The sequence below is a fragment of the Cygnus atratus genome, chromosome 4, assembly GCF_013377495.2.
Source record: "Cygnus atratus isolate AKBS03 ecotype Queensland, Australia chromosome 4, CAtr_DNAZoo_HiC_assembly, whole genome shotgun sequence".
NCBI lineage: Eukaryota > Metazoa > Chordata > Aves > Anseriformes > Anatidae > Cygnus > Cygnus atratus.
In genome coordinates, this window is record NC_066365.1 from 19,274,244 (window position 1) to 19,418,422 (window position 144,179).

Genomic DNA, 144,179 nt, shown 5'->3' on the forward strand with positions numbered 1-144,179 from the left:
CTGCTGAATTGCAAATCCTTTTCAAATTAAAGGGAATGGTCTACCATTTCAATTCGTTCTATAGTGATAATTTCATTGATTTGACTTAATGCACATGTAAGCCCAAACGTATTTGCATACAAAATGCCACAAGGCCTGGAGGCCTAATACAAACAATTAGTTCAGTGTTTTTATCTCCTGGTAGCACAGGGCTTCCACACAACAAGTTATTTTGGCAACCTTATAGTTCAATATGTGTCATGCAAGTGAGAAAACCCTATTTTCTCTGTGGTTTAAGTACTGAAAAAAAACATTTTTGGATTTTTGTCCATACACTCAGCACTGCCTGCCCAGTTGTTGATACTGCACATCTCGGGATAACCAACAACAGCATATCATTGACACTGTGGATGGCTTTCCATTTAAATCCCTTCATTTGGATTTTATTAGAACGGTACTGAGAACAGGAAAGTGGTTTAGCATAAGGAGCATTAGTGCCTGGATTTTTTTAGCCACAGAAGTGATATTAACTCTAATGGGAACTGCAAAATCCCTTGCATCTTGTTACAGTCTTCATTGATTTGCAGTGACTGCTACTCATATTCTTATATTTTTTCACTCTGTTTTATTTTCAGATTAGAGTGGTTTGGGTGTCTGATGGTGATATACAGTCAGGAACACACTCTGGCAAGTAGTCATCATGCTCAGCTTCATCAGAGCTTGCCAAGAACATAACCCTGCTCCTGGAGCATGCTCAGCTGGGTTAGATGCACAGGGCTATTCCGCACATCTGTTATCTGACGACACACAAGAGACTGACAGGTTTGGGGAACGTAGATCACTTGGCTAGTGCCATAAAGAAGTCTTGGGGTAACAATGGGGGAGGGAAGGTTTGAACTGAAAATGTGAGTGAGGAATACCAAACATTCACCCAGGGCTCTGATGGTAGAAGTGTCTACAGAAATATTTCTGCTGATTATATTCAGCTGACATCTGGATTCTGTTTTAGCACAAAGATGTATTTCTTGTGTGACCTTGGAAAAGACATCTCAGATAAAAATGCTGCCCCATTGAAGCTGACTGTAAAATATCCATTCATTTCAATGTATTATAGTGTGAATAGGGAGTGCTATAGACTGACTTGGTTAGTTCATGTGAAGTACAAATATAACTCCAGGGGGCAAAATAGTGCTAGTATGGCACTAATGTAGTATTATAAATGTTGACAAATAAAATAACTTTAGTTGGTGAGTAGAAGCTCTGAATGATTAATATTTTTGTTCATTTTATAACAGCTGGCATTTCTCCAATACTCCTTCCTCAATAGCCCTTGTATGAATCTATTGTCACTACATTAAAATAATTATCCATAACTGAGCTATTTTGGCATGCAGAATAATGCAATCTGCATTTAAAATGCAAGCTAATTAAAAAACATTTTGTACCTGTAAGGTTTGCTCAGTGACATTTCCATAGTGGAGATCTTCATGTTGTTTTAATCACAAATGATGATCACTACAACTCCAGAGAGAGAACCAGCTGGCTGGGAAAGCACATGGAGCTACATGGCAAAAGAAAGTACTTGCCAGACTGCACAAAATCCTTGGTAGGAAAGCAGAAAGGGGAAGAAGAGAAATACATAGAAGGTTAAAAGTGACAGATAGAATAAAAATAAATGGATAAGCTTGATGGTGGCAGTGAAAATACCAGCTATGGCTTTAACATGAAAATTATGAAACAATGAAAAATAAGGGCAGCTGCCTCATAACACAAGGTATGGTGGGCTTGGTGGTGGAGTCACATTTCTTGATTTCCTCGTATCTCGTTCTAGTTCAGGTAGTCCACAAAAATCTATGTATTTGTTAGATATAGATAAGGTGAAGTGTTGAACAGTGACTTTTACAACTACAAAAACAAACACAGTTTTTTTTTTTTTACATTTTTACCTACTTTTTTTTTTTTTTTTTTGGAAACAAGTCAAAGAGCAAATACAGTACTCTGTATCTGATTTCCCTACTGAAAACAGCCCTGTAGTCTGCTTGTCTGCTTTTCTGCATTAAGCTCATAAAATACTCTCTTTTCCTCTGTTTTGAAAAATTCATTTATTCTCTGAAAACCCACTGGAGAAAGCAGGCTTTCATACAAGAGCTGCTCAGACAGACTGTGATTTCCAGTAGATACAACAGTGTTAACCCAAGAAAAAAAGCACAATTTGGCATTTTGAACAACATTTTTCACAGAAATATATGCAGGCACAACCATCAAACAAAATTTTGAATTCCCCCAAATTAGAACATGAGATAATTTGTGTCTTGACCTTAATCCACCTGAGGGATTTTATTCCATTTCTGTTTCTGAAACATCATTTCTGACCCTTTTGACAATGGTGCTCTTTCTTTTCTGCCCCCCTTACACAGCGGCCCCAAGGGGAAAAAAAAAAAAGCAAACCAAGAAAACAAAACAAATAAATGAAAGAAAGAGAGAAAGAGAGAAAGAGAGAAAGAGAGAGACAGGAAAGAAGGAAAGAAGGAAAGAAAGAAAGAAAGAAAGAAAGAAAGAAAGAAGAAAGAAAGAAAAAAGAAAGAAAGAAAGAAAAGAAAGAAAGAAAGAAAAGAAAGAAAGAGAATAAACCCTAATCAAACAATTACTCTTTTTTTTTTCTTTACACATGAATCTTATGTTTTAGGATGATACATAGCAACAAATAATTGGACTTTTTCATTCTTCCCCCCCAAAATAAAACAAAACAAAACAAGACAAAACACACACACACACACACACACACACAAAGCTCTCAAAAAATAAAAATAAAATTAAATAGTAGTGTACTAGAATTAAGTGAGCAGTAAGTTAAAAAAAAAAAAAAAGGAAAAAAAAAAAAGAAAAAAGAATGGGAATATTACCTTACCCACTAGACAGAACATCTGCTCACAATTTCTTTGGAAGGTCAAATTCTGAGTTAAGTACTGTGAAAGACTGTTTATATCACGCTAGGTAGCCACATGTGCATCTAAACAAGTAAGCATAATCAAATCTCATGCCTTAACAAACAGATTGCATAAAAAGTTGGGATATAATTTTATAGGTGAAATATTTCAATCTGCTGTAGTAGGTATAAGCAAAACCAAAAGTATTAATGTACTGTTACAAGTTATGGATCCTCTGCTTGGCCTTCATGCATTGTTAATGCACTGTGTTTATTATATATCCCATTAAATTTTATAAACAAATCCTTTTGTTTCCCTTGTTAAAAGGAAGTAAGTCCATCATTAGCTTAATTAATATACGTTTATTGCTGTTTGTCTATAGCTAAGTTAATGAAACATTTGGCAATGGAAATTCTGTGATGACATTGAAATGATCACTCGCTACTGGGGAACTTTAAGACAGAAAAATAAAACAGAAAAATATCCATCTCAACAGTTCTGTTACACATACTCGCTGGTATCTTTCCACTTCTGAAACATTGCTGGCAATTTCCTTGCCAATCACTTAGCATTTTAGAGTTTCAAGTAAACTTTTCTGTATTTATCTTGGGATTCTTTATATATTGAAGCATAATAATGAAGATGAATCATTTAAAAATATTTATACTAACAGTCCTTGTCAGACATCATAAAATTTTGATTCTCTGATATATAAGTAATATCAGTCTTTGTCTTACACAACCATTTGTTCCAAAAAAAACCAAGAACATAATATCTGAAAACAGATAATATGAAGTTTTTTTTGTTGTTTTTGTTTGTTTGTTTGTTGTTTGTTCCCCCAAAGAATCATAGAATCATTGAATGGTATGGGTTGGAAGCAATTTTAAAGATCATCAAATTCCAACCCCCATACCACAGGCATGGACACCTCCCACTAAACAGGTAAATCAGGTTGCTCAAAGCCCATCCAACCTGGCCTTGAACACTTCCAGGGATGCGGCAACCACAGATTCTCTGGGCAAACTGTTCCTGTGCCTCACCACCCTCACAGTAAAGAATTTCTTCCTTATATCTAATCTAAATCTACCCCTGTCTAGTTTAAAGCTGTTACTCCTTGTGCTATCATTACATTCCCTGATGAAGAGTCTCTCCCTAGCTTTCCTGTAGGACCACTTTAGCTATTGGAAGTCTGCTATAAGGAGTCCATGGAGCCTTCTTTCCTCTTCTTAAAGAAAAAAAAATCAATAAACTCAATAAACATATTTTCAGTTTTATCAGTTTACAGCCAATAGCTCAGAGTTTCTTTTTTTTTTTTTTTAAACCACCAAAATTATCTGCTTTAATTTAAAGATTATATATTTCTTCTGGTCTCTCAGCCATCTTCTGCTTAGACATCAAACTGGAGAGTGCAAGGAGTATGTAGCAATGAGATCCAGGGCTGGTTTGGGAGATGATGCTCGCTGAATTTTACTGAAATGATGAATTATTGACATTAGAGAAAACACAAACACCCATTAACTAACAAATAATTTCATGAAATGATATCAAGCATGTGATGTGTTCAGAAGACAGAAACAGGCTAATGTGAAACTGGAGTTTTTGTAAAAATACATCTCCCAGGCATCTTTTTGCAGTTACTGCAGTAGAAAATCTACAAATGTCAATACCAGAAAACTGATCAGAACAAACCAGATGTTCTCCATTCATCTGGTTATTGGTTTTGCATTGTACTCTGTGAGATCTTTGGAAAAAAAAATGACATTATAAAATTTAAAAGTAATTGAGGACAAATATGCTAGGATTCAGGATTTTTGCTTCCCTGAGACCTGTGTGCAGTTTAATAAATGAAATACCACTCCTACATTATTATTAACATACAATATAACCACATTATTTATATTGGTTATTAATACATAATTTATGAAAATGTGTAACAAGTCATTATTAATGAGCCACGTATGTGTGTCTGTATTTATACTATATATCTTTTTGGAATTCTACTTCCAATAAATGCGGTATAACTAGTATTTGTTGCTGTTGCAGTTAAAGCCTGTTATTTATTTATTCATCTGCCTATCATGTCTCCATCTATTGTTCACCCCACAGCATATTTCAAGGCAGTTTGTATCCCTTGCTAATTTCAGTTTTATCTGCTTGTCTTTGGCTGTCTGATCTGAGCATTTTATTTTTAATTGCAGTTAAATGGCTCTTTTCTCAAATCCAGTATAATATGCAGTATGATGAATAAGTAGTAGTAGTAAAGTAGTACACTGATGGTAGTGGTCCTGCTGAAAGATTTTGTAGGATTTGTTTTATGGGGTAAAGACTTTTCTAATTATATTTCAAAAAAAAAAGGAAAATACAATATTAATATTTAGATGTGGTATTTAAATTATGTGAGTTTTCAACTTTATTTTTTTTCCTGCAAAGATTAAATGTCTATTTGAGATTTTCCACACATTTTTTTATTTTGCTCCTGTAAAATACAGTTGAACTTCTCTTCATGGAGAAGTCACTGTTTTTAAAATGTTATTAATTTCTATGATCATTAAAGCATAAAATTAAAGATTTAAGTATAGCTTATCAACAGCCACACTGCTCAGTTTAAGTAACGCACTCTTAAATCTTCCCCAAATTCTTCTTAAAGATTTTAATTTAATCTCAGCTTTTCCCAGACTGCTATTTGAATTGATTTTCTAAACAGATCAGCTTCTTCAAAATGTCTCCCCCTCCTAAACTAAGCACTATATACTTTGTATTGAGAGCTACAGTACGATAATATTTCTTAATTGGATCAGAATCTCTCTTAATCCACTAAATGGATTCTAAAGACAAAGAGGGATCCTGGGTCCCATTACAGCTGCTTAAAGACCAGTTCAAATGGAGGTGATCTCTACCAGTTTGATGTGTCATCAATAAAACATTCATTCTTATTTATAAACTAAGAATATTCAACTATTCATATTTCAAAAGAATAATTCATTGCTAAATCTATATCTGTATTATCTGGTTGTATTATTTTTTTTCCAAGACATTAAATAATCTTACTTTATCTTTTAACTGCCCCGTTGTTATGTTCATCTCATCACATATTGTGATTTCTGTCTGTAGTTCAAATATAGGTGTTAATTTTCTTAAACTAATAAACAAAGAAAAGCACTTTTGAAAATATGGTTCCATCTGGAGTAAATATAATAACAAAAAACACAACAAATCTAATTTTCAATATAGATATTCAGGATGTATAATTAGTATTAGTATAATTGCAAGGAATAGCAAGTATAAATTGAGAAGGATGTCCTGTTTGACGGTTACCTGAAAAGTTATTTTCTTTTTAAGGAGAACAGTAAAAAGTAATAGCTTTAATAACTGGGTAACTACTTTCAATTATTTGATAAATATCAATAATATGCTAATAATTTTCAAAATATATATCGGACAATACCGAATCATATCTCAAAACTTCTTTCTACCATCCTATGAAACAAAGCCAGTTTTGTAGTGTGCCATTTGCAATTTCTCTTTTTCAGTTTAAACGTGCGAGCTTTTCTGCCTACCAATGGACACTATCATACTTCTAAGACAAAAGGTAGTCTGGGAAATGCATTGCATAAACACAGCATTGCAGCTGTCAATTTTGTTTTATAAAATTTCAGGTTGCTTCTTATGGAGATTCATCATGGAGAGACAGGGAAAGCTGCAGTTAGTTTTGTGAAACATTATTGTAATAACAGCAATGCAGGATGCTATTAAGGCAATATGCTATTAATGTTAAAATGTTGTACGTCATTTACAAGTGGGAAGGTAAATAAGGAATAATTCTTGCTGAGGACTATCAATGAGTAGTAATAATACTGGCATTCTGAAGTGGTACAGTGATTGTAGTCAATTGTAGATACAACTTCATTCTCTATGATGTATAGAATATTGTTTGTTTTGTTTTGCTTTTGAATGCACAACACATGCTGCTAAGGAAGCTTGCATGGGTGTCCTACTCTTCATCTGTGTATTGAAAGAAATAGAATACCAAATATTTCTCTGCAGAAAACACTTGGTATGTGTTTTCAGACTGTAGAGATACAATCCCTCCAGCTATTTTGAAGAACAAGGCTTCAAGAAAGACCCTAAGCCCAATGAGAGTAGTTTACTCAGCAAGGAAGCATCTAGAAAATTTACTGAGATGAGTGTTTCATGTTTTCAGTACACTGTATGAAATGTTCAAAAGAGTCCTCTGAGAATGAGCATCTTGAACAAGCCAAAATTTTGAACTTCTTTGATGGTACACAATGAATGGAAATTACTCCAAAGAAAAAAATTGCCAAATGAAAATCAGCTTTGGCTTGTAGGTATAATTGCCTTTAAGGAAGACACCAGTGCCGATGTGGTAAGGCTTTCTACCTGGTCAGTGAGACCCCCTGCATCTCATAGAGTTATGAGAAAACTAGAGATGAGTCTTCAATTAAAAAAATCTAAACCATTAACAACAATGTAACATTGTTCAGTTCCTAACTTTTCTTAGGAAACTCCAACAAGCGTGCAAAAGCTTGATGAATGTTCCAGTGAGAAACACATTTATCTTCAACATTTTTTGTCATCCAATTAATGTATAAATTGTATATTCTTATACAATCCCAGAAAAAAATGAAGTAACCAGCAGAATTCCTTCACCTTTGTCATATTTGCTTGTCTGTCCTTGCTACCTGTCTGTTCAATAAATATCCAGTAATAAAGCTACTGGTACTGTCTCCCTTTTATATGGCCTATGCATAGAATTTGCTTTCCTGGCAACTTCAGATTTATTGCATTTAAGCTTAAAAAGTAACATATAATGTAGTTTGGAAAATACTTTACTTTCTTAGATAAGAATAGAAAATGAATAGTTAGACTTTCAGAACCTGATTTCTCTAAGGATGAGACAGATACCCATAAAAGACAGTCAGTGTCTAGTTTTAAGTTACATATATATTCATAAATATTCTGATAAAAGTAGTCCTCACCTAGTAGTCATCACTACACAAAGAATGTATCTTTTTTAAAAAAAAAACTATTCAAAGTGTATATATTTTAACTTTAAAATATGCACCCATGAGAAAATAAAAGCACATTCTTCTTACTGTGACAGGGATTTAAAAAGCATGCTATTCTTCTGTGATCATACTTTAAGTACTACACAATATTTGAAAACATCACATTCAAATTTATTTTAAAGGACTCAATCTTATAAGGAATTTATCTCATCTGGTTAAAAGTCTTTTTTTCTAGCAGATTTTCACTCAACCTCTTGAAGACTCCACTGCTATAATATATCTGTATTTCAGCTTTAAATATCCACAGAAGAATATTTGTATTTATTGTGACTTGTTTACAGTACAAATATTTTTACTTGAGCGAGACAATTCATGATGTTTAATACTAAATGAAAACAAATCTTAACAGAATTAAGGCCTTGGCTATCACATAGTGATCCCACAGGTATTGGAATAGCTCTCTGTTGTGCCATTTCAAATTTTGGTGTTAACATAGTGACTGGATTAAACATATATGAAATATAATAATAATAATAATAATAATAATAATAATATAATATAATAATAATAATAATAATATAATAATAAAAGTAATTAATATACTGGTGGATAAAGATCAGACTTTATCTGTAGGATAAATTGCACTGATATGCAGAGGTGGGTATTATGGGTATTAGCTATGATGATCAGTCAGATAAGGTTGACACCTTAATATATTTTCCCATTTAGATGCTGAGAAAACATTAGGTATAGATAAAGATAAGGATAGTAAAGGTAGTTCACTTTCAGATGTTTCTACTCAATGAATATGGTTCTAAGTATGTATTATGTACAGAACTTATACTGTTAAAAAACAGATTCCTTAGAAATGTTCACTTAGCGTTATATAAATATTCAAGGAAACACACAATTTATTTATATTTGCCATCTCAATCTCAGTTTTGGTACAGAGGATAAAATATACAAATATGTAGATAGCATCGGTGTGCTACCAGAAAGAACAGCCACTAGCTGTTTCCTAATATTTTTCACTTTGATGAATGCATTGAGGGAAGGATGCTTTATTGTTAGAAAACAAATTCTCCTAATGCTCTAACAGAGAATGAAAGGAGATTGCTGAGCTTTGTCTTTCCATTCAAATAGGAAACAAAAATTACCAAGAGTTTGCAAGCTAATAGTTACTGAACTGCAATCCGAACTTTAGCCATGTTTCTAGATAGTCCTCTGCAGCAAATCTCCAACATTACGTTTATGCCACAAAAAAGTTGACTTCCCCTCCACAAAGGATAAGGATAACATAATGGCTTGAGAAAGAGCGTGTTAAGGGAGAATGGGGGAGAACAGTTTTCATTCTTTTTATCAGTTTCTGAATCCTAGTTGTATTCAGATAAGTTCAGCAAGGAAATCCCTAGATTTTTATGTCGAGATCAGCAGGTAATTGTCTTTCTCTGACCAGTGTCTCAGAAAAACAACAACAACAACAACAAAAAACTTTAGAGCCATCATTCAGAGTTCAGACCACCTAGCAGTTACACTGGTGTGTTTTGTATCTGCCAGCACTAGCTGACATGAATGTGCTATGTGTATATACCCAAAAATAGCTGCTGGGGATTTATATTTACACTGAGTTTCCTTAACTCCCTGGCTGGAATTTTGAAAGCCAGCTTTATCCTGCAAGAGACTGATTGCTTTGCAAGGCAAAGCTGGTCTTTCATATGTATGTGTACATGTACTGTGTATGTCTTCAGACATTCTACAGTAACAGTGTTTTCCTCTACATTTCTCTGGAAAATGAAAAATGATGTAAGCCTAATCCAATGGTGTCACATATCTGGCTAGAAATTTGTATTCTTTCCTATTTTTGTATTAATTTCATTAATCTCTGCAGGTTTGTGCCAAATAATTGCTAAGATTACATTAACAATGGCCTTACTTCTTATTTATACTGCACCAGTGCAGAAAATATAAAAGCTGAGGGAGTTTTTAACCCACATCACTTTTTGATGATGTGGGTAAAGCTGTCAAGCAATGGCAAAGGGGGAGTTCAGAAATTGGATGCAGCCAGCAAGGAAGTAGCATTGTAACAGTTCTGTGGAGTTTTCAGTATAAGTTAAAAGACATGAGACCAACACTGTTTCCTTCAGACATAGTAGAATGAATTAATGACTGAGTTAACATGGGAACTGAATGTGAAATGGCCATGGCTTGGCAACCCATGCTCAATAAAACACCCAGGGAACTGTTCCAGCCTTGTTGATGTGGAAAATACATAGGAATATCTTTGAGGTGTTCTCCACCTTAGAAACAAGGGTAGATTTCATGACAAAAAGAGGAGTGTCCTTACATGGGGAAAAGTAGAATTATGCAGAATTTTTAGGATCAAAGCATCCCTTAAATTTGAACAAAGCAGCATTTACTAGAACTGAGAGATAAAGATGTTATAATGGGCGACATGAATGACTGAATTGGTCTGGACTAAAGAAATGAAACTATGCGTAATACAATTAGGGTAGATGTTGCAAGAACACCTGAGCACTGGATACCTCCAAAAGCGTAACAATTGTGAATGTGTAGAATTCTCTCTTCATGCTTACTTCCACAGCAAGAATTTTTCGTTTTCTGCGCCACTTGTTACTGCATCTGTAGGAGGACCAGTTTTACATTTTCTTTGTATTTCTCTGAAGTCTTTAAACAACACCTTTAAAATATCAACTCAGGTCCTGACATCAGCACAGAGCTTAAGAAGGACAAATTCTATCTAACAAAGGGTATGAGATTTCAGAAAGCCTCAGCAAATTTTGTGTAGCATGTAGTCAAATTGTTTTTGTTATGGCAGGCTTTTCTCTTTTCTTTAGGTGGTATTCATTTTAACATTTATTTTTGTTTTACAGTACTCTGTATTTTTAGCTGTTAAGTTCAGACATTAGTCTTTCACCAAGGTTTTTTGATGTGGCTATACTTAAGCACATCTGAGTGATTATTTACAGTTTTTAGTAAAGCCCAAACCTTTGGAGGCATGCTCTAAAATGGGAAAACAACTTTAATATGTCCCTTTTGACCAGAACTTTGGAAATAAAATTTGGGTTGTAAAAAATCATTCCAACCATTGCAATTTTGCAGTATTTTACCCAAAGTACTGTGCTCTTACTGGTACAAAACTGTAAAATTCTTGCATTGACTTTTGAGAATTTATATTGAGAGTGCAATCAAAACAGCTTTGAACAAACTATTTACAGCAATTCCAGTACATGTAAAGTTAACCATAGGTTATCTTTAAACCTTGTTTTTCTATCTTGCTTTTACTTTGTTGATAAATCCAGCCTCCAACAAGCAGCTGAAAAGAACTGGGAAAAGTATATTGAAATGATATCACTAGTACTTACTGGTGCATTTTTTTAAGAATCTCATTCGCACACATGCAACTTTTGTGGATCTGTTATCAGTAACTTTGCTACTAAATTGAAATTTACAAGAATAAATCTTTATTGTTTTGCTTCTTGACCCCTTCTGGCCTGTACAGCTTGTAAAGTGAAAGAAAGATTGCCCTGCTCTTATAAACAGTATTTATATTGAGTTTATTTTACATTTTTCTGCATCTTAGCAGAAAAGCTGGAGAGCTCTGTGATCCTCCCATTCAGCTGTCATTGTGCAAAGATGCAGAACTAGGGTACATTAAGCACTGACATGAGGAGACATTTTTAAAAAAGCACCAAATGAATAGCTAGATTTAACACTGGATCATGTCCAATTATTATCATGGTTCACTTATAGGCATGGTCTGGCTTGCCTCTTTTTCATCTCGCATCCCTGGCTGCCTTTCAATCTCTCTCAATGAAGATTCCCATGAAGTAAGTGTAGGGGTACATGAACATCCCAATCTGACATCAAAATAGGGAACCACAAAAAAGTCACACTGCAGAGAGAGAGCAAAAACCTGAAGGACAGATGTCACTAATGCCAGAGGCGAGACTTCTTCAGGCAAGTTAAATCCTTTTCATAGTGTCAGCTTGACTGTAAAACACGAAGACATTGAGTAGGGCAATCTGGGAAGAAAAAAAAAATCAGGAAAATAAATCACTTTTACATTATTTGGTTACTAGTTTGAAGATGCAGAAGTGAATGAATAAGTTGTATAATGCTGGCTAAAAATTGCTTTTATGTACATTTTTGTTTGAGTGAGAAGGTGTATTTCAGAAAAATTGTCATCTTAATTTTCAAGGTGCTTGTGATGGAAAACTATACCACATCTCAATAGTCTGCATTGGGATGTAATTTGAATCCTTTGAGTTTTTCTAAGAAAAACAAGAAATGATAGGCAGACACCCTCAAAATCAAGTAGTTTGGGCAGTCAGATCTCTTACCTGGACAGCTGAAATGATAGGTTCAAAATCACTCTGTAAGCTGGGAAGAAACATGCAAAGTCTTTCTGCTTGTGTTGTTTGTCAGAACTGTAAGGGATACAAAATCATAGAATATCTTGAGTTGGAAGGGTCCCACAAGGGTCAACAAGTTCAACTCCTGGCTCCACACAGGACCACACAAAAAATCAAACCGTATCTCTGAGAGCATTGTCCAAACACTTCTTGAACTCCCACAGGCCTGGTGTTGTGAGCACTTCGCAGGGAGCCTGTTCCAGTGCCCAAGGGCCCTCTTGGGATGCTAGGAACCTTTTCCTGACATCCAGTCTGAACCTTCACTGTTGCAGCTTCATTCCATTCCCTTGGGTCCTCTCTGTTACCGGAGAGCAGAGCTCAGCGCCTGTCCCTCCGCTCCCCTTGTGCAGAAGCTGCAGGCAGCCATGAGGCCTCCCCTCAGTCTCCTCTTCTCTAGGCTGAACAATCCAAGTGCTTTCAGCCACTCATCATATTTCTTGCCCTCTAGACCTTCACCATCTTTGTAGCCCTTCTTTGGACACTCTATTAGTTTTCTGTCCTTATACTGTGGTGCCCAAAACTGTACATAGTACTCACGGTGAGACTGCACCAGTGCAGAGTAGAGCTGGACAATCACTTCCCTCAAATGGCTGGCAGTGCTGTGCCTGATGCACTCTGGGATAGTGTTGGCCTTTTTGGCTGCCAGGGCTCGCTGCTGACTCATGCTCAACTTGCTGTCAACCAAAACCCCCAGATCCCTTTCCACAGGGCTGCTCTCCAGCCTCTCACTCATCAACCCCTCCAGGGTTTCCCCTTCCAGAACCTGATCTTTTTAAACTTCATATTGCTGGTGATTTCCCAGCTCTCTAATTTGTCAAGATTTCTCCACAGGGCCTCTCTACCCTAGATGGAACCAACAGCTTCTCCCAATTTAGCGTCATCCACAAACTTACTCAGTATACCTTCAAGTTCTATATCCAAGTCATTTATGAAAACATTGAAGAGAACTGGCCCTAAAATGGAGTCCTAGGGAACCCCACAAGTGAGTGGACACTAGCCTGATGTAACCCCATTTTCTATAATTCTTTGAGCCTGACTTGTCAGCCAATTATTCACCCATCATATTACGTTTTTATATAGCTTTATGCTGGACATTTTATCCAGAATGATATTTTGAGAAACAGTATAGAAAGCTTTACTGAAATCGAAAAAGATGATATCAAATGGCTTCCCTTGGTCAACTAGATGGGTGACCCTGTCATAAAAGAAGTTCGTTAAGCAGGACCTTCCCCTCTTGAACCCATGTTGTCTGTGACGAGTGACCGCATTGTCCTTCAGGGGTTTTTCAGTAACTCTCAGAATAATGTTAACCATAATTTTACTTGTAAATTACTTATTTGAAAATGAGTAATTGCCTTGATATATTCCCTTTCTAAGGACATCTGCACTAAGCAGGCATCCAGAACTTTCCCTGGATGCAAATACCAAATGTTAGACAAGACAAATACCAAATATTAGATATATATAGTAAGAAAAAATTAATCTCTTAAAAATTAATATGTTCTGGTAATTAGCCATTCAAAAATCTTTATTGCTGAAGGAGATATTTTTTCCTTTTCTGATTAATGGGTTACATAAATATTTAAATATATCTTTTATTTATTATTATTTTTTTTAGCAAGAATTTTACCTGATCTGCTAAGATAATGTCATTGTGTATGAATAAAATATGTAGTTCCTCTTCTTAAATATTTTATCACATCTCTAACTTGTGTGGTTATTCTGGATTTCACCACATGAAAATGTTCTATATTGCATTGCTGCAACATTTTGTACATCTTAACTTGTAAAAATACATCGTATTCTTTAAAAAGTCTAGTATTTAGTGATTGTTTTTTTGCTGCACCTCACCAGCACAACACAATTCAATCTCTCAGATGGCATGACTCTTCCAGTTTTTGAATGACATCTTTTTTTCCTGGAACATCAATCACCAGCATTTCAGAGAGTAAAACCTTCTGACCAAGCTGTCAGTCATATGTTTAACATTTCAGACCTGCGGCCTGAGAGGTACTGATCCCAGTGACAGAGGGTCACCCAGTACTTCGTATCTCACTTGGCAGATAGTTTTCAGAGCCTCATGGGGAAACCTGAAGAAGCCTATTTTACTAGGCTACTAAGAGATTATTTTACAAGAAATGTAATGCTCAGCAGATTCAGTAATACTAAGCCAATGATTTGTGACTCCACGTGCTGAACAGAGCCCATGGCACTAGTGGCAGGTGGAGAAGCTCAGCTGCAAATCTCACCATAAGAAGATTCTTTGCCTCAACTACCAACCAACTAGAGTATCTCCATTAAGGTTGTCTGATACCACAACTGTGTGGTGAGGCATGTCCTGAAAGAGGTGGACAGGAGCTTGGCACAGGTCTTTTCTCTCCTGATCAGGTTGGAAGGTAGAGAGTTGAGTAAAATCAGAAAAAACGTGGTCATTTTGTTGTGTACATAAGGGACTAAATTTCTTTCCACATCAGCTGAGCATCCTTTGCTTGAGTAACAAGTTTAAAAATATATCATGTTAAAAATGGACTGAAAACCATATGGAAATTTGAAAGGAACTATTTTTTTATGGTCAAATCAGGTCTTTGTGAAGTTATGGCTGAGTAAGTTAATTAGGTAACTGCAAATCATTTGTCTTTCACATAGTATGTGTTTTTATTTAAAGTAGGCAGAAGAGCTTATAGTTATTTCTACAAATAAAGCGAAAGGAAATATTTTGCAGAAGCAAAGACTGTTTTTGACATTTAGTGCAAGTGTTTCAGATTGTTTCTTTTAGCAATATATTGTTGCTGAAATGAGATAATTTGGCACTGACAAAGAGTGCTTTTGACTCAAGATGTAGGTTGAGGAATTTGAAAGTAAACTCTTCTGCCTCTAATATAAGTAGGAAAATTCAAACATGATTTGAACCTGAATTTGTAACAGCTAAAATGACCACTAATTCTTATAGAAATTAATTTAAAAAAAACTTTATTTGCTGGTAACAAACTGCATAATTTCATGTAGTGTATGAAGTACAAATGAAAAAAAATATCTGAATTTTATTGTTGGTACATATAGAAGATTTTGTGGTGTTGCTGTTTTTCTTTTTTTGATAATATTTTCATGTGATCCACATGAACCCATTAGACTCATGTTTTTTTTCACAACCTCTGCTAAAGTAACAAGTCCTGATACAGCTGTGCACATTCTAGCATCTGCTGCACATTCTAGCATCTGCATAAGGAAAGAGAGAAAAATAAATAGCCTTTGGTGAGTTAGAGGGTGCAGTCTCCTCTGCCAGAGGATACATGCAGAAGTGAAGTGATCCAGGTTTCTGTCTTCTCAATGAGATATACCATTTCCAGGATGATAAAGCAAGCAGCAGTCACAACAGCAACTTAAAATGGGTATACCCATTGGCTCTTTTTCAATTTCTGCTTAGCTAGGCCTTTCTACCAGACTGCTTAGGGAGATGTCTATTCAAGACCCATGCCAGTTTGCTACCACTCAAGGTAATGAAATTAAAATACAGTCCTTGGCAATAACATTGTCACAAAGCCAGGAATAAATAATGACATCTTTTAGGCACAAAAGGTGAAATAAATAAATAAATAAATAAATAAATAAAACCAGAGCAAATATTTTCTGCTTTGAATAAGAAAAAAATTTTGCAGGGAATGAACTATATTTTCTGAATCACTACCTCTCATAGCTCGGCTACCTTTAAGAAACAGAGCTCCATGCTTCAGTGAAACCAGGCACAACATTTCACAGTATGGTAAATTCTTAGGAATATTTTAACAGAAAATTCTGTTACTTTGCACACGTGAATTTGTTTAATCTCTGAGGACTGAAAATGATAACCTATTGATCGTTTCACATTGTTTCTCTTAAAAATGATGGATCTTGCCTGACTTGCCTCACCTGACTTGCCTGAGCTGGCTCACCAGGATTGTGAAGGGGAGACCCAGCCAGCTCCTCCACAGAGCTGTACACCCAGAAAAGTAGCATAGCTCTGAGCCTGCTTTATTTCTTTTCCTCAGAGAAGACTCTAGAAAGGAGTCAGTATGGTGCTTCAGCTAAAGGACACAAACATCTTTGCACCAGCAGACAGCCATATGTTTTTATCTAAGTTCTTGAAAGCACAATGGTAACATGAAGCTAAATTTGTTCACCTACATCACATAATCTTTACTTTCAGTATCATTCTCCCTTGAACAGACAGCTAAGTGAAAGAGCTCTATTCTGGTCTGCAAAACTATTTTATTGCTAAGTGCCAGATTTCTGGAGCAACAAGATGTCTGCAACAAACACTTAGCATAACAACACAAAAATAACTGATTTATTATTCACATGTAAATATTTGCACAACATTCAAATATACTACGCGTGTGTATATGTCCAAAAATCTAGTCCTGAAACCATTCATATTTTAAAAGGAAATTTCTCCCAGGTATTCTAATGTAATTTCCAGGCAATGGAAATGCTAACTGTATTGGGCAGCTTTCCCAGCCCTGGAGAAGAAAAATTGTATCTTAGTGAACCTTTTTAATTCCTTAACATTGATTCATTTATCTCTGGAAGTCCACTGTTCTCTGCTGGTCCAAGCTGCCAACCCTCTTGTTGTCCACCTCAAATGTGGAAGGTGAAAAGGTTCCAAGAGCAGATATGTATTTTATATAGCTGTCTTTCCCTGACCAGAGACTTCTGCATCCTTAAAGACATTAACATATGACCTGTACTGCTTTGTCTTTTCTTAAGACAGTTACATGAAGAAACCTCAAAAGAGAAGGGAGGGAGAATGGAAAGGTGCAAAGGAGTGAAGAATTTGGACTACATATACATCACTGAACACACATAGTTCAAATGTTCTTTTTAACTCTTATCCTCAAATAAAAGCTTTTCTAGAATCTTTGGTTTTACCAGAATAACGTCACATTATGGAATTAATGGACATCAGCATGACAACATGAGTATTTTTATTTATCTTATTTTTTCTCATGTCTTATTTGATGTTGAGTTCAACAAAAATATTTGAGGTAGCACAGTAAAGTCTGCTTTGCAGTAAAAACTGGAAAATATCAGAATAAACATGGTCTGCTGCTATAGGTATTGTTTGAACTCAAGTAATGCCTAATAGCTACTAACATTTCTAGCATCCTCCTTGTATTCTTTGCTGCACGAACATCCTGAAAGGATTTATATTCTATGTAAAGATCGCAGATGGCTGTATAGGAATAGAAGATAAAATCTGGAAGAAAAAAAGGAAGAAAAGCAAACACAAAGTCAAAGATGTTATTAAATATAGTTTCTGACAGTAACATAAGGTTGTCCTTTTTGTAACTGTTTCTTCCATTTTGATATATGTGCAACAAAAAGTTGTTCTGAATTGGTAATAGGATTTATTATTATTATTATTAATGCAGCATTCATGATCATACAGTGGTGGGGAGCATCTGGCAAGAGGAAGAACACTACAACCAACTGCAGAATCAAAAGAAATGAAGAAGGGAAGTACGGCTTAATGAAGAGTTTTGTTAGGGAAGGAAAGTTGTTATATTAGTAGTTTAATTAATGCAAGAATTCACAGAAACCTTATCTCATCAGAAAAGCAGAAATAAAAGCTTTAAGAGATGAAACTCTTCATCTATTTTATTTATCTTTAATTAGATTTTGTCACTGTTGTTTTCCTTCTTGTCCTAGCTGCATGGGAGATTTACCAATATGCTAGAAATCTTTAAGCAACAGATGTGTGTCTGAATTGATGCTTACTGTCCGAAATTCTGGGAATAACTCTGTCTTCTTCCATGTTCATGTCCTAGAATAATCTAAACAGAGATTTCCACTTCTACTCTGCCCTTGTGAGGCCCCACTTGGAGTACTGCATCCAGGTCTGGAGCCCCCAGCACAAAAAGTATGTTGATCTGTTAGAGTGGGTCAAGAGGAGGACCACAAAGATGATCAAGGGGCTGGAACACCTCTTCTACAAAGAAAGGCTTACAGAGCTGGGGCTGTTCAGCCTACAGAAAAGAAGGCTCTGGGGTGACCTCATTGCAACCTTTCAGTACTTGAAGGGGACTTAAAAAAAGATGGAGAGCAACTCTTTGCTCAACCAGATAATGACAGGATGAGGTGGAATGGTTTTAAACTAAAAGAGGGGAAATTTAGATTAGAGATTACAAGGAAATTCTTCTCTGTAAGAGTGGTGAGGCACAGGAACAGGTTGCCCAAAGAAGCTGTGGTTGTCCCTTTCTTGGAGGTGTTCAAAGCTGCATTGGATGGCACCCTGGGCAACTTGATCTAGTGGGTGGCATCCATGCCTATGGCAGGGAGGTTGGAACTGGATGGTTCCTTCCAAGCCAAGCTGTTCTATGATTCTATGGTTCTATAATAATATGTACCTAGCAATCCTAGCATATTTTTCTAGGTTTTGCGTTTAAGATTCAATCTTTTTTTTTTTTTTTCTTTTTCCCCTGGATCATTGTCTTGATGTGGGAAACCATCATTGTTCTTCTGCTATAAATTTACTAAGACTGAAGAGTGAGAAGTTTTTAAAATAGCTTCAAGTGACTATTTTTATTCATGCTTTAGGATGGTTTTCAAGATTACTTTGTTAAGATGACAGACTGAACTCTCCTTGAGTTGGCATAACTCAGTGCTTGGCTCTCTAAAGCCTTTTCCTAACTACAGAAATCTCATTCTCCATTAATGACATTGTGTTTCCACATCTGTGTTTAAAGCAACATTCTTGTTTTATAACCAAAAGGTAGTGTAATAGTCCTAACCAATTCATATGTAAAGCATTATGGTAGAGATAAGAGAAAGTCTATCGTCTGCCTTTACTCATCCTCAGTGTCACTCAGAATCATGTTTGCTTTCACGATGAGGTGTCCAGAAATAACAGACTGACCTAGACTCTATCCTGTGGTGTTTGGGGCTGGATTATTTTTCAGTGTGCTCTTTCTGCCCCACGTACCATGCAAACAGCTGTTCCACTGAAGTCTGAGTAATGGCCAGATAGCCATTCCACTAGGGAATAGAGGTGAAGGGACAAAATTCAGGAATATGGATAGAAGCAAACAGAACAGAAAGAAAAAGGCTACACTAAAATAGATATGGATGAAATAAGTAACACTTAGGAAGAGACAAGGTATAAAAAACAGCAAAGAAGATAAAGTCAGAGAAAATGGGAAAATCTAGCCAAAAATCTACCCAATAAATAAACTAAAATTAAAAAAAGAAAAAAAAAAAAAGGAAAGAAAAGGGCAGAAAAACAAAAGACTACACAAAAATAAGAATAAACCTCTTACCTTCATATAAAAGTAGCAAAAGTATAATTTAAATAGCTATTTATTATTTGACTTTATTGAGATTCTTTGGAGCTGATGTACCAGTTTTGTCAATATAGAATAGAACTAAATAGAATAGAACAGAACAGAACAGAATAGAATGTTTTATAACTGTAATTTTAATTATCTTAATCCATGTAATCCTAGTTTAATCCAATACAGGATTCAGATGTATAATTCACTTAACTAATTCAAGAGAAAATCACATCTTCTGTATAAAGTCTATTTATGTACTCAGGAATCAGATTGCACATTGAAATAACTAGAAAGATAGACTAAGTTATTGAGGGAACTGGAGCAAAAGACTGAACATGAATAAATTAGAATCATTAGTACGGTTGAAAAAGATCATCTGGTCCAACCATCGATAAATAATAACAAACACGAACAAGAACTGAATATTTTTATTTTTTTTTAAGTAAAACTATTCAAGAAGGTATCTCTCCCAGTAACTCAAGTCACTTGAGTCTAAATTGGCAGAATTGTTGTGAATTAAATGCAAACTCTATACATGTAAACTCAATAAACAGAAGGGAAGTAAATACAGTGCCTTTAAGTGCTTTGCAGGAAAATGTGCAGACTGAAGTTTTTAATCAAAATTCAACACTAGAGAAAGGACTAATTAACCTACTCAACATATTATAAGACATTAGGCTTTGTCTAAATTATACTTAGTTTCATATTAGTCTTGAAACATTTAGTTATAGTATGATAAAACACAGGGTATCTATAGGGCTAGATCTTAGGTTTCATAGAACAATAGAGTTCTGGTTGGAAAGAAATAAATTTCCTCTTCTAAAACTTAATCTTTTCTGGTCCAAAATATAAAATAATATTGAAATAGCTTCCACCAAATGAAGAGAACACAGGAAAGTATAGATCTCTGCCAGGAATTCACAGTGTCTGGATCTCACCTCTCATGTAACAAGAGAATACTTACCTTAGGGAAGCTAATTTTTCCTTATGAAATTGGGCTATAATTGTAAGAGCCAAAAATGTAAAATAAGTGTGACAGTTCCCAGTAACTGAAGAAATTATAGAAAATCACATGGCCAGGATCAGACAGACATGGAGGCTATCGTGTTTTTACTCTCTTTTTTTTTTTTTTCATAACTAGCAACCTCACTAAAATAGTACCATTATTCAGTGATCTTAAGTAACAATGTTTTCAAATGAATTTTGCTAATCTAAAATGAACTTGATAATGTGTGTTAAACTCGGTGATTTAGATACACAGGAAAGACACCAGGTGACTTTCCTTAAATACACTAGTGATAGAAAACTAGATGTCTCTTTTTCTCTTTTAGCAAAGGATTAATTCTGGTACTGTTAAACAGCCTTGTACAGATTTCAACATCTCACAGTATATTTTGAACAGTTTGTTGGGGTCTTCATTACAAGGCCATTAGAAAGACATATTAAACAGATAGGTTGGCAATATATGATATCCTTTAAGAAATAAAACAAAAAACAAAAACACACACATTAGGGTTAAATAGGTACGGTTTTATTGAAAGACTTCTGAATGACATTGAATATTACTTTCTTCTCATGTATAGAGATTTTAATATATTAATCAAAATCTTAATTACATGCTCTGTAATTAGGTTCACCTTAAAAAGAAAGCCCACTTGATCCTTTTTTTTTTTTTTTTTTTTATCTGACTTGTCCATTGCCCCAGAATATTTTAACCTTCATCACATATCTTATGAAGGGCACAGGTGTGTACAGTAATTAAAATGTGGTACTAAAAGATCTTCAGTGACTGAACCATGACAGAACACTACTGTATATATATTAACACCTAGTTCAAGGAGAGGTTTGTAAAACATCATTTCTTTAAAACAGCAACTGGAACATACAATCATGGTGATATTATCAGCTTGCTATTTGTCCCTGGAAAGCTATGATGATATGGTTCATCTCCCTACAAGTTAATTCTTTAAGATAGCCAGAGTCCTTAGGAGGACTTGAGTTTGGGGAAGGGAGGAATCCAACAGTAAATTCAGGTTTAAAGAAATCATATGACCTACAAATGATGTTACTACTAAATAAAAACTATGTCTGTTTTTCAAAACATGTAAAAGTCCAGGAGTCCTACCATACTTCCAAGCTGGTATTTAAGTCACATATGCTCCTTCTTTGGCAATACATGTTTAAAACAAATTACAGAAGTCTTCTGGTAAGAAATTACCTTATACCAATAAAACATAATTCTTATTAATTACATTTCAGTTTATGAGAAAATTTCTAAGACCTGTATAAATTCCATGACAGCTAAGCTTACACAAACCCCAGTAATAAAAAAAAAAAAATAGTTCCTTTTCAATGTAGATAGTTTAGTCATTACTTTTCTTGTCTTTCTGTGCTTTCCTAAAATTTCAGGATCACTGCTAGACAACACAGACACAGTTCATAAGCTGTGATTGTCAGATTTGTCAGTCAGTGCATCTATTCTAATTTCCTTTGTCGTTCAGCAAATCCTGATACCCTCTTGCAGAAATGCAGTAATTTTTATGCCACTTCAAACTAAATTCTATCTTATGGAATAGCATAAGTGACTTCTGTGAAAGCTTCTATTGACTTTTTATTGAATATGCATGGAAAGTGACCATAAGGGCAATTCATTTAGATTATTAAACAACAAAAAAAAAACATCTTTTTCTCACTTGTGCAATGTATTTCTGAAATAAAAATATATTTAATGATAAAAATGGAATGAAAAGATGAAATCAAAGCTTTATTCTTTTTTCTTTTGAAAAAATGTTAATTTAATAGGCGCATATTATTTAACTTCTGTTAGATCTTCTCCAAAATATACTTTTGATGTTTATTTTCTATTCATTTGAAAAAATATGAGTGGAATATTACAATAACATTTTTATGTTTTGTTTGAATCATAATTTATTAGCAATCAACAATTACAATTAAAAATATTCTTGAATTTCAAAACTTTGTGCAATTAAAAATGTTCTGGTAAAAATTTTCTTGTTAGTTTTTTGGCTATGTGTTGTGGCTCAGTTTAAAGAGGGGAAATACACAAATACAAGAGCTTAGGCGTTGTCTTCAATTTTTTTTTTTTTTAATTGTTAAATAATATCTTAAAATTATGTTTTGGTCACTAGTAAGGTTTTCTTTTTTTTCTTTTTTTCTTTTTTTTTTTCTTTTTTTTTCCAGAATTGCTTAAGATCAAACAATTGCGTACTACTAGGTTTCCCAGCAACAAAATCTACTCTGCTACGAACATGCCTTTTAGCAACAGAGTTCAAAATATCGAGTCAAATGCCACAAATTGGTGTCAAAACTTTACATCTTATCATCTGCTTGTTAATAAGTCCATCCAGACAGCAGATGATAGTCTAAACATTAATAATTCATTTTTTGTTCTGCTTCATAATTCAATTCATCTTCACAGTGGACATCACAGAGATCTTTTTTGTATTGTCTTGAAATGTGGAAAAGACGGAATAAATAAGGGATTTAAACTATCATGTCTAAGGAAAATACAGAGACTGAAATATTGTTCTAGAACATAAATTTAAACTCTCTGAAAGTTTCTGTAAACTCTCTTTCCAAACCTGATGTCAGGATAAGAGGAAGAGAAAAAAAAAGAATATTATTTGCAACCTTTTTAGTTTCCTTCTGGTGGGAGCTGAAAGTACAGAAGTAATTTACCTGTCTTACGTTTACATAATTAAATGATGATGAAGCAGCATTCCTGATCAGGTCTTGTCTTGAACAGCTTTTATGATTTCATGGCATTATGGGGAGTTTAGTAAAATATTCCTGCAAGTTGTGCTCTCAGAAGCTGGTGCTTAACTGGACTTTAGTTTTAAATTAGCTAGAGGCCTTTAGGCACAAAGCCTAACTATTTTAATGATTCTTTTTTTTCTTTTTGAAGATCAAGATCAAGTAAAACTTTTTGTTCAGACAAAATCCCACTAGTGACCAAAACTAATTTTATGACATTAAAAAGTGCATTCTAAATCCACTTATTACACTTACAGCTTCTCTTGTCAAGTGTCCTTAGCAAACAGTATCTCTAAGCAAAAAGCTCATACAAAATGAACTGATCCAAAGAAGGAGACATTTCTTCTACTAATGAGAACCCAAGGCACCATTTAAGTTTAGGAAACCATCACATGGTTTAAAACTATCATTTTAAGCATGAATAGAAAAGTGTTTTAAACCAATCTATTTCACTGTAATATCAACTTTTTTTCCTGTCCTCCTGCTAATATTTACATTAAAATTTAAGCTTTGTATTATCTTACTTTTGCACAGGGTAGAAGTCTTTAATGTTGATCTTGTCAGTTTTCTGGAATTTCACTGGATGGCTTTGCTAACCTTCCCTTCTGCCATCCTGTCAAACTTTTAAAAGGAATTAAATTGCTGGCATAGTAAAATACAGAATACCTGAAAGGTTAATGCAGTACAGCAAGTGCATAATATATTGTACTTGAAAAGTTTAATGTCCTATTCACAGAACAAGAATTGTAACAAGGACAAAGAATGACAAAAATTAATCAGTTCTCATGATGATGCTCATAATAAGAGCAGAAATGGTTGCTGAAAACATAATACTTTCAAAGGGCTCATTTAAAATTGCAATCCTAAGTTCCTCCTTGTATTGTGGAAGAGTAGATAATGGTCATTATCAAATGAAAACAGAAAAGAAAAAAAAAAAAAGGAAAAACTCAGTGCTTTGAAAAGTATTCATTATAAGTTACGAATCATTCTAAGAGCTTGGCTATTGTGGCAGAACTTTATTTTTATAAGAAACTTACCTTTTGGTAGGTTTTATTACAGCTTAGCATTGATGGATCCTATGCATCTTACTCTGAAAAAGAAAACAGACAATGTCCATTTTAAAACAGAAAAGTAAAATAGTTAGAATTTTCTGTCTTTGTTTCTAAATTTGAGTAGATGATGGTGTAAACCCTATATATGAAAACTGGTAAAAATGTGATGTTTTATGGGGTGCTTGCTTTTTCTCTCCAAAATGAGCAGAACCTGTTTGAAACTTTGGATGCATTTGAAACAACACCAGAGGTCCAAATGCAGGAGAAAAAAAAATGTTATCCCATTAATTGTAGAGGAATAACACCACTTTACACACAAAGCTGACTTCACAAATAAAAAATTTATATTAGAATCTTAGAATTACTTCCAAAAGATCTTTTATTCCTGGTCAAAGTGTTTAGTCCCTCTAAACAGTCCCTCAGTAGTAGTTGCTTTTTCTGAACCTGAAGGCACTACCAAATCTTAATGATACAATCCATTTTTCTTTAATCTTTGTTCCTAAATTGTCAAGTCTAAAACTGGGAACTAATATCAAAATTAAAAAAAAAAAAAAAAAAAAGGCTTTATCTTTTCCAACTCATTCACTGAATTGAACCTTCGTTGAAAGGCAGCAACTTATCTGTACCTATATTCAGTGGAAAACCACAGTGCATATGAAAAATCAGTCACTGGTTTGGTTCAGCCATGAAAAATATTCCATCACAACTGCTTATGGTACTCCACTCCCAGTGGAGAAATAAACAAAACTGATATAGTCTATTTAAGGATGTATATTCAGCATGCCGATGTAGCTTGTGGTTTCCTGAACATCCTTTTCATCAATAATGAAAAATGAAATAACAAGAATTTATCTAGCTTTTACAGTTTTTTTTTTTTTTTTTTAATCAATTTTGTCTACCTCTTGCCTACACTGAAGAAAGGACCAAAATAAATTTTGGGTTTCTAAACCTCTGACTTAGATTTCTAGCAACCTGCTACTCCGAAGGTTAAAGAATATACTTTAAGGAATGAAGAAGAATGATGGCTTTTTCACATCTCCGGCCTTGAGTGGGAAAAGGATATAATTATACAAGTGGAAATAAGAAATCAGAACAAATGTAATTTCCCTGTCTTGCCTCTCAATTTCTATTGCAAAACTGCTTTAGCTGCCTTGAGGCAAGTGAGAAGATCCAAGCAATTAACTGTCCCTGCAAGACAAGGGAAGGCAGAACATCTTGTTGATATACTTGCCTTTCGTTTACTTTTCCCAAACCACTTTGCCTGTTTAAACCCAATCTTGCCTGTGTCTATTGTTGCTGCTTTCATTTCCCACTTGCCTCTTTCTTTTCCTACTGCCTTCATCCTGCCCGTTGAAATGATCAGCATTTTAATAGTCTGTATTGATACTGCAATGTTATCATTGGGTTTCTAAGCTCTTATACCACAGAGATTAATGGGGTAAAGGTGAGCTTGTTGTTTAACTGTTAGACAATGTTTGTATTTGCAAGCACTGCATGAAAGATGTTAGAAATTAAGTTATTTGGGACAATACGAACAAATTCTTTTGTCAACATAAATATACTATTGGAATATATTTTTGACACTTGCCAATTCTGCCAGCTGATAGCTGACCGAATCATTAATAAACAACATCTGTAGAAATATGAAATTCTCAATAATTGACTAATTCTTTCTTAAAGACACTATTTTCTTTATTTGATGGAACCACCAAACAACATTGCAGCCTGAAAAACTAGTACAAATATTTTAGACTCCCTTTACACTCCCTTATTTTTCACTGTTTTTCTCCAGAAATCAATTTAAAACCAAAGTTTTCAGGTGAATAATCCATGTGACTAACTCTGAGAAGATTGTCTTCATTATTTTGCTGTGGAGCCAGATGATTTTCTATTCCCTTTTCCTAGGGTCTGCTTGAGTCCTTGCCCTAAAATTAAATGTTACTTCAACAATCTACTTTCTGAAATACTCTTTCTAATAATTCCATACACACACTCAGTTTATACTCATATCTAGAAGTACTGTGCATTTGTATTTAGTATGTACATAGGATTAAATGTAGTTTATTCCAAATTTTGCCAAACTATGTGCTGTGTTATTCATGACCATCAATGTTAAGTGCTGTTTTCTGGCAACATTGACCTTGGTGTGAAAAGCATCACATTTTCTCAAAGTAACAAGTAAACTTTCATCTAAATTCTAGGGCCAGTCTTGAGGGAAAATAACAGGTATGTTTTTCATTGAAATAAAACTTTTTGTTGTATATATGCTTCAGCTCATTTTCATTTAATGTTCTCAAAAAGAACTGACTCGTTTTTAGCCACATTTCTCCTATTGACACTAAAGGGAGTTGTGCAACTACTGAAGTTTACAACCCATTAAATACCCAAATGAAAATGTAAAACACTTTAGTTTCCTACTGCTGTACCTCAATTCAATAAAATTTGCTGAACTTTTGCTGCACTGATGACAGTGAGAGTTTTGCCACTGGTGTCAAAGAGGTCTAAATTTTACTCAGTATATCAATTACCTTTGCAGAAACAGTTACTCTGTTTTTGGCACGTTCTTTAGTTCTTTAGAAAGAAATGAACTGGATATGTAGACTTTTGAGCCAGGAAGACCATGCACTAACTCTGTTGCATGGTAGGCAAACTTAGCCTTACTTTGGTCAGAATGCTTTCAGCATCAGTTTGTGCTTACGTTACTGAAGATGTAGTGAGACGACTGGGCAAAACGGGTGAAAACAAAAGTGGCCATGCTGGACAGAAATACTCAGTGTTTCCATGGTGCCATGTTACTTACGATACTAAGATGGAGTTGCTATACATTCCCAATAGGAGGGGTATTCTTGCTTTAATTGTCCTTTCTCTGGTTGCACTCCACAAATTGATGAAAAGTATTGTTAAAGATGAGGTAAGATCTTGACATTGTCCTAAATGCTCACCAATGCTTGCTAATCAAAAGAAGATAGAATATTCTCATATATGTTTTTGAATTTATTTATTTATTTAATCTCTGCCTTACTCTTTTCTTTGTCCCATTTAAAGGTATTTGCATTCAGATAGGTAATAAGGACAATATGTTCTCACGCATACCTGTGATTTTCTCTGTTTATCTGTATCAGCAATAATATCCTACCAAGCTGAAAGAATGGAGTGATTATTTTTCCATTTTGACATTACATCCCGCCAAATAGAGAGAAGTTGAATAGAAGAGAGTTACTGTTATACTTTATTCACCAGAAGGGCATAAGTCATTTTTGTTGGTATAGCCATATTATAATTGAAGACTAGAAAAAAAAATCTTTTTAAATAGTTATGAACTCAGCTTAAATCATTTCAGGTTCAAGGGAAGATGCATTTTAGAACAATGAAGCATGCATTTGTTAAGTAGTAAAGATGACCGTCATATAAGATACATCTTAAAATGCACTTATTATCATAGTTTTCAACATAAAAATATGTCTTTTATCACCTTTTCTCCTTTTAAAAGACAGGACTTGCTTCATACATTGATATATAAAAAGGTACACCAACAGAGACAATTAATGTTTAAATTTCAGTAAATATTACGACAGATGTAATAAGTAAAAAAGACTTCTCTCTTTTCCTCAATAGTGATAACAATAGCTCCCAAACCATCCTCTCAGTTTGTCTATGTATACACATAACTAGTGAAATTCAAAGGTTAGAGATTAGATGAATCCCAAATGAAATCATAAAATCTAAATCTAAAAAAAAAAAAAAAAAAAGTAAGTTTTACACAGTGGCATCTTGATTATCCTAGAAGACATTAAATGTTGATTGATCTTACAGTGGGTGGAAGTAGAAAGGAAAAGCTGCAAGTGACATAATAGCTAAGTAACTTTCCAAATTTATAAATCAGCTTTACAGATAGTTTACTCTCCTAGCCAATTTAAGCAGTGATTGTTTGATGACTTACTGGTATTTTTTGTCTCTTTCTCTCTAATACTTGAAAACATTTATCTTTAGATTGCATTAATTCATTTATTATTATTATTTTCTGTGCTTTTATTCTCCTGGAACAAAGATAAATTTTAGGTGAAACAAGGAGAAGAGAATCCTGGAAATGGTTAGAAATATAACCCAGAGGATTCATTTCACTCATGAACTAGAAATAAGTATTAAAATATTTTCTGCTGTGATACCCATGATACTGGGTGTTCACAGTGAGGAATCTTCTTTTTAATCTAAAGTAACATTTTGAAAGATCTTTTCCTAAAGGAAATCTGAGAATTCATTTTGTTGCGTGCTAGGTCACAGTACTGGGTGAACACTCAGCCTTTCATTGCAGTGCCAGAGGAATGCAAGAAAAAAATCTAACCCGAAACCTTTTCTATTGCAGGCAGGCTTATTGATTTTGCTTTTAAATAGGCCTGGTGATCCATGGAAAATACACATATTTTATCTTTCACATTCTCCATCTGTACTATGGTGAAATGTCAGCTGCAGAAAACTTCACAATACACCACATCTTCAAAATAAATAAATAAATAAAAAGACACTTTTTTTTTTTTTTTTTTTTTAATTTCTGAATTAGTGTTTGCTCAAAGGTAGAGAATTAAAGTACCTCTAAGCCACTGGCCACTGCAGAGTGTGGACAGATCAGAGATTAGCACTGAGCTGTGGCATCTCCATGATTTTTAATGCCTTCTGCCAGTCCAAGGCCATGACCAGATACAGGTCAGGTGCTCTGTCCCACACTAAAATGTGAGTAAAGAGTTAGGATGTCTAACATTATCACATTACTGAAACCAGACATGAGATTTGTAGAGAGCTAGATGAAAGAGGGCAATCGATTCTGATTTTGGTTAAGGACAGCCCTGGGACTGTCCCTGTGAGGAAACCAAACCAAACCAAACCAAACCAAACCAAACCAAACCAAACCAAACCAAACCAAACAAAAACTGAAGGTAAAGTTTATGTGCTCTTCAGAGTTGTGGACTCCCTGTGCCTCTATGTCTATACGTCTGTTCTCTGATGTAGAAATAAGACATGCTAGGTTGCTGTTACTGAGTGAAAAATTAAACCAAGACAGGTTTTAAAACATTATTCTCTTCTTTACAAAATATACACTACAAGATCCCACAGAGAAGTAACGAATAAATCTTCAATTGTATGCAAACTTTTGTACAAATGTAGATATTTTCTGTGTAGCACCTCTAATCATCATGCAGTCACCAGCCAAGGCAATCTCAGAAATTTTTCAGTGGAACTGAACTGAAGATAGTATTAATTGTTGCCTGTTGTTGGCTTCTTATTATTTAGGGCAGAAAGCAACTATGCATTGTAATATAATGAACATATTTCAAATCCATTGCTTTTCTATAACAGGCAGACAATAGATTTAATGTGGTTTCCATTCATCTTAAGTGAATTCTGTGTAGTTAGCTAAAATTAAGTATTTATATCACAATACCTGAATAGCTGTATTTTTAAAACCTACTCTGCATATATGGAGTATATTTGAACTATTTAGTAATATAAAGTTATCAATTTTCTATGTTCTTTCAGTCTTTTTAAAAGTTAAATATGCATACATATACCTATATACACCTTCCCATACTTACAAAAACTCATGATGTACAATCATATGGCATAGAACATATGCAATTGTGGGTACACAGGTAATATATACACACACAGAAATCCAATGCATACTAAGTAATTATTTATGTATTTCTATAATGCATATTTACTACTTTGTACAAGTATAAGCGTATATGATAACTGCACATCTATCTGTACATATTTAGAAAGATTTTATCAATCTGTAAATCCACAGCCACATAACAGTTGTCTAATATTAAAGAAACCTTTGTAAAAATAAGAAAACAGTCTAATTGCATTTCCTAAGCCCTTTGGACTATTTCACTTGGACTTTGCCACACACTAATTAAGTGGCAGTCTGGGATTACCATTTAGATTTTGGTGCTAAGAATGTGTAAGAATATGACTGAGCTTGTCACTTACTACACTATTCTGAATCTCTTAAAACAGACAAGTTATTCAGTAGTCTAGGCTTGTATCTTCTTATCACAATTTATGGGAGCACATACATACTGTTTTAAAAGATGAAATAAAAATAGTAACATTACTAACATTTTATATCCTTCTTGTCTCTTTTGCTCTTTTTATTTCCTTTTCTTTTCTTTTTTTCTCCTTCTGGAAAAATATCCTGACTCATTGCCAAACATCTTATGTTTGTTTATGCTTTTATTTATTTTTATTATCCTTCAATTTGCCTCTATGAGTGAGAGTTTGTATGGGTTCAGAAAAAGGATGAGAGAGCACAACTGAGGAAATAAGGCCCATTCTGCAAATAATGAAAGGTATAACCGCTCCTTCCCCACACAGGAGCAAATTCATCAGTTTTGACTAAAATACAGTGACAATTCTGTCCCTTCCATGGTGCCAAGGTCAGGCAGTGTTTCACAGAGGAATCATAGTTGTTGAAAAAACAGTTCCATTGTCACTAATTTGGTTTGGCTATCAGGAACAACATTAGAAACTGAGCTTTCCTGAAAGTGGCTGTGCTTAGCAACTAACTATTAAACTGTATGGCCTGCATTTTCTACATGCCTTTCATATTTTTCCTATTTAATATGTTCTACAGCTCGGAAAAATCTCATCTTCTCAGCTCACAGCTACAAGCTACTAGTCTGGAACCAAGATTAAATCTAAAAAATGTCAAATATAATGAAAAAGATCAGAGGAGGAGACTGGATGGCTTAGTGGGATGGAAATGTTTTATGAAGTCTTTCACCTTTAACTCACTGTTCTGAATCATCTGCAGTCAGTAGTCACTGAGACTTTTGAGCATTTGTTAGTTGTTAAGTGACCTATGCTAAATAAGTTGTTAGTCTCAGCTGAGTTCCTCAAGACTGGTGTCCATAACATAGAAAAACATAACATCTGACATTGATATAATTTTATATCATCATTAGTAAATTATATTAGTATCATATTAGTAAAGAATGTAAAGGTTGAAGAATGATGTATATTTCCCTAAAAGGAACTTATATTTCCATTTCACTAGGACATTATTAATGATTGCAAATTACTGATATTATTGTGCAGACATTTTCTGCCCTTAACAAATTAAGTTAAAAAGAGCTGGCAGCCATTTGCTGAATTCAAAAAAATTCAGGAACTATATCAGATGATGATGACTGTTTATTTGTTTTCCTCTGACTCCCTAAGCAGTTTTGAACAATACACAGAAATAGAGTTAGGCATTGTCCAGAATCTCTGGACAAGAGATTTAGTATAATTTACCAATGATTATAACGATTCACAGCATTTATTTCAGAAAAAGACTTGGTGATCTGAAATGTTTTCTGACTTAGCTATTCTAATTTCAAACTTTACAAGATAAGAAAGATTATTGTTTTAAATGGGAAAACAGATTCTTCAGTAGATATGAAATGTTTTCATCCTTTAACTAGGATGAAAAAAAATTTAACCAGAAAGTAGTAGAAATGTCTCTTGACTCTACAGAATCTTCCACTGCATTTAGTTAAGTTAAGGAACAGGAAAGAAGACTGATGCCTGCATGACAATTTTTTAGCACTTTCAGAAACTTACCAAATATCCAAGGCATGCAAAGATTACTCCTTCCTTCCCTCCTGCCTCCTTTACTCCCTTCATTCTTTCTCTCTATATATACTAATGCCAGGACTTCTGTCCCTGTTCTTCCTCACACTATCTTCCTTTCTCTTTTGGTAGTTCTCCAAAGATGTCAAAATGAATCAATTTCTAAACTTTACAAACAAATAAAAATTTACAAGGGAGTTAATACAATTCTCTGCTATATGCCCAGGTAAATCTCTTTATTTACTCTGCGATTTTAAGAGGAAGTCTTTAGCAAATCTGTAGCATAAAAACAGGAAACGTTTTATCAGGCAGATATTAGTGTAGTTTCATCAAAAGGATAATAGAGACAAATTTTTTTTCTTCTTATTTTAACAAAAAACAAATTTGCTGTGTGCATTCATCCACTTTAAAGTCTATTTGTTTCAGTAATTGAAACAGATCTCTGGATGTTATGATAAGCCCAGAGGCCCTCTTAAGGAAATTAACCTTTAAATTGCAGTTCTGTCATGTTTTGCTGTCGTATCTGGTGTGTCAAAACAAGTTAGAAAATATTGTTGTTGTTGTTGTTGTTGTTGTTATTATTATTAATAATAATAATTATTATTATTAATGGACAAGAAGAGCCTGAAGGTCAGGAAGCCAAAAGTACTGGAAGCAACTGCAAAAAGAATTTAATGCATGTATGAAGTTAAATTAAATACACCCCCTAAAATATGTATATTTATATACTTTTTTTTTTTTTTGGAACATATCATAATGTAAAAACTTATAATGTTGGTGAAAAAATGTAAAAGATAGTGTTTTACACATCAACATGTGCTGATGTCTCTAATATGTATCCAGAAGAAAGGGTTTCCCATTTTCCTGGGGAAAATGTCTTCGAGAAGTGGCTATCAATTATACCTATAGAGATCAGATTTAAAAAACAAAACAAAACAAAACAAAACAAAACCTTCATGTCTAAAATAAATACATAAAAAAATTATTCACAAACGTTAAGGAAATACTGCACATCTCTATCACACAACTATCATTCACAATTTGTTAAAGCAAGACTGATATCTGAGTTATGCAAAATCCTGATGTGGTCTGTAAAAACAGCACTGGGGGTAGCATCAGTTTTCGAAGGCAACATCACTTCAGAAGTTAAAATCCAATCTTTCTTTTCTCCTCTTTTCCCTTTCCCTTTTCCCCCTTCTATTTTCCTCCCTTTCCTGTTTCCTTCTGTCTCTGGTTTCCATTTTTCCCTTTTCTTCACACATTCAACTCATTAGTTGACAGGAGAATAGCTCCCTGTATTTTGCATCTCTTTCATAAGATTAGCACCCCTTTGTTGGCTTCTCCTGAACATTAAGTGTTTGTTCTGTGTGTTTGTTTGTTGTTGTTGTTTTGATTTTATCTTGTTTTGATTTTGTTTGTTTGTTGTAGGAGAATTGTAGTGTTTTATCTCCAGCACTACCAATTTTATTATTTCTCTCTTGTGTTTCAAGTTATTTTCTGGTCTATTGTTAAAAAGATAAAGGGGTTGACCTTAAGAAAAAGTAAGAAGTAGAAAAATAGAAAACACCCATTGAAGAATTAGTTCTGGTGGACCTTGCACAGTAGCAGTAGGAAATAAGTCGCATATAATGAAATATAAAAAGAAGGTCAGGATTTTTTCCTACCCCCAAAGATTAATATGTAGGAGAGCATTAAGACAGCCAGGACAGCTCCTTTTCTTGCTGAGTTGGTGTTATTGGTTGACTTCTTTTCTTGCTGGTCTTTAATCTTTTCTTTCTTGCAGATTGCATACTTTTTTCTACTACAGATAATAAATATAATTATGCAATATAGAATATACGTACTCTAACCAGGTCCTTGAAAAACTTCTGATCTAAGAGCTTCTGAAAAATCTGTAATTTACAAGAAACTCTTTTTACAAAGGAGAATAAACAGGATGACTCATCATAAATGCTAGAGTACAATTCATTCCCGTACTTCAACAAAGGCAGGGCAGTTTAGAGAATATATAAACTAAGTTAAAGGATCAGTTGTATCAGATTTTAATGCCAAGGCTGGTCTGGAACAGAGAGTGGAATATGGAATATTAAAGTTATTTGCATCTATATTAATCCTTGGTCTATGTGTTACTGTATATTCCCTGAAGAAATCAAGGGTAAATTAAATAATTTGCCCAGAAGTTTATACATTCACATTTGTGCATGTGATATTTTTCAGTCTATTAAATTCTCTTGCGTGTTTCTTTCTTCAAACGTATCATTTGTAGAAAATATTTAACTAAGCTTCATTAAGTAGAATATTCAAGAATCAATTAACATGACAGTTTTAGAAATAACTTGTGAAATGAAGCAGAAACATCCTTTTTGAATGAAAAAGATGATCAACACTAACAGTCAACTCACACTATTTCTTATTCCTCGTATTTTACATTGTCTCATCACTTCCCTTCCTCTTGTGCTATTGAAGGATTCAGAGATTATCTCAGTATTGTGATCTGGCATATTCAAAGAAAATGCATGATGCTTTGCACGCAGAAAACAGAATATTGCTGACAGGTTGTAGGTATTTATGTGTTGCTCTGCTAAGAACTAACATTGAGCATCTATCTATAAGTAAAATAAGCCATAAAAACTGATAATTTATATCACAATATTTTAACATTATAATATCATCTTGTGATGTAGAAATAGACTGTTACATATTTAGATTGTGTTATGTGCATTTAGCTTTTAATCTTCACATTACAGCTGACATATCAGAGCCATCCATACCCCTGTGCCAAAGAGAAAGAAAAAATTGAAATTCTAGTTAAGTGCTGGGTAAACACTTCCGTGTGGCCTGACTCCAATATCAACACTTCATTTTAATGATAACGGCAGCTCTGGTGTTCATTCTAAAATCCTTAAATGTACTTAACAACCTGTTTATGCTTGGAGTGTATTGAGTTTATGGGGACAGCCAAATGAAACAGATAAGTGTATTATGTAAAACCATATTCTGAACTGCTTATTCTAGTGGTTACTATGCATCTGGAGTAAATCCATAGACTGTTATTCTTGGGTTTCATGCATTTTAAATAAAGCAGATTTATTTTAATTTAGAAGCAGACAACTGTGGGAAATAGAAAGGTTTTGAAAGCACAGTTGTAGAATAAGCATTGTTTGAAAAGGTATAGTCATCTTAAAATCATCATTAATATTTAATGTGTCCAAATTTCTCTTGCATGCTGGTTGTCTGCTGTTTCAGCCATGGATCAGCAGCTGCAGTTATTAAGGCTCTCTACTCATTCATATATTAAAACTTGGTTTAACACAATGGCACTATTTCCCCTGTTATTCAACAAACCACTTTCTGGAATGAAATCAAAGAATCAAAGTCTGGCTTATTCTGAATATGTATGTGTGTAGCAATGCATCTATTTTATTTTTGTCACCTGTAGCACTTCAAAATAGTCTACCACTATTGCATTTGCAAATGCTATTTTAAAATGGCCAGTCCCTATTAAAGGCACTGTCAGTCTCATTTTTCTATATGTGAAATCATTTCTAGATGATTTATAATAATATTTGGAATCTCATAAAAGAAATTGTTTTTCTGTGTAAATGCTTTCTTTACACAAGACATTTACTACACCTGGATTTCTCTAGCAGATACATTCAGCTCTTCCGATAGCATTTTTTAACAGTAAAAAAATAGATATACTTTTACCAAAAGAATATTGTGAAGAGATGTAAGGAAAGGGACTGGTAATATCTGTAATACTATTTTCCTAGTTCAAGTGCCTTTAATTGTGGAAAAAAAATATAAATAAATTAGTTTTTAAGACATTTGGACTCAAGCAGGAGGTTTCAGACTACATTTTCTTATCAAGTCCAGAGTTGTACTTCTTGATGTGAGCAGCAGATTGATTAAAAACCAACAAGCAAGCAAACAAACAAACATACAAAAAAAATAAAAACTTGCATCGGTACAAAGAAACAAGTCTCCCATCTCTCGCTTTCATCACTCTGTCCAAATTTTACTACTTCTATCATTTATGTATGTGTCCCGATAAAATAAGTTTAAGTTACTAGTACTTTAAAGCTGGAATCAAATATTATGCTCGTTAAACTCTTGTTATAAAACAAAACCACTAATCTTTTGTCAATATATCCTGTCCTGAAGCAAGTAGAAGGAATTTTATTGACTAGATTTTTTTTTTTTTTTTAAGGAAGCAGATTTATGACCTTCAATAAGAGCACAGAGAAGTCTGAAGAAATTATAGATGCAGGCAGGTATGTTACCTGGGGCATATTTACATGGTAAATATCTGCAGGAAAACAATCATGTGAGCTAAACAAGCAGTAAGTAGAGAGAATCATGAGAACACAACTTTTGATTCACAACTTCTGCTTCCCTTTCACAAGAGAACTAACATGACAAAACTAAAACTCTCTTTCTCACTCTCTCTCTTTCTCTGTCTGTTTGATTTTATGGTACAGAAGCTGTGACTTTTACCCCTTAGGCACAAAACAGTTTTGATACACAAGGGAAAATACAAATACTGAAAGGGAAGAACATCAAGTTCCCTTTCATTAAGAAACTGGCATGCATACCATGCAAATCTCCTGCAGATTTGCACACATCTTGTTCTCAATGGGAAGAAAGTGTGCAAGCTCCTTTGAATGAAAAAAAACAAAAACGAAAAAAAAAAAAAAGAAAATCAGAAAGTCTGAGTGTAATGATGTAATGATGGGTAGCAGAGACAGCTCATCAGCAGCCATAAATTACAAGACAAATTCAAAAATTTAAATCAGCCTGACTACTTTCCCTTCTAACTAGGACTGGTGCTACTAACTACCCAACTCTACAATACCGGAAATAAAAAAGATAATAATAATAATAAAAATACTTTTACTCCCCTAGTTATGTATCCATAGCCTTTATTTGCAAATCATCCATGGATTTCAGTAAGGTTACTGTTATCAGGATTAAGAGAAGCACAACCTGTTCCAAAGCTAAAAGCAAAAAACAAGCCCTTTTAAAACAAAAATCCTTTATGCACTTGACTGAAGTAGATTCTGATTCCACTTTCAGGTTCATAAAATAATTCAGTGGACAAATTCTGGAATTCAGCTTCAAGTAAAATCATTGTGTGGAATCAACAAATTTTCACAGATTTTTGTAAAACCAGATATTGTTATTTTGATTATCAGATGTACTTAAATAATTTAAAATCCTGACGTCTTTTAAACAAACAAAAAAAATCAACACAACAACATCAACAAAACTCTCTTAATACCCTATGATTTGGGAGGGATCAGCTAAGGATAAAAGTTTCAAGAAGGTTTGGGACCAAAGCTCTTTAATGTTCAATGTTTTCCAAATGTCACAGATTTTAGGAAATGTTTTATGAACTCATAACATGAGTTTAAATTTTGTGAATCTTTTCCTACATTAATAATACCCTTGTTGTGTTCCAGGGATATTGAATTGAAAAACAAGCTGTATACCCAGGAAAATACATGTTATGCAAACAATGAAGAATACCAAGAAAGAAAACTTTGCATGCTGTTGTTCTTCCCTCCTGAAACATAAATAATCCCAGGCTATTCACCAGTTACCTTAGAGATGAACTAGCCACTAAACCAATGGGGAAATTAATTATCCTCTTGTAGGAAGAAAGCACTGGGGGGAAATGTACTACAGCATCTGGAGTGGTGAGACAAATTTCCTACCTGCTGCATTAAAAGAAAACAAAACTATTTTCTAGGTTTTACTATTCGAGTATGGGATGCCGTATTTTCTTCATACAGTAAGGCCAGGGAACAACAACTGGCTTCACACAGGAGACTTTCTGTGGCTGATTCAAGCCAAACACCTGTAGTAGGATAGCACCTACAACACTGTTCTGATGCAGTACGAAAATAGAGTCCAAAGAAGAAGAGAATATCTTGCTGGTCCAGAGTATATTTTCCTACCTTGACATTGAAAAAGCTAGCTTGAGTTTATGAATCACAGAAGGGAAGGAATGATTTCGCTCTTTACCAGTGACAAAGCAAACAAAACACTGACAAAAAGAATCTAAACCTGGTAGAAATTACTAACATGAATCAACTGCTGCTCAGCAGTTGATTAAAGTTACTTCTGTAACTTTAACCAAATGCTGAGAAATATAATATTGGACTTGTCCAAAGTTATTTCTCCGTCCTTAGTTTGCATGGAAGTAACCTTGCATTCTTGAAGGTAGGGCACACCATGGGCAAGCAGGCCTTGATTCAAAATTGCACATAAATATATTTGTACAGGAATACAACATCAAACAATCTATATCTATTAGTACCATTATAATGTTCTAGGTTAAATTAAATTATAATTTAGAAAATTATGTGTATCTTCTAGTTTTCTCTGATTTTTGATGTTGTTCCTACAGAATCCTGCAGTTCATGATAATTTTTCCTTCAATTCTTAACCTTTGTTGTGAACACTAAATTACTGTGTGGAAATCTAGTGATTTAAATCAAGAAAACAGGCAGAAGCCAGACTGACCTTTTCCCTCCAATGTAAAATGAATACATCCTTAAGAATCTCAAGTTGTTCACTGAGATAGGAGAAACACTGAAGGATGTAATTGCTTGAGCCCTTGACTGCATTTCTAATTTCTCGCACAAGCTCTTCAACTTTCCTAAATAGTCAAGAACCAAGCTGCAACTTGAGCACCCAGCAATTGTTCTGCCTTAAAACCTAGAAAAAATAGGTGTTTGCTTAGCACAATATACCACTGAGAAGGCATCATACACACATATAACACTGTGCCACCACCACCCCTTCCTTATTTTTGTGATTCAGGAAGATATGGAGAGTGGGTAATTTGAAGACAGCCAAACAGTAGTAGTGTTGAGCTAGAAGAGATGTGTGGCCAAAGGTTATTTTTAGGGATCATCTTTTCCTTAGCATCATCAGTCACTGCCATTCCCCTTATCTTCTCCAACCACAGCAGGAGTGATGGGTCTGATTCCCAACCTGATAGTGCAGCTTGGCAATGGCCCAGATTGTTTTGTCTGTAAGACAGAAATTTGTGGTTCAGGAATAAAAGAAAGAAGGGTAGCTTTCTGCATATTGTTGGAAAAGCATGTGGATTCGGAAAAAAAGGACCTTACACCTGGAGATCAGACAGGTGTAGCAGGGGAACATAAGAAGGTTACTGGGGAGAGGATAGAAAAAGGTCTCCAGTTACTCTGTGCATTCCAAATTTCAAACATCTTTTCTTTTCTTTTCTTTTCTTTTCTTTTCTTTTCTTTTCTTTTCTTTTCTTTTCTTTTCTTTTCTTTTCCTTTCCTTTCCTTTCCTTTCCTTTCCTTTCCTTTCCTTTCCTTTCCTTTCCTTTCCTTTCCTCTTTCCTTTCCTTTCCTTTCTTTCTTCTTTTCTTTTTTCTTTTCTTTTCCTTTCCTTTCTTTTCTTTTCTTTTCTTTTCTTTTCTTTTCTTTTCTTTTCTTTTCTTTTCTTTTCTTTTCTTTTCTTTTCTTTTCTTTTCTTTTCTTTTCTTTTTTCTTCCTTTATTCTCTCAAAATACTGATTTCTCCCAGCCCCGTTTCAGTCTTCAAAAACCCAGCACTTTCTTCTCCCATCAATCTCCACGGACTTCTTCCAGTCCCTTGCTACCTCCACACTGACTCCTCTGAGTCTGCTTAGAGTCAATCTCCCATTCTCCATCTCAGACCACTTACTCTAACAAAATTATTTTTTACTGTCCTATGGACACATTGTTTTATCTTGACTTTTGGAGTAGTAGAATACAACTTTGGTTACTGTTGAGAACCTTGAGGCCTTCTTTAGTTAGAAAATACCAAATGCCACATAAGACTTTAACTTCTAAGAGTATACGGTGGCAGAGAAAAAGGAAAATTCATCAAGATATAGATAAGTAACTCAAAATGGTTAGGGATGCCATGCAAGTGGATCTGGAATTCCTTGTGCAGGGAAGATAAATTCTCTTCTTTGACAGTATCAGAGCAGTTAAGTTTACCAGGGAAGAATTTATGAAAATGAGTTATAAGGCTGTGAGATCATAGAAACATAGAATGGCTTGAGTTGGAAGGTACCTTAAAGATCATCTGACACCAACCCCCCTGCCATAGGCAGGGATGCCACCCACTAGATCAGGTTGGGCAAGGCCCCATCCAGCCTGGTTTTGAACAACTCCAGGGATGGGGCAGCCACAACTTCTCCTGGCAACCTGTTCCAGTTCCTCACTACCCTTACAGTGAAGAATCTCCTCCTAATGTCTAGTCTAAATCTACCCTCTTTTAGTTTAAGACCATTCTCCCTTGTCCTATCATTATCTATATGAGTAAAGAGTCTTTCTCCATCTTTTTTTATAAGACTCTAACAGGTTCACATCTTTCTTGTGCTGGGGTCCCCAAACTTGGACGCAGTACTCCAGGTGGGGCCTCACAAGGGCATATTAGAGGGGGACAATCACCTCCCTTGACCTGCTGGTCACACCTCTTTTGATGTAGCCCAGGATGCAGTTGGCCTTCTGGGCTGAAAGTACACATTGCTGGTTCATGTCGAGCCTTTCATCCACCAGAAACTCGAAGTCTTTCTCCACAAGGCTGCTCTCAATGAGCTCTTCTCCCAGTCCGTACTCCTGCCTGGGATTGCCCCAGCCCAGGTGCAGCACCTTGCACTTGGACTTGTTGAACCCCATGTGGTTCACATGGGCCCATGTCTTCAGACTGTCCAGGTCCCTTTGAGTGACATCTCTTCCTTCTTTGGTACCAACCACCACTCATCTTGGTATCATCAGCAAACTTGCTGAGGATGCATTCAATCCCATTGTCTATGTAATGAATTAAGATATTGAAAATCTCCGGCACCAAAACAGACCCCTGGGGGACACCGGTCATCACTGACCTCCACCTGGACATAGAACCATTGACCACTACTCTCTGGACGCGGCCATTGAGCCAGTTCCTTATCCACTGGATGGTCCACCCTTCAAATCTGTATCTTTCCAATGTGGAGATTAGGATGTGTGGTGGTTTTACCTTGCTAGGCAGCTGAACTCCACCACAACTGCTCTTTCACTCCCCCTCCTCAGGAAGAGGAGAGGAAGAAGAAAAGGAAAGAAACATCTCATGCAACATGTCTACACGAAGTTGTGTTCAAGTAGCTGAGCCAAGATATAGCAAATAGGAACTGACAGTCTGATTGAAAGTTAGCTAACATTGAGCCTACCCAGATAAGTTTCTCTGAAGTTCTGTAAGTAAATTACCTTGGATTTTCTCATTTGCTTGTGTTATTGCACACATGCTCTAAATGTTCTGAATATATTTTCTAAATACATGTTCTACATCTTCTGGAAACTAATCAGTCTTTTGTCTTAGACTACCATGAAAAATAAAGAACACGGTCTTCAACCTAAAAGATAATTTTGCCTATTCAGTGTGAACATGAAATAGCTTAAGTTCCTTGCTGTTTTGTTTGTTGGTTTGTGTGTTGTTTTGTTTTGTTTTGTTTTTAATCTAGTGTTCCAAATAAAACACTGTAAAATAAACTTTAATCTCAGACTCATGGAAAACATTTTTTACAGTTCAGAATATAGAGTACATACGGATGAAGTGACCATTCTTCATTGCTTTGAATTGCTGAAAGGAATAGAAATAAAATGAGAAGACATTCTATGGTTTTATTGTAATTGCAACTCAGGATGGTCTTACCACAATCAAAATAAGGCCAATATGATAGAATTTCTAGATAGGCAATATTGAAAACATATTTCAAGCCTCATTTTATGTCAAGATACAAAAATCAGATTTCAGATCAATGGCATAATAAAACAGTACAAAGTAGCTGATGAAAGCTAACTTTGTTCCAACACAAGAATTCAACATGATAAACATATCTCTCATTTCCACATCTGTCATCCATTTTTAAAACCAATAAATCATTTAAATATGGATTTAACTAGTCCTACAAGCAGTTATAGCAACATGCACTGCACTGAAGAACTTTAACAATAATGCACTTATCTGAATTTAGAATTATAAAAAATTGATTAAAAGGGTAAGTTATGCTCACATAATTACTGTGCACAAACACAACTGACAGAAAAACAACTGGTCTTTTTCTAACTGGCGTTTTTATCTTCTAGATACTTGAAGTTGATAGATACTCTGTTTTTATAGGAAGGGGTGAATAACTCAGATTAGATTCTCCCTGTATAAGCAAAAGAATCTGAGAGCAGAAAGCAGGTATCTGTAAACTGGATTGGATTGCAACCAGAACAGTGCAGGCTGAGCTGCAGGTACTGCCGAGACTTGTTGCATCCTCAGCACAGTTTGGGGCCCTGTGAGGAATGGCAGGAATGTTGGTGGCCTGGCCTTTAATAAGCACAGACAAACACCCAACGGAAGGGACTTAAATACCTCGCAAAAGCCCCTGCACAAAAACATGGGGCGGCTGCTGGACTGATCTATGTTTTTTTTTTTTTTTTTTTTTTTTTTTTTTTTCCTTTTGGTTCTCATAAAGGGCTTGGAGGAGGGGGAAAGAGCTCTGGAGGAAAGGAAAAAGAGTGAGGTGTTGGACAAGCTAAAAGCTCATATAATTTTCATTCTTGATAATAAGTTGAAGGCAAAGTCAGAAGGATTGCAAGTCCCAGCAAACACAAGCAGATTCTGATTTCATTACTAAGATTTGCATAGCCTTGATAAGGAAGGTGATTAGAGAGGGAGTCAGCAGAAAACTCACTTTATGAATTCTTATTTCAAAACTTTTTTTCATTTACCCTAGCAAATAGCATTGTTACATGTAGTTCTAAGAGAAGCTCCTTAGAAGTTCTCCAAACCCATATCAGAATTACACTAACATTTCAGAATACTGTGACAGTGAATCTAAAGTGGAAACATTTTTATACTGATTTAATATAAATATTTAATAATCTGGCAATACACTAGCTGTATTTAATTTATTTTTAATTTTGCAATGATTGCACTTTTAACTATTTAACATGCTATTTTTACATTAAAATCAGGAATTCAGTCTAAGCATTATAAACAGCACTGTAGACAGTATTCATCACTGTAAGAGCTAGTGGAAAAAATCCCACAATCTCTCTAGTTGTTATAATAATGATGTTAGTTTCCTGTTCACTACAAGGATAATTAATGAAGAATTTGGCTGAACTGCACATACCAGGCAGCTAAGGTAATACTTCATGTACACATTTCACTACTGCATAACATACAATGCAGGGTTTGTTTTCTTATTTCTTACTTTGAAAATCAATCAGGTTACTAGGCAACTAAAATATTGAGCTATAACTATTAGTACTTTGCTGAATCTGTGTGTAATTTCATTAATTATTCTGCTAGTGCTGTCCATCTGATATAGTGATAATTTCATTATGGTCTCTGAATATGTTTCATGCATAACAAACGAATGATCAATTAAACATGATTTTTTTTAATTATTTTTGTCCCATTTGTCCCTAAACTTTATTAATGTTCTACATGACATTCTTTCTTCCCTTCAGATTTTAAGTAATCAACGGTCTTTTAATAAAAATCACCTTTCCCTAACCTAGAACAAGCTGACAAATTAAAAAAGAAAATACTATCTGTTATTCACATGATACTCTGAATGGCTTCCAGATCTGTGATGTGCTTAGAGATGCAGGACTACAAGAATCTGGATTTTGGTTTGTTTCTAGTATCAGGTTATATACATAGCATAACCACCTACTTAAAATGCTAAGACTGACTATTATGGAAAAAAAAAACTTTTTAAAGGGGGACTAGCAAAAACTTTGGCTGATTCTGGTCAAAAGCAAATATGAGTGACTTGGGTCTTTCTGTTCAAAAGAGCTCATACCTGATTTTCATCTCATGTAAAGAATTTCTATTTTTATTTTCTGTTGTGCAGCAGCAAGGATCCTCCTTACACACTCATGTTACAGCAAGTGGTCCCTGCTGTAAAGGAGAGGTCCAGAAAGTATTTTCTTTGCACACCTATAGACTGCTTGATATGATAAGCAAATACTTCACAATTTAACCCTCTAGAGTAAAATGTCAGAGATAGTCGCATACTGAGACTGGTAAATTTAGAAACTAGACAGATTCCACTTCAACAACCTGATAATCTCTGTAATATCATTTATATATACAAGGAGGAGACAAAAAAAAAAATCATGCAAGTCTATGCCTTTGGCATGGAATACAGTTACAGAAAAATTCCTGTTCAGTATTCTGGACCCTTTTTTTTTTTTTTTTTTTTCCTTTAAAAATACACTATTAATAAGCAAAGCTGCCAATTAGTTTAAGTATCTGACACCAGCCTGGACTTAAGACAAACTAACCTGTCTCCAAATACAGTCACGCACAGGATCCAATCAACCATCTTCTCAGACACAATTGAGAAAGCAAGGACCATATACAATGTTCTAAAAGGAAACAAGGTCTACTTACAAGTGACTTATTAACACTTATAGTTAAAAACACTTATTAATTAATTAAAAGTAGATCTACTAGTGGCCAGAACACATCATAAGCACATGCAGTGCAGATAAATCCAAATAGACTGCCTATCAGAGGAATTCATTCAAAGTATTGAAATAATAATTAAGGTTGTGTAATACTTAAATTCAGTCATGCATGTACATTTCCAGTACAACCAATATAAAATATTTACATATAGACAAGAAAGAAAAACATAAGCAAATCTTCTAAGTGCAAAACATCATTACTCTGTTTCTATGTGACTTTCTAGTTTGTCTGATGCATACTCTGGTCCAAGTTCCATGAGTTGTAAAACCCTGGTCTTCAAGAGCTTCTTTTCATTTTTTTCCCCAGTTCTTTTCAAACTGTTTAGGATGGGTGAAACACAGAGCATGCCTTGCATGAAAGAGAATTATGTTGCTGGAACAAGTTATTCATTTTAGACCACAGTTAAATAGACAGATAAACACCATATCTAGCTTCTTCAATAACATAATGCAGAGTTGTTTTTAAGGACTTGTTGGTGATGAGATTGCTTTGCAAATACATATGTTCTATCATTGTGCCAAAACTAGCAGCTCATTTCATTTTCAACTCTTCTCCACTGTAAATGCACACATTTACAGGCTCTTCTAAGTGGTCTGTGAACTATCAGTCCCACATCAAGCAACCCCACTTCACATAAAATTATTCCATTTGCTTGTAATAGAGTACGCGCCATGCCCAGCCATGGTGGAACACCCCCTTTCCTCTTTTTGTTTTCCTTTCCAAAATATCCCTTTTCCACCATCTCCAGATGGAAGGAAGGTTTTGCCCTGAGCAAATGGAGCAGCTGCTGTACAGAAAAGTTGGAAAGTGATGAGTCAGTGTTTGGCAGAAGCATCCTGCTCCTTGCTGTTACCCAGCACAGGCAGCTACGGCTTTTCTGCTAGGCAGCAAGCATTCATCATGCAGAAAGACTTCTTTTGGGTGCAGATGTGAGGGACACTGTGTTGCAAGAGGTAATCATTACTATATCGTTGTACCAGCTATATTATCTATAAAGACCTCAATGGAGAGGAGTCAACTTTAGCCTTCAGACCAAATATTTCTTGAGGGACATTCTCTCCCACAGCTGTGATTATCAAAAGGGAGGTGAATAATGCATCAGTTCTTTCACTTCCTAGTGGTTTTTTGTTTGTTTTTGTTTTTAAATGAAAGTAACCTGACTTTAGTTCATCATTTTATTTCAGAAATTAACTAAAGCTCTTCATAAGCTGCTGGTAAATGCAGTTTCCTTGCACTGTCTGTACTACTACCTTCTGAAAAGCTCTTTGACTCATTGTTTAAAGAAAGAGAAGATAACGTATTTTCATTTTATTCTGGTCTAATTTAATATAGTATGCTTTAGTACTGCTTGCTTGCATCACTAATTTAGTATTTAAGGAAAAGAAGAGGGAATAGTTTGTTTACTGTGTTTTGCTTTTCTGCTGAAACCAGGATGTGAAGAAAATATTATCTATGTGAACACATTTCATGTTTAAAGGAGAAGAGATGAAAAGTCCATTATATTCGCCAAACAAAATGGACAAAGTGGCATACTGCAACAGGAGAAGCATGGCAACTTAGAACTCTGCACTGCTTTGTCTGTTCTGTGTTGGTTAAAACATTCAGCTGGTAGATGGGATCAGAGAAAGGAAGACTGGCCATGTATATGGTATAAGGGGTAACAATCCCCCACCACAGGAAAATTAAGAGGCATAAAGAAATTTTGTTCGTTAGATCTGTTAATTGTGGAAAGGGAGGTTTGGAAAGTCTAATCAGAAAGCTTAAGTTAAAAATTGAAGTTATTCCTTGCATGTTCAAAACTCCCACTGACTTTAATGGGATCTTTGCATAAGTAAGGGCTGCAAACTAAGATGTGAATTTTCATGCTCAGAGTAAACTTAGGAGAGTGAAGGAGGGCAGGAGGTGCTCCAGGCACGGAGCAGAAGTTCCCCTGCGGCCTGTGGAGAGGCCCCTGGTGGAGCAGGCTGTTTCCAAGCGCCCATGGGTCCCACATGGAGCAGATCTCCACGCTGAAGCCCGTGGAGGAGCCCTCGGTGGAGCAGGTGGATGTGGCCTGGAGGAGGCTGTGGCCCATGGAGAGCCCCTGCAGGAGCAGGCCCCAGGCTGGAGCTGCAGCCCGTGGAGAGGAGCCCACACTGTAGCAGGGGCTCTGGGGGGAGCTGCCGCCCATGGGGGACCCGTGCTGGAGCAGTTTGCTCCTGGGGGATAGACTCCATGTTACAGAGCCATGTTGGAGCAGTTCCTGAAGAGCAGCTGCCTGTGGGAAGCCCCCGCAGGCTCAGTTTGGGAAGGACAGCATCCCGTGGGAGGGACCCCACGTGGAACAGGGACAGAAGGTGACCATGAAGGAGCAGTGGAAATGAACCTTTAGGGACTGACCACAGCCCCTATTCCCTGTTCCCCTGTGCTGCTCACATGGAGGACATAGAAGGAGGTGGGGGGGGGGGGGGGGGGGGGGGGGGAGGTGTTTTTAGTTTGTTTTTAGTTTCTTGCTGCTCTAGCTGGTTAGTAATATGTAATAAATTACATTAATCTCCCTTTGGTGACTCTGTTTTGAGATCTCCCTGTCCTTATCTCAACCCATGAGCCCTTTTTCATCATATTTTCTCCCCCTCTTCCTTTCAGGAGAGGGAGTAAGAAAGTGGTGTGGTGGAGTTTATCTGCCCACCAGGGTGAAACCACCACACTCCAATATACAATTTTAATCCATTTATAATCTCTTTTGTAAAATATGTGGCTACCAAAGCTTTAACTGCATCTATTACACCAATTTGAAAAAAGCAGTATAAATTCACAGTATCTTTTTAATGCTTTCAGCTGTAATAATTTTGAATGCGATAAAATGTCACATATGGGAATAAATTATTCATTCCCTTTTCCATCCAGATTCCCACTCCTAAAGGTCCTGGAAGGCTGCTATTTTTGCTGTATTCTTCCAAGAGTTAAATGGAAGATCGGAAGATGTTCCAAACAGATTAAATGCAAATGAGATAGAGGAATACTGCAGGGAATTAATTGATTTTTCCAGGGGGGAAAATTCCTGTGTCTTCCATATCCACATTATTCTACTTGCTATCAGCAGTATTCTGGGATGCATGGACTAGAAGGACTACAATTTCTTCACACTCCTTAATCTTATTTTTACACCCTCTAGCAATAAGTTTTATGTACTATGTATTAAACACTGCACTCGCTTATAGGAAGACAATCATACCTATATGTTCATGTTTATTTATTTTTTTCCTACTACTGGGGGTGTTTGTTTTATTTGTAGCTCACCTATATTTAAAATTCTTCTTGCAGTACCAAACCCTGGTTTTATCATTTTTCTACTCCAGTTGCATTCTTAGTTTCAGTAGTATTTTTTCACACAGCTCACCTATTTGATCACAGCATTTGAAAATATCTACCAACTAGTGTAGCCAATTTGCTAAGTTAACCAACAATCATTTTTCCAAAAGATTCTCCTAAACTTGATTAAACAGAGAAAAATACCATGGATGTTTTAAATGATATTATTTTTGCATTATTAGTAATCTGCTAACTTATAAATTTTATGAAGACAAATAAAGACTCTCTCCATCTTTCAAAATAAATTCTATAAATTGAAGGACTGAACTTTTAAATACAAGGATGAAAACTGAATAACAGAGGTATGTGATCATATTATGTAAATCTAAGATTATACAAGTTATTAATTTAAATTATTAATTATAATTAATTAATTATAATTAATTAAATTATTAATTATATTAAATTATATTTTATGATCAAGATAAAGGTCTAATTAAAATATATATATATATTTTTGCAAGGTTCTGATTGTAGGCCTGTTGGCTAGGGCTTGGTTTTATGCTACCCCAGCACAGAGCAGCCTGAAATGCATTGTGTGCAAGCCTCTGCAGGATTCTCATGAGTAACTTGAGCAGCTGTCGAAACTGCAAAACGCAGCAGCCATAGCTAGGCCAGCAGCGTATCACCTGTGAAAGCTAAAGCCTCTGTAGAGCTGACTGCTTCAGCCAGGGAGCCAGGGACTCTGCTACTTGGCTAATGCTGAATAAAATGATGAAGCCAAAAAAGGAGTGAGTAGATATGCTTACTAACATGACCTGACACTCCATTATAAAATGCTGATTTTAGTACTTTTCAATTTGCCAATTGGTAGATACTTGGGCTCAAATGTGCCTTAGTTGCTGCTTAAAGGTGACTAAAATATGGTAGGTTGTTGTTGTTGTTTTTTCAAAACTTTCCTGTCATTTCTGACAAAGAATCAAGACATTGTTTTGCTCATGATAATAAATCAAAAGGGAGAGGGAAGGGAGGAAGATGATAAGGGAAGCAATTTAAATAGTTAATATAATTTGAAGCTGCAGACTGATATTTGGCAGCTGGGGATAACAATGTGGGATGAAAATTAAAATTTGGCTTTTGATGCCACTGTAAATTAAAGGTTCTGGAAAAAAAAAATCATGCTCTGCAGAGATTTTGTATATCTTAAGCACAGAATATTAATCAGAAAAGGAGTGGAGGGGTTCCGCTTCAGACTAAGTAACATTGTTGTATATGCAGATCTGTAATATTTTAAACCAAAGTCACAAGATAAGAAAGCAGGCAGAGTCTGTTGAGCACAGCAGCATGAACACCTATTAGAGTCGCTCAGGGACAAAGGACAGATCTGTGGGGAGTGGGTGCAGTGGGAAAGGGATTCAAAGGGCTCAGGCAGTGGGAAACTGGGATTCTGCAATGTAGACAAAGGGGAAAAGTTGGGATTTGTATTGGGGAATTTGTCAGAGGTACATAAGGAATAAAGATTGTAATTGATAGATATCATAGATAGAGAGAATGGGGCTTAGATGAGAACCCAAGACTTTGGAAGAGAGTAAGATCAACAAATAAAGTGTTTGAGGAACTGGCAGAAGAACCTGTGGCAATAAAAACATATTGTCTCCCTGAACTTGGAAAGGATCCCAGAAGTCTTGAACCACTCCATTACTATATTAGCTCAAGTATCAGTGGTCTGTATATTAGTATTATTAATAAATGTGTGGGAGACTTTTTTAGTGGCATGTTACAGTTAGTCATGTTATAAATCCGTATTTGGTAATACTTCATTAGAAATTGGTTGAGCAACCTTAATTGTGCAATCCTTATGTGCACATAGTATGGAAAAAAAAAAAGTTACATAATACATAATAGCATGCAATTTTTCCTTCAGGAAGTATACCTGTGTCAGTACCTGAGATGGGATGCTTCTGGATCTGAAAGATTGTGTAATAAAGATTACTGTGGCCTGGATCCTCCACTTGCTGCAGAAATTGGTAAATGTAATGTGACTGAAGCAAAGACTGTAGGGAAAAGAAAAAAAAAAAAAAAGAGAGTGTTTTAATGATTAACTCAGACAATGCCACCTTGGAGAATAAGGTAAGCCTCTGTTAACCTTTCACAGGTGGCCATAAACTATGTTTTTCTCAGTTTCTGGTTGCCTGACTTGAGACAGTGGCCTGCTTTGCAGAAGTACTCTTGAACTCCCTCAGTGGCAGAAGAGGTAACAGGAGAAGATATTTGAGTATAGCAGATGCTATGTAATGCCAGCTTCTGTAAAAAAATATGTGTCCTGCTTATCTTAAACAAGGACAATTGAAACACCAGTCTTTAATGAATCTCTCAGTCCATCAGCCCTTTTCCTGTATATGCTGGGCCCAGGCATGTAGCTGGAGTAACATAACTGTGGAGAACTCAGAAATCAATTTTAGTCTTTGTAGGTATTTTATAGTATGATTATCACAAAGAGCATCAAATACAGTGGCTAAGGTATATCTGTTTTTCTTCCTCTATCTTCTTCCTAGAAGGGGAAATGTCCAATGTCTTTTATTCTGAATTTTTAAACCTGACTGAGTGTTCATATGCATTTATTTGCTCCAGAGAAGACATGATCAAAGAGCAGAAAGTGTGGAGCTAGAGATGATTTTGCATTCTTCAGTTTGTGCACAGTCTAACACAGATCTTAGGACATCTGTACCCAGTGCAAAAAAAAGGTTTTGTAATCTACAGAGAATTGGCTCAATTTGAAGCAGCTATATTTCTCCTCTTGTCCATATCTTCACCTAGAAGTTCACAGTGTATTTTAAAAGTACTGTACATGTGGTGGTGTGCATGAAGACCTCATCTCCATTTTCCTTTTTGCTCTCTGAGTAGAATGCACAGGCTGTACAGCCCATGTGGACAGGTTTCTTTCCCATATAAGTCTGAGCACTGCAGAATAAGATTTAACTTGATGCTGAAAATCATTTATATTCTGTGTCCCATCTGCAAACCAAAGCAAAGGACTGCATGTGTGGGAGGGCAGTGCAAAGGGATAGCTCAGCAAGCTGCACTTCTGAAGAAGTGCACTGGATGAGCCTTTATAAATTTAAAAAACTTTAAGGCCACATCCACAACACTGCTACAGTTCATCTGGAAGAGACAGAAGATGACTATTGCAGGACAGGGAAAATGCTGAACTATATAATCTTTAGTAATGTTCTGCAGGAATTAACAAAAAATAAAAATAAAAAAAGGAAAAGGTAAAGCAGCAAAGATCAATGGATTACTCTGGAAGCTGGTGCTAGAATGAAAGTTTGGACAGGGTTGTCATTTGGAAAATATTTTCTGGATGGATTGTTTTTTTCTGTTGGTATTATCTTTCTTAAGCTATGGCCAACACTAGCGATAACTGGATCATGAGACTAAAAAGCACTGAGAATCTTGGAGTAACTTATTTCAACATTGATCATATGTTTTAATAGAGTGAAGTAGAGTTTTAATAAAGCTACAAGAAACAAAAAGAAATAAGGTAAATAAGAATTCAGACGATGGGTAAAGGAACACTATAGACTAGAGAAAATATAAGAAAAGGAAAATATTTTTCACATTTCAAATACAGTAATGAAAATAGTTGTCAAATAATTAATTGTTACCCTTAGAAATTAAAGTAGTTGTCAAATAGTTAAAAGTTAAAATTAAATCTTTTGTGGTTATATTATTGGATATTGCTACAAACAAGTAAAATATTTAAGTTCCATCTTAAGAAATGCAAACAACATTGAGATACTTAAAACATTGATACAGTGTGAAGTTGGATAGCAAATGGACAATGGGAGTACAGAGAACAAGAAAAAATGAGAGGTACATATTTCTCAATAGTAGGCATTTTTTTCAAATCAAAATGAAGAGTAAGGGTGTGAGAGTAATGTTGCACATTTAGAATGTGGCAATTTTAAAGTGAGCAAGAATAACTTAGATGAATTATCATTTTGATTTTTTAGAAAGGATGGAAACAATTTTTACATGTATTGGAAGGGAAAGGGGGAAACTGAATGGGGTCCATTACAGAATTACAAACACATATTTGCATATAGAAAGACATCTGGAAATACTACCAGAAACTCCGTCGCTAAGAGAGTCTTTAACTTCTCACATACATACTGGAGAACAAATGCTACAAAAGAAGTTAAGGTAGCCTTAGACTCAGTAAACAGCAGGTTTATTTGCCAGATAGAATCGCATGCGAGATAGAATAACCTTATTATTGCAGGCTATGTTTATTTGACTTTGGTAAGTAGCAAGCATGTTGCATAAAAGCTAGCTGTAGAAAATGACCTTGTAATGTATTACTATGTGATAATTTGCTTTAGATTAAATAGAAAGAAAAACAAAAACTAGTCTTTAAGCTTCTGATTCCAAAGTAAAGTCTTGAATAATATAATTTCATATTTAGTCAAGTTAACAAAGAGAAAATCAGTTCCTCATTCACAGTTGATTATAGAAAGAACCTGGATATTTTTAAAGGGAAAAAGTGCAGAAACAACATGGAACAGATTAAAATAAAGATGAATGAATGCATAAATAAATAAATAAAGACTTGGAATAGCAAACTGCATAACTAAATAAATAAAGACCAGGAATAACCAAAAGGAATAGAAAGTGTAAAGGAACAGAAAATGGAGCTGATCAGAAAACTGATTTCAGGCACAGTAGTTTTGGGGTTGGGAAGGTCTGTCCAAAGTCAAAATTAGATAGACCTTACAAAAAAAAAAAATGGGGGGGAGGGATTGAAGTGAAAACACTATGTGGTGAGAATGGTGATAAATACTAAGAAATGTCCACCTGTGGCCTTATGCTGAACTTCAATTTTCTGTGACGTTAAAGGGAAAATATGGGATACAAACTATCAACTGATACAAAGAAAAAACATTAAAGTACTTCAGGTATGAAAATTGACAGAGATTATGACCAGTTCAGAATCCCAACAGTCTTGGCACAGTAGCAGAAGAAATAAATACACCAAGTTTCAAGAAGAAAAAAAGAGAAAACTATTAAATATTACGTTTATTAAAAGGAAAAAAAAAATTTAAAAAGTGATCCATACAACTATGACTGTGGTCAGAGCTATGTTTCACAACACAAAAGAATGAAGGTACAGAGGTAAAAAGAAAATGTGATATAATGAAACTTAAATTTGACAAAGACAGATTGTGCCAGGCTAACCTGATATCCTTCACTGAGGAGATAATTGCTTTTCTAGACAAGGGAAATAGGTATAATGTAGATGTAATCTACTTGGAAGCCAGGAAAACATTTGATATTTAATAGGAAATTATTAGTCAAACTAGAGAAGACGATGATTAGGGAAGGAACTGAGAAGTGGATAGAGAAGCTGGAGGGTCAGTGACAACAGCATGACGCAGAACAGCTGCAGTGCAACATATGAAAGTCAGTCATGAGTTGGTATATTTTCAGTTGAGATTTTGCCTTAAAAGTGAGAAAATATTGGTGAAATTTGCTGATGGCATGTCTGAGAATGCTAAATAAGAAATGGGTGTCAAATACAAGAAGACTGTATTTCCAGATGAATTTTGGAAAGAAATCTGAAGATTTGAACAATTATCTGAACTGAACCTACAAAGATTTTGATTTTGGATTGACATGAATGGGTCCATTTTGTCTGTCACCCTCACTAACAGTGACAAAATTGCACATATAGCCAATTAACTGTACAATAGCAGATGTATATGTTCTGTGACAAATAATGTCATAAAATAACTAAGTGAAGACATTACCAGTTATACTTCAGTCCAATTAAGTTTAATTAGGTGCTCTTTACTCTTTGTTATTGTTTGCATTTGTTCTGGTACATCCCATAAGTCAGAACTCCTACAAATGAAAATATTGTGTTGTGGTTTTTTTTGCTTCCTAAGTGTATTAAATTTCTACATTTTTAGCTTCCAAATATTCTAACTCTCAGTACAAATGCATTCCAAATATTTAAGAACATTTCCAATTTGGAAAAAAATAAAAGAAAAAAAAGTAAAACCATTCAGCTGGCAAGCAATCCATTGTGTAAGTCACTTTTGGTCATTTCAATGGTATTTTTATATATACATCTCTCTGTCTTTAAATGAGATAATACTTTTCTGTAGTAAAATGGCCATTATCAAGTAATACAATCTATTCTTTAGAAGCAAGCACATTTCTTTGATATAGAAGATAAGACACGTGCTTATAGATTTTGTGGAGCTCTAATGTAACTAACTAAGCCTCATAAACAGGTCACTCATTTATATAAACTGTAATAGTGAGGTCCAAAGCACCCTAGTAAAGCTAGATGCCCAGTTAATTTTAATGAGTATTAGGCTTCCAACTCCCTTAGGCAGCTTTCAAAATGTCAGCCTATAATTACAAACAGCTTGGACTGACGCCCATTGAATTTAATGGAAAGTATCCCATTGATTTCAATGAGCTTTTGGATCATTGACTTTACTGTTTGCACAAATATTTCTAAAGGATTTGGATAGTAAATACCATATACTTTAGAAACACTACATTGTAAAAAATATCTTCACATTTCTGTGTGTTGCACTATTTACAAAATACAGTAAAAAATGTAAGACTATGTCAAGTCATACAATTTTAGAAGTGTTATAAACTTTAGTGGGAAATATAACATTAAAAGCAAATTAAAGTAATTCCACTACAGAGCTGGTCAGGACTGCTTTGCAAAATCATTTCAGCTGAAAAAAAAATAAAGCAAATGAACCAAAAGAGAAACTTTTTGCAAAGAATGGCTGACTTTGAGGAATGTAACTGTCGGTAAGGAATGTTTTTATTAAATTTTGAAATGGTCAGGATAGTTTCTGTAAATATTGGTGAAGTAATAAATACTGGCTTTGATTTCTTTTACATGGAACTTAATTATAGAAACACAGATAATTCAAAAGAGTGTTTTGAAATTATTGAAAGGAAACTTTTTCCTTTCCTTTTTCCTTTCCTTTTTCCTTTCCTTTTTCCTTTCCTTTTTCCTTTCCTTTTTCCTTTCCTTTTTCCTTTCCTTTTTCCTTTCCTTTTTCCTTTCCTTTTTCCTTTCCTTTTTCCTTTCCTTTTTCCTTTCCTTTTTCCTTTCCTTTTTCCTTTCCTTTCCTTTCCTTTCCTTTCCTTTCCTTTCCCCTTTCCTTTCCTTTCCTTTCCTTTCCTTTCCTTTCCTTTCCTTTCCTTTCCTTTCCTTTCCTTTCCTTTCCTTTCCTTTCCTTTCCTTTCCTTTCCTTTCCTTTCCTTTCCTTTCCTTTCCTTTCCTTTCTTTTCCTTTCCTTTCCTTTCCTTTCCTGAACGGAAAGTATTTTCCTATCTTTGACTTGATAAAAATGTGTAAAGCTTCAGCTATGCATGGCAGAGGAAAAGTTTCCCTGTATTGCATTTTTCAAAATTTTGGCTGTATCTATCTATTACTAAGCAATATTTTCGCAGTTTACAAGTTTGCCTTTTCATCCCTAGATATTCAGGTATCATTTTGCTACAGACACACTAAAAGCCTTAGGTATGAATTGTTGGCAAAGTCACAGATAATGTAAACAAAGGTGATTATACTGTGGAGCTCCTCATGAGACAGCAATCCAAGCAGGTGGCTTAGCCCCAGGAACACAAAATGAGAGCATGACACCTCTTTTATCACTGTGCTATATTAAAATGCTGGTAGCCAAATGCAGAGAACCAAACAAGGAGTTCAAAGGCAGGAGGGGGTTTCACATAATTTTAAAGGAGAGAGAGGAACAAAAAAACAGGAGACAGTGAAAACAGAACAAGAATTACTTAAATACAGTTGATATTGAAATAAACTGCAAAAGATGAATCATAAATCTCATGCAGTCACTGTGAAAAAGCACCCACAGTTGGAAATTAGTTGAAATGTAGTATGGTGCAGCAGAGGGGAGCTAAGGAGAAGCTGTCTTCTGGTGCTCTCCTTCTGAAAGTGGTAATTCTGAGATCAATCCTAAGGAAAAAAGTAACTCAGACAAATGTTGACATCTCTTCTAAAGCTCAGCGTTATAATTAGCTCTGCCTTGTAATTAGTTTATACAGACACACACAGACAAAACTGCATCAAAACAAAATAATTGTGATGAGGCAACTTAAGCTGACAAACCTGGGAGGTTCAGCCAGTGACTGTCATTTAACACAGCCATAAGAGACCCTGAAGCTATATTTCTTCCCCACACAAAGTGAAATGCAGATCTGCCAAGAAACTGAAACTCTGGTCTGGAATCACGTTGGGAAGGGAGGACAGAAGTCATGTACACAAAATGAGTGCACTAAATAAGATTTAAAGTTGCTCTTCAGGTATCACTGAATCCCAGTGTGGGTGTGGGGCTGACTATTCACTATGAGTGGGACTAAGTGAAGCCTAAGCATCTGTGAATTCATAACTTAAAGAAAAAGGACACACTACAGTCTGCAATTTTCTTTCTGCAGTTTTCTTTCAAGAATGATGAAACTGAAAAAGATCAGATGAGGTGTTCCTCACTCTTCTCCTGTGCCTAACCTGCTATCCCTTTTTTGTTTGTTTTATTAAAAAAACATCTTAACTGGTATACCCAACAAATGTCCTAAATTTTGTGAGCTCAAAAGTTTAAGAAACTGAAGAAATCATCTTTTTGAAAGTGATATTGCAAGCCAAAGATTTGTTTTTAAGTAGCAATGGAAAAATAAGAAATTTCTGCTCTTTGAAAACAAAACAAAACAAAAGCCAAAGACTTGCTTCATAAAAGGAAAGCAAACTAAAATAAGAAACTTAAAGCAAACTAAACAAGAAAGGCTGCAACCCACCTCATAGGTATTTTTTTTAACAGTTCAGAGAAGTGATCATCTTTTCTCCTGGGCAGACAGAAAATGGTAAGTTTTTTGTTTGTTTGTTTGTTTGAGACTTTATGATATTACATCAGTACAAACAATGCATATTAACAGGGAATTCAAAGCTAATATTGAGCTAAAGGATGATTTGATAGAGGACAGCAGCTGGACAACGTCATGGTCATTCAATAACATGCAATTGCTTCACTATCTTGGCACTTCCATAAGGAACAGCATTAGCATTTTAAATTGGATCAGGCTTGTGCTTTTGAAATGAAGCTCCTTAATTCTCCCCACATACAGCATTTAGCTGTGTGTCGTGGAGCAGTATAGGAGTGCAGGAGTTGATAAAGCTGAACCAAAATCTTCTCCCCGGGAGGGTGCACAATGTGTTAAAACAGCGAGTGGGTGTTCAGTCCTTGTGAGCAGGATAGAGCCTGCCCAAATGTTACCAAAACACAGGCAGTTGGATGACTGATCCACTACATCAAATGTTTCAGTCCTCTGACTGGCTCCTATTATTTCACTTTACTTAGTGAAATCCGTTAGAAAAATCCATAGCTGTAGAAATCCATTGGTACAACCATTAAACTAATCATGTTATTCAGCAAAGAATAGATGCAGATTATTGCTTTATTCTGTGCAAACTTCAGTGTTATCTTTCTGTCTTGCACAGAGATGCTGGAGGTATTTTTGTGTGTGTGTTTTCACAATGTTTTTGCCATTGCTTCTCAGTAAGAATAATACAGTAAGAAACAATAACCTAAGCTTACGTTATTGCTTTTTATGGTTCACATGAAACAAATCGATAGCAGATTAACTCTGAACATTTGGCAAGTCAAATACAAATTAACTGAATTTGGAATATTTATCTTATTTGATTGTCTAAGTACTGTTCTTGCTTGTCTTTACCAGCTGTGAAACAAGAAAGTCATTTTGTCTACACTTGTGTCTGTGAGAGAGGAAGAGCAAGATGAGTTTTCCAAATGAGTGTTTTCAGTTCTTTAGGTAAGGACAAGAGAAACACCAAACTTGATCTCACCATGATGGATCTCAACAGTTTCAACCTAATCACAATAAATCACAACTAGACAAATGATGACAGTTGATTAGATTTTTTTTTTTTTTTCCAGGGGAAAGTAGCATGTTCTCATAATTATATCTTTGTAGTAGACTGTCAATTTTGTCTTGTTTTGTTTTAGAAAATCAAAACAATAAAAAACAGATGTTCCAAACATCATAAGATGGATTTTTTCTATTTCTCTTGAAAACCCCTGCTTGAAAATTTATTGTAGATATTAATAATATAGGTAAAATACCCAAATCAGTGATAAAATATTCATTTACAGAAAAAAATGTAGCATCTGGTTCACATAGAAGATACTTTTTTTTTTTTTTTTTTAATTCTTCATTAAGAATAAAGTAGGAATTGTTTTAGTCTTATTCCAGTTTGGAATGAAACTACATACCAAAATAATGGAATTTTCCACAGTGCAGAAATACTGATTTCCTTTACAGGCAAGTAAAAATGCAGTTTTCGTTGCAGTCATATATTTTAATTGTTATCCATTTAAAAGTGCATTGTTTTAAGATACTTACATGAGTATTCTCTTACATGAGTATTCTGTGCCAAATTATTATTTAATGTTTATATATCAGCCTATTCGTTCTACGTACAAACTAGCAGCTGACCATCATGACTTCTACTGAATTCATTCATTCCAAATTTTTGCTGTTCATTTTGGTCATGGGCTAGAAATTTAGCTAGGGTATAGTATTTTTTTTGCAGTTTTTCACTTCACTATATTGCTTTCTACCCGCTGAGGAGGTACTCTGCATAGTTCAATAATTGAAGCTTAACATTTTCATAAAATGAAAGTGATTAAACTGGATATCTTAACCTGCAGGAGAACAAATACAGCCATGGACTAATAATTTTCTTGTCTGTGTTCACTGAAAAATCATAATGTATATTAAAATCAACTAATTCACAGAATCTCAGAATGGTTGAGACAGGAAGGGACCTATGGATATCATCTGGTCCAACTCCACTATTCAAACAAGGCCACCTAACTGTGTCCAGGTGACTTTTGAAGATCAAAATGTGCTCTTTTTTTTGTTTGTTTTTTTCCTGACTTTCAGTGACTTTTATTTTTAATTTTAATTTTAATTTTTTTTTTTAACATCTATTCCATCTTTTGTTTGTGTGATGACACCCATTATGGCTTCAAGACTGCATCATTAGTAATTTTAAGTAGCCTGATCTCTTCTCAGCTCCCTCTCCTAAATTTACAGAATCACAGAATCATCTAGGTTGGAAGAGACCTCCAAGATCACCGAGTCCAACCTCTGACCTAACACTAACAAGTCCTCCACTAAACCATATCACTAAGCTCTACATCTAAACGTCTTTTAAAGACCTACAGGGATGGTGACTCAACCACTTCCCTGGGCAGCCTATTCCAATGCCTAACAACCCTTTCAGTAAAGAAGTTCTTCCTAATATCCAACCTAAACCTCCCCTGGCGCAACTTTAGCCCATTCCCCCTCGTCCTGTCACCAGGCATGTGGGAGAATAGACCAACCCCCACCTTTAAGCACAAGTTCCACCATTGTACAGGTGTTCCTCATTGTGCAGGCTCTATTTATCCCAAAAGTTTTCTTCTAATCCAAAACATTAAAATCCCTTCTGCCTTACCAGGATTTTCTCTCCCTTGGATACTAGGACCATGAAGAAAACACCGTAGTGATTCAACTTTCTCACTCTTATCAAAAGGTGTATTATATTTTTCCCAAGATCTGGTCTTTTTTCTGGTATTAGTAACTATATGTGTATAATCACTATATCTTCTCAAGTACTCCCCAGAGATTAACTAGATTCCTCAAGAGCTTTTGCTTGTAACAGATGCATCATTATGTGCATAAGCCTCTATGCAGCCCTCACTGGCATTTTACAGTCCGTTCTTCATATACCTTGTAGTCACTCCTCTGGGCTGGCTTTTTCTGTCATTACATATATTAAGATCTTGACATCTCTATCAGATACTATTGCTTTTTATACTTTTTGTGTATTGCATATCAAGAATCAAACTGTCTGGATGTTTTGCAAAGTGTTTGTGTGCGTTCTGTGTACATTGGCTGGCTGTGAACATGCTAATCGATATCATATTTAAGAATTGCAGCCTTGTTTTGTCTTTTAATACTCTGCTAGAATTGACTTTGCTTTACTTTTTAATATGTGCTTTTGCTTCATATTTACTATGAGCTGATTTTCTCACTCAAATGTCAGTAGTTGTTATTTTTTAGATTTTTTTTTTGGCGTTCTTTTCCAAACATTTTGATTGTTTCTGGCAAGTCATTTGTCATTTCCCTGTGTAACATTAAATGCCAAAATCATCCCTGATGATTTTACAGAAGAGATGAATCTGCTTTTTCTCTGTATGTGTAGGTAACATAATTTAATTGATTAATTATTTAAAAGCCCCCACACTTTTCTAGATAATGTGCTGCCCTTAAACTTTAAAGTGTGATTTTATAGTTTTAGACTTCTTTAGGGGAATGGCTTTTATCCTTCTGAAGAAAATTCCATGCTCAGAAATTAATGTCCTTAGCTAAATTATGAAAAATTTCTGTTAGTTATTCCTAAAACTAATAATCTATTCCTAGGATTCCTGGACCATATGTATTACCCAGTATTGCTAACACCAAACCAACTAGAGCTTACTTATTTGTCTTTCTTATGAGCTCACTTTAATATAAGTCAAATTAAATATGGATAACAAGAAAAAATTCTCTTTCTTACTGCCATTTCACTGGTGGAATCTTTGCATCTACTTATTAAGTTACAACAAGGAATTTAGACAGCTCAGTGGGATATAAAACACAACTAGTGCTGTAATACAGTAATAGCATATATATCACCAAAGGACCAATATCTTCTGACTGAACAAATTACTGAACTACCCTTCAAATGCGGTATTTTATTTAGAACTATTTTTTACTCTGTTTTGTAGATTAAATACACCTTATATCATTATCCTCATACATAATGACTATACCCATATAGTGTCTTTATTGTTTTTGAGAATACTGCTTTCTATGAATATCTGCCGTACAAAATAGCAATAATTTTCCAAACTTGTGAAAAATGTGATATCTGCTTCCACCTGATTTTAAATGGTGACAGTAGATACAGAAAACTGCTTCAGTAACTAAGTTCCTATTCCAAAATAACTGAAAAGCAATGACAATCAAGCTCCAAGGCATGACATCTGTTAACAACTTGGATTCTGCACCACTGAGTTTCAAAGAGAAATAAAGGACAGAAGTTGTTCTAATAACACTGTATTGTGACCATGATGACAACAAATATAAGACACATTTCAGTGCTCTGTACAAACTTGGTTTAACAGTCCTACTAAACCAGCTGTTTCATGTACTGAAAATAATGAAATTTCCCTGTGTAGTTTGCAATTCTTCATAGACTATGCAAACTAAATACTAATCTGGATTTACAGTTCCTGTTTTACAAAAGTAAATCAGGGAATATGGACCATTTTGTGTAACCAACTTTCAGAATGAAAAAGTATTTGAGAAAACACCATGTACTCTCAGTGAAAATACTTTCATTGTACTCTCATCTTCCAGTCATGCAACACTGCTAGGCCATATTTCCCAAGGGGGAACCCACACCAATCTCTTAAATGATGGACTTATTTTAAGTAAATCCAAATGACCTGGGATACATACAACCCTGGAGTAGTGAGGAGAAGAGGAAGTTAGGTATGATGTTAATTTTTCAGCAGAGGAATTTTCTATATTGCTTGTTAAAAATATGTTCTCCCTCAAAGACTGCATAGATGCATCTGCTGAGCATATTCTGTTTAATAAAGCCAACTAATCTTGCTGTGGTAATTTAAGATGATCCACTTCAAATAATATAGTAAATCCTTTGGGCAGAGGTTGCTGCCCCAAGAACAGAGCAGAGGAACTGAAAATGTTCATGTGCTCAGCTGCTTTGGAAACACTTCTCACATCACATCTCAAAGGGGTAGTGCAGGCAAATTTGTTATTAAGAGACAAGCTTTTGCATTGAGGTTGTATTGAGATTGTATTGAGAAGTGTGAAACATATATTCCAGTCTGGTAACTCTTTTGTGCCTGACTGGTGTTTCTGCAGTGGCAAAACCTGAGATGGCAACTACCTGACCTTTAGGTCAGCTTAAGATTCATGGAGTCTGTCTATCAAAGCCTTTACTTTCAGCAATGCAACAATTAAGTGTTCTATGCTTCACTGGAGCTAAAACATCAAGTCTATGTACAAAATAGCTAGGAGAGAATTTTGAAGGGAGCTATATCCAATTCATCAACGAGGAAGAGAAGAGACAGTTTTTCACTCCATCAATTTCTGAAGAACCCAGCAAGTATGAGAGTCACTCTACTTCAAGCATATGTGGAGTCCCCCCTAACAGAAGTAGCTCAGCAGTGCAGTACGTCAGAAAGCACTTGTGAACATGACCTAAAAGAGAAAAGCAGAAGTCGGGAATTTTGAGAACATTACTCTAACTGCCAGTACTTTGCATTATAATTTGAAAATTTACATTTTGAGTGCAGGAGACTTTACAAAACCTTTTATTCATCCTTTATCGTTAGAAGTTCTGGAAAATAACTTCTGGATCAAATTATTTCAGAGTCTGATGTCTACCTCTGTAAAGCACTAAGACAATTCCTTGTGAAAAACAAACAAACAAACAAACAAACAAAACCCCACTCTCTTATATCTTAAATAAAAGGGGGGGGGGGGGGGGGGGCTGGGCGAGGGGAGCGAATAATACCATAGAAATATATGTCAAGAGTGAAACTGAGCATTTCAAATTAATTGAGCACTGTAACTAATTATGGTTCTTTTGAAAATCTCAGCTATAAAATTAAGCATTATTAAAAGCTTCATATACTAGATTTCTTGCATTTTCTTCATACCATCAAATAGACTTCTTTGTATATAAAACTATATAAAAAAAACTCTTAAAAAACAAAAAAAAAAGATTAAATTGAATGTGCTTTCTGTTTAAGAAATCAACCACTCAGAATATAAGACTGAAGTACAAAACAGTTTGAAAATTAGTAGAAACACTGACAGCGTTTGATAATCTGTCACAGATTCAATAAGGCAGTGGAAGGATCAAGCACATGCTTTGAGACAGAAATAGTGGAGTTAGGTATGGGTAACACAAATGTAGAGCTAGCCATATTTTGATAAGTCACACTGATCTATGTAGACACACTTTAACTGTTTTTAATGTCAACTGAATCCAGACTTTGCCACATTCACAAAGACTTAGCTCCTGGTAACCCCGAGTTCCGTAAATTCCTCTCAAGTGTCTCTGTACCTGGACTTTGGGTGCACAGGATTTGCACTAGCTCCAGAGTCCAATCAGGTCTTACACTGAAGATCTCGTAAGTCTCCCTGATTCCAAGCTGCTTCTGTGAAAACTCACTTGAAAATTTCTGACAACAGCCTTCTCACATCTTTTAGTAACCTTAAAATCCAATGCATTCATCATCTGATTCATCCTAATTTTTGATTATCCTCAATAAGTAGCATTCTGTGTGCAAGTGTACTCAAATGCATACTTTTCCCAATAAAATCACTTAAATTTGTATCTTGATTAAAAGATTTTAATATAAAATATAACATTCAGAATATTCAGTTTAGCATTCTTTTTCATCATCACATTTCATTTGCTACATTCTGAAAGTTAATACTAGGTATTTTCTAGGGGCAATTGTGTCTTTTTAGACCACTTACAAGAGAGAACCCTGAGCCAAGAAGAAAAAATAAGGCAATAGCATACTGTTTTCTGAATGGGAACAGGATAGAATGGAAATAATGTGGTAAGCAATTAATGGTCAAAGGGACAAAGTGATAAGAAATTTTTGACACTGTGAATTAAGGGTTAACAATTAAATTGCTTCTCATAATGTCGTTGAAAATAAATCTGGTAACATTTATAAATCAAATTCACGTAGGTAAAAAGACTAATCTACTAATTTCAGAGAAAGTAGGATAAACTCCAGAAATTTGAAAAATCCATATATGTATAACAGGAAGTTGACAATTAATGTAAGCTTCATTACATTATTTACTGTAATATTTACTGTATTTACCATACCCCGGTGCTTCCAAACGATTATTGCTCCCAGCAGGCTGGAAGTACAGGGTCAGCCTATACACACTGCAGTATGGTAAATGCTGAGCATATTGATTTAAAAGAGCTATCTTTTGGCACTCTCTTAGAGCTAATTTAAGATAAAAGGCTAGTTCTGCTCTCAGTTACTTAGCTGTAAATCAGAGGAGTATCATGGCCCTGAGGTGGTCTTAAAACTTGAACTAACTTATGTCAAGATCCTCAGATTTGTTTTTGAATTTATCTGAGGAATTTTTCTTATGAGTGGAGGAAATCAGTTTTCAAAATAAAGTAACATATTCTGTGAAATGCAGTTAATGTGCATTTCCCTCATTAAGAAATTAGTAGTTAAAAGAGCTCCTGTTTACATAAAAGATTCCAGTCCAGTACAAAAACATTATTTGTTTTACTTTCAGTAGTGCCTTTGACTTTGATTGGAATAATCCCGTGAATGGAGTGACGAGCGAAGTAGGAATGTATAACTGTATTCCTGGGTTTCAGTTTTAGCCAAAACTCATTAAAATCAGACGAAACTTTTTCACTGAGGCAAAGAGATTATGGACCAAGGTCCACTTATGGCAACAAGTATTTTAACCATCAAGAGAAAGATAAACATAAGATGTACTAAAATCACTTAAAACTGAAATCTTCAAGTTGCCTGGCTACCTGCATTTTGAACTGATTTGCAACATAGCTAATGTAAGTTTTACAAAGATTATTTTTTTTTTTTTTAGATCATTTTGCTAGTTGTATGACAAATCAGATATGCAGAATCTCTGTGTTTCAGACTACAGGAAGACAGAAAGAAAATTAGAGATGGCTTGTAGCATGTAGTCAGCATACTCTTAATAGAAACTAATATTTCAGTTGCTGAGATTAATGTACTCATTCTTTTATATTTTGTTTTGGACACTGATAAAGTGCCTTAGGCCTGGAAGATCTGACAATGAAGGGAGAGAAAGTACAGAATAACTACTTACCCAGATGGAATACCATTTCATCATTTCTTCCTCACAGAAAAAGTCAGAGGCAAAATAAAACTCTGCCACTGAACAAACTGACCAATGTATTTGTGTGTCCACAGCATAGCACTTAGTGCTATAAATGTCAGCACAGGGGACTTTTTTTTTTTTTTTTTATCTTGTTTCTTTCTGTTTCAGAGTCAGAGACAAATCAGACCACTCTCTGAGATAAATTTACCGAACAGAGGAAAAATTTCAGACATACCAATCTTAGAAGTTCACAAAGCTGGAATGTAGTCACAGTATTTATTTTGTGAATGAATCGTTTATTTATTTATTTATTTATTTATTTATTAATCTAAGGTCCAACAGCCTGTTATCTACTGGATCAAATACCACTGGTATTTATTGTAGACTTTTTCTTCCCAGTCCTACTGGACAAGACTTTGTTCCTCTAACAAATGTGCTGTTGTGTGGCACCTGCTGAATTTCCATACATACTATAGGTACTGTCCTGATTCCTGTTTCCATCTGCTTTCCCACAAGCATTCATTTTTACAAAATGCACTGCAGAATCCAGAATTTCTTGAAACTATGGAGTGTACAGGGAATTTTCAGATGGCTGCAAATGTACTCTATTCATTTTGCCAGACCCAGCAAACCAATTAAAATTGCCTTGAAATAAAAATCATACAAGAACAGATGGGCACCATTCATATTGTTTTCCTACTTATGAAGAAGTGTGGGAAAGCACTTAGCAAGCAATGAAAACTACTTTGTTAAAATGGATTTGAATAATAGTTATGAAATAGCTTTTCATATTTGCATGAGCTAAAATTCACACACTTGACAATTTACATTCAAAATACAGGCCATTTCCAGGATGTATATGGCTCATAGAGAATAAGCACAAACACACAGTAATCTGCAAATGGTATGATTTACAGTGGCTGCATCTTATAGAAAATATCATCTGTCCACTGGGACTTTTGCCATTTTATTGCTCAGACTACTCTCATATCATATAACTTCTGCAGAAAGAAATAAGATTTTCTATTGGGGACAAATATGCTAAGATATTCACATATTTAAATTTATTGGCAGTGTATGCACACATTTTGTCAATAGGAAATTGTAAGGCTTGTGGGTGTTTTTTGTTTGTTTGTTTAAACTGGTGTTAAACTAGGTGTCGTCTGCTGACAACTTCTGCTTTCTGCTTCAGATTAATTATTTACACTTGTAACCTTTCTTATCTGAATGAACATTTTTGCCTAGATGTTGTGTCCTGTTCTTTTCTGGCGTAATCCTAGGCTTTTTCATGATGCATATAAACAACAATAAAAATAATGGAAACTGCATTTACTATTTGAAAGAGTTGTGAATTTCAGTATCCAGGCTGCATTTAATGGAGGATTATTGAATTTCTGAGATTTGTAGAGTTCTTTCAATGTATGGTAGGGTAAGGACGACTTGATACTATAGATACTTGTGATTCCCATTTCATAGCTATGGAATAATAAAAGCCAGAAAATATTGACACAATCCATATGCTTGAATATTGAAATAATTACAAGACATACATTTCTTATATACTTCCCATTTGGTTGTTACAAAATGAATGGAAACATGTACCTAAGTTCTAAGTCATTTTTATCCTTGAATAGTTGCAACTCTGGACTGTGTTGCAAATATTTTTAATATCTATGAATCTTAAAACCCCATCATCCTTTTCTTTCCTTTCCAGTCACATCTATTTTATCCATAGTTTTACACTGCGATGTTGCAATGATAAATCTGTAGATTAACCCTAGTACCTGTGAAGGACAGTATTGATCTCGATAGTTCTACTTGCCTGGGAATCTGTCAGCTGATACATTATTATGGAGCTAGTACCATTAACTGCCTGAATAGATGTCACTAACCAATTATTAACTAGTCATTAACTAGCTAATGACATTAATATATGTCATTAACTAGTTCTATTAACAGCCTGAATGATTCCATGAATTACATTTTACTATGAATTACTGGTGTAATAATGATAACCTATGGGCCCTATAAATTATAACTATTTTAAAGGTATCATTTAAGAAATAATGCCTTTAATCAAAGAGATGGTCATTATCAGAGTTATAAAAATGACCCTAGATCATCACTAGTAAGTAAGTTTACTCCTTGTCCAGAAATTTTGTTCCTAACAAAATTCACTGCTGTAGAAAGATACAAAAACAACAGTGTTTTAAGAAGTATTAATAAGGAGAAAGCATGTCAAAAATATAGAACTGTAGTGTTTCAGAGGCTAGACAAACACTAGCTAATGGGGTATGGGGCAAAATAGTCTGCAAATCTGGACTGGAATGAAACTCCAAAATAAGATGAAAATATTCTCATTATTTCTACAAAGATTAAATAATATTAAACCACACTTAGTGATAAGAGTTAATAAAGAATTAGGTATGCTTGCGATTTCTGTTCTTTTCTTGTTACATCAGTGAACTGGCACCTTCCTCTAATTTCATTTTTATGAAATCATAAAATTTCAATTTTATGAAATGATTAATTGCTGGATGTAACGGAAGCAGTGGGCACTTGCAAATGAAATGGTGTGTGTTTAAAAGCAAATCCCTCTTCTGGTAGGCAGAAACTAGTGTAGTCTGAATGAAGAAAAAAAAAAGTGTATCCAGAAATCAAAACATTCCTTAATTGTTTATTTATGATACAAATGTTAATTGCCTTATGCCTTACATGGACTGTAGAATTGGACTAGTTAATTGGGCTGAGAAATGGCTAGCTCTGAAGGTGCAAGCTTAGGATAATTAAAATGCTTGCACCATGTTAACAGAACTCTCCTGTTGTGTGTGCTTAGAGGATATTGCCTTTTTTTTTTTTTCCTTTTCGTTTTCCCTCTCCCTCTCTCAAAAATATGTGGTTTCTACTATAAATGAAGAAATCCAAGGACAGAGCTTTGGCTACCTACCGATATCATGTGAGACAGATTTTCATGTGGATTTGAATGCATTGTGGGGAATGAAAGGACTACAACAGTCTGAATGACTTACGGTGATCCATTCAAAGCCTTATTTGCATCTGCCAGTACTAAACCAGACAGCAGGAGCCCTTAGTACTGCCAGGAAATAAAGTGCCCTCTAATTGCTTTTATGTTGATAGCAAGCTTTTCAGAACAAATCCATTACATAAAATATATCCTAGGTCGCTGAACAGTGCAATGGTCACATACCAAGTTTTAAGAAGGGTAACTGAACAGAAATCTGGGGGCTTACTGGGCTATCTATGCAGGGAAAAAAAAAAAAAAAAGAAAGAAAAAAAAAGTGAAGTTTCATTCTCACTTATCCTTATTCACATCAAGGTGGTTTTACTGCACACCAGCAGCATAAAAAGGGATGAAGTAGGTGTAAATTACAGTTATAACTACAGTGCAGCAATTCAGTAGTGTCAAAGCATCATAAAAGGCCTTTATTGCAGGCAAGATTTTGAAGACTGCTGCTTGTACCTGAACAGACCTGAAACTGCCGCAAAACAGAACTCAGGGAGACTATGCAAGCCACTTAGCAGGCAGCACTCCACTAGTGCTGTTTGCAGTAACTCACCTCCTGCTTGCTGTTGTAAGTTTGTTCAGAGCCAATACGAGCTGCATTATCCAAGCTATAACCAAATTATGCTCAAAAGCAGGTTTGACCTAAATATGTATAAGGACCAGGTCCATTAAGTGACAAATAACAATTGAGCTGGAGAGGCATGAAGGAGAAACTTGGAATGAAGAGAACAACAACAAAACCCTTGAGACCAAAAAATAAATGGAAAAAGATTAAAAATAAAACTCAAAAAGAAAATAAAGTAAATGAGGGAAATGCTTTGATGAAGAAGATCTGTGGGAAGGTCAACTGTTTCCCATAGGACTTTCTATACCTGATGGGTTCACCTTGATTAACGGGGGGATGCCATTCATTCTCTGGGAGTTTATTTCTCTCAGAGAGTGAATGTGAATCCCTTAGAGAGATAAGATGGCATAAGGAATTTAATTAGAATATTTTAAACTTTTCCTGTCCATATGTTTCCACAAGACAGAGCATTCAGAAATATTCTGGTTGAACATAAATCAAAAAGTATCTTCCTTCTGGAAAGGACAGAGAGAAAAGCTCGATATATAAGTTGCTGGGAAAACTACATATTCTCCTGTCACATTAAGACAAACTCATTGTGTTTGTATGTTTTTGTTCTTTTCTGCTGCTGAAGGACACAGTTACATAGCATTTTCTGCTTCATTTAGTTAATTAACTCACTGTTTTCAGGAGTTCTTCTCAAAAGACAAAACATCATGAGGAACCACTGTGTCCAGCATGCACTTTTGTACATAGCAATATTCCATGCACAAAATTATGCATTTGCAGATTTGATGTCCTGACTGTATTCAGAAAAATCACTTTCTCAGTTTTCTTTTCATGTGTGTGACTGGTCTTGGAAACTGAGATAATGTTCACATTTTAATTTGCCACTTTCGATCAAAGCAAGTTACTGGTAGGCCAATGTGTACAGAATATTTTCTGGACCCTGTTCTTGTCAGTATAAATAATCTGGTGATCATCCAAAGCTTAAGATTGTTAAGAGTATTGACTCCTGACTGTATTAACCTGCAAACTTCCCTTCAGCTCCTAACTTAGTAAAAACTGGGAATAAGTTACACCTTTTCATTAGTTTCTATAGGCTATCATTCCTCTTCGGCATCCATGTACAGTCTTGTTGGATCACTTTTTCAGGTACATGGTGCATGCATTTATTAAGATTGTTTTGTATTTCCCATCTCTTCATCACACATATTAGAAATGGGCACTTTGTTGTGAATTCTCTTTGTCCTGCAGGCAAGCTTTCTCCTCCTAGGAGAATCAAAACATGGAAGAAAGGATGCTGCTTGATTGCATTTTTCCAACATAGCATTGCAATCAGGCTAGTTTTTTTTTGTTGCTGTTTGTTTTTTTTTGTTTGTTTGTTTGTTTGGAAACATATATGCTCTCTAGAGTGGGACCCTAAAAATAGACTCTGGTGATATTGCCAAATATATAAGTATGCCAAATATAAGTATGAAGTATTAATAATGAAGTTCAGGACTAGGAAGTGGTTCCCCTTGTACTCAAGTTTCAGAACCATTTAGTTAAACTCCCTCCCGCACAAACATACACACACACACTTGTTCTCTCTGGAGTGCTTCAGTAGAAGGGCATGTACTTTATGTACAGTGTCAGTGCAGCATCCACATTCTGTTTATATTACTCATTTAGACAAAGTCTCCATTTACTTTCTAGATTTGCAGCAGCTACACACCTGTCTCTGTGCTTGGGAGGTGTGAGCTATTCATTTTCCACAGAAGCCCCAGACAGTCTATAAAAGTTGTACAGATAATGATTTCAAATCATAATGCACATATGGGTATTCCAGAAAGACTGAGTTTTCTGCACTATAGGTTCAATTCAAAGGGAAAATAATTGCTTCCATAAGAAAATGTTAACCAAAAGCTTCATCTAAGTTTACAGAGGTACCATCCTGATTGAAAAATAAAAATAAATAAATAGAAATTACCCTGCAATCTACGGTCAGGTAGAGAATATCTTTGATGCTTGTTTATAATTTTTTCTACCTACCTGAATGTCCGTGTGGTGCAACTTAGCAGTTTACCACTCAGCCAATTCTAGCTCTGATTTTCTCGCGTAGAGACAGTAGCCTAGAGCAGGGAATGTTGCTTTTACCCACTCCTAAATATAAAAAAGGAGGAGAAAGAGGTACATTCAAGGCCTCTGTCCTCAAGGGCAGAATTTAAATGAAGGACACATTTAAAATAATGGTGAGGGCTTTTCCTGTTTATTTCATACCAGTATCTGTGAAATAAAATGCAAAGTGAGCTAGAAATAGTGGATTATTAGCTACTATGTCTTTAAAATACTGAAATTAGAAATACTTAATTAGAAATGTAACTGGCAACTTCAAATAGATATAAATCCTGTATTTTAAAGTGATAGCTAGACCCCACACTTTTTGCATACTGTTTTGGAAATGCTCATACTGTAGAGTTTAGAGAATGGGTTGGCAAGAACTTGGTGACAACAAGGTACCTCTTCTTAAACAGATATTCTTTTTTAATGGGGAAATCATCACTGTTCTTTGGCTTTCTGAAGTAGTTGCTTACAGGTGACTGTGTGAGATTTCATTGCATTAACTAATTATCCTGTTTCAATGCAGTCAGCTATGGAAATTAATTATAGATTTTCATCAAGGAACTTCTTATTTAATATTTAGTTCCAGTGATTCTAAACAAATAATCTGTGTGGAAAAACCCTGGTTTCTTCTATCACATCACTATTCTGCTGTTTTTCTCATTGTGCAACAAAAATAAAAAGAGCGAAAGTAAATTCTCTGATTTCTTAGCACTGGGTACATTAATTTACACTTTGCTGCATGAACTGCAGTGCACCCCCAGTAACAGTCCTGTTTATTTCCACTATCCAGCATTCATTTAGGCTTCACAACATAGCATACAAAGATTATAACAGTAATTTTTAAATGAAACCCCAAGGCAACTTTAATTTTAAACAGCATTAATTTTCATGGCAAAAGACTTCAGTGGTTTGTCTTATGCAAGGATGTTGATACTAAATTTGGTATTTAATAAAGACTGATGAACAAATGAAGGGAAGTTTGTCAATGATGGTTTGTCAGTTTTGCTTCCTTTCCTTGCAAGTTAACGACATTTGCTTCATAGAATGTTTCTAATGATGCAGAAGAGATCTGGCATTGCACAAGATGCTGTTGCAGTCTTAGTTCAGCAGCATTAGGTAACCATACAAGTGTGGTACATTAGAAAGAGATAAGCAAGACTTATTGAACTAAAATAAAAAGTTATCTATTTGTTAAATAAAATGAAAGGCCATCTATGTGCACATTCTCTCCTTCCTTTACATCTTGCCTCTCCCCCCCCCCTTTTTTTTTTTTCGGGGCGGGGAGGGAAATGAGTCACACTTCAGGAAAACCTCCACATTTCAGAGGTAGCACAAAATGAATAAATAAATAAATAAATATTTAGGAACAACATAACAGCAATGCACTCTATATCAGCTGAACATGAAAGACCACAAAGTGTGCCAATGATTTTTCTATTGTAGTTATGATAACCACAGAATATGAAATTAAAATTAAAATCACAGAATCATGGGGAAAACAAACAAAAACAAACAAACAAACAAAAAAACTTTGGCTTGTTTGGTTTATGTCTTTGCCAAGATCAAGGATACACAAACTGTTGTTGATGTAAGTTTGCTTTAGCTGGGCCAAAAGTAAATAAATAAATAAATAAACTGCATTTAGGTTTTATATCCAAAAGGTCTTACTGTGTGTACTTTCAAATCAACTATCAACAGGGAAAAAAGGATAACTCTTCCCATGTGAACTTAATCCTAAACAGTTAGACACTTAATCTTAGACATCCTCACATGATTTTTTTCATTGATTGTATCCTGTTTTGGCCATAACTCTGCAGAGAACACTTGTGAGCCTCTGATCCTGTCAAAAACAGACTAAAAACAAGTCTCTAATTGTTTACATTGGACAGACTGAAAACTTCTTTTGGAGCTCACTTGACTGATCTTCAATGAGATTACTATTCTATCTGCATATAGTATACATACTTTGATTGCCATTTCTTTCCTCCAGGAAGGTAAGATAAGAAAATATCATAGCAAGCCTTTGAGACTGTATTATAAAGGAAATGTTTCAGAAATAATCACCTTAGTTCAGCTCTTCTTTCAGGAGGGCCTACTAGGCACCATCTCTAGTGTTAGATTCATAAAAAAATAGATGACAACGTATTGCAAATACAACAAATGATATTAGAAGATCATATTTTGGTCCTTAAAGAATAATTTTCTCACTGACACATGGCAGAAGTTTCACCAACGACAGTAGGAAGTATACACCATATCGGTGCCTGGAATATGTCTCACTACTAGTATAATATTTGCTTTCACACTGCATGCCAAAACTGGGAAAATACTACAGTTTTTCCTACAAGGTTTTATTATATGCTGACCTTTCATTTTTATTTAAATTAACTTTGTTACTCTGATCATATAAACTGCTCCTATAATGTCCATATTATATAATTTCTTTAAAGAGATAGTCACATATTTCTCCCTAGTAAATTCAGAAACCTTGTAAATAAGCTGCAATATGATGGTTTCCTTCTGCAAGAGTCAGTTTATGACAAGATCATAAAATTAGAATAAACTGAACCTCTTATCTTTCATCTGAAATGACAGAAAAATTGATGCTTCTTTTCCCATCCTTAATTGTATAATGTCAACTCAATAATTATGTGATACACTAATTGTTTTCAGGCCGTTCCAGAATGAAGATATTCAAGCAGTTAAGAAAATAGATTCATTTCCCTCTTTTTAGACTGTTCTCATCCTACTAGAACCCTGTACATTTTGTGAATGTAAGATAACTCCTGCACGTGAGCCGAAGATAGTGGCTATGCACTAGACGTGTGGAAAGAAGGTAATGCTTTAAGCTCTTGGGTGGCAGAGATTAACCAGACAGTTCTCATACAATGTACTGCTATCGAGATAAAATGTCACAGGACTGTTGCACAACTTCTGAGTAATAGGACATTAAGTTATGCAGATACATTACATAAAGAAAAAAAAAAAGATAGATGAAAAGAAGTTTTAAAAGAGGAATTCAAGCCTTTTTCCTATCTGTATGAAAAAGAAACTTCCTGATACTGAGGTTATTCATTACAGAAAGACAGAAGCAATTTGTTCAACTATAGCTTAGGTAGTGTCAGCAGTTTCATTATAAAACCATTTCTAAGAGGGCTAAAGCCTGACTGTAATATTTTTTTTCAGGGCTGAACCATTTCCTTAAAGGTCTCTCTGTGAGCATCAAAAAATATCATAGACTTATGTATACTTATTTCTCTCCTTTTCTAGTTCAGAAAAAAAAATAGTGATAACACTTCACAGCATTTAGAGAATTTCCTACATTCATTCTTTTAAATTTGTTTCAGCTGACACAAGTTTTTTTCCTTATTGAGCTGCCCAATGGCTTCATTTTTTCAGAACTATTTAGAAATAAGGAACAGCTGAACTATCCTTTACCCAATTCTCCTCCTTCACCTTCTTCACAGAACCTCTAACTTTAGACTCCCATAAGCAGGTAGATTACAATGTCTTTTTAACTCTATGCTTTGGTGTGGTCACACACCTTCTGCTCCTAAAGATTCAAAAGCAGCTGAGATTATTGCTGGAGTTTCATTGGGTTGCACTCAATGTTACAACTGCAAAACCCTCTGTCACAGTATTTTGCCCTCTCTGCTATGCCATGATATCTAAAAGATAGTAGAGGCTAGCAGTAGTAAAATGAGATTGTTATTCCGTCAGGTTAACATCTGAAGTTCTTAAAAATGTTTTTGTTGTTGTTTCATTTTGGTTTTGTTTGTTTGTTTTTCTTAGAACATCTTTTTGGACCTAGAGTAATGTAGAATTCTGCACACCTAGAAAAGTTATTCTTAAGCTTCCTATCTTTCCCTTTTCTTTATTCTACAGCTTTTATCCAAAATCTTCCCCAGACAAGTTTGTCAAGTGAATTTGCCGTGCTTGTTTAAAGAAACATCACACACAGTTTTAATATGCTTTTAGGTAAGTGTGTACTCCACATCTATCTGCAGGTAACTATCTGTTTTTCAGCTAGGGAGATTTATTCAAATATTCTATTTTTCCACCTCTTTGCAGAAAAGCAGCCATAATAAAATATGGCAGTTTCACAAAACACTACCAAAAGAAAGCCATCAATGTAAAGGATAGTTTAAAAAAAAAAATCTGTCAGCATAGCAGCCCACTGGACTATTGCTTTATCTTGTTATAGCTCCTGTGACACCTGAGTTCTGCATTACATTACTGACGATTAAATTTTCCTACAGCAAATTTTCCATTTCTTCTGAAATCTTCCTCTCTTTTTGGCTTTGCATACTTTCTTTCTACTTTTATACATTTGTCAGCTAATGGAAATTGAGATTATGTGCATTAATAGGACACAGTTTGATGATGTTAAAAGTGTAGGTATTGCTTTCTGGAACTTTGAATTAAAAATTTTCTATAGCAATTACTTTCAACAGATTATTACTTTAACTTGTATAACAGTTAAACAGATTTAAAATTAATTAGTTCCCAAGCAGCTTGGAAATTAGTGTGAGATATTTCAGTGAAATAAAATGTCACAGAAACATGATCTATTTAAGCAGAGACATTCTAGCTAAAGTTATTTAAACTGCAGAACCACTCAGTATCACTTGGTGATATAGTACAGCAGAACATTTTGTGCACTCTTTCATAAAAATGTTAACGTTAGAAATAAATTTTATAACTAGAAATAGCCCATGCAGAAATTATTGGTCATTTGTGTCATTTCATAGGATTGGACAGTGCAGAATAGTAGATGAAAACTTCAGATTATTTACCACATTCTTTTTATTTGAAATTAGTGTAAGAGTAGTATACGTAATATATTCCTTCCTCGAATACCCACAGAGCAGCAGGGAGTGTGTACTAAAACACCAGACGTACTGAGAACTAGTGAGTGTACTGCAGAATCTTCTGAGTATGTTGACCCCAAACTTCTTTTCCAATGAATTAGACTTCACTTCTGTTTGTTTCAAACCCCCTGAGGTCCACATATCCTTCAAAAATTAGTTTCCTTGGTTTGCAAAGTGAATTTCTTCCAAAAGGTCATTAAAAAAAATGTTTTGCCTCTTTCTGCAGTTAAAAAAGAAAAAAAAAATCTTATTCTGTGCCTCAGAAGTGTAGCAAAATTTGAGAGGAGAGTAAGTCCTCCCCTTTCCTGACCCCTTTCCTGATATTAATTGATGGCATTTCAAAACTAAACTCCAGCAGCATGAACTGTGTCAGTTGCTGATGCACTGAAGAGCAGTTTGGCTAGTATGCAGATTACCGATGCTGCATTAAGCTCCCTTAGCAGTGCCAAGTATAGCATTAGAAAATTCCAGCGTGGGACCAGATTGGGATTCCATACTTATGCTTTCTGGGAGCTGAAGGCCAGGTGGGTTTTTGTTTGCTTATTAATATATATATATATATATATATACACATATATATATACAATATTTTTCCATAAAAGGCAGAGCTTAGGAGTCATTACAAAACTATGTGTGACACTTGTGTGTGATTTTTCAAGTGGTTGTAAATGGGTTATCTGGTTAACAGCAGAAACAGAGTATCTTGGTGCAATTATTCAGCAAATTGGGTATATGTGCATTTCAAAGAGGGATAATGCTGTAGATTTCATTGAGTTTTGCTTCCCTGCCATGGACCTGTTCTGCAGCCTCTGTCCATGGAGGTGCATTCCCCTACGGTTAGCTGGTTTTCATAGCAAGCCCTGCACAATCAAAGCAGCTGTCTCCAGCTATGTATATTGAAAACTTGCAAAACTTGCAAAACTGTGAATATCAGGTGATTTCAAAACATTAGTACAGGTTCAGGTTAAGTGCCCCCCTTTGATGAACACAGTCTGGGATTCAAGCTTAGGAGAGAACACAAAAGAGCCTGATTACTTATACTCTGCATACAAATACTGTGTGCAGACCAGATTCACTGTATCTGTTATTTCTGATAGCATGTCCCAGTGGTAACTCCATGCCGTGTTCCTTTACCTTTCTTTGTATTTCCTCTTGGAAAAACATTAACTTCTTTAACTCCTTGCTCCAGCTTTTGCTCAGAGATAGTTAAGCTTGCTATAGTACATACTTACGAAGCAAATAACAAGTATTGTTTTGCTTGTTAGAGTGTTAGCTTATTTTTATTATAAGCACAAGACAGAAGGGAGACTAATGATTGCTGATCATTATGCACAGAGGAAAGGATGCTGTGAGTGCTTCCAAAGTTTATCATACTAGAACATTGAACATTATCACACTAACATTTTAGCATGTTATTCATGGCAAACTTTTTCATTGACACACAAATGCAATCTTCCCAATCTACTGGATACATGACAGCCACAATAGTTTGCTGAAATACCACTGAAACTACTTCTTTTCTCTTTTCTGTGACAGTTATGTCATTGTCTGATTTCATTATAGGAAAGTAGAATTGTGTCTCTTTGAAATAGTGGTATTCATCTTTACAGTTCAAGTACTTATTTTACTGTCTGATTTTTACGTGAAGATTTTATTAAAAATATAGCATGTGCCCAACCTAGAGAAGAAGAAAAAAAAAATCTGTGTAATTGACTATTAATATAAGAAGAGAAAGGGACTTCTCTCATTTAAAATCCAGCTTACTCTGACTAATACTAATTCAGACTAGGGGAAGGGTCAATGGAAAGTCGCTATCTTAATTTGTAGGAGTCAAGACATAAAATTAAAAAAAAAAAAAAAGTGTAGTTCAAAGAAAGAATAATTTTAGGTAATTCACAGAACAAATGAGCCCCTAGCAAAAATGCAATATGCTCAGACTCCTCTATGCCAATTGTATTGTAAGTATTTTGCAGGTATTATTAATTACTGTTAAAAAATAAATAAATAAATAAATAAATAAGTAGATCCTAAACCAACAAAAGCTGTAAATGAACAACAGATTTGGTATTCTTTCAACTATTTCTCTTTCATGTTTCCATTGTCCCTTCATAGCCAATCATTCTGTGCATAACTTTACTAAACAAACTCTAGAGAAAAAAATAAAAGTGACTATAAAGTGGGGAACAGCTCGGTTAGGTAGCAACAGGTAATGGTATGGAATAGAAGAAGAGTAGGATTAGAAAACGGAGATTGTTGTGCATATCAACAATGGATCAAAAATTGCCTTCACATGTGAATAAAAGAGGCGCAGTAGTTTACACAAAGTTAAGCCTTAGGAAATACTTTGCTTTACTCAGCATGGGGAAGATTTAAACTGAATGACTGTGATGACTTTTGAGTGATGCAAAAAGTAAAGAGGAGAGAAGAAGTTTGGAAAACATGACCTGTGTTAAAGATACTATTTTAAAAAGGGTCTTAATTAGTGCAAGAAGACTAAGAAGGTGTACCAATATTTGAGTACTTAAAAGCCCAATGTTCATTGCCCCTTCTTGCCCAAGGGCAAGAAAGAAGATCCTGGCAATTACAGGCCTGTCGGTCTCACTTCAGTGCCTGGTAAAACTACGGAGAAGATTATTCTAAGAGTTATTGAAAAACACCTAAAGGAAAATGCAGTTATTGGTCAGAGTTCACTAGGGTAATGTCATATCTAACAAACAATTTCCTTCTACAAGATCACCCAGTTAGCTGGCCAAAGGAAGCCAGTTTTACTCTTTATGGATTCATCTTTCTGGATTACGATTGTTGTGGTTTAGCCCGGCCGGCAGCTAAACACCACACAGCTGTTCGCTCACCCTCCCCCCTCCCTCTCTGGGATGGGGGAGAGAAACGGGAAAGTGAAGTCTGTGAGTTGAGATAAAGACAGTTTATTAAGACAGGAAAATAATAATAATAATAATAGTATTAATAATAATAATGTGTACGAAATAAGTGATGCACAATGCAATTGCTCACCATCCGTTGACCGATGCCCAGCCTATCCCCGAGCAGCCGGCCCCCCCCCTCCACCCCTGCTAGCCACCCCTATATATTGTTCAGCATGACGTCAGATGGTATGGAATACCCCTTTGGCCAGTTTGGGTCAGCTGTCCTGGGTCTATCCCCTCCCAGCTCCTGCTGCATCCCTAGCCTGCTCGCTAGCAGGACAGAGCGAGAAGCTGAAAAGTCCTTGGCTTGGTGTAAGCACTGCTCTACAACAATTAAAACATCAGCATGTTATCAGCGCTCTTCTCATCCTAATCCAAAACATAGCTCCCTGCCAGCTACTAGGAGGAAAATTAACTCTGTCCTAACTGAAACCAGGACAACGATCTTTCTGTAATCTTTCTGTATTTCAGTAAAGTGTTTGATACTGTTTCTCACAGTATCCTTCTGGACAAAATGACCAGAACACAGTTAGATAAAAACATTATAGATGGGCAAACAATTGGCTGATGGGTCAGGCCCAGAGGGTTCTTTTAAATGGGGTTACATCATGCTGGCAACCTCTCACTAGTGGGGTTCCCCAGAGCTCCATTTTAGGATCAGTCCTCTTCAATGTTTTCATAAACAATTTGGATGAAGGATTTGAAGGCTTGAAGGTCTTTTGAGAATGTTCTTGGACAATACCAAATTGGGTGCAGCTGTTGACTCCGTTGAGGTTGGTGAGACCTTGCAGAGAGATCTGGACAAATTAGAGAGCTGGCCAATCACCAACAATATGAAGTTTAACAAGTATAAGTGCCAGCTTCTACACCTGGGAAGGGGCAACCCTGGTTATACATACAGTCTAGGAAGTGAGATGCTGGAGAGCAGCCCTGCAGAAAAGGATCTGGGAGTTTTGGTCAACAGCAAGCTGAACATGAGAGAGCAGTACGCTTTGCTGGCCAGGAAAGCCAACCGTATCCTGGGGTACATCAAGAATGGCATTGCTAGCCAGTCAAGGGAAATGATTGTCCCACTGTACTCTGCACTTGTGCGGCCTCACATTGATTACTGTGTGCAGTTTGGGGTGCCACAGTATAAGAAAGATATAAAGCTGGTAGAGAGTATCCAAAGGAGGGCAACTAAGATGGTAAAAGGTCTAGAGTGGAAGATATATGAGGAGCAGTTGAAGTCACTTGGATTGTTCAGCCTGGAGAAGAGGAGACTGAAGGGAGACCTCATCACAGTCTACAACTTCCTCACAAGGGGGAGCGGAGAGGCAGGCACTGAGATGGGAGATTTAGACTGGATATCAGGAAAAGGTTCTTCTCCGAGAGGGTGGTCGGGCACTGGAATGGGGTCCCAAAGAAGTGGTCATGGCATCGAGCCTGCCAGAGTTCAAGAAGTGTTTGGACAATGCTCTCAGACACATGATCTGGTTGGTTTATTTGTTTGGATTTGGGGGGGTGGAGTGGTCCTTATGATTCTATGATTAGCCATCTGGTCTGATTGTCTGATGAAAGGGATAAGAATTAGTGGTCTTAATCTGATAATTAAGGTCAATCACTGGAGATCTTTTCAGCAGGTAGGAGAAGCAAATCTTAACTTAGTTGTCTGGGAGCACTTGCAGAGCCCATTGTTCATGGGACTCATTTTCAACTTTGTAACAAGAAATTTCATCTCTTTAATGAATGCTGAGATTTATACCTAATTGCAAGTCTGCAGGAGCAAGAGTTTTAAGAGAAGTATCCCAAAACACAGAACAATCATAGTGTCTGGAACTTTTTTTTTTTTCTAATAAGAACAATACAAAGCTGTAGGGAATCCCTCTTATCAAACCTCTGTTGGTTTAAGTTGATATTTTTCCACATACTAAAGTCACATGAATCTGATTGTCATCTACACTTAAGGCTCCTTTTACACCTTTTAAGTGCGTACAAGGGCCTAGAGGTGAGTAGAGATTTATTTTATGAGCAGTTTAATATCTCATTTCTATGTCAGCATAAGATAAAGTGTTTAAAAGTGGAAGTTCAATTCCCAAAGAAGGAAATAAACTATTCTTAGCACTCATATTATCCTTTACTTGTTCCATTGGCTTGGGGAAAATTTGGAGAGGAAATTTGTGGGTCTATGCTACTAGTTTTCCTATTGAGAGATGGTTTGTCCTAAATGGCTTTCAGACATTTTTATTTCTTTAAGATTTATCCAAATATAGGTGAGATAGGTGAGATGATTACATTTTTTTTCCCCTGTGATTCTCTGCAGCCTCTGAATAGTTGGGTTGTTTTTGTTTGTTTGTGTACTTGTTTGTTTGTTTGAAATGTGGATTCATCTCTGCTGTTTCTCAATGTTTTCTTGATGGTCATACTATCTTATAAATAATATATCATAAGATGCATGTATTGCATGAGCATCTTAAGTGCTATATCTTTTTCCTTGTTTTTCAGTTTTCCATAGGGATTTGAAAAATAAGTATGCTGTATTAACAGTATAGCTGACAGACTAGACATTTAGCATCCTTTTTCTAAATATTCATGCTTTCATTTTCTTTATTTACTTTGATTCTATTTCTGGATTTATAGCATAATAAGTGAATGCTCGGGATGAAATGTTTAATTACTTTCAGTTTGAACTCACTCATGGTACCATGAAGTCCTGTTGTGAGTATCCAAAATATTTGAAGATGCTAAGATGAAAGGATTCATTCTTAATACACATTTTCTTTTAGTATCAGTTTTGATTGACAATAGTTATTACATCCAGTCCTGGAAAATTAGAATTAATTACAGTTTTATCTCCTGTAAAGCTAGTGTTTTGTTTCCCAAGTTTAGCTAAGCACTTCAAACTATATTTTCTGTTCCATTTATGAATGAAAAAGTGCTGCAAAACAATGAAACACATCCCTTTTCTGGCTTTCATAAGGGGGTTTAAAGCCCATGACACTGTGAAGACTACAGAGCTGCCCTCTCGAAGAGAGATGACGAATTGAGTTAATTACAACACACGTCAGTAGTTGAAATGATTTATGGCGTGAACAGTGATCATTTGGTTATACACTGTAGAGTGGAGGTTATGCAAGACTTCTTCATATGAATGCAAGCAAATTCTATTCACAATTTCAGAAATGAAGTTGGTCATAATAACTTTGTAGGCCAGTTGATATGGTAATATAGGTAATATAATATTAAATACTTAACATATTGTTCCTGCAAGTATCATGCCTATTTAGATAAAATAAATAGGAATCAGAGGGACGTAGCTAGGCTACCACACGTTTTAAGGATGTTTTCAAGTTTCAAATATGTGTGCTTAATGTGCTTCAAACCAGTGTGCTTAATGTGCTTCATTCCAGTGCAAGCAACCAACATTCAGTATATTGTGATTGTATTAAAATATATTTTAATGTAAAAATGTATTAAAAATTAATAAGCAAATATGTTATTCGTTTATTCTTTTTTTTTTTTTTGTTAAACTGAGGAATTTTTTCAAAGGGGAAACATCTTGCTTGACAGGCATTTTGATGGCATTAATGGCCTTCTATTTGAAAAGAGGAAAAGTTATTTGAAGTGGGTTTGAAGCTATTGTCTGCACTGTTTGAGGTTAATCTTATTTCCTTGAAGACAACACATGTTAAAACTACATACATAAAGGAAAAAGAAAGAACTAGAATGACATAAATTGTAGCTCTGTTTCTTTGCTGACTTACTTACAGCCTTGCTGCTGAAAGAAAACAGAATCAAAGCATTGTTAAAGCATATCAACTGCTCAGAGGCCTGGCACATTTGTATCAACATCAGACTGCCTAAAGCATTGTTTTTAGCTACCTTTTAACTCCACCTTACAGAGGTGCTGCAGAAGTAAGGTGTTAGCTAGTCTAGTAAGTTATTTCTAACAGCAGGCAACAAAGGTAAAGATGGGAGGAAAGAAAAAAAAAAGAGAAAAAAAAAAGACAAAAGTGACAAAAAGAATGTAAAAGGAAGATGAGGAATAGGGATATAAGCAAACACAAAAAGTTTTGTGTTGTACATTCGTGTCCAAAATTGTTCCTCAGAGAAAAGGAGGAATCTTTCATTCAGTCCAGTCAGAATACCGTGAAAAAAGTGGACGATAAATGCTCAGTTACAGTCAGATGGATACCAGTGCCCCACGCAATTGAGGGCATGACAGCTATAACAAGAAACTCATTGTTTCAATTCACTTCAACTTCCAGTACCAATATCACATTATGAGCCTCAAGCTGCAAGATCTCTCCTATTATTTTATCTGTCACTTGGATGTAATTTACAGCATCTAATGCCCACCTAACCACCAGGATCTAGGACATATGAGATGACATAAAGTATCCAGTTCTCTCTCCAGAAAGGTTTTCTGCAGGTCCTGTATCAACTGATGCAGCACAGTAGTATCAGACAGCAATAAAATGGCACTAGATGCCTGTGTTTTGATACCTGAATGTCTCACGTAATTTCCATTCTTTCACGGGTATTATTGTCCATTGCATTTTTCTTCAGTAGAGTCAGGTTTTCCATCCCCATTTTCTGCTGATTTCTTCGAACAGCATTTTATAAGAAGGTGAGTTGGGCTTTCACTAGAGTGAAAGCTACTAAGTGCAAGCCTGTGACAGACCTTCACCTGCAGGGTATACTACACTTCACAGATGTACCTCAAGTTTCATCCCTGGAAGTGGTAATACATGATCAGGAATTTTGCCAACTATTCTAAGAACTCAAAAAGAGAGAAATGTAATGAATAAGCTGAGGATTTTTATTTTCATTTTTTTTTCCAAAGACTTTAATAAATTGAAACTGATTAATCTTTTTGCTTAACCGAATGGAAATGTACAGTTTGGATGGCTTTAGCTGACATTAAATGTGATTTCTGCCCTTTTCTTAATCTTACAGAAATCTCTTCAAACACTGTTTTGGGAGAGGAAGTTAAGAGAGAAGAGCAGAGAAATAAAAATCTACCTCATCTATAACCTGAAAGAAACAAAATTTGTTTCAGTTTTATCAGCTGGGCCCTCTTTCTTTATGGATATTGGAGTAGAAAAAGAGGGGATGACAGCAATTCTGGAGTTACTAGCTAGATACTTACAGGAAGTATTCATGCTCTACTGAGAATAGCCCATGCAAAGGAAGTTTTGACCTTAACATTTCTTTTATTAAAATGTAATGAATATTGATAGGAATGAAAATTATGCTCATTTTTATAGGTTTCAAGATACGATGTAGTATTCCTTTTCCCCCCAGTGCCAGGAACAGTTAGAATAAAGAAGCAACAAAAAATGGTCTCTCCAATATCCAAATCCCAGTTGCCCCTTATTTTCAAAAAGGCTTTAGATGGCCATTAACATTTCATAAAATTCACTATTAACATTTCACAAAACTCACCTTCTATGCTGAGATAATTTATTTCTTGTTAGGATGGCAATTCATTCTAATTAAGATAAACTGTTTCCAATTAATTGAAACCTGGCATTTGTAGACTGAATTCTAAATGTGTGCAGAGAACACAGGAATCACAGTCAGATAAATGTTATTGATTTAATAAGTGTCTGATTTAAATTCCTGGATATGTATTACTCTTATGCTTATTTCAGTAATAGGGTCTCAGATATTAGTAAGAAGTTAAAATCACTTGCTAACCCTTAGGGTGGTTGAAAACTAGGATTAGTGGGACTACACCCACTAAAAAGCACTAGGTAGTACCTAAACATGTCTGAGTAAGGCTTATTTTGAGTTGATATTGACTATTTAACTCAAAAAGAGAGAGGGGATGGTGGAAAAAGAGTCACAATAGGTGGGCGGAGCTGATGCTAAAGTAGCTTCGTACAATCTGCCCTTTGACCATTTGAAGCTTAATGTGATATTTCAAGCTTGTTCTTCTCCTTTCCTTCTATCAAGTTGCCCAGTCTCCTAATTTATCCTACTCTTTCTCTCAAATTCCATCTATTTAACAAAAGAAATTGAAGTTCATAAATCCTAACCCCTAAAAACAATACTGTTCAGGACAACCAAAGAGACTGACCTTTTTGTTGAGAAAACAAAGACTAATCATTATTTACCTTGTATATATTATTGTATCAACAAAAGAATGTGCATTCTTTAAAATCCTACAGCTCTTTCTTTCTTCAGAGTGTCTTCCTCAGGGCTACTATTTTTCTCACAAGGCAAAGAGACAGGAATTAATCTGTAGCTTGCTTGTTAACTTATTCAAAAGCAGAAAAAGAAACAAGAAATGCTTAGCAACCGAAGTCATACACAGTGAGACTCTGGCTCATGAAAATATATACCACAACCACAGTCTTCACCATTTTCCTCCCACTGAAGGTACTAGTATCCCATTTCATATTTTTCTGGAATAATTTCTGCTTTCAAACACTGCCATCACAGATGAGTCTGGAAATACATTTTATATGTTTAATTTTTATATATATTTAGTCATCTAAATGACAAATAGTTGTTCTAGTGATATTCTGTTATCATAAAACACCTTACAGCAGCATTCAGCACCCCTTTATCTGTATTTCTTACTAGCTGTACTTCTAGTTGACCTGGTAAGTTAAAAATCTCAAACTGTGTCAGCCGTCCAAAAATTCAGATTGATAGGTCCAAGCAACCACAAGGGAAAAATGAGCTTGACTTCAAAAGTGAAGAGTTAAAGAAGAGTATTTGCTTGCCTCTGACACAGTTCCCTCCCTTAGTCTCTCCCAAGGCATGCAAGAGATGATAAATCCACAATGGTATTTAGGGTTCTCTTTGAACTTGGACTGAAGTCTGTAAATACCATTTCTCTGCTGTAGTACCTAGTTTTATCAGTAGTCTGCATAAACCCTAGAAAATCCTGAGGCTACCAGACTGGCCCTGCACACAGTGACCTTCAAGGCAAGTTGTATGTTTTAGGACTTGCATACCTTAAGCACAGGCAGTTGCCTAGTGGGACTTTCTTGGGCTTCAGGTCCTCCTCTGCCTTCCTCCCTGCTCCCCCCATGTAAAGGTAGAATGGGGGGCAAAGCTCATGTAACAAAACTCCAAGAAGTGTACTTCATACAGCACAAGGGAATACTGCTGTAATGTCTGACTATCACAGTGACTGCTAAATTATATATGCATTCGGGGGTGGCTTTTGAGTGGGTTTCAAATTACAGAGTCGGCAGGGGGAGTGTTACTCATGAGTACAGTAATATTTCAAGATCAACCCTAGAATGAGAAATTTGAAACTGGTGTATTTCCTAAGAAAATGGTGATTTTTTTTTCTTTTGTTGGGGGTAGGAGGGATACAGTTAATAAATTAGTAGGAGACTGATCTTTTTGATGAGTAGCAGGATTGGTGGTGTGGGTCCAATGGAGCCACTGAGCTCTGATATTACAAAAGTTTCCTTCTCCCACTTTCCTTTGTTATAGAGGTTCAAGGAAAGGATGCAACCACAATCTACTTCACTTCAAGTGAAGTTGAGCTCATAGCATTTAGTTTGACATGTTCTACATGCCATATGGGTTTCTTCATTTAACTCTTCTCTAAAGTGCTTCCTTTCCAAGAATGTACTGTAAGGTCACTCACTTGGCCTAGGTCACTTCAGCTCTTTCATTCTGTGTAATTGTTTGTTTTCTTGTAGAGTCACAAAATAGTTCTTTTAGAAGTCAAGATAATCATGAATGAGGAAGATAAACTAAAGAAAATCTTGCTTGAACAGAGAAGTACTTACAGTGTTTTAAGCTGTTACTACAAATAGAAATGAGCTCAGTTGTGCTGGTAGTTAATGTTCATCATGATGGCTTTCAGAAAGAACTGCATTTCTTTATGGGAGTAGTCTAGTAATCCTTCTGTGTGCAGCCCCTCCCCCCACTTATTAATGGAACATTGCCTGAATAACATCTCCAACATCTAGCCCTCTATTTCCAACAGGAAAATCAATTAAAACACCACAAAGGTACACAATACACAATGTTTCTCTAAAAACATAGCAGATAAATAAATAATCCAAAGCATATTTGAAGGCTACTTACACTAGTAACTGGGGATTACAGTTCAACTACATGTGCCATAAGTTATTTATTATAATGTATTACAATGTGGAACAAATATGTATTTATTTCAGACACCTATTTACAAAGGAGATAAATGCGGACAAAGAAAACTTTTATTATGCCAATATGCAATGAGGTAAGGTCTTTCATAAAACAAATACAAAACCAGTTCCCCTTATCAAGTTCCACTGGAGAAATAAGAGAATGTTTCTAATATCTTACCTTGAATATACTGAAAATCTTTCATCTCACAGCACAGAAGTGTTCCTCTTTGTGGTATGTACCACTTAGGCAAATTTAAAACAAAACAAAACAATAAACTATCAATTTTTTGAAGTGCAGGTTTTTGTTTTTGTTTTTTTTTAATCAAAAGTGAAAATGACAGACTTTCAGTGAAATGAAAGCCCGCTAAAACAGACTAATCCGTTTAGGGATCAGTACAGGCTTCCTGAAGTTCAGTCAGGCTTTCTGTCAGTGTGTCAAAGTGTGCACCCTATTGAACAGAAGACATTTATGTGGGAAATGGTGGAAAAATGAGAATCTAATCACATTTTTCTGGCATCATCTGTACATAGCATTCATTCAGTAATGAACTATCAGATGATTTCATGCAGGAGTGTAAGAGGTTTCCATTAAACCCTTGGGCCTCTTTACATTGAAGAAAATCTCACATTTTTTTGCAGATGGCAAAATAGTTGTTCTTCCTTTGGTATTCATGGTTTGATTTAACATATATATATATATATATAAAATAAAATAAAATAAATAATAAAGGACAGAAATACCAAACTGAAAGAGCAATTTGCAGATCTACAGCTAGACATTTTAAATTCTCAAGCATTCAGGGAAAGAGTATGCCTTTAGCTTAGTGGTTCAAGACACTGGAGTGTGCATAGTCAGGACCAAGTCCAATTGCAATTTCTGCACTTACAGGATGCAGCCTGAGAGTTATGGGGTCATTTGCCTCAGAACGAGTCATAAGGAACTTAAGGTCACCCTTTAGCCTTTGTCTCCTAGTTAGCTGAATATCTGTCTGCAGGTGTGAAAGGTTACTTTCCTCTGTGGAGGTGACATAAGAGCATCAGTCCTGAAAAAAACTAAGGGATTTTGTGGCATGATCCTGAATGTCCTATGAGACCCTCAAGCTCCTGTGAATACTGCTGGGGGCAGTGGGAGACTACAGATTGGTTTGTTGTCACCAACTTGGATCAGCAACAGTCAAGTCCTCAGTCTTTAGACTTTTTCTATAATTTTGTTGTAATCCTAAAATCCACTTATTAATGGCTTTGTAAATGAAACATACAGTTAACGTCACAGCAGAAGATGGAGCATTTAGTACGCTAAATGTAACAAAATCAATACATTAATCTTTGAAATACAGTCATCTGATTGTTAAAAAAAAAAAAAAAGGTAATATATTTTTATGGATTCAAAAGTACTGTCATATTTTTCATCTTTAGCAGACTTCCAGATGCAAGAACTCTGTAATGATAAATCCATGTTTTAAGACATTACATATTATATACACAATTTTCATTTAAAACAAACATATCATTAAGTGATACTTTAAATCTATATAGCAAATACAAACGATAGAAAAGACATAAAATCCTACTGTTTTCTCTGGCTCAAAAGAATGTTTTCCTATAAATGTATTAGCAGTGAAATAAATAGTTGCTTAAAACAGAAACATAGGAGGACCATAGAATTCCAGTTAGTCTGAGAAACGATTGCTGTGAAAGAGTACTACCCTTCTTAGATAAGATCTAAATTATTTCTGCCAGCTATGTTTTAATCTCCTTGAGACAAGTAGTAAACTGGTAAAAGCAGAGCTAAAATTATAACCCAGGCCTAAAGGGAACAAAATAATTATTGAAGAAGTTGGTTTCTTGTTTCTTGAGCTATCATAATCTATTTTTAATTTTAAAAATTTCAGCACTTCTAAATATCAATTCTATCTTCACTCTCTTTTGTTATGCAAATTTGGATTTTATACAACATTTTACTCTGGAGTAAAACATACATAATACTATAAAACTAAAACTTATAGCTCAGAGGTATTAAATACTGAAACAGGTAGGTACCCCAAGTCTCTAGAGTGTATGAATTGAAACTCCATGAGCAGACATTTTATACAAGAAGAAAGATATTCACTATTTTCTGCGTGATCATTTATCAGCAGTACCACTCCAGCTATTAAAGAAAGAAAATACTGTACATTAATTGACACAATTATTTTAATAGAATAAGCATTCATATCAGCTGAAGCCAAATCTCATCAAAATATCTTTAAGAACAGACAACTTAAATACATTGGCTTCTCAGCACATCACTAAGGATTATTCATATGCTTTGCATGCCTTTCTACCTTAAAATAAACAGGACAAACTGTGTTTGAGAGCTTGCAGTGTATCAAACTACCATTCTCAATCAGAAGATTGATTCCTTATATTTCTATACAGATTTGCTAATAAAGACATGTACTATAGGGATATTAATCCTGATTCTGTCTAATTATGACAATTCTGAACAAAACTTTGTGTCATTATTGGGGCTGATTCTTTTTTAACAAACTTACAGGAGATGAAACATTGTGGTGTTCACAGACCTGAAAATGACACAAGGTTCTCAAATTAGCTACGATCACTTGGCACATCTTTAGAGGTGACTATTGCTATTTTCAGTGCTCAGGTCCCTGGCAGCAAATGACGAAGAAAAGCAACCTAGAACATTTATCATTATAAAACAGTCCTGAGACAGCTTTTCCAAAGGTGTGTTTTTATTAATGGAGGGTCAAGGCAATAAAGAATAATCAGAATTCAGCAGACACTGAAGTATAGGTAGAACCTTGCAGATGCATGTGTATTATTTACTAAAATGTATTTTTTAAGGTCACTCTGTGGAAAAAAAAATAGAATAAAAAGTACTTTGGGGAGGTATCTGTTCAGTAATATTTGTTTTGTCTAAGAAGCAGAGGTGATATTCTTATGAAGTATTATTGTGCTAGTACTCATGCTTTTTGCCTCACTAGAACTACAATCTCCAGAAGACACATTTCAGAGGGGCAAAATGTGTTGAAGTTATCATCTTTCATCATAAAAGTAACAAGCATCAGCAGTAGGGAAGAATTAATTAATCTGTTCTACTTCCATTGTTAGTGTAGGATTACTCTCAACAAATCTGCCAAAACCTCTCTCGCCAATCTATGGGATGGTGCCTTAGAGAATAATAAGGAACAGTTTTATCTTATACAACCTTTATCAATACTGCAGTAGAATCTGGCCAAAAATAAATAAATAAATAAAATAAAAAAGAGAGAGAAGTTTTATATATATTCAAGTTATATATATATAACTTATTTGTTTTAGACGTAGGTCCAGCATGGAAAACTAAGGGAAACTTTGGCAGGCTCTGTAGTGAAATTTTCAGGTACTATCTCTAGGTCTAAAAATGTTTTGAAATATTGGTAACCTGCTCTTGTGCTAGAGCCACCAAGAACATTTTGCTATTTTAAACCAGCTAGAATTTAATGTCCCAGCTGTGCATAAAAAGAAGTTATATATATGTGTGTGTGTATCAAACCCTTTGGTGAACTGCAAAATATAAAGTAATCCTTGCTTTCACTGTAATTGCGCTAAGTTTTCTCAGAAAAAAAAAAAAAAGGTATGTCCTTTGAATATATGTTAATATATATTCATATATAATATATGAATATATGTCAACATTCTTTCCTTGAAAAAGACTGATGTGTAAGTTTCAAACAATGTTTTTGCCTGAGCTGGCCTCTTTCTGCATACACTGTTAATTGGAAACAAAGAATGCAAAATCTAGACTATGTAATTTACCTTCAAATCATTTCTTATAAATCTGTTTTTCAACTGAGAAGAAAATAATTTCTTCATAATTGCTCTTATATAAGTGTTTTTCTTTATTTTTAATGTAATATACATAACATAGCAGTTGAAGAAAAAATTGTGACAACCTATTAGTAGTTTCTATTGCTATTTTGGGGCGGATGAAGCCACATTAGTCTTTTCCCTAGTGATAATAAATCCAACATTTGAAGTAATTCACCAGAACAGCCTTGATTTTTATCTTTTTTTACTTAGTTCATCAGGTTTTTAAATGCACAAACAATAAAACCCAAACCAATTATCTTAAATATTCTACCTTGAAATCAAACAATTAATTTCTGGAATACCATTAATAATGAATATTTCTGGGATAATAAAAACAATCTACAGATTTTTTTCTCAGTCATGTAGTGTTAAAACTAGAAAGCACTAAACAAGCAGGTCTTATAAGTGACAAATATTGCAAAGAAAATATGGTGTTTAGATTTCCTGTCATCAATTTTTGCCAGTGGCAACAAGAAAAAAATAAATAAAACTCTCTTAGATTAAAAATGCTAGGTTTCTAACAAAATTTTTTGGGGATTTGTTTGTCTGTTTGTTTGTTTTGTAACAAAGTATTTGCAAACATATTCTATTTAATATAGTAAGTACTCATGAGTTTTATTCTATTTGCTAGTAGATAAGCAAATAATTATAATTAAAAGCATATTACTATTTTTTCCAGGATTATGCATTTTTGTTAAAAATTTAAAATTGTAATACAAACTGGTACATTTTTAAATTGCATTCATTTCAAAGTGAGTTTAAGATGGAATGGTTGATCTTTAACCATCAAACTACCCCTTGATCTTTTCTGCAATGTTCTACTCCAAAACACCTCCATGCTGCTGAGTTCTCCAGAAGTTTGTGCTGTAATTTCAAATAGATTAAATAACTATTTAATCTAGTAGAAATTCAATATAACAATAATTATCATGAATTCTACTGACAGGCAGTTTAATTCAAAATGAAAATGCAAAATATAGTGCACATCCTACAGAAAAATGTAGGGTTTCTTATGATATCTGAGGTATAGAGAATATACCTCAGAGAATATTCACTATAGAGAAATAAGGGGTATAAACTTGTTCCCAGGAGAAGCAGCTAAAAGAATGTAATAACCAGCAGCAGTAAAAGCAAAAATGTTCAGATGCTAACTTATCCATAATTACCCAAACAGAATGTTTACAGGCATCAAAGGCCTTCTGTCTGCCAGACCTGAGAAATGTGTGTTGGACAATAGGTTATCATGTGTCCAGAGTGATATTTTGTTAGTACATACATTAATCACTAAAAATGTTGGTGATTGCCGCTGACACTGCAAATGCTGAAAGAGGAACGCAGTTCATTCAGAACAAAGATATAATTATGGTACATACTAGATTGAAATAACTATAATTTACAGATTAATTCTGAAAATATTAAATGTTTTAAGCACTCAAACTCTGTGGTTCAGTTATATTGAATTATTATATGTTCAAACTGGAACTAAAATTGACTAAATATCAGATTCAGTTTGCTAGTTTTCAAGTTATCATGAAAACCGTAGAAATAGTTTGACCAAGCGAACAAAAACCATATGCTTGTTATACCTGTGAGCACGGTCAATGTGAAAGAGATGCTGTTAGAAACCAGAGCTTAATTGGACACTTGGTACATTTTACAAGACTCTGCTAATATTTCCCTTGGAAACTTAATTATTTTGGTGCCTATATGACAAAAGATTTTTCTAGTTTCTATTTGTTCATGAAACATCTGGCAAGATGGTGATTCGATAATGATACTTCAATAAAGTCAGTTTTTCTAGGGTAATTTTTGAGGAAGGTGGTATTAGGGTTTGGAAATAGCCAGCTTGAGTTTGAAGTGTGCCCAGAACTTGCTGTTAATGTGATTTAAAACCAAAGCAAATCCTGCAAACTAACATATCATATATCTGCAAAGTGTTAAAAGTACTGTATTCATTGTAAAATAAACAAGTTTAATTTTATATTGAAATTATTTTAAATACAAACAATTTGCAAGACACCTAAAAATGATTAATGAATGAATACATTCACCATCTTTCTATGAATTTTAGAGGTCCATTTTTGGGAGCAAAGAATATTTAAACTTCTTATTTCCTCAATGTTTAACGAGTACTTCTACTTGCCTAGTTAGTGCAAACAGATCATGGAAGCACAATGAGCAAAAATAGGCAGGGCATTCTCTTGTGAGACAAATGCACAGGTCTAGTACAAACATCCTGCAAATCCCACACATTGCTTTTCATAGAATCATAGAATCATTAAAGTTCAAAAAGACCTCCAAAATCATCTGGTCCAACCATCCCCTGATGTCCTGAGACTTCAGGCCAGCAGGATACATTTTCTTAGCTCTCTGCTAAACTAATGCTAACATCCTTCCCTCAAAATTAGAAGTCAGAACTTTTCATTTTCAATTCTACTCTATCTTAGCACAATATGAAACCAGCTAGTGAACTTAAGTTTGAATATTTGTGTTTGTTGAGTATTTTTGCCTGTGCTTATGAAGATAAGAGAAGGATAGTACTTTGTCTGATTATTTCAGATATTTTATGGATACTTAGATGCTAGTACTTTTCACCTCTAGACCCTTACATATTTTATTTTTTTGGTAACTTACCTTTTGGTGTCTCTATGGGATTTGCATGCAAATAATGTACAAGTTACCTTCATTTTGCTGCAAATACTTTAACCACATGAAATTCTCACAAGACTGCAAGACCTAAAGCACCTTATTAAACTGTGGCAAGCACTAAAAATGTTCATGACCCAAGTCCATAATTAATGTAGTGTTAATGCTTACAAGCTCTATTCTCAGGTATTTTTCAGTACTTATTTTTTCAAATTCAAAAGGATATTCAAGCAAAAAATGACATGCATTGAAGTCTGGCAAAATATGTTCATACAGTCAAAACTGATTAAAGAAAAATGAAAAGGTTGTTCATAGGTATTAAGAGTTCTGTTTTGTTTCTTTTGCCCCCAATATTTATATGACAAGCTATACCGACAAATATTATGGCACACTGATGGAAATGATCATGCAAATAAAAGAGTTCGGAAAAGAAATTCCTCGCATCTTTCCCATCCAACTCTTCTAGTGAGTGTTGTATCTTCTACTGTGTGTATCACTATTTGTGTGGTGTGAGGTGTGCATTCAACTCTAAATAGAACAAATATTTAGGCAGTTTACATACTGACTGATAATTAGAACATTAAATCATCCCATTCTGTATACGTAGTCCCAAATAAATTCTGCTTATTTCTTTGACTAAACATTACATGGCATGGAGTAAAAACTCCATACTTGTTTTCCAAGTATGGATCAATATCACCTGATGAGCAAATAGGATCTAACGTGGCCAAGACCAGAAGTTCATACAAATGGCACACAAAAATTTTGTACCTAAGCAGATAATGCTTCTTGGAATTAAGAAGTAATATTTATTTATTTTACAGATTGCTAGGTGGCATTGCTAGCTTGTTGAGGGACATGATTGTCCCACTCTGCTCTGCACTGGTGTGGCCTCACCATACTGCATGTAGTTTTGGGCACTACAAAGTAAGAAGGACATAAAACTGTTAGAGAGTGTTCAAAGGAGGGCAACAAAGATAGTGAAAGCAAGAGAGCAAGATTTACGTGGAGCAGCTGAAGTCACTTGGATTGTCGAGCCTACAGAAAAGGAAACTAAAGGGTGACCTCACGGTGGCCTACATCTTCCTCACAAGGGGAGCGGAGGGGCAGATGTGGATCTCTTCTCTCTGGTGACAGCAACAGAACCTGAGGGAATGATATGGTTCAGACTGGATATTAGGAAAAGGTTCTCCACCAAGAAGGCAGTTGGGCATGGGAACAGACTTTGAAGGGAAGTGGTCATGGCCCCAAGCTTGCTGGAGTTCAAGAAGCATTTGGACAACACTCTTAGAAATATGGTTTGGTTTTTGGGTGGTACTGTGTGGAGCCAGGAGACAGAGTCGATGATCCTTGTAGGTCCCTTCCAAGTCAGGATATTCTCCAATTCTATGATTCTATTTTAATCTTTGCAGATGTAACTGCAAAGTATGAAATTACTTTTTGATTATTTTATTTGTTTATTTTCATTTTTGCTGTTGACAACCTAAATTTATCTTTTTTTCAGATGCTGCAATGAAGGTTATGTAGGATACCTAACTCAACTCAAGCATATTGAGAACTGCTTATTACTTCCCAGGTTTGCTATCCTGCAGGTCCAGACAACTCCTACTGGCTGCTACTGGCATACTAAGTTGTTGAGGATGTAACTACTCAATGGCTGATCTCAAAGAATTGCTGGAAAACCTGTTTCTTTCACATCTTTTCATGCACAAAAGTTATTTAACTTTACTCAGCTATATAACTTATCCTGACACTGAATTTGTTACACATTTCTTCACTAAAGGTGGCTGCAAAAGGCGTAATGTACATGGGTGGTACACCAGCTGACAGTGGAGCCTATAGGTTCAGTAGTTTGAATCTAGAAGTTGGTTTACCTAAGTTTCAATAAGATATTTAATACTGACAACAAGTTATTAATTGCAATGAAGGAAATATGGATTAATTCAAAAGGAAAGAAATAAGATACCTAGAAAACTGAAAGATGAATAGAGTAGATAGCTTTGAAATGCAAATTATTGGATTGCAGAGAGGCTTCCAGACAAGTTCCCCCAAATTTATTTTAGGATTAGTTTTATCTAGTATCTTGCAACAAAGAGAGAGAAAAAAGATGTAATGGCATTTCTTAATGACATAAAGTTTCAAAGATAATCAAAAAAATGTACAAAGACCTACTAAATGATCTAAGGACCATGATCAAAAATTATGATTTTTTATTAGTTACTTAGCAAGAAATGTGGCTATAAACACTAATTTTAAATAACAAGACATCTTGGTATAGTAGGCAATTATAAGATTATTTTCTCCCCCAATTGTGATAAAACCATGAAGAAAAAAAATAAATTAATTCAATATAGATACAGGAAACAAAGTCGTAAATAACATCTCATGTTTTAAAGCACATCCAATACTAACAATGCTCTTATCTCCTCATAGATTGCTGCCAGCTTTATTTCTGCAGTCATACATATTCTTTGACCCATGGTAAAATTTGGTTTGGCGTATTACCCTAAGAGTGACAGTTCCTCAAGCTGCACTTTGTATGGCTATGTGGGAAAGCGAGAATATACTGTCCATTTCTATATCTATGAGCACTTTTACTTAATTCATTATTTGTTTTAATTTTCTATATACTGTTGTACAGCTGGAATGCATTCTTCCATGTGAATTATCTTTCTGAGAAGAGTATGCATTACTTTATTTGAAGTCTTCTTTGTCTGCAAGAATTATTTTTATTTTTTTCTGTAACAGTCTGTGTTCTCTTTTGCTTAACATGTTAACATGGTATTAGTTTTTTACCTACATCTGACTAATTTGACTCATCTCTTGGCATTGTGATTTTTCATATTTTCCTAACTTCATGTTGCTTTACAAAATAAATCATTCTGTTGAATATTTGTTTTCAAAACCAATTAGAAACAGATTTAAACAGAATTTAAACAGAATTAAAGCTAAATGGGGCAAATATCTATGTATTTTCTAATAAAATTAACACCTTAACGCTGTTCATGGATCAAAAATGGGTCCAAGAACATTTATTATCATCATCGATGCCCTGGACAATGGGACAGAATTAACCCTTAAAAATTTGCAAATGATACCAAACTGTGGGGAGCAATTTTCTCACTACACTGTAGGGTTATCATTCATGTCAAGAGCTAGAGGACAGAGCTGTGTGAAACTTGATAAAATGAATATAAGAGAAATGGGAAGTGTTGCACCAGGGATGGAACAACCTTAGAAAGCAGACTGGGCTGCAAACGGACTGACTGTGGAGCAGCTTTGCAGAAAAGGGTCTTGGGCATCTGGAAGGAAAAAAAAATGACCGTACAGTCAGCAGTGTGCTCCTACATTATAGCAATATGTATTATTGTATTCAATTATATATTACACTCAATTAATATAATAGCAAATTACTTGATTTTCTTCCTATTTTCTTAGGGATGAAAACTTCAAAACATCTCAGGGAACTCTAGGCTGGTTGATATTAGAACTGTCACACTGAAATCCAGGAAATTCTGCCAGTTCACATCAGCTCAAAGTTTGTTCAAATGAGAAATTCCTGCCTGCTGATAGCAATTTTCAACTGGGAATAGAGAACTAAGTCCTAATTCATGCTGATTTCAGTTGTTTTCATGTAATTCTGCTCTCATTTTCAAGATCTCTTAATTTCCTTCATTCTCTCTGCTGCATTTCCACAGGCAGAAATTAGGCTGATCTGGAGTTTACCATCTCCAGTGGATCAAACTGCCAAAGCTTCATTTCTGTATTCAACATGATTCTCAAACTGATGCCTTGAAATATTATGGCACTACTGTTTTTTTCTTTTTTGGGAAGTCAATGAGGAGTCTCGATCCAGGAGTACTGAGGTAATCCCCCTTAAGCCCACCTTCTCTGTTTCCCCTGATATCTACCAAATTGTGTTGGCCCTTTCTTACTACATCTAACACTGAGACAGGTAATAGCAGTCAGCAATCAACTGTAATTATACTGTGACTGTAGCCCATATAAACTACTTCTATTCCAATATCTTGAATCATAAAGCTCATACTGTATCTTAGAGGAACTTTATCAGTGGAAAGCAAGGTCAGCCCTTCAGTCAGTAATTTCAGTGAGAATTCCTTTTGAGACTTCATTCCCTCACCAGTCCAGCTCTTTTCTTTTGTGCACTTTATACCCCAGACTCCAGAAAGTCACAAAACCTACCTACTAGCTTTCTGGTAGCAATATATACGCTGGTGTCACTCCAGGAGAAGGTAGTGCTACAGTCTGATCCCACTGACTCTAAAGGTTAATTTTATTTCTTGAAATCTCATATATCTAGGCTAAGGTTTTGAGTGTGTGTGGTTTTTTTGTTTTGTTTTGTTTTGTTTTTCCTAATTTGTCATTTGTTTTGCTTTATTGTTGGTTTAATTTCCACCTTCCACTCAGTACTTACAGGAGGTAAACCTTTTATTCTGAGGGGCCACATCAACACTCCAGTAATATTACATAAATATATTTCATGTTCAGTTTAAATTTATGTAACTTTAAAAATAAAATAAAATAAAATAAAATAAAATAAAATAAAATAAAAATTTTGATTTCCCAGAAGCAAAAGAAAAATCAGGGAATAAATCAGCCTTTACACATATTACTGTGCTAACTCCACAACACAGAAGCAGTTTTTGAAGGTTAACACAGCTGACAAAAGTGATTAAGAAAACTACCTGATCTTATTGAAACAGGAGCACAGAGCACTCTCAGTGCACTGTAGTCATTACTTTATGTTTCAGCGTATCAAAACCCTGAAAAACCTACTTTATGAGTTATCATATATCACTATTAATTAGGGGAAAGATTAAACTCTTACCTGCAGAGAGCGTTAAAAGGCAGAAAAGATATCACGGTTTCATATACTTTGCAAGGCTCACCAGACATAGAACGGAGTGTAAAGTATCTGCTGCAAATCATTTAAAAAATAATTGGGTTTAAAAAATTATCTCTTAGTTTCAGCTCCTGGGAAGAAATCACAGGTATGGCACTTCATAAACACAGGAAAGAATTTTTCATACATTTATATCCAGTCAAAGTAAAGAAATTTTTTCATTCCAGAAGAAAGCCTTTCTTTTTTTTTTTTTTTTAATTCTATAGAAAAAAACACAAAGATGCATTGTGATAGCTGTGGTGATATAATGATGGCTGCAATAAATTTCATCATAGTCTATTGATTTTATATTTCCAGAAGTTGTAGAGACATAAATTCAAATACATATAAAACAAAATCCTTCCTTCTTGTAGTGTTTTTTCCATTTTCTCAGCTGATCAAAAGTTGTTAAATAGGCATCATGGAAGACGTTTAGATGCATGAGACTGTAAGAGCAGCAAAAGCTTATCTACCTGTAACAAAAAGATGCCAGAAGAGAACACCTATGGGAGAGTTATAGACTGTAGGACACATATGATGGTTCCCCCAGAACCATGGACCCTCTCAGATTTGAGTCTTTTCCATCTTTCTGAGCCAGATGTGTTCAGATTGTTTCTCTGAATTCAGTAGCTTTCAGGTGATTTGTTTTTCATACATTTGCCTAGCGCTCCCAACTAAACCTCAAGATATTTTTTTGAGAGGAGTCCAATAGCTTAACTATCTTTTGTATAAAAGACCATCTCTTTTTGTATTTTTTTTTTAACTGCCAACAGCTGACATTGCCTTGTAGACTTTGGTGGTGTAATTGTCTCTGATCTTCAGGCCCCAAAGGCCTGACTGTATATTCAGAGTAATTACAGTTTCACCTAAAATATTTTAATTACTTTATACAGTTATTATAGTCAATATCTTACTTAGGATTTTTGTGTCTGCAGAGTGCTGCAGACTGGTGAGACTTCACCAGTTCTCAGGAGTTTCAAGGCTGTCTGAACACTTTATGCAGATGAAAAGAGGAGAAAAATGGACATCTGTAATTACAGACATTCAAAAAATAAATTTATTTTTGAAATTGCTCTGTTTCTCTCTAATTCCATCTATCTCCTTTACTTTCAGCTTCACTTGAAAACTGAAATCCAAAGTCAGGATGTCAGTGAAAGAACAGATCATTTTCAATGTTCACTAGGAATTAGGATTTCAATAATGACATTCCAAAATATCCAACCTTTTTTGTTTATGAATGTAATACACCAGTATGCCTCAACATAGACTTGGAGACATTTTTGGGAAAAGAGATGCTATTTCTCTACCCACATGATTTGTGATAACACTGCCAGCTGGGGTGTTGCTTAATGGCAACTCATACTCTTGATTCTGAGCCACAATATGTTTGATCTTCATAATATTTTAAGACATATATATGAATTATATAGTAACTGTAACCCTTCCTTTCTAAATTAATTTCCTCAGTTTTTGACATTCTAAAAAACACTCTGTGAACAGAATATACACAACTGAAGCACGCAGAGATATTTCTACTAATATATGCAAGAAGCCACTGGAACTAGCAAACTCTTAAGCTAGGCTTAACAGTGATATGTTCATCATCCTTGATAAGTCTCTGCAGGCCAGGCAGCCAGAGTCATATGAGAAGGTCAGGCTCTCCAAGCTCCTATCTCCTGATTTTCCTTTTTTTTTCTCTCTTTTCTTGGTATTTTCACAAATTTTCATATCAATATTTCTTACTGTGAAACTTTAAGTTGCTGATACCATCTCAGTAATCTCACTTCTGTTTGTGCTTTTACTTGTTCTACATATCTTCAATTCACAGACTTTCTCACAAGTTAACAATAATTTTCTAAGTAAAACTGATTCAAGGTCATACAGCCATATAGCACCAAACAAGAGTATAAATTGCAGACATGTGAGCCCCAGGGAGGAGGGTTACAAAAAAATGGGACACCTCTGACCCCGTTTTCTGAAAGGAGACATTTCCAACTCTGTGATCAATATGTAAATTATAGATAATTTTGAATGATACACCCTCTGTTTTTTGTGTTTTTTGTTTTTGTTGATGTTGCTGCTGTTGTTTTTTGTTTGTTTGTTCTTTAAAAAGAAATCGGAGATGTAATGGTAGAATTCTGCACAGAATTGAAAAAAATATTATTTTTTAATGAATTTTTATGAAAAAAATATATTTTTATGGTGTTCTTAGTAGGATATAGTCTAGACAAAAGTCTAAATGTATTTTTAACAAAGCTTTAGAGGGAAACAAGGATTTCAAATTCAAATTTTAGAGAACTAAAAATAGTAATTCAAATGCACTCTCATTCACAGACTAAATGAATAAGACTGTAGTGATTCTGTGGATTAAGATTTATTGGTTCTGCTAATGGTGCATGAAATCACAGAGATTGACAAAAAAATCCAAATGGAAGCAAATGGAAGCTTGGTTATTGAGGGAATGAGAAAAGACAGCATTGGTCAGCAGTCCTGGGACATTCTGGCTGACAATAACATTTTAGTTATGGGCCTTTGGTGACAGATCTAAATTCCTTTGAGCCTACTGAGGAATTTTGTTTGAAGAAAAATGAGGTTGCATGAGAATTACCCAATTCTTCGACCAACTTCATTCCTTCTTTTGGAATGGAAAAGTATTCATTCTTACTGGTACACTGGACACTACTTTCTTGCATCTTTGACGGAGGCCAACAGTATTGATAATTACTAGTCTGGACAGTAATTATTAAAGTTTACTTGTCTCTTTAATTCCAAACAACTTGCTTTCCACAATTTGAAAACTCAATAAACTAACTAACTAAATAAATAAATATAATCTTATCTTCCCCATCTTATGCAACAATGCATTGAAAAACATGATAGTTCTAGTTTTTTAAACAAATTCTCCTGCTTTCTTTCAGCATTGAATTCTGACCTCTCAGAATTTACCCTTAAAATTTCGTGTCCTTCAGATTAGATGTTATCCATGCAACCTATTCCTTAGAATTGTCATGTTTATAAGCAGAGATAATGTATTTCTAGGTACAGGTATATAACTTCTCCTTACAATTATTTTTTTTTTCTCAGAAATAAATCTCTAGCACATATCAGCAAAGGTTTATGACATCCTTTTGAGCAATGATCTGCACCTGGCTTCCTTCTTGAATAGAGTCAGGTCATCTTCTGGCCATTTCCTGTTCTTTTGCAGTATTTTTCTCCCCCAAACAGTATTTAAATAATAATATTAAGCTTGTACAATCCTACTGTACTGCAAGAGAAATAAAAATGTATAAAATGGAACCTGTCTTTCATAGGAACCTAAATGTAGATTGGATGTTCAGATCTCTGCCCCTCCAGGACTTGCCTGTCTTTCTGAATCCATCCATATGAAAGCAAGAGATTCAGACTACCTAGCTAAATATGACTACTTTACAGAAGTCCACCTAAGGGCTAGGTTCCTGTTGTAGTCAAGGGCAAGTTAGAGGCAATTCATCTGATGTATCTTAAACACTTGTATGGGATGAATCTCATTTAATGGGCACCTAATTGTTTCCATTGCCTATGCAGAAAGACAGGTCTAAGATATAGACACTTAGAGATATATAAACTAAAGTAATGAATACTTATATAAACTAAGATAATAAATATTTATATAAATTATATGACACATTTCAGATTCCTTTGATATGTTTAATTTCTCATCATATGTCCCCTTTTTGTAATTTTATTACAGAAATGTTAGTTTGATGTCTTCAAACAGCCAGGCTTGGTACAAAAAATAGGGTAGTATTTTCTCTCTCCTTCCTAGTCTACAGAACTTTTTAGAAAATTTATACACTCAGCAAGTTTCCAGTTCAGACATGCTTTCTAAGTTAATTACTTAGTATGTGCTTAAGTATAACTGAACTCTGTGCAGTTAACAATAGTCTTGAATAAAAACAGTTAGTACAGGACTATGTTTCCCATTAACACCTGAGAGGGTGTCATGATAATCGTCTATTGACAGGAAACTAAAAAGGGATTTTAAGAATTTCAATTTCAGTGGAAAGTCTTCTGGATTGATTTTAAAGCACTTAGAAAAAAAAATACTAACAACAAAGTAAATAATCTGTTACAAATATAAAATGTCATGACTACAACAAAAAAACTAGTATTTTTTCATTTTATATCTGATTTTCACAGAGTGTGCAGGATCACACTCTGGCTGATGCACATACACATCAGGAAATGAGCATTCACGGAGAAAAGGAAGATAATTAAAAAGTGATTGGGTCTTTCAGAGAATTAAAATCCAACTGCCAGTTCAGATAGCACTAGAAGTTTAAAAATAAAATTTCATGTTCTCACACTTCTTCAAAGTATGCTTTTGTCACAGCTCAAGAGATTGAGACGATAACATCAGGGAAAGCCTGGTAACTACAATACAGTTTGAGTGATTCTTGCTTCAGTTTTAAATTTACTCCTGGTCATCTGAGTTAACAGCTGTTTTCTGCTTGTGGACATATTGTACCTTTGGGGCTGCATGCAACTCCAAACTGGGTGGAATCAGATCAATGTATTAAGTCCACTGTCATATGAAAAATTAATGTATGTGAAATTGTGAGAAATGGGGTTTCATTGTCTAAACTAATTGCTCTGAAAGGCTATGCTATAATGAATAACTATCCTAAGTGTGTGGCTAATGAAACTGGAAGTTCTTGAAAAACACCATCATTCCAAAAAATAATAATAATAATAATTTAAAAATCATGAGAACTTTTAATGGTTGTGCTAAAATACATAGTAGTTTTACTAGTTGAATTAAACGATGTATTAACAAAATATTTGCTTGTTATAAAAAGCGTTTGCAATACTATAAAAAATGTAGTGTTCTGTCTTGCCCTACCACTACCTTCACTCCCATTAAAAAGTGCTTTTATACACCTTAGAATTCACATGCTCCCAATTTCTAAGCAAGTAGATTAGTCATTTGTGAGCTGGGAATTGATGGTGCTGCACCCTGGTAATTACCATGACAATGTTGCTGAATACCTATCATAGTGGAAATGCAGAAAGGTTATTTGATTTGATCTCAGGAGCTGAGAGCGTGTTTATTCACAATGTCAAACAACAGTGAAAGGCTGATTGCTGCTTTGATGCACTTTCTCTCCTTTGTTCCTTTTCCTTTTCCCCTTGTCCTTCTTTTCCGTATTATTCCCATTGCAAATAGACAACCAAAAAACAAACCATCTCAACACATAGACTCTAAATGCATGAATGCATGTTTAGTAGCTCAGTTCTGCCTCTAAATAGGTAGAAGAAATACTGTGTCATCGTGTATTTCTATTTCCAAAAGAGTCAGTAGGACACTTTCCAAAATGGTGAGCATTTTGGTTGTTATTCTGTGGGAAAACTATAAAAATATATACTCTTGTTGGGAGCCAGGATACATTAAATTGCATAGCCCACTCTGCTGCCCCAGCTGTTTACTGGTTCTGAGCTAAGTTCAGGTATTTGTGAATATACTCTAGTGCAGAGCAAAGACATTTGGCATCCACATAATGAATACATTGTTAGCTATTCTGCAGTCTTTCTTTGTCTGCTCATACTATTCTAGTTATATGAGAAACCTTTTCCAATGGAAGGTTTCATACCTACAAAGGTCAGACAACGGTAACATACTCCCAGCAAAATAAATAAATAAATAAATAAATAAGTAGGTAAATAGAAAAATAATTTTCAGCAAGATTAAACTATTGCTTGTTTTTTCAGGATCATACCCTGTTCAGTGAGTTTCCATAGACTTTGATGAAGATGAATTTTGTCTCGTTATCAGTCTGCTACTTACACTACGTATAATGGTACGTTGCACATATGAAAGCAGTTATTTTAAGAAATCAAATCATACATGCATGCACACACATACATGTATATGTACAAACTTTTTTTTTTTTTAAAGGTATCCCCAAATTGTAATGCTAGCTTTTTTCTCACCTGAAAATCAGATAAGGCATGTTTTACATAAACATGCTGTTTAATGTACATTTATGTGTCTTAGTATTGAAAGTTGTTTTATACATGACGTTGATCAATGATTTAGAATGCCTGTTCTCTAATGCTGAGCCTGGGAGTGCACAAATTAACTAGTGCCTTTATTTCTAAGTGATAATTTCATATAGCTAAATATAAATTCTTGCACAGCCTCCTAATTATAAGCACCACAGCTACCTAAATATAAATATATATACATGAATTTCATCTGAGTACATAAGCACTTAGCTCTTGCATAAGCTCCATCATAATTCACAATTCAAGTGGAAGAGGACTAAATTATACCTACATTCATGGTAGCTACGATCTAGTAGTAAAGCTCAAACCATTAATAGGCTGTGAGTTTTCTTTGAATCACAGCAGTTGCATCAATCTCACTCAAAAACGTCCTGGGGGAAAATGATTCTGAGACTCAGATTCATTACTCTCCTTAGTACCAGAGGATTTAAAAGCATAAAAGAATGCAACATAACTACAGAATAACCTGGATTGAGGACAGGCTCCACTCAAACAGGCAATTCTCAGTCAGGAGCTTGGACTTGTACACCTAATGTAAGGATCCATTCCCATATGAAAAAACTTAAATGCTTTCCTGAAACCAGTGAATTTGCTCTTACGACCTGAGAGATGGGCAGGAGATGTCACCGTGATAACTAACTCTGGTAGATAATTCATTCTGGGATATGTGAAAATAAAAATCTAATTTTAAAACAGAAAGGTAAGGTCAAGGTTCCACAGTTTGTACAGGCGTGGATGCCAGCAACTTGAGGAAAGGTTTAGCTATTTGTTCAGTGTGATGGGATCTATGCTAGTAAAAAGTAGACTCAGAACTCTCATTACTGGAAAAATAACTTTTGAAAACGTGTCAAAAATATGCCAAAAAAAGGAACCTTATTTAATGTTCAGCAGATTCTTGAATACCTTGAATTCAAGGTGTTGAACAGAAAAAAAAAAAAAAAAAAGAGCAACATATCTACATTCAGAATAATATAGTATTTGCTGTATTAAGTATATAAATACAGTTTCATTATGTTGCCTTTTTGGTGGTAATCCAGAATAATTTATAATACATTTGCTTTTACATCAAAAGGGACATAAATTGTATATATATATATTTATTTATATACATATTCATTGTTTCAGCTCTAAAAAGATTGTGAGATGGTGATACTTTCAATGTTTACACAGGAGTTCTCCATCCATAGAGCAATAATTCTCTCTTATCTATCCTGGTGCTACTATAATTTTATGAAGATTCTAGTTTAGTTTCATCTACTTTGTTTTGAGATATCAAATTAAAGCTTTATTTCTTATAATTCTACCAAAATAAAAGAAATAGAAGATAACTCCAGATCTCACCAAAATAATAATAATAAAAATAAAATAGGATAAGCTCCTCCTCCCTCCCCCCACCTTCTGTTTTGCTGTCGTTTATTTAGAACTGAAGTCCTTCCAAAACTGAGAGTCATGGATGCATTATGCTAAACTCAGTTGCAAAACACATCTCTTCTTACTCTATCCTATATCCTAAGCTTACATTTGAGAAAGAACAGGAAGCTTAATTAAATATGCTTTGAGACTCTCATCTACAACATCAGCCCAGGATGATGATAAATGTGAGTGGCTTGCCAGCGGTATGGCTACTCCTTTAATCTCTCTCTGTTTTTCAGTTGCCAAGAAAAGAGTCCTCAATTTAGTGTTTATAGACACCATGCTCAGTGTATGTAGACATTTTACATTTGAAAGGCTTAAAATGGTAAGACAAATGATGAAAATATGTACTGAAACACTATTAATACAAAACAATGACAGATACATTACATTGTTCTACTCTACAAATGAAAAATTATACACATAGGTAATCCAGATGAAACAGATCTGTTCCCTTGAATGTATATTCCTGTATTTTCTTGAGGGAAAGTCCTCACCAAAAGTAGTAGTGAAGTTAGTAGAAAAGTTATCTGATACCATTTCAAAAGAAGGTGCTTTCTCTACAGTTATGAGTTTGGGAGTATGGTGTTTATTCTGAGTTTTTTTGGTTGGTTGGTTTTTGGTTTTGTGCAGACAGTTAATTTTACATTTTGTATGGTCTTTAACAATTTGAACAACATGTATTTCAAATGTAGATGACCTTCACTCACTCCATTTGGACCAATATTAAAATTTCCTAGTGTTTTAACAAAGATTGTTCTATCATCTCAAATCAGAGGTAGGATTTCACCGGTACAGTTATTCCACACGACTGTGTGTCCATACGAGACATATAGATGACTTGTTTATCTATAATAACAAGATACAGGATCTGTTGATAGAGACAGCCTTTTCTATCATCATGTATATCACTCTGTAGGAACACTGAGTGTTCACCTTGAACAGTTTATAGTTAAATAACTCAGTCCAACACAATCAACTTACACATGTGGGTAGAGCATCTGAATAAATGAGACACATACATGGTAAATTTACCCATTAGGAATAATTTGGCTGCTATTGTGTCATTCACAGATGTATATTTACAGCATGTGTAATACCTGCCAGGGAAATGTTTAATGTAATACCAAATGCAGGAACTACAGTGACCAAAAAAATAAAAAAATAAAAAAATAAAGAGACATTTTGAAGAAAACAGTAATAACTATTATGTAACCTAGGTACAGCATCTGTTCATATACGTATAAATCTATTTCAATTATTGTATTTGGATCTGTTGTTCTGATAGTTTAATACAGAACTGTTTAACACAGCTGTCATCATAAAACCTTTGAGGATTAAATGCTGTTACTAATGCTGAAATGAAGACAAGATTGGACATGTCCTCAGTTCTTGAAGGTTAGCATGCTCCTAAGTACAGGAACAGGTGATGTCAAAGGGAATAAATTTTCATGACCAAATATCTAGATACAAAGATATCTGAATTTGAAGATATAGGCCAAAGTTATTTGCTCAAGAACTCTATATGAATTTTTACCCATATTCATTAATTTCATGACCAGGAGTGTTCATGGCCCCAAGACTGGTGGAGTTCAAGTGTTTGGACAATGCTCTCAGACATGGTTTGGTTTTAAGTAGTCCTGTGCGGAGCCAGCATTACACTGTCCCAGGTGCAGAACCCCGCATTTACCTTGCCTTACCAGAACTCATGCCCTCCACAAGGCCTCTCATCTCTCCAGAAAATCAACAGCACCTCCTAGTCTAGTATCATCAGCAAACTTACTGAGGATGAATTCCACTCCTGCATACAGATTATTGATACAAATGTTGACTGGAACTGGCCCTAGAATTGAGCCATCAAGAACACACTAGAACACACTGGCCCACCAGTCAGTTGTAGCCCCATTTGCTACAACACTTTTAGCTCTGCCATCAAGCGAGTTAATCACCCAGTTTAACATGAACCTGTTTGTCTCACATTTGGATAGTTTGTCCAGAAGGATACCATGAGGAACAGTATCAAAGGCCTTAGTGAAATCCAGAAAGATTACATCTGCCTCTTTCCCTTCATCCATCAAGTGGGTGACCTTATAGAAGATAAAATTACTAAGGCAGGATTTTCCCTTGATGAACATTTGTTGACTATGCCTGATAATAGCTTTGTTTTTTAAATGTGTTTCGATATCCTCTAGGACAATCTTCTCCATGACTTTTCCAGGGACTGAGGTTACACTAACAGGTCTGTATTTTTCTTAGTCTTCTCTCATACCCTTTTTTAGATGGGTATAATGTTGGCTAGCTTCCAGTCATCAGGGACCTCCCCACATTCCCACAACTAAATTGTTGAGAGGGGTCCAACTATAACATCTAATAATTCCTTCAGTGCTCTGGGGTGAATACCATCAGTCTCCATGGATTTACAAATGTTGAGCTGACACAGTTCCCTTACAATTTTAGTGACCACAGATGAAAAGTCACTGCTCTCCCAGTCATGATCCTTCATCTCTTTCTTCTCCTCCTGTCAGATAAGGCATGAATGACTCTTCAGAACAGATGAATCATTCTCTTTCTGCTCTTATGACCAAGAAGGAATCCGAACAGCCATTGTAAATTAAACGCCTCATTTTTAGATGATATAATCAAGAACTAATTTAAGAGAAGGTCTGTCTATTGATGTAAATGGGCTTTAGGTACATCCTTCTAATCACTGAAGGCAAAAACTGGACCTTTTCATTAATCTCCATTTAACTATTTAACAGTGTGCAGGAGGAATTTCGTACTAAAATGTTTATTCTTCCATAATCTTATATTATTAATGCTACATGTATTATTTAATATCACTTTTAACACACATACAACACAAAATTTAAATATGAATATTTATTTCCTTCATTTGGTAATTATACACATCCTCAAAATACCAAAAAATGCTATCATATTAATTCTTATAATATGCATATTTCTTTTTTAAGAAATCTTATCTTTTACATAGTTAATCTTCACAAAATTATTATAAAAAACAGTATTGCAATCAGTGTTATGGTATATTATATCTGCACAGTGGCACTGCTTTAAGAATACACTGCTGATTTACAACCATGACAGTCTTAACAATTTTTATGCATAAATTCTTCCTCAGCCCACCAATTTTTGGTTTTGTTGTTGTATTTTATATAAAAGAAATGTACATCTTATACATCTTATTACATCTTTCTAATAATATTCTGGAGGCTGAAATGGGAATTCAGGCATATTAAGGAAAAACATGAATTAAATATATATATATATATATATATGTGTGTGTGTGTAAAAACAGTGGATAGAAATTGATAGTACCATGTGAGCCTGTAATCAATATTACTGTAAGTTATCTGTGAGATGTGGGAAAAAATATTTCTGTCACGACAGTTTTCATCATGGCTCAACTAATCTGAACTAACAATATTTATACATATGCATTCACTGAAATCCAATGAATCTAGTTCAAAATTTGTCATAATTCAATAGCAAAAACTGTAATCTGTAATAACCTAGGACACACACACACACACCAAAAAAAAAAAAAAAAAAAAAAGGAAGCCTGTGTCAAAAAACATGAAAAATAAACTGGTTATTACTTCTAAAAAATGTATGCAAAATAAACGAGGTTATTACATTAACTTTGCAAAGAGTACCATGAGTTTTTTACTAAAAGTAAAAGATTTTCCATGGTATGCTTCAGTCAAAAATTGTAGTTTCTGTCCCACCACCCTGCAACTTCAATTACAGAATCACAGAATGATTGAGATTGGAAGGGACTTCTGGAGGTCTTCTGATCCAACACCCTTGCTCAAGCAGGTCCACTTAAAGAGAGTTGCTCAGGACCATGACCAGACAGCTTTTGAATATCTTCCAGAAGGAAGATGTTTCTGGGCAACCTGTGTCAGTGCTCAATCAACCTCTAAGTGAGGAAGTGTGTCCTCATGTTCAGGTGGAACATCCTGTGTTTGTCTGCAACCACTGCTTCTTGTCCTGCCACTGGGAATCACTGAAAAGATCTCGTCTCTGTCTTCTTTATGTCTTCCCATCAGGTATTTGTACACATTGATGAGAACCCCCTGGAGCTTTCTCTTCTTCAGGCTGTACAGTCCCAGTTCTCTCCTCAAATGAGAGTTACTCTAGTCTCTCAATCATCTTCATGGCCCTTCACTGGACTGTCTCCAGTATGTCCATGCTTCTCTTATACTAGAGAGTCCAGAACATGACACAGCACTCCAGCCAGGCAGCCCCCATCATATAGTGATTATTGTTCTCCAAGTCCTGTAGTCACCTTTGATATTCTGCAGGTTGCTCCTGATGGTATCATTACTGCCCACATGGAAGAATAACAGGGGGTAATAGTCAGAGTGTCAGTCAAGCTTCACCAGTCTTTTCACAGCATCCTGGATCTGAGTCCCTGGGAAGTAGTAATCTTCTGTAGGTGACAGGTCAGATTGGGTGCCTCCATCCCCACCCCAATAGGGAGTTGTCCATTACTCTGTCAGCATTTCCTCCTGATGCTCCTATGCAGCTCAAGGGCAATTGGCTCAGATGTTCTCCTTGAAAGCAAACCCAGCTCCTTCTCAGCTTTGAGGGCAATGAACCTGTTCTGTAACTGCAAGCCTTCAGGTGGAGTAGGAGCCTTCTTCTTGGTGCGGGAAAGAAATAGATTCCAGCCTTCACCTTCCCCAGCGTATCCACTTGCTGTTCTACCAGGGACAGATTTTGCCTGTCAGTGTCAGTAGCTGAGCTCCACTGAAGGAATGCTGTGGGGTATCAGCTACACAGCTTCCTGCTATACATATGTCTCCACAAATATGTTGCATACCAATAGCAATGCTGCCTGCCACTACTGGCTAATGAGAGTTGCTGTACATAGCTAACTTACATTAGGTAATATGGCAGTAGACCATATCATTCTCATGATATTCTCACTACTTTATAATTTTAAATATATGCTAAATACCACTGAGAGAAAAACAAACAAACAACCAAAGAATAACAGGCCCATTTTTAAACTCACCCATTTTACAGGCAGGCTCCATTTGCAGGCAAGGAGAACTAAAATAATACCTGAAGCTTCAGTTCAGAGAATTTAGTAAGTACACAGTAACTGAAAACTAGAATTCTTTCAGAGTTTCCAAATCAGTAATGTCCCTACCTATAAGGCTACAGAATAAAATACAAAGAGTGTTAAATATACTAAGCATTTTACCAATTTTCAGACTTTTTTATTTAACAAATGTTAAACAACATATTGAATGACTTATTGACAAGTATTTCTATATTTGTGTATTCCAATTGAAGTGTGATGTTGTTTATCCATTTATCCAGTGATAAACTGGATCTTGAGACGTACCTCCCCACTATGCTAAATACTTTCCAAGCAGAATAGATGAGTTCCCTACTTTCCATAGTTAAAAAGTCACTGTATTTATACCAAGTGGAATATGAATGAAGAAACAAAGCAATAGTTCCAACATCAATTTATTTTTTGCTCCAGTTCCCTTGACATCCTCTTTGCTGATCTTCCAGCCCACAGTGTCTCTTTCCATTCTAAATATGCAGACAAATCCTCATGGGCGCACTTGTGTTCAAGTTTCAAAAAGAATAAGGATCACACATATCAATGCTCTATATATGGAAATATTTCTTGTCACAGAAAATGGATCTTTTCACTGTTTGACTGTCAACTTCTTCCTGATCAAACCAGACAACACCAGCTTCTGCTGCTTTTCCAGACTCTTGGCAGGCTCTCCTCACATCTGCACATCTTGCATTTACAAGTACACAGATTCCAAACTGTCAGTGGATGGAAATAATTTTGAAATCCAGAGTGAATACAAATGGATTCCCTGTAAAAACCTTTTATTTCTGTGTCAAGTGGTAGAGTTGCTAGCACAGAAGCTTCCATTTTACACTTTCCCATTTCCAACAACATCACAGAAGGCTGGAAATATCCCAACAGCAAATGAACGTAGGAATTTTTTAATCTCTTTTTGTATCAAATAAGCAAGTTTTAAAAAAATGTTTTCCCTTAGGATACTTTATTACATACAAATAAGTTTAAGAGGGAGAAAAATCTCTTGCACTGTTTTTTCTTCCCTCTTTTTCAAAGGAAATATTTTTTAAAAATTTCTAGCTTATTTATAGTACACTGTCATATGGGAATGCTTTCGGTAGCTACAGATTACAGTATACAGTGTTGGCAATGAAACACAATCCATCTACTCCTTATTATATCTCACTCTTCCAAAAAAAAGTTACAGCGTTAAAGTTCAGTATTAGTTTGGTTTGGAACTCATTAGCCTGAACTGGTTGTTTATTCTGGATGCTGCAAAACTGTGATCTCACGTTTGTGATGTGAGATTGACATCTTGACAACTGAGCAGAATTTCATAACATTTCCACCACAGTTGGGCTTTTTAAATAAAACCAGATTGTCTTTAGAATAAATTTATTTGGGGCAAAATTTAAGAGTTTCCATTTTTTTCCACACAGGAGTAAGTAAAATTTTCAGACTTTTAAATACTACCTTAAAAAATACTAAAAGAACAATAGAAAAATAAAACCCAAAATGATAAGAGGAGAGAAATATTTTCTGGTTTTACCAACACCAGGAAACAGACAATATTCTGCTTTTTTTTTTTTTTTTGTAAGAGTTTGACCAAAAGCAGTCTAAGAGAGGAAAAAGACACTGCTGCTGGATCTTTTGGAATGCAGCCCTGCAAATACCTGAATGCATGAGTGGAAGTCTTCTCAATCCATGCCTGGCCAAAACCAGCCGACCAGGGAGTCAGATGCAATGGAGACCAGAAGCAAGCAAACCACAGATCTGGTATTATATTGACTCTGACCTCAGCAAAAAAACCTGGCTAATTTGTTAGCTGTGATGTAGCCTGGAATGAAATGCCAAACTGTATGTACCATAAGTATGCAAATCCCTTGGAAAACTATCACAGAGATAGATATGTCAGCAACACATCCCAGATGAAAAGAGCTTTTCTAGCCATTATGTATTTTGCTGCAGGAAAAATAAGTGCTTTCATTAATGAGAAGGCATTACAGGACTGTGAGAAAAAGTGTCAACAAAACTCAACTGGCTTTTGCTTAAAGCCTTGAGAGAGACAACTGTCAGCCAAGCCCTCACCCGAGGCTGAACTACTGGATGTTGCCTGCATGAAAAAAGGCTGCTTGACCTACTTTTGTTTTCTGGATGAATAATAGAGGTTTCTGTCTGCTGAAGGCTGTTGCACTTCCAAAATAGTAGGAATAAAGTGACTTATTTCTTCTAAAAATAGCTATGCCAAATCTGTTCTGGATGATGAAGATTAACTTACAATATATCCTAAAGGAATTATGAATTTTCCATTGACCGCTGACTAGGTACAAGTCAGTTAGCCACAACATAGCATAAGGTGAGCATGAACAATAAGAACAACATATTTATTAAACCTTATAGAAACTGCAAGTTGAGTGTTTGATCCTGTTTTCTCTTTTCAGTTTTCATGGGTAAGTGGCACTGAGTGGTGGGAGCCTCCTGTGCATGTGGCCTCTAAAAAAGAGTTCAGTTGTAAAATACTTCATTTATGACTTGGACTCTGCTACTATTCTTAATTGTCCTCCACATTCCCTATAAAGTTTTCTTTTTGCATAATAAACATTTTTGACATATTAACTCAGAGGTCATGGTACAATAGTGACGGCATAACAGAACAGACAAGCCATATGCTTAAGAGCATGACAACATTCAGGTGTTTCTTTCTCCATTCAAACATCAAGACAAGAGTATGATAGTTTCAAGATTATTTAACAGTCTCTTACATGCCATGATGCTTGCTGAAGGAAATAATACTGCTCAAAGCTCAGCATCTCACTGAGATGCCCAATGGGGGACAAACTAAGGTACCACTAGATGACAAATGAATTCCTGTAAGCATTGAAAGAAAAACTGCAAAATCAGATTTCAACTTCCACCCAAAACAGGAAAAGTTCATCTGGAAATCATATTGTCATTTATATTGTTTAATATACTGTATTGTTTAATAATTTCTGCAATACTATTCCTTGGAGGCTCCATTAATAAGCTGGTAATGATTTCTGGGGTGGAGTGGAGGGGGAAAAGAGTGAAAAAGGGGATAGGCTGGAAAAAAAGAAAGGAGAACATGAAGAAAATAATAACAGCATTATTTTATCCAGCGCGTACTAGTTTATCACATGCCTAGGTTTAGATAAGAAATTTTCTATAATAAATAAATATCTATAATAAAGAAACATATCTACAATAAATATATATATAGAGAGAGATAATATTTATAATAAATATCTAATATAATAAAGAAAGAAGGAAGGCAGGAAGGCAGGAAGGCAGGAAGGAAGGAAGGAAGGAAGACTACCAGAAACAAAACTGTGAAGTGTCCTTCTTTGGCCATGAGTTTTAATCTACTTTTTCTGACTCTGTCATTGTACTTGAAGCCTCCTGATACAGCAGGAGAAGTGCAGACTTATTATTACATTCAGCATTCATTGAGGCTAAACCCCAAATCTTTAGGTGGCTAAGTCAAAAAAAAGCCTCTGTAAAGCAAAGTTCTTTCCTCTGCTGGTCAATCTGTGTTTCATTATCTTATTTGACATTGCAAAATCAGTAGATGATGTGGAAGTGGTTTGGGGATAACTATGCTGTTACACAAGCACAGATTTCTATCCACTGATAGAGATCTAAGAGTAGTTTTGTTGAAGTTAATCAGCATTAGAAGATAAAAGAATGAGTTGAATGAGTTTATAATTAATTCACTGCAATCCCTGGACTTGAGTCTATTCCTTTACCTCAACCATGAACAGAGGCCATGATTAATCTAGAAATTCAGAGTTTTATCTAGCTCTTAGTCAGAGCTTTACTGTATTGTTTCTCCTAACTTTAAGAGTATAGTATGGAAAAATCAGAAAAGCATAGCTATCTGCAACATCAAAAGATGCTGCAAGGCCTCTGAATCTACTACTACTGCTTTCAGTAGATGAGAGCAACTTCCAATTCACAAAAAAGACATTCTCTTCAATGTACACTTCGGGGGATTCTTGTATATAAAAATAAAACTTTAATTGCTACAAGTTTTGTCTGCAAGACTCTCCCAATTCAGAAGACAAAAGAGAAGTTAGGATTGAAATGTGAGCCCAGATCCATCAACCTTACGCTGCTGGACCAAAATAGGTCACATTTATTATTATTATTATTGTTATTGTTATTGTTTATTATCATCATCATCATCATTACTATTATTATAGGTGTGGACTTCTTTTTTCCCCTCAGACACTTTGCTTCTCAAAAACTTGAATTGTAAAATGGTAATATAGTTCTTCCTTGCCAAGGGATCTGGAACATTATATCACAATTAAAGAATACAATAAAACCATAAGGCAATAAAAATGCCATATAAGCTTCTATAAACTAAACTAACAAGCAATAAAGCAAATAGAGTTTAAGTTCAAGAAAGGTTTTTTGCTGCCAATAGAAGAATTGTAAGGAAAAGTATATATAGCCATTTGCATGTTCATACTGTTAAAATAGTGAGTGCTTTTTAAAGAGTAATACTGCTGTTCAATTTGGTGTTTGAGATCAGCATAATGGAAGAATTTTTGAAGTACAAGTAACTAATACAACTGCCCTTAGGCAGTGAAAATATTTCCAGAGAAGTGTAATGATTCTGTTAGAAGACAAACTGATTCTTTTGCTTAAAACATCAGGAAACCACTATATCAGAGCATGGAGCTAGGATTACATAAATACTTTAGAAATCCCATTTAAAAAAGAAAGCAAGCACACCAAAAAAATAAATATATATATATATATATAAAATAAATAAATAAAAGAAAGCACACTTCAACGATTTTTTGTCTTAAAAATCTCTCCCATTTGGTGCATTTGTACCAATGCTAATATTTCTGCTTCTCTTTCTCCTCCATTCTCTTTGGCTTATGAAACAGGGATAAGCAGGTAGGCTGCCTTTCTTGATGCCTGCATTTCATGGTGGGGGTAAACTGAAGCCAATGTCGAGATTTATTAATGGTTGTCACCAGCTCAAGGGTGACAATGGTCCGGGCTGAGTTGGCAGAGCCCCCAAGCTCAAATCAACTCCCTGATGTGTTTCCAGTTCTTTCATCACAAGCAGGCTGCTGGCACCGGCAGCAAAGTGGCCCTGTGTGCTATAAATTGACACATTTGACTGAGAATAGGCTACAGAGCACAAAGAAATGAAGGCAAGGGACATCAAATGGATTTTTTGTTATTGGTTAATACTGCCCTTTCGGCTTTGATAAAGATTTATGCATCTGCATAGGTCATTGCTTTGCCATATAGTAAAAATGGTGTGTAATTTATTCTTCAGCTCTTCCCCTTGTATTTACTTATATATTGAAGGATAGTGGTTACTTAAAAGTACACAAATAGTACACAAATAATGCCTAAGATTCAAACTAATGTTCAGTATTAATGTTGTTTCAATTATTTTTTTGTTTGTTTTCTTAAAGGGATCATCTAAAAATATTGTCAACAATGAAATAGAATAAGAACTAAAAATACATAAAATTATTTGAAAACATAAAAACACATGGGAGAATATCTATGTGCTTGAGGATAGCAGTTTTTCTAGGTTTGTTTGAAAAACGTCAAATTAAGATTCTGTTTCTCTAGGCTGTTGCACACTTATATTTAAAGGTCTAATTAATACATCTGTTAATATGGCCAGTCTTCTGAATTTGTTTCATATTATTAGTGATTTCAACATCTTAATATTGTAGGTGTTCTGTTATTTATGTTGGTTTTATACCTTATGAGCAGAAAGGACTTTACAATAGTTTATCCCAGCTTTATTAGGTGGATGCACAGTACTTCAACAAGGGGAGCGAATGTTGCTTTTTGTGCCTGGGACACCCCTGTGCAGCTTGTTTTCCCTTCAGAGGCACAGAACATCCTTGTAAGTAAGGTAGGAACTTTATACACTGGAGTAAGATAAGGTATTACTTTTAGGAGCTGAAAACTTCTGCAAGTAAACTTGCCTAACTGCCATGTAATATCAAAAAAGAAGCAATTTTTCTTTTTCCTTCCTATCTTTGTTGATGGTGAAAATGTGTAGAAGCTGCATGCTTTGACAGAAGAACTCTAAATACCCTCACCTGGGCAAGGGTCTGGGCAAGGACTATAGGTAGCCAACATTTCTCAGTGTTACAGACTGCCAAAACTTGGTGAAAACTAAAGTGTTGAGAAAACGACCTTCACACCAACAGAAGTAGCTTTGAGATGTTTTGAGTTCCATGCCAACTTATGCAGGTGCAACGGTTTTCTGTTTGCATCCATCACCACCTTTTTGGAGCAAAAACAGCCTCACTCCAAGCAGCATGGCACTGTGCTATGTATTTGTTCTGTGACTCTGCATGTGCATTTGCTTACATGCTCACAGGCGTACTTCCATACATAATGTTACCTTAACAGCAAATTATCTTGCAAAGAAAACTCATGAACATATACAGCGACTAACTGAAGATGAGCACATCTAATTATGCGAGTAGGAGCTGATATTTAACAAACTGATCATGATAGCAATCCTGTATTTCCAATAATAGTGCTGCTAGAGCATCCTGCATATCCTTAGGATAGCTGACTGCCTTCCTCAAGTAGTCTCACAAAGATGCTGCGGAAAAGAACAGAGAGACTGGAATATGAGTGGTCTTGTTAAAAAGGATAAATTATCTTTTTTTTTTTTTAAACTGAATCTTCAGCAGTTTGGTATGTAATACTAAAGTATGAAACCACAAGGAGTATTGAAAGATAGCCTTGGTGCAGTGTCTTCAGGAATGCAAGTACATTTTTCTGATATGATTGAGGAATAGGCAGACTACTAAGTTACCCTCAGGTATAGCAGTATGAATATTAACTCGTGCCAGCTGCTGTCATTTTGGCGTACATGCTCCTACCTGATGGTGACTGAGAAACGCTCCCAGGCAACTTAAGTCCAGGCAACAACAGAGAGCTAAAAATCCTTGCATTTATCATACAGGTTAAGTGAAAGAAGTTCACACTGAAGCTTGTCTTTCACAGGCTAATTTATTTGCTTATATCCCTTCAATGCTTTTAAAATGTTATGGCTATTTTAAGATATGAGCATGTCTTCACTGTAGTGAATACATTTGTGAAAGACGAAATTCAGATGCCTAAAGGCTATCTGAGTTTGACAGACAAATCATGGACCTGGATCTGTTTTGAGCAGAGATTAATTGCTGCTGACTTCATTTAATTTTTCAAAAATCACACTAACCTCACTCACAGCATCTGGAGATCACAAACAAAATAATTTCAACAGCACCGTTTGACAGTTCATTAGATGTATTCCCAACTGTTGGGTTGACTTTATCAAGCTTGCAAAGTTTATTAATAGTTGTTATGATACAAAGCAGAAGACTTCTGCCTAAAGAACTTTTCAAAATTCAGCCACATAACAAGCATTTCAGCTAGAAGTTCAAGAAGTCTTCATAAATTCCTGAATGGGCTGATAAGAGGCCATGTTTCTGGCCTATAAATTGTTTTTATTACTGGTTCTGTTGCTGGTAGTGTGTGTGTATGTGTGAATGTTTTAATTTAGCCTCACCATTTGGAAGATTCATGCAGAAAATATGAAACAATCACAGAATATCCCAAGCTGGAAGCAACCCACAAGGATCATCAAGTCCAACTCCTGGCTCCACACAAGACCACCCAAAAATCAAACCGTATTTCTGAGAGTGTTGTCCAAATGCTTCTTGAACTCCAGCAGGATTGGGGCCATGACCACTTCCCTGGAAAGCTTGTTCCAGTGCCCAACCACCCTCTCAGTGAAGAACGTTTTGCTAATAACCAACCTGAACCTCCTTTGATACCACTCTATGCCATTCCCTCGGGTCCTGTTGCTGTCCCCAGAGGGCAGAGCTCAGCACCTGCCCCTCTGCTCCCCTCATGAGGAAGCTGCAGGCCGCCATGAGGCCTCCCCTCAGCCTCTTCTATTCGGGGCCGAACAAACCAAGGGACCTCAGCTGCTCCTCATATGTCTTGCCCTCTAGACACTTCACCATATTTGTAGCCCTCCTTTGGACACTCTCTAATACTTCTATGGCTTTCTTATTCTGTGACATCCAAAACTGCACACAGTAGTCAAGGTGAGGCAGCACCACCACAGAGCAGAGTGGGACATCACTTCCCTCAACCAGCCTGATGCAACCCAGGATACAGTTGGCCCTTTTGGCTGCCAAGGCATACTGATCACTCATATTCAACATGCCATCAATCAAAACCCCCAGATCCCTTTCTGCAGGGCTGCTCTCCAGCCTTTCACCCCTCCCCCCCATGTATGTACTTTTATGCCCTCAATGTATGTACTCAGAGTACAAAAAGTACTTTTTTTTTTTTTTTTACTTTACACCAAAAAGAGTACAAAAGAGGCTCTGAGGGAGGACTGTCCAAAATATTTCTGTTGAACACAAAGAGAATAAAGCAACTTCTCGTTTTCATGGACTTGCACTTAAAAACAACTTGACGATTTAAGTGATTATATCTGAACAGTTGGAGAGAAAATCCATCAAGTTTTTTACCTTCCCTTTTTTTTATTCCCTTCTAAGGACACTTAAATTAATTTAAACAGAAATTTGTTTTAAATAGAAATGGCATGTGTTGTGGTTTAGCCCGGCTGGCAGTCAAACACCATACAGCCGTTCTCTCACCCTCCCCCCTCCCTCTCCGGGATGGGGGAGAGAAACGGGAAAGTGAAGCCTGTGAGTTGAGATAAAGACAGTTTATTAAGACAGGAAAAAGAATAACAACAACAATAATAATAATAATAGTATTAATAGTAATAATGTGTACGAAATAAGTGATGCACAATGCAATTGCTCACCACCCGTTGACCGATGCCCAGCCTATCCCCGAGCAGCCGGCCCCCCCCCCTCCACCCCGGCTAGCCACCCCTATATATTGTTCAGCATGACGTCAGATGGTATGGAATACCCCTTTGGCCAGTTTGGGTCAGCTGTCCTGGGTCTGTCCCCTCCCAGCTCCTGATGCATCCCTAGCCTGCTCGCTAGCAGGACAGAGAGAGAAGCTGAAAAGTCCTTGGCTTGGTGTAAGCACTGCTCTACAACAATTAAAACATCAGCATGTTATCAGCGCTCTTCTCATTCTAATCCAAAACATAGCACCCTGCCAGCTACTAGGAGGAAATTAACTCTGTCCTAACTGTCCTAACTGAAACCAGGACAGCATGCCAATTAGGTTTTGAGAAAATAATATAATAGCATTAACACGTGGGTGAAAATTTATTAGAGTAATTGTAGTTTAACAAGAGACACAGTGTGTTTACGTTAGTGATTGCCAAAACTGGTTGAAAAATAATAGAATATTCTCAAAGAACACACACACCCTCCTTTTTTTCTCTCCATTATTTTTCAAAGCCTATTTAATTTATTTAATTTTGGACAAAGTTTGATGAATGCTGCAGACTTTCTGTAAAAGGACAGAGCTTTTGGTTTACAGAGACTAACCCTTAGCTCAAGTCTTTCAGGTTGAAAGGTATTGAGTTTGGAAGAGTATCATGGGAAATAACAGTATATATTTGAGCTGCTCTTATATTTGTTCAGCACTAACATAAGTTTATCATCAGCATCATCTAGCACAGCTATTTTATATTCTTGTGAATGACTGTCAGAGCAAGCAATAGGAGATGGGAAAAAATGTTCAGAAAAATAAAAGCTGGAGTAATTACCATGAAGAAAATAAGGAGAGAAGAAAGTGACAATGAAATGTGTTAGTGAGTTGGATATTGAGGGGAAAATTCATAAGCATGAATGGAAGAATTCATTGTACTCTTGAAAAAAGAATAGTTAATCATAAGAAGTTAGATTTCATAGTTGGAATATTGGGAAGAAGTGGTATCTGGTGGGAATATTGGAGAGAATACAGGAAATTGGGGAAAGAAAAAGCAAAAAAGAGTAAAGCCTATTCAGCAAGGAGATCATAAGAATGTGCAAGCATGGAACAGTTCGGATCAAAAGACTTTGTCTTTTGATCTGATAGCAGCCTTAAGAGGCCACTAAACAGAATGAAGAGAAGAATGTGAGAATGAAGGGATAAATAATGAGTACTTGGAATTGTATTCTTGCTCTGTTCTGATATTTTCAGTATCCTTTCATACCTAAATAAATAAATAAATAAATTACAGATTTCTTCACTCCTGTCCTGAAGCCATTATGATTTGATTTAGGAAAAATAGAAAATAAATCATAATATATGACCAACAAAATCTCATTGCTCTTGCAACATTTCTTCACCTAGTGTGATTAATAACATACAGTATCTATTTCTCTCCAGAAGTATTAAAACTAAGGGAAGTGAAATCAATTTCCTTTTTCCAGTATCCCATTTTCTGTAAGGAACTATAAAAATTTAGACTTAATAAGAGCCCAAAGCATGGTGATTAAAGAACATCTTATTTTTCTAAGCAGTCCCTGGAGAGACAGAAGATAGTAATGTGTAAGACTCTGGTACTGCAAGTGCTGTAGATTTTCTGTGGATAAGATGCCTTTCTCCAGGGCTTTCACATTGGTACATTTTATAAGGAATTCAAATCTTATAATGGAAGTATAATTTGCCTATAATATGTTAGTCATATTATCCAAAATACTTTAATACCTTCCACAGTATTATTTTATGCCTTAACATTGTTAACACTGGTGCATGCGACTATTTGTTGTATGATGTTACCATGGTCCTTTGTTAACACGTTTCTTAAATTCCTCTCAGTGATTACCTTAACTCACTAAGGTAATAGTAGTCATCAAAGAGTTTAGGTATTATTCAGCTGCCATTTTTTTCCTGATACTGAAACTTATACATGGAAGGTTGGTGTGAGTCAAGTCTCTATTTTTTCTTTGCAGGTGGGTACTATCATGATAAAATTATCTTTGGCACTTATATAGGCTATATATATAGTAATATCTTTTGGGTTTTATTGATTATGAGAATTCGGTCTGTATGTGACTTTACTTTTCACTTGTTTATTTTCAGTTTTTCTGTGGGCTTTGATGCTTCCGAAGTTCTTCAGATTGCACAGTCCACTTCTAGATTTTTCAAAAAATCTTGCTATTTGCATATATGAAATTGCTATCAAAAGTCACTGAAAGTATCTTGTAATCCCTTATAAGAACATATTTCATATTTCAAGAGCAAGTAGCTGACTAAAATGCAGGTATATTATGTATATAGTCATCAACAGATGACTAGATACATGAAGAATGCAACAAACTATCTATTGATCATTTGGTTATGAATGAGATTACAGTATCCACCCCACTCTAAGGACTTGTTATATATTCCAGTTTCTCTAACTTTTTGTGTTGTTAGATTTGTATATTATGATTTACTAGCAACTCTACAAAAGTGCAAGAGTCACTCACTGTGCCTCCTTGATATCTTTATAGTACTGAGGCAACTTGTTCTCCTTGATGAGGTGCTGTCCTTGATGAGCTTGTGACAGAATTCTCTTGGCACCTGTCTGACATGCCTCTACACTTTGTGTTAATTACAATGAAAGGTCTATTGAGCCTTTCAGGGCATTCGTGTATAGAACATAGACACTGTGTTTGAAAACTTGAATATTTCTGATCTTGTCATTTAACCATAAATCGTGTGCTTAATTGTTCCAATGTGATCATTCAGTAACCTTGCACATTGGACCAGCTGCTGCACTATTATTATTATTGTTCAATATCATTATTAATATTATCATTTATCATTATTATTTATTATTATTATTAAAATATATTATTTTCCAGGTGCATCACTTACTAAGAAAATCTGGGGGGGGGGGGAGGAGGGAAAGGAGGTCTCTGTTTTCTAAGGCTTTGAAACAAGAAAAATCAAGCAAATTCACACAAGAAAACCAATTTGTATAGCTTAACAGAATAGAAAATTACTTGGAGACAGGAGAAAATCATCATCCCTTGTTCTAACCCCACTAACATAGAACCGTAAAATTTGAGTGAACAGTCAACAACTTGGTGGACAGTCCCAACTATTCTTTGTTTTGCTATATGTACAAGGCAAGCACATATTTTTTGTCATTTTTCTCTGGAAGTAAATGTATAGTTTGCATTGTAGGTCAGGCTCAAGAATGCACTTGAAGTGAAAGGACTTTGACTCATGTTGTGGTGCAGTTTTGAAACATGCAGACTAGATTTGGTGGATCTGAAGAATTCCCCTCAAAATATGGATGATATGGATATCAGGACTGTAAGCACCAATTGTTTCACCCTGCAAATCCATTCTGATGTCTCCACACTACTTCTTTAACTAGGTACAACCTGAGTTTTGAGTTTTTTCATGGGAAGAAAAATATGATTTCTCCCTGCTCAGAACTGAAAGATGTGAGAAACATATCCTCGTTCTTCACCTAGTTTCCATCTTCATGCCTTATCTAAATGAAAATGTGATGATTTAAATAAGAAGATGCAACAGTTGTGAGGATTGGGGGGGTCATAGCGGGGGGAGAAAATTAGAAGGCTTAGCAGAGATACAAGAAATTGCAACATTATTTCTGAATACAAATCGATGATAGCTAACATTAATTTCTGTTAAAAATTGGATTTCCTTTACAGGAAGAGAACATTTAGAGATGGAGTGACACTTAAAATATACAATGAGAAATTCAAAGTTTAAAAATGAATTCAACCTGCTGTATACATAGGCCCACAGTCATCTTTGCACAGAGAACTTCTTCAGAAACTTTGGCAGACGTATCCAATTCCTCTTACTTCAAGTGATGATTCTTCTTTTCTTGCTAGAACTTATTTTAAGCTCTCATTTGAGATTTTCGTCTTAGATCTTCTGCAGCTTTTTCTCCTAATATGACAGGGTTTTGTCAGTTACCAATTACATACTCACATAAGCAGTGAGTCAGATGCTCAACTGTCCCACCATATTTTAGAAAGAACTTTGAAACAAAGGCATTCTTTGTCATTTCTGGAAACACCAGCCAGGTTCCCTGATCTTTACAACAGTATCTTTAGTCAGTCCTCTTTAGAATGGATTTATGTCTGAATGGTAGTCAGTATCACAAAGTTGGAAAATAAACCAAAAAAATGCAAAAATAAAGTGGAAAAACTAAAATTAGTAAGATAAAATATTGAAACAGAGCCACATTCTTCTTATAAGACTAAAATATATATGCCTGCAATGAAGTCTTCGAAAATTCAGTCTATGGTATCACAAGTTGCACAAATTAGTTCTTGAGAAATAATGAAACATATCTTCAAGCTAAATGCCATGTACAGGATATTATCAGACATTGCAAATACTAATTGCATTTGGAAGCTTGAATAAAATTACCTAAGAAGATATGATATAAAAACCATCACAGTACTGTAGTAATGTACTATTTCCTTTTATATGAAAGTTAGAAAACCAACATCAATAGCAGATAATTTGTGATAGAACTTTTTTGATTGTTTGTTTTGTTTTGTTTTGTTTTGTTTTCCTGGAAGAGACAGAAAGACAGTCTGTGATGCCACCAAGAACGTTGTCCCGCTGATTTTTATTTTTTTTTAATAATTAGCAGTTAAATAAATATTAAAAAAAAAAAGATGGAAATGAACATGTTTAAGAGTTGATTGTTAATGCTTCTTGAAATGTAAACATACTAACAAAAAACAAAACAAACAAACAAAGAAACATATACCAATGTTTAGAACAGGACAGCCACAGGTCTATAGATATGTAAAGCAACCCAGAAAAGGAGGTTGTAGAGGCAAAAAATGGTTGCAGACCCATACTTTACCATCAGCGAAAGGATATTTCAGCACATAATTGTAGGACCATTAATTTTGTTCAAGCAAATATCAACCATAGAAACACATTTCAGGCCTTCATTTTCCAATTTAAGGTTATGTTCTCTCTTTAATCGGTTTCAAGTTGTTTGCAGAAGCCCAGATTAAGGAAGCCAGATTTCTGTAGGTTAGAAAAGCCTATACTCATTTTACCAGGTATGCATCCCTGTATTGTAAATGTGCCTAACAGAATCAGGTTTTGAGAATCCAAGCAGCTCTTAAAAATACTCCTGAGAAATGTGAACTATCCTTCCCAAATAAACATGGTCTTAAACTCCAAGAACATGTAGCCAGATTTCTTGGTAACATCACCCTATCAGCAGGATCTACAAAACCCGAAGAGGCTGGTCAGATATTCCCAGTTTTGTAAGGCTCATAGTAATTGTCCTTTCTGTACCTAGGACAATTTTTATATTCTAAATCCTGAATGGAAAATAGTAAATGTTGTGGGTAAAGCTCATATTTTTGCATACAAAAGAAATAAAGTTTTTATTTCCTGTATTAGAAGTTAAACTTCTCTTGTTAACCAGTAGGGGACCCAGCTAAAATGTATGGCAGTAAGAAAAGTACGTATATAGGATTATATTCTGTTTTAAACCACCAGTAAAATTAAATCCTGATCATTCACTTCTGGAAAGATGAATCAGCTGAAGTTGAAAGATGTACTTTCAACTTTCTGGACAGCAATACTTCCTGAACAGTATTGTATGATAGTCTAGTTAAAAGCTCTTCAACTTCACACATTCATAAATTAAATCTGTGTTGTGCCAAGCAGCTCATGTCTTATTACATGATACCTGAAAGAAGCAACATGCATACAAATTAACATTCAACAGTAGGATGACAAAAGTGCCTTCCTCACACATATTCCTTAATAAGGTATAATGCATTCAGCGAAGTATTATCACCGTTCTAGGAATGATCTATTAATCAATTCTTAAGGCTAGATTAATTTAAAAAGGTATGATATAACATTTCCTTCTTGCCCATGCTGCTACTTCCTCTTAAAAAAGAGGGCTCTGCTGTTTCCACTGGAAGCTGCTGTGAAGATGTTTTCAAAACTTATTACTTGGACCATGTTATTAGTGTGTGAACACTTCGCCACTGACTCTTACTCCTTTATCATATTGAGCTTAAACCTTCTCAACTTCACTCTCAATGATTCTCATAGTTATCTCACCTACTTCCTCTCATTCAGCTTGGGAAGACTGGCTTTTGTTTCTGACTGACGTGAGATTTCATCATCTCTTAAGCACCTCACAGATTTTCAAAGCTTTTTTGCGTTTCCTCATGCTGACCCTTCTACAGAGATGCAGTATATAATTATGTGCAAACTTATACCTCTTTCTACATTGCCAAATCCCCAAAATATATCTTTAACAAATCTGACAGCTGTGAATCATCTACTAATCATATAAATAATACTTCTAGTGTTTCCCTTTGCTCTTGCAAGTTTATCCTTATCAAACCTTTTGTTCAAAACATATACTTCTTCAGGCAGGAACCGTCATATTTGTCAGTGTCTGCACAGTTGGAGTTGTCTTGAACTCACACAAGGACTAGCAAATGCCAAAGAATTAACAAACTGTAGAGTAACCCTTGTAAAGGGCAAATATTCTGTTGTGACCAAAGCAGGGCCAAGTTGAAAAAGCAGGTTTGAATGTAAGGGAAATTCCCCAGCATTATCATCTCTTGAAGAAAGTTATAAATATCCCAGCACTTTAGAGGCCAACTCTATCAGCAGCATTGACATTAAAATGTTCCAGACAATAGAGTTTAGAATACAAAAAATCTCCTGTACCAACTAAGATTCAAACTCAGTAGAAATAACCTCTCTCATGAAAATAATGGCAATGTATTTTGTGTTCTGCCTTATGTTGTTAGAACAGTAGACTGCACTCAGAAAGGAAGCATTTATCAAGAAATCTTTTTTCTAACGATGGAGGTTTACATCCAAAAGTAGATCCTGACAGACTGCAAGTACTTGATTAGAAAGGAGGAACAGGACAGGAGATCTTCGGTTAGAAAACATTATAGATTAATTGGATTGCTGAAAGTGTTGATTTATCTTACTTTATTACAATTGCATACTATATGGTGGATAGTTGCATCTACATAGTTTCTATTTTTTTTTTATTATTATTGTTTTTATTTTTAATTATGATTATTATTTTTTTCCTAGTATTTTGATTGAACAGTAAAAATAAACACTAAATATGTAATACCAAAAAAAAAAATTTTTTTTTTTTTTAACAGAATGATATGTTTTGTAGAGTTAACACCTCTTGTCTGTGCAAGGCATTGACAGGGTAAGTAATGACAGTTGCTCAGAGAATCTTTGCAGTATTAAATTACTAATCTGATTCTTTGACACAGTACACAGTAGGCACAGATTCTTTTGATTTGACAAAGCGTGGAGCTTTTGATACAGCAACTAATTAAGGATTCAGAAGCAAGTTAAAAAGTGAACAATGGAACTCTCTAAGATCTTTACAGTACTAACTGTAAAATCACTTTCAGATAAGTACAACATGTTTCACATTAAAAAAATAATAATGCACTCTCATTTAAAACTGTGTTTAGATGCTCCCCAGTTATAGATATGCTCAATCACATACTTAAATGCTTTTCTAAAGCTGAATCCAAGTGACTCCCATGCCGTGGAAAACCCCTTCAGGAGCAGGAGTACAGAATTTAGACTCCCAAAATCACATTAAACACCAGATGAAAGGTATTATTTTATGAGAACAAGCACCTTTTCTTTTCTTTTCTTTTTTTTTTTTTTCTGAGTCATTTTCTTGGAGACAGTGTTAAGTTGCTTTTATGTCAGATTTCTTGAAGATTTATTTCAAGCAGAGTTGGCTGGTAGTTTACCATTCCCTGTATATTGACATTCCAATACCAAAAAGAGAGAAAATAAAGTTGCCAGGTGACAGCAGCATATTTACTAGAACTCTGCAAGAACTGGGAACACTGCACAAAATTTCTTATTTTCTCCTCTACTTGTAATCAGTGTTTGCAGATATGCAAAGTTTGAAAATGTAGAAAGTTACATGTGATATAAATTTTCTAATGACATTTATTCAGGAGAATAAGTGGAAAATTGTATACATTTTTAAAAATGGAGGTACAGATGCCAGAAAGCTGGTTAGGTATGTAACAAGTAACACAGGAGTTAATGATAATGCAGCCTGGTGAGAGGGGCAAGTGATCAGCCTGGAAGCCTGTTTGATCATGGAGCAAGACAACTTGAGAGCCTGTTAGATGGAAAGAGGGGTAGTGACTTTGAAGTTAGCTATTTTAGAAATTTGTGATGCCAGTGAATTTGTGATGCCAGTTTCTCGAGACAAGTTGTCCTAGGACTCATAAGTACCCCTTTGGAAAACTGTGGAAAATCACATTGTCTATAGAAATGCATTAATATTTTGTGGTTCAAATCATAAAGAACATTTTCAAATGTTTTCCTTAAAAAAGAATAAATATGGTTGGTTTTAGGTCAGTCTACCTTTTCATGTTAAAAGACAGAAAGGTCTTGGAACAATGGAATCAGTTCCTAACTTATTAATTTGTAAGATAGCTTAGGATCACCTGTGATACTGTCAAAAGACAGGATCAGCAGCCTAACTATTAAGTGATTTCTCTGATTAATTAAGGAAAAATACATTACTAATCTTATCAAACTTAGCGGAGAGTTCATTTTAGCTTTGTCTTGAGTCTGAAAGAGTTTCTAATGTTTTTCCTGAAGGGAAAAGGATAAAATATGAAATGAAATGTCTGAAGCATGCTTTGTGTAGCACTAGTCCAATGTGTTTATGGAAATTTCTGTGACTTATTTGCCTCCAAATATAACAATTATCAAACTGAAAAGAAGCAGAATAGATGTAAATACATACTCCTTTTAAGCAAGCACACAGAGGACTAGACAGGAACAATTTACAGAAAAGAACACTGTTTGCCTTTTTTATTGCTTGCAAAAATGCCAAGAGAGTTTCAAAGTAATAGCATTTACTAAGAAAAGGGAGAGAGAGATGGAGAGAGAGAGAGAATAGGAAACAAAATAAATGTATTGTCTCAAAAAAGGTCCAATGTAAAAAGTCTTCACCTTTTCATCCTGACACATGAGACTTCTATAAGCTTTAGCACTATGAAACTTGAGATTATTTATATATTTATTTATTTACAAGAGCTAGGGTGTTTTTGAGCTTCTGAAAGTTGTATGAAAAGGTGAAAAGTTTGTTGAGGTTGTTGGTGGTTTTTTTTTGTTGTCGTTGTTGTTAAAATGGATTTCACTTTTCACATCCAGCAAAGATATACCTCACCATGTATATATTTCAGGTTATTTTTCATGGAAATGTCTGCAACGTTGAATTATTTATTTTTTGTCATGTCTCAGTGTTCTCTTTGCTACTTCTTAGACCAAAATTTCATTCTTCATTCAAATGTTCATTCTTGTATATGAAGTGATATGAACGGGATTGCTACATTTAGATAGCCTGGAAAGGAAAAAAAAAAAAAAAAAAAAAAGAGAGAGAGAGAGAGAAAAAGAGAGACAGAAAAAATGAAAAATTTCAATTCAAGACATCTTTGTTTACTTTAGTAAACAAAAGTAAAAGTAAAAAATATACTTTAGGTTCCCCTTTAAAAATTCCAATACATTTCTTATTGTGGTTTGCAAGTTGTGGATTTTGGAGGAACTGAAGTTTCAATAGATAGCAAAACACATTTCTTATGATGTTGCCAACAAATATTGAACTTTCTTACCTGAAAAAGATAAAACTTTCTGAGATTTACCTTGCTTTTAACACAGAAGTAGCTCGTGTTTACTGAAAACAGAGTCTAAATAAAGTAATGTGATATGCGCTGGCAAGGAAACGACAGGAATAATACAGACATTCCACTTGGGATCATAAAATATCCTTCAAGTAGCAAGCAGACCTTTGGCTCAGATTTCTAAACCTGTTTGAATGGTTCCCATCCCTAGTATCTATACTGGCTAATTGTCCAGATACAGTGAGCTTCAGCCACCTTGCTGTGTACTTCCCACCCCTCCATATAATGAGAAGCTGCAGGCCCCAATCTCTTCCTGTGACAGTCAGCATTCATCTCCCTGTCCACAGCTCACATTCTTATATCACCTCCTCCTCCTGTCCTCAGCCTTTTGTCCCTCTCACGTCCGGGATCCTGAGCACAGACAGGTTCCTTATTCCCCAAGACCAAAGGAACCTATGATACACACAGTCCAGTTTGGCTTGTGGCAGCAAGCAGCTGCAGCAAGCAAGGCTCAAAGCCAGGAGCTGTGGCCATACCTCACGTCCTTTGATCTCCCTGGCTTTCTGTGGTCTCCTCTACCAGACAGAGCTTGTTGGTAGCTCTCACAATCTGCCTGCCAGCTGCACCTGGTGCATCAAGGCGGCATGTGGAGGAGATGCTGCCGTGCTGCAGTGCAGATGGGGAAGAGGGTCTGCCAGCCAGGCCTCCCCGTTGAGGAGCCTGGAAGAGCCCGTTTCGTGGGCTGCCGCTTTGAACTCCCATCTCACTGCTGCCTCCCACATCTGGAGCCTCAGGTGAAGGAAGATGAAAGCAGGCAGGGGACTGTTGAGGCTTGTGAGGCATGCTGGGAATGCTCCCAGTCTGCGAGGAAGGCTCAGGATTTGGCCATCCCCCAATCTAGATTATTACAGCTCACGGTTAGAGGAGATATTCCTTGAGCGTGTGCATTGCACATTACCAGGCATGTATCTGTTGTATGCTGGAGTGTTTGCACATAAACAGAATGTTGCTAATTGGTGTTTGCATTAACTATTACAGACAGTGATAATATTTAAGTATAAAGCCAGTATCGATCTGAGTATTTTTCAGATACTGATTATGCCCAAACACTGTAAAATTCAAATGCATTTAATATTTCCAAAACTTACTCGATAATTTATCTATTGTATGTTCCCATTGACTTCAACAAGGTTTGGATCAAGCCTTTAATATATAAAGAGAAAGAAAAAAGGAGGGAAATTTCCAACAAAAAATGCCTTGCAATTCTGCTAGGGTTTGTAGTAAATCTATTAAAAGAAAGGGCAAGTCAATGTGAAATGCACCACCTGTCTCGTTATGCTGAAGACTTGACTGCTTTCTCCATCTCAGGCAAGCTTATAACGTTAAGCTCGTTGTGTTCAGCAAAACTTAAGCACTTGATGAACCAGCTTTTCTAAGCAAGGATGAATTTCTGAAGGAAACCTTCAGGCACCCATTGTACTTTAGAATTAAAGCATAAATTATAAAGTGTGCTTTTTCCATTTTTTCTGACTTGTAAATTTTATTGTCTTTATGGGCTGTGATGTTGTAATGTTTGCTGAATATTAGTGGTAGAGGAAGCATAGAAAACAGTTTTTGCAAATATATTATTGTGTAAAACGTAGTCTCCCCAGTCTTTTTAGAATAACAAACAACTATACATAATTAATAGTAATTTTGATAGAAGAAGTGACACTATCACCATATTCATAAATACCCACAAGGCGAGGAGTGTCCCGGAGGGAGATAACTTTCTTTCAATGGTGTGATAAAATTTTCTCATCACAGACAGTATTTATTGCCTTTGTCTCTTGAGAGATGATTAAAACAGGAGAAGAGCAAACAAGCAGACACAAAGCATCCCTGCTGTGCTCGTTTCGTAAGCTTGCTTCCATTAATTTAAAATACAGTGTATTAATACAGGATCCAAGAATGATTATTTTTCCAAGTTCTGCTTTCTTATTGTTTGTTGTTGCTCTTTTGGAGCAAGTTGATTAAAGAAACAAACAAAACTTTAATCTCTTTTAGAAAGCTCTAAACTACGATCACTCACAATAAGCTACCTACAACCTCTTCGATTATAACATGGTGCCTTTTGGCCCGCTTTCATGCCCCTTTGTGAGTGAAAACTGAAGGGAAGCCCAATCCATTCCCCTTTCTTAAAAGCTAATCCAGCAGAAACTATAAATAAACAAACAAATAACAAAAAACAAATAAATAAAATTACAATGACATATTTTATACATTATTTATTTAGTTTGTTATAAAAAAAAAAAAAGTTATGGTCCTTTATAAAGTGAACAACAGGCCTTTTTTGATATATTGTTAGTTTTCAGAAGGGCAGGTGACAAAGTTCACTTAAGAAAAATCCTAGCTCATAATGTGTGTGTTGATCAGTATCTAGCCATACAACATCATCATCTAATAACCTGTTGTGAATGACTGGGATGTTGCAAATCTACAAAGTAAAAGCAAGTCAGCAAAATGATGTCAGAGAATAGCCATAAAATGGAAAAGCCATGAAAAAGAAAATCATAATACTTACGATTAGAAATGTATCTAGACTACAGACTCTAATTTTTATTTAAGTTTGGGTTTACATTAAGGTTTTGAACCCAATATGCAAGCTTCAAGGACCTTGGATTCTGGGGTTTGGTTCAGACTTTTAATTTTGAATTATTTTTTGGATGAACATTTCTCATGTGCTTATGTCCTTACAACATAAAATAAAGTAGTCTTATACTGTATTTTGACGCTGCTGGTCGGATGCAGTTACACCACAAACATTTTAAATGTTTGGAGACATATTCAGTGATCTTTTCTACCTCATTCTACAACTAAACAATCGTTATGTAAGCAGGCAATCAATATGTACACTGTATCATCAATCAGCTAGGTAACAGTGACATAAATCTGTCTATCCCATGTGGGTAGGTGGCATATTCTATCTGCTATTTTTGAATTGCTCCTGTTTTTTTTTTTTTCCTGGAAAATGTTGTCAGGATGTGGATTTGATTTGAGATGAGCAAGATCGGCAGTGGTCTCGTTGGTGGCTGGTCATTAATGTGTTTCCTATGGATCAATTCTACAGCTGGTTCCCTTCAGCATTTGTATCAATGATCTGTATGCAGGAGTGGGATGCATCCTTAGCAAGTCTGCTGATGCTAAACTGGGAGGTGCTGTTGACTCCCTGGAGGAACAAGAGGCCTTGTAAAGGGATCTAGATAGACTGGAGCTTCAGGCAATCATCAACATCATGAAACAATGGTTCAACAAAGGTCAATGCTGTGTTCTTCTCCTGGGATGGAGTAATGCCAGCCACAGGTACAGACTGGGAGAACAGTGGCTGGGGATGCTGGCTGACAACAGGCTCAACATGAGTCAGCACTGTGCCCAGGCAGCCAAGAGGGCAAACTGCATTTTGGGATGCATTAAACATAGCAAAACCAGACAGTCAAAAGAAGTGATTCTTCTCCTACTGGTGAGGCATGGGTGTGGCCTCACCCTGAATACTGTGTGCAGTTCTGCTATACAAAAAAGATGTTAGGATCCTTGAAAACATCCAGAGGAGAGCAATAAAGCTGGCAAAAGGGTTGGAAGGCAAGTCCTATGAGGAGAGCTTGTTTATAAAAAGCCTTTATAAAGAGGACTTTATAAAAAAAGAAGTCTCAGAATACTTTTAGTACACCCAAAGTTCACTTCAAACTATATTCCTTATATAAGTATATTAAAAATATGGTACTTGATTGTGAGAACTTTAATGCCAAGTTCCAATATAGAGAGAATTTTAAAGCTAAGTTATAATCCCCTGAAAATATAAGTTCAGAATGGAAATGCTGACAGACTTCTAACTCTGCCCACTGCGGTACTGTTGGCATGATTTGCTACGCTACATAAAGGACACTTTAGAGTTTTCTTTTGACATTTTCCTCTCGTAAAGACAACGGGGCCCATTTCAAGAAGGTGGGTCATTTGAATAAAAATAGATTTGTTCTGATAGTATTATACCCTGAAATTAAATTCCATTTATTCAGCTATCCATTTCTTCCTTGTAATCATGTTAGACTTCTCTGTGAGGACTATATTTTGCCTGTTGAAGCTGGCAAGAAGCAGAGCAAAGGCTTTACCTAATGGGACAGAATACTGGGGATAATCAGGAGTATCAATGCATTTCCTAAGACATGAATTTACATGATCCCAAAGACAAGCCATTGTTCCTTTCCAACTAGTTGACAAAATAGCTTGCAGCTTTTTTTTTTTTTTTTATAAATTGTTTGAGCATAGAGGGAAGCAATCTTATACCACAGATCATGTCATGTTTTACCCTTTTTCTTAGCAAAAGAATCATGCATAAGGAGTTGTGTAATCTTTGATAACAAAAACGACATTTCACTAACAATAAGTTTAACTCATTGCAAGAATGTTCACCAAATTCCTGTTTTTTAGTTTTTCTTTTTTTTTTTTCTATTTTTATTTTCTATTTACATGAATTATTCATAGTAGGCTCACAGGGGTTTAATGTGCAAGCCCTATAAATTTTCAGCTTCACACTGTTTCCATTAATCTAAGAATCTATTCAATAGCTAAACTGCATAGCTGGTTCCTAACTATAGTTGTTATCAATTTTAATCTTCTGGAGTATTGTGTGCTACATATACCAGCATTAGAGACAATAAATCAAAATAGAATACCCTGGAATGTAATTTTCCAAACCACTTATTAAAGCCTGCTTTATTAAATATGTGGGAGATATAATTTCTATAGATTCAGACTGATATTGTAATAAGTAATTCTAACCTTTCCTGTTTATCCACAGATTAATCTTTACATTTTTCCATATGATGACTACAAATATTTTAGATTTTATGGAGCAGATGCATATTATACCAGTCTCTTTGATCAGTGTGAGAGCCTAGGAAAGATTTTCATCATCAGTCATATAGCTACATGTTTAACCATCATATACATACATAAATATAAATATTAAGATATTCATTTACTATATTATAAAAAGATGGCTTTAATTTAGATGACAGAAGGTTTCTGTACATATCTTTTATCACCCAACATTTAGCAGCTTGCAAATCAGACTTGTAAGATTTATTTGTGATAAATGAATTTACTGTAATACATCACCAAATGTGTAATCAGAGATGGAGCTATGTGACATTTTCAGATGTGTTCGCCATGGGTCTCCAATTGAAATTAATAGATGTTTTATCAACGAGATTAATAATTTTTTTAACACTAAAGTTGATAGAAGCATAGGTAGATAGGCTGGTGCTACAGACTTTTAAAAATGCTTTCCTACATTTCTTGACTTACTAATAGGTCGGCAGTCATTACTAATAGGTCGGCAGCCAGACAAAATAGGAGAGAGAAAGCTTCTGTCATGCACCTCTGTGTTTGAAATACTTCTGAACTAAGAGCATTTGCGCTGAGCTGTACATATGGGAATGATTAGTGTTGTAGTCTTATTTAAACAAACATCATACAATATTCAGTAATTCTTATTTTCCTCAGCCAAAAGCTTTTTTGGCATCCAGAGCCAGTAGCATATTTCTTCTGACCAGTTCTGTATCTCTTTCATTATGTCAAATGTCCTCAGCTGGTCAGTTCTGAATCCTTTAGCTATAAGATCTGTTTGATTTGTGTTAATGAGCACTTTGTACAGTTGTTATTTTTTTATATATATACATTTTTTGTTAATGGCATAAGGTTAAAAGAGAAGTTGGTTTCTAGTATCACACAATCTTTGAGAACAACAGAGAAAATTGAAGTTTTCCAGGAACTGTAGAGCTCTGTTAATATTTCTTCAAGGATTTCCTCCACAACTAGAGGCAAATTTCCTTCCCAATTCCTTATAGAATTTCCCTTTATAAACCAGTATAGTTGTTTGCACTGCTTATCTTAGGTTGCACAGGCACGTGTGTGGTCAAGTGCAGATGGTTGTATTCCCACATTGTGTGTGTAGTGGGTTAACCTTTGCTGTCTGGTAAGTGCCCACCAAATTTCTCTCTCACTCCCCCTCCTCATGAGGGCAGGGGCAGGGGGAATATACAGAAAAAGTTTATGGGTCAGGATAAGGACAGGGAGATCACTCACCAACTACTGTCATAAGCAAAACAGACATCTTGGGAAAGATTCATTTAATGTATTGCATATTAAAAATAGAGTAAGATAGTATAAAGTGAAAACAAAACTAAAAATACCTTTCCCCACTTCTGGTTCTTTCCAAGCTCAGCTTCACACCTTCATTCCCAACTCTCCAGTCTCTTCTCTGCCTCCCCCTGGAAGGGGGCTAGGTAATGGCGGTTGTGGTCAGTTCATAACACTTCGTCTCTAACATTCCTTTGTCACACTTTTCCTCTGCTCTAGCATAGAGTCTCTCCTTTGGAAGTTCTCACAGGCTGCAGCTCTTCCACAAGTGCTCCAACATAGGTCCATTGAACATCCTTCAGAAACACAATGCTCCAGTGTGGGTCCTCCACAGGCCAGACCATCCATTCCTGACAGAAAACCTGCTCCAGTGTGGGCACCATACATGACTTCTCATTGTTTTCAGTTTGCTTTATTTCCTTTTTTCTTCTTTTTTTTTTTTTTTTTTTAGGATGTTCATGTTAATTGTATGTAATTAATAATGTTTAATTTTATAAATTTTATGTCAATTTCTTTTCCATCAGACAAGAAATGTATCTTCTGATTGGTAGCACTTGTTCCAATACTTCGTCAAAAACTTTCATAAGAAACACCCTTGATCTGACCCGGTGCAACACCATATTTTGTATGAAATTAATGTTCAGTTTTGTTTAACAGTTCCAGCTGATCATTGTTTTTAGACTTCCACAACTGAGACCAAGGATGCGTACTTCTTTACGTCCTCTTTGCATTCTTCTGACAGCATGCAATCTTTAGTATTGATTTAACCAGCACTCCTTGTACAGAAATCAACCCTCTGTGAGCACTTTTGTCAAAACTACTGCTACAATCAAGCCTGAGACATCTCAGGAGAAAGCCCTGAATTGACATAAAATCCTCATCTGCACTGCCATCATCACAACACTGCAGTGTGAAAGTCTTTCATCATACATAGTGCTTGAATAGCTTGACGGCTCTTCTAAATTGCTCTGGCTTATGGTAACAATAAAGTTCTGGAAATCTATCTTGGCTGCCATAAGCAACTTCAGCATATTTCTTTTTTAATAACTATACCTGTTATTTGAGCTATTTTAGCCTTCTACCTGGATTTTGCTACTCAGAGATTTGATGGTTTATCATAAAGTGTACAATATGAGTGTCATGTGGCCTCAGAGCACTTGAAACTCTAATACTAGTTTTTCATGTGTTGAGACAAATGGTTTCAGTTCCATGTTTCTATCCCTTACTTTAAATCTTCCCTCAAGTACAGCATTTGTCACTGTTAGCTAAATTTCTTATTCAATGAATGTGTTATAATAATATCAGCCAAACAATTCAAATATCAATATAACTTTTATATTAATATGTTCCCAGGATGATGCTGTTAAGTGAAACCCTTCAAGAAATACTGCTGAGTGATGTCAGCTGTAAAGTGCCTTACCTACCCCTTTCATTAGCATTACAGAGTCACTAAAACTTTCCTTTTTCAAGGATTTGTGTTTGGTTTCCAAGGTTTGGTTTTATTTGTTTCAGTTTTAAAGAAACACAGCTATAATCTGAAAGGTTTTTCTCTTTTCACTGTGATGGACTGAAAAAAAACAGCTGAAAAATAATCAGGGATTGTCAATGCAACAACTTCTATTTTCCCCACATCTTTAAGTTATGGTTGCATACACAACTTTCTTATGCTCAATGAACAAATGCTAACTGTAAATATCTATTTAACTTTCAGGAAGGGACAGAAATATTAAATAAATTGCACTTTTGTCATGAGGGTTCTGTAAGGTTTTCACGGCATGTGTGGAACTCCCCAAAGGTAAGCATGGACTGGTGCTAATCAAAAGATACTGGCTGGTAAAAAGGAAATTAGTCTGCTTCTTCCTGAGAATCCCAAGGGAAAGTATTTCTATGAGCTCTTAGGAATTTCATTTTTAGTTCAGAGATGAGATTGCTATACTGCCCAACAGCTTGTTTTTCTGCCATTCCCAGCGTCTTCTCATAATGATGCGCTCCTGAGTAACAATAAAGTTTGGATAGTTAGACATGCTACTCTGTCTTTTATATTTGCCTTGCATATGGAGATTAATAACTTCTGCTGTCACTGGGCACTAAGTTTTGAGTGGCACCTTGGGCAGACAACCCTTGAATCTGTGACCAGATTAAATGGGGCTCCAAACTACCTGCCTGTTCCCCTTACATCTTTGTGAGACAATGTTTGCTGTGTTCCCTTTGTCATCCAACTCTAGATATTACTGTTTTTCTTCCACTCATCAATGGGTTGCATACTCCTCATATAACATGAGTAAATAGACAATGATTTCTGCAATGGCAGAAGTTTCAGAAGTTTCTTCTGATGTATGTCTCTAATGTTTGTATAAGGATAAACAGCAGGAGATTAGGCTGCAGACACTACTCATTTGTTAGGATGCTTGAGGATGCATCTGTACAGCTTCCCTCAGCCAGTAAGCAAACAAGGTCTGTCAAGCTATATAAAAGTCCGATAATTTGAATCTAGATTATATTTGTTTTTAATAACTGAGGGATATTTAAGATCTGTTCTGCTGATTCACTGTTGCTAATAACGTTGTGGTCTTCATTTAACTAAGTGTCTCATTCTTGGCATGTGCCACTGTAAATAATTCTTAGCGGTCTGTTACATATTTTTTTTTATGCCACTGACTCTTAGGATCACTCTTCATTTCTGAATTCTCACTGAAGACTCATGCAAATACTAAGGTAAAAATAAAAATCATAAAAGAATTGAGAAAAGTATAATTAGCTCTGACCTTCCTTTTTGTCTCTTCCACCCCTCTTTTTCTTTTTTCAGTGCTTTAATACCTCCCCCAATGTGGCTAATCCATCATAGTAGTTTCAGTTATTTCTTTACTTGCCATGCTCAACAGTGGTTTTTCATCTCTGATAGTACTGTATTTACATCCCAAAATCATTACTGATTTTTCAGTCCTGTTATACACGGTCAGTTAGTATAGTTTTGCCTTATTTTCAGGCCCTATGAAGTGTCTTCACAGATTTTGAGGTATAGTCTAAAGTTTCTTTGTTGACCAGAAAGGAGAAAAAAATATGCTAATGATCACATTTATGATCACATTTAAATTGGATATGCTGACTGCATGACAGAAAGTGCAAAGATTCAGAACTTTTCTTAAAGATGGCTAAGTATGATTAAAATATTGCTTTTGAAATACATCTGATTTCTGAGTATCTGACAGCTTGACCATATGCATGCCTCTTTTTATTACACAAGATCTTTTGTATATGCATCATTTATTAACATTTTGCTGTTCATGAGAACCAAAAGAATGTCCACTCCTCACAGGGCTATCTGTTTGTATGCAAAAATAATGGTACCTTTATAGCTGTCCTTATCCTTCTGTGTAATACGTTACACACATTTGATAAATACAGATGTGACTAGCCATCATATCAGAGGTATTTTGAAGCCCATAAAAAAGCTGTCAAAATGAACAATTCTGTACTGCCAGCATTAAGAATGTGAAACATGGAAAATTCTTAGGCAGGAGGCAGTTGCTCTCGCTACTTATTTAGAAATCCAAATAATCCAGCCATTAGTAAAGCATATTGAAGAAGTTTAAAGAAAAGGATGGATATGCTGATACATCTCTGTTCACAACTACAGTAGAGAAAAAAGTAAATTTTTTTTTCACAAAAATCAACTGATAGTTTAGAAATAAGAACATACATAATTTCAGATTACAATGGGAGAAAAAATAATAATTCCAAAAACAGTAGAACAAAAAGAACCATGCAGCCACAAGTAGCAAAGATCACTTTTAGGAAATAAGAAAAAAGGAAAAAAAAAAAAAACACACACACACACACACAAACATAAAATTTGTGAAATATGTTTTTCACATTTACAACTTCCACCACAAGCCTAGCTAAGAGCACGACACACTAGAAATTCAAAAACCTCTAATGCAGTAATGGAAAAAGTAACTGCTTTAGGATTCATACTCCACCTCATTACTTTTATAAGTTCCATCCATGAAATAAAATGCTGGAAATTTTTTGTTTTAAAATTACTGAGATGAAGAGTATGCTTCATAATTCTCAATTTTGTAGTCACCAAGAGAAAATACTATAGTGGTTTAACATGACAGGTAGACAAATGGTACAGAGACTTTCATTAAATCTTCCTTAATTCATTGACGAAGAGTACATTAGAAATCATTGTTCTTACTTTCAAATTTTCCAGTGCGTAAATGTCTGAGCAGTAAAATCCACACACAAATAAATAAATAAATAAATAAAAAAGAACAGAGCATTTGGTTTTGAGCCTAACTTTTCATTCCACTAGAAAATCACGGCTAGGAGAATAAAGAATGTGAGAAATTTACATTCAACACAGACTTAACACTGTTCTGAGATTTGATCTACATATTAAATCCAAAGTGTATATATAGCCTGTCTACAAGTGTATTCTATTTACACTATGCACTTCATTTAAATTATGATTCACAAGAACGCAAAAGTGGTTAATATATCCTTTTCTCAACCTCTAATCAAACACTAGAATAAAAGGCAATGTTATCAGACTACAGTATAAGAAATTTACATTTGCTAATTGCCTGCTGTTTGAATTTCAACCACTCTGAAATTAGCCACATGTGCAAAGCAAACCAGAGAAAACTGTTATAGAAGTTTTACATACTATGTTTGGCAGACTAGAATGAGAGCGAGGCTTTCCACCAGATCTTTCCACCATTCACCATTACTTATTAAACTGTGTTTAAATGAAAACCACCCTCCCTCTTAAAAGTCATAGAAAACCCTGCATTTAGATAGATGCAGTTCTGTGGAATGGGACTCTCAGTCCAATTTATAGTGGTAGAACAAAAAGCAATATAGAAAAAAATACAGCAAATATTTTGGGTCTTTCAGCCTGAAGACTAAAAAGGGAAGAGTGTTAAAACTATAATCAAGTAAAACATTTAAATGCATAACTTTAAACACAGGAGTGTTTACTCATGATTTAAACACTTCACAACCAATAAAACTATTTGTTTACTTTAACTGACACACAAATTTTTTGGCTTTGCTGGTCAGAATCAGAAAAGTGTGACTAATATGGATAAAGGACTTTGGTTTCCAGGGTTCTCTACTAATGTTGTTGAAAAAAAAATAATATATATATATATATTTTTATATATATTCACTTTATGTTCATTTCCAACAGGAAAATATATATTAACAACTAATAAGTGTTTGGATTTTTACGAAAATGTCAGTAGTCTCAGAATGCTCATAAATTTATATATTTAGCTAAAATACCCTACTCTGCTTCATAGTCAGTTTTTCATTCATTTTTTTAGAAAGAGCAAAGAGCAAAGTTACTGCCGTGACATAGGCAAGAACAGACAAGTATTTAGCTATTGAGGTAAGAGATAGAACCAAATTACGTATTTTATGAAAAGAATTCATTGATACCCAATAGAGATTCAGAAATAATGAAAACAGACAAACAAAATATTTTAAGAAGCCGTAACAGTTTACCAACACAAATGAACTTCTTACAGAACTAATCGTATGCCTGCAAAAAACAGCACATATAATTTTCTCTTTCTGTAGAACATATAATTTTGTTTGTTTCATTTTTGTTCAACTATTTGAACTATTTATGAGAAAAACTTTGCCATTCTATGATTCTGCAGGGGAAAATGGTCATTTTTACATTGTGTGGAAAAATTGTGGTAAGCTTGCATGAGGTGGTTTGGACTGATATTTGCCTAAGTGGTTCTGTTTGAACATGACAAAATATGTCAGCTAGATAAATAAATAAATAAATAAATCTAAGGAGAAGCGATTGTTTCTGCATGTCTTTAAGGCCAAAATATCCTAATGTTGCACACAAATGTTATAAGACTTACTTTTTCTGAGAGCAAATATGAATTTTATAGAAATATGTAAATATTAATAAGTATTTAGAAAGTCAGTACAGAAGTGTTTCTGCTGCTCCCACAATTACTGTCTGTTCTAAACATCAATCCATGATGTCTCAACAAGGAGTCCCAGGGTGGTTATCTTAGAGGAACCATTACTTCAGAACACCTTATTTGCAAGAGGGTAAGAAGTGAGAAAAAAAAAAAAAAAAGAAAGAAAAAAAAAAGATTTAAAATAGGCAGAATCCATTAGTTCTATGAAACTCTGAGATGTGAGAATACTTCTGAAATTCCAGATCCATGTTCATATTCTGACTGCATATCACGACAGAGTGCAATTATCCTTTTCTCTTTCACTGTATTCAGAACTAGCACATGTACGCACACACTCATTGTCATCTACACCTTTGCTCTTTATTACTTTTAATGTGTAAAAGCTTGAGAACATAAGTGGACTTCTTTACCTTCTTCTTTTGACCATAGAAATAATTATGTCTGAACCCTAAATTTTACATACTTAATATGAGGGATTAATTGATTATCTTAATATCTTTTCTAAGTCTGCACATTTTGACATTACACAATAATGTTCTTAAAAAAAAAAAAAAGGCGACTAGATACTAGATAAAATTACTAAATACTAGATATTTTGAAATCGACTTAACATGGTAATTGATCTTCTGTTTTCAGAAATGAAAAATAAATAGACATAATCAGAAATCCTAATTTTCAGCTGTTCCTGAGAGTTCCTGTCTACAAACAGGCAGTTTCAGCCAGTGAGGTGCCTGTAATAATACAATGAAATGCAAGACACATTAACGCATATTAGTCCAAATGTTTGAGTGGCAAAGACTGTGGCAATGAGAAAACCTCTGTGAATTTGGGAAAATCAGAAAAATCCATTCATATCATGAGTGGAACTTCTCAGCTGTAAGATTGCAGTAATGCCACATAACTCTGCCTGCAATGGTAAATGAAAATAACTTTTCAGGCTGAAACTACCAGGAAAATTTGTTTTGTGATTCTACTGTGTAACCTTGGAAAGCCATTAAGAGCTAGATTTAAAAAAAGGATTAGATCATCTATTTCCTAGCACAGAATCAAAACCTTAGTTACGTGCCTGGAATTTTCCAGAAAGAGACTCCCCACAGATGGACTTCTTAGACGGACATTCACTTGATCATACAGTAAGAAAATGCAAACCATGTCTAGAAAACTTAGGTACACATGGAGACTAGGTATCTAGCTTGCTAAATGCCAGGGGTGTTTTAAAGCCAGCAGTTTTAGTTACATGGGCCTCAATCCTGTTTAAATACTGCCAAAGCACCTAACTCCTTTTATAGGAGCTCGATGTTATTCAGCTGCATGCCTTAGTCTTCCTTCCTCCTTCATTAAAGTTTGGTACCTCGAAGCCATGATAAGGGAGAAAACATCAAAATGTACATTCAGCATAAGAGTTCTTAGAATATGGCTATCTATCTTCAGGTGTCCTCTGTAGGGCCTGTGTTTTTACCTTGCCTGAGTGTGTTGAATGGTGTAGAAGAAATCACATTTCAACAGCATCTGGACTACTTACACTGAAAAAGTTCTTTTTGATCCATAAAGAAATGTTGGAGGATTTGTTCCCTAAATTGCTGGTCACTGGACAAAAGAGCCAGGAAAGAAATAATAAAATAATAAAATTTTATGGTCCTCCTAATAATTCTTTTCTTTTGTCTTAAACAAAAGTCAAGTGTCCTTACCTGAAGAGCCACTTTTTAGCTTAGCATTTAATAACATGATTTAAAATGTGCATATGCTGAACATTATTTGATAACAAAAATGACATTCCCAAAGACAGTGCAATGAAGTATAAAGGATAAGGCTCAGTAGGGGTACATGTCTGTCTTGTGAGCAGCAGATAAAATATCCATTTCTTGCAAGTGTTCTCATCCTTTCCACTCTTCAAGTCCTTCAGCTAGAAAAGCTGCAGTTTGATTTAATAGCTTTTCTTGCAACTGACAATAAGTGTTTTAAGTCTTTAATATGTGTCTCAGAACTGCTATTTTATTTCTGTCATTTAGTCATGTCAAGTTCTTCACATTTTGACAGCAAGACCAAACAGTCAATTGCTTGACAACTTCTCCTTTCACAAGAAGAAAAAGAATACAATTCTACTCTCTGTACCAATAGAAAAAGGAGGGGGGGGGGAAGACAACAAAATAAATAAATAAATAAATAAAAAAGACTCAAATCCGTAACTGTAGAGAAATGCAAAGATGAAAAAATTTACAGGGCAGATACTTCCCTGATTGCAAGCTGACAAAAAAAAAAAAAAAAAAGTGTATTTATCAGTACCTCTGATGTAGAATAACTACACGAAAAATCTGCAATGAACTGGAAAAGAATTTTTGTTTTCAGGAACAGCTTTCAATTGACCTTTATTAACATAATTTTCCTGCACAGTATTCTAGTTAAGGTACAGACCAAAATGCTCACGCTTTCTGCTGGAGAAGTAGGCAAACACTTATTAGAAAAGATGACAATAACTTTTGCTGAACCTGTTGGCAGGGGCTGAATATTTTGCAAAATCTCTCCCTCCTTGGCCAACAAAGGCACTGTCCATTTATAAAATGAATGATCAGAACTCACTTCCGATCTTGCCTGAATTAGTATTCACATAAGTACAACACTGATTTGTAATACTTTTTCTTTATGCTATTTTTAATAAAATATGTTTATATAAAACAGTACAACTCTGCGTATGAAGCATTCATATTATGGAGGATAAATACCTTCAGTGCTCAAAATTAACTGCTTTGAAAGTCAATATTTATTTGAACTGTCCTAATTTAGTCTCTCTTTCCTTCTCTTTTGGATAAAATGCTCTGGGGACATGAGGAGCTGTAGAACTGATGTTGTACAGAAACAAAGACTAAAGAACAATTTATATTTCCATAGGATGCTTAGCAGTTCAGTGACACTCTAAAACCTCATATTAGT

General features: G+C 35.2%; 1 long non-coding RNA gene across 2 annotated transcripts; it reads right to left on the reverse strand.

The window, feature by feature from the left end:
• Positions 1-9,063: 9,063 nt before the first annotated feature.
• Positions 9,064-65,058, reverse strand: LOC126913293 (uncharacterized). 2 transcript variants are annotated; one of them, XR_007708212.1, is made up of 5 exons: positions 64,963-65,058; positions 49,874-49,982; positions 24,485-24,537; positions 12,295-12,381; positions 9,064-11,976 (listed from the first exon to the last, which is right to left on the reverse strand). It is a non-coding gene; the product is annotated as an uncharacterized LOC126913293 (long non-coding RNA). The 2 variants fall into 2 exon arrangements; XR_007708213.1 differs by having other exon boundaries at positions 49,862-49,982.
• Between the last annotated feature and the right edge of the window lie 79,121 nt (positions 65,059-144,179).